Here is a 108,212-nt window from a genome sequence, read left to right as displayed (position 1 = left end):
GGCCAGTGAGACGTGTGTGAGTGCAGAAATGGAAGAATGTTAATAAAGAGCCTTACACATACATAATGGGCATAACTCATTTGTGTGCCATTGAGGTTCACGGGGGCCATTCTGTATGCTCTTGCAAAATCTCCCCAGCCTTCAGTTTACAGATGAGGAAACAGGCTTACCAAGGCTCCATGCGTGAACCTGTCTGTGTCCCTGTATGGGCGTCTATGAAGTTTGCCTATGTTGTGTCCTCATTCCATTACCAAGTTCTATTAAATAGTACCCCCTAAGTAGTTCTGCACTGTCCCCTTCTCACTACTGACAATGCTACCTCCCCCAGTCAAGCCCTACAGCAGTGGTCTCCTAACTGATCTCCTTCAGACTTTCTGTACCCTCTGATTCTCTATTTAACAGGCAGGGTGAGATTTTGAAAGTTTGAATCTGAACGTGTCAGCCTATCCCACCATTATTGCTTAAGATTTTGCTGTGACTCCCAATGTGCTTAGGAGAGAGACAAAATTCCTTAATGTGGATCACAGGGCCCTGTGTAGATACTTCCACCCCTTCTGCCTCATGACTGTGTTTCCTTCCCTTCTCTCTGTTATAGTCCCATTGACCTTTTTTTTTTTTAAACGAATCTTTTTTTTTTTTTAAAGATTTTATTTATTTATTTGTCAGAGAGAGAGAGTGAGCACAGGCAGACAGAGTGGCAGAGGGAGAAGCAGGCTCCCTGCAGAGCAAGGAGCCCGATGTGGGACTCGATCCCAGGACGCTGGGATCATGACCCGAGCCGAAGGCAGCCGCTTAACCAACTGAGCCACCCAGGCGTCCCCCCATTGACCTTTTAATCCCTGTATTCAACATCTCCCTCCTGCCACAGGGCCTTTGCATTTGCTCTGACTTCTGCCAGATCCACTCCTGCTGGTCCCTGTGCCTAGTTAACTCCTATTCATCCTTCAGAACTCAGTTCAAACTGTTACCACTTGCTAGGTCACATCCTCAGTAGACATTCTTATAGCACCTTTTACCTTTTTTTTTTTTTCAGATTATTAAATACAATTGCAACTTTACATTTCTTTGCTTAGTTGATTAACATTGGTTTATTTTTACACTCCACTGTAAGTTCCATGAAGATGGGGACAGAATTTCTTTTGGATTGCCAATCCCCAGGCCTAAGCATAATGCTTGGCCTATTACAGGACCTCCTAAAATCTTTGTTATTAAGTGAATGAGTTAATGAATGAACAAAATCCATTGAGTCTTCTGATCTGGTTCCTTTTCCTGAAAGCACTCCTGAACTCTTCACAAGACAGGAAACAGAAGATGGAGGGAATGAGCATAATAATGCCTGCCCCTCACAGAGTGTAATGGTCATCAAAGTAATACCTGAGTCTACAGGCTACATTTTATCATTTATTTATTTATTTATTAAAGATTTTATTCATTTGGGGCGCCTGGGTGGCTCAGTTGGTTAAGCAACTGCCTTCGGCTCAGGTCACGATCCCAGAGTCCTGGGATCGAGTCCCGCATTGGGCTCCCTGCTCATTGGGGAACCTGCTTCCCCCCTCCCTCTGCCTGCCTCTTTGCCTACTTGTGCTCTTTCTCCCTCTGTCAAATAAATAAAATCTTAAAAAAAAAAAAAGATTTTATTTATTTATTTATTTATTTTTAAAAGATTTTATTTATTTATTTGACAGAGAGATCACAAGTAGGCAGAGAGGCAGGCAGAGAGAGAAACAGGCTCCCTGTTGAGCATAGAGCCCAGTGTGGGGCTCGATCCCAGGACCCTGAGATCATGACCTAGGCCGAAGGCAGAGGCTTAACCCACTGAGCCACCCAGGGGCCCCAAAGATTTTATTTATTTATTTGACAGAGACACAACGAGAGAGGGAACACAAGCAGAGGGAGTGGGAGAGGGAGAAGGGGGTTTCCCAGGGAGCAGGGAGCCCCATGTGGGGCTTGATCCTAGGACCGTGGGATATTGACCTGAGCAGAAGGGAGACGCTTAATGACTGAGGCTACATTTTAGAGGCCTCCCCACGGCTGCTCATTTCCACTCTCTTCCACAGGGGCCCAGGAACGAAACCGCTGCAGAGAAATCCCTCAGCAAGCCTTTGGCAGACAGAGCCTCACCAGGAAGGCAGAGAGTGAGAAGGCAAAGAAAGGAAGGGAATGGGGGCACCTGGGTGGCTCATTCGGTTAAGTGTCTGCCTTTAGCTCAGATCATGATCTCAGGGTCCTGGGATCCAGCCCAGCATCAGGCTCCCTACTCTCTGGGGAGCCTGCTTCTCCCTCTCCCTCTGCCCCACCGTTCTCCCTGCTTGTGCTCTCTCTGTCAAATAAATAAATAAGATCTTAAAACAAATTAAAAAAAAAAGGGGGGGAGGCACCTGGGTGGCTCAGTCAGCTGAGTTCTGCCTTCCGCTCAGGTCGTGGTCTTAGGGTCCTGAGATTGGGCCCTGCGTTAGGCTCTCTGATCAGTGGAGAGCCTGCTTCCCCCTCTCTCTCTGTCTGCTTGTGATCTCTCGTCCTCTGTGTCAAATAAATAAATACAATCTTTTTTTTTTTTTAAGGAAGGGAATGGATGTCTCTTGAGAAGGAACTCTGTTTTGAACATCATATTTACATATATTAACTCATTTAATCTCCCCCCAAAACCCTATGTGATAGATGAGAAAATGGACTCAAAGAGATTGTGAAATGTGAAGGTTATAAAACTGCAAAACAGGGCAAAAAGCTGAGTTTGAACTCAGATCTGTCAGTCTTCCTCCAAAGTCTGGGCTTTTCCAGGCTGCTTTCCTGGGGTGCAGCCCTCAAACATCTCCCCGCTTCTGTTAACTTAGAGCACCAAAGGTTTTCATCATTAAAGACTCATCTATTAGAGGCGCCTGAGTGGCTCAGTCAGTTAAGCGTCTGACTCTTGGTTTCGGCTCATGTCATGATCTCATAGAGTGTTCACCCTCTCTCTCAAATAAATAAATCTTAAAAAGAAAAAGGCTCATCTGTTGGCTATTATCTAAAGCTCTCTTTCAGGAGTCAGTGTATGATGGTTTTAGTTGATACATTGGAAACGGAAACTCAATATTTAATTTGATTTTTAGAGATTTTATTTATTTATTTGAGAGAGAGAGAAATAGCGAGAGAGAGAGCACAAGTGGTTGGGGGGGGGAGAAGCAGGCTCCCCACTGAGCTGGGGGCCCCACATGGGGCTCACTCCCAGGACTCCAGGACCATGACCTGAGTCTAAGGCAAATACTTAACTGACGGAGCCACAAGGTACCCTGAAACTCAGCATTTTAAAGGCAACTACTGCAAGACCTAAAAAGAAATTTATAAACAAAAATTGGAATGTAGAAAGTAAAGGGGGATGACAAAGTTAATCTCCCATTCTTCATAGGGAGAAGACAAGAGATACTGTCTAGAATGGACAAATATATTATACAAAGGGATAAATGGTGATTACTGGAGAATTAAAAACAAGCTGTTGGTGGGGTTGCTTCTGGGGAGTGGGGCTGGGGAGAGCAGAGAAACTTCCATTTTTCATTTGTCCTTCTGAACTGTTTATCTTTTTTAAAAATGACAGTGTTCTTCTGTAACTTTTCTAAAAAGCTTTTAGAAATTTTTGTTACAGGGCACCTGGGTAGTGCAGTCAGTTGAGTGTCTGACTCTTGATTTCGACTGGGTGGTGATCTCAAGGTCCTGGGATCGAGCCCCGCATCAGGCTCCACAGTCAGCAGGGATTCTGTCGATTCTGTCTTCCTTTCCCTCTGCCCCTCCTGCTTGGGCTCTCATTCTCTCTCTCTCTCTTAAAAAAGAAAAAAAGAAAGAAAGAAAATTTTGTTACAAAAGACTGAACAAACAAACATATGCTGCCTTTAGAATACAAGTACTGTATGTTTAGAGCTATTAGTCTCATTACCAGGGTAAAAGTTAGGTCTGCAGGTTTCCTTTGTGTCAAGAAGGACCTGAGTCAGGGGAGGGTCATGTGATGATAAACACAGCTTCCCAAGCAGTTGCCTCTGGGGAACTCACATGGGGGACGAGCTTGATTAATTTATCTTTGCAAGCACAGGGCCAGGCTGACAGAGGAGCACCTCTTTCCTTCCATATCCATAAGGCAGCTCACAATCAGACACACCCAGACATAAGAGGGTCCTGACCTGACGAGGGCCTGAGAGAACCATTCCTCTAACTACCCCTGGTGAGACTCTGCCCCTGCCAGTGCTCCACTCTGAGCAGGAGCACCTACCAGTCGGGGACCCTGCTCCTGCAGGATCCATCTGACTGCAGCTCCTCAGGGCCCAGGTGGATCTAGTCCCAGGAAGATGGGATGCTGAGGGCTCTCAGGTGAATGTGACTTCAGTCCTGTTCTACAACTGGCCATAGAGCACCAATCAGAGCCCTGCACCCCTCAGGACTGGAGCGTCCCTTCTTCCTCCCAAGGCATGGCACGTTCTTGACCATTGCTTATCTGAAGTTGAAATCACTTTGGGGGGCACCTGGGTGGCTCAGTGGGTTAAAGCCTCTGCCTTCGGCTCAGGTCATGATCCCAGGGTCCTGGGATTGAGCCCCACATCGGGCTCTCTGCTCAGCGGGGAGCCTGCTTCCCCCTTTCTCTCTGTCTGCCTCTCTGCCTACTTGTGATCTCTGTCTGTCAAATAAATAAATTAAAAAAAAATAAATAAAGTGTTCTGTAACTATATGCTACAATTATTATTAAATAAATAAATAAATAAATAAAAGAAATCACTTTGGGCTCCAGCAGCTGCAAAAAGGAGGGCTGGGGCACAGCTCGGGCATGCCACTCAGTGGCAGCAAGGAGCCAGGAGTTGGGCATTCCTAGCACCAGAGAAAGTCCTATTGATCTTTGACCCTCTGCCCTTCCCGGAGCCTTGGCTCTCCCTCTCTCCCCCTTCCTTTCTTCCCTGCTGGCCTCTCCCTCTGTTCAGCTCCTCACTTCCCTGGCACCCCTGCTCTGACTGGCAGTTTTTCCCAGGTCCTGGCTCACGCCAGTCCTTCCATGCTGTCCTCAAGCCCTGCTTCCTGCACATCTCCCAACCCCGATGGGGAGAACTCGAGTAAGAAGGTCCACTGGACTTCTGGGAGGAGGAGGACGTCATCCACAGACTCAGAGTCAAAGTCCCACGCCGACCCCTCCAAAGTGTCTAGGTCCCGGAGACCCAGCCGGCTGACGGTGAAGTACGACCGGGGGCAGCTCCAGCGCTGGCTGGAGATGGAGCAGTGGGTGGACGCGAAAGTGCAGGAGCTCTTCCAGGTGAGAGACACGATGCCGGGGGTGGGGGGAGGACACTGGGTGCCAGGGAGAGAGCCTGCCAGGAGACCGCAGGAGGAGCTGGAGGGCCAACGTGAGATGCTCCCATGGAGAGAAAGAGTCTCCCAACAGCTGACAATAGATTTGCAGTCCCGAAATCCGCCTCCCTCTGGTCTGGGCTCTGCCTCTAATGCTCTTCAAAAAATCTGTGCCAGGTTGTTTTAACATCCCTGAGACTAAGTTTCCTAATCTATAAAATGAGCCTGTCAATGCCTGTTGTATCTTCTTTGTGGGACGTTTTGAAGCTCCAGTGAAACAGAAGAGCTATTTTTATTTATTTTCTGTCTTCCTCTCATCCTCAAAACATCTACATGTCAGGGCGCCTGGGTGGCTCAGTGGGTTAAGCCTCTGCCTTCGACTCAGGTCATGATCTCAGGGTCCTGGGATCGAGCCCCGCATTGGGTCTCTGCTCAGCGGGGAGCCTGCTTCCCCCCCTCTCTCTGCCTGCCTCTCTGCCTACTTGTGATCTCTGTCTGTCAAATCAATAAATAAAATCTTTTAAAAAAAAAAGTCTACATGTCAAGAGCTGCATTGTCTAGCACTCTAGCTATCAGCCATGTGTGGCTATTAGCCTTCAAATTAATAAAATTAAATAAAATGCCAAGTTCAGTCTCTCATTCACACTGGCCACATTTCAAGTGCCCCGTAGTCCCACGTGGCTAGTGGCTGCCATCTTGTCAGCACGGATAGAGAAACATTTCCATCCTCTCAGAGTGAACAGCACTGGATTAGAATAAGTCTTCAGCCCTGCCTCTGACTGACTCCCCTCAACTCCCCCTGAGGAAAGGACAGGTCTCTGCCCCTTATCACAAGACAGTGGCACTTTCTTCCTCAGGTAACTAAAACTCAGGACCCTAGAGTAGTCACCACTGCTGTTTCAACAACGACTGTAACGTTCTGAATGCTGAACTCTGTTGGGAACAGTGCCTCGTGTAGGTCCTCCCCACTCCTCCCTCAGGTAGACAGGCTTTACCGTGGAGGAAATGGAAGCTTAGAGATGTTGAGTAACAAAGGAGCCCGAGGTCACACGACTAGGAAACCAAGAGACTAGCAGCTGCAGCTGGGGCTCTGCCTACAGAGCCCGGGCACTTAGGGGAGCAGCTTAGTGGTTCTCCACCCATGAAGTACTTCAGAAAAAACCTGATGACCTGACTGCACCCCAACTGACTAAATCTATTAGGGTGGGGCCCAGAAACTTGTCTTTTTTTTTGGCTCCAGTTAATTCTAGTATGTGGCTTGCTGAGAACCACTGCACCAAACCAGAGCCCAGGAGTCTTCCTCTACATACCCTGGTCTTTCTTTCTCCTCCTTCTTGACTCTGTTCCTATCTTTTCCTGTCAGGGCAGGGGCTCGTCATTCTTCCAGGTAAGGGCTGTGCTGCGGTTGGGGTGGAGAAGAATGATCCATGTAGCCCAGGCTGTCTTGGGAAGCTCACTGGGTCATGTGTTGGTGTGGTCCAGGTGTCCACCATGTCCCCTGCAGCATCCTGGGCTCCCTCGTGCAGGGGAGGGAGATGCTCTGGAGCTGGGAGCAGGAGAGGCACACTTTCTTCGCCTGCTTCTGCTCAGCCTCCACTGCCCTTCTATCCTGCGAGCACCCTCCCTCCTTGGATCAGTTTCAGTTTCAGATTGTTATGCACTTGCATAAAAAGGCTCATATTTCTTTAGGGGTCCTGGGATCGAGCCCCGTGTCGGGCTCTCTGCTCGGCAGGGAGCCTGTTTCCCTCTCTCTCTGCCTGCCTCTGTGTCTACTTGTGATTTCTCTCTCTGTGTCAGATAAATAAATAAAATCTTAAAAAAAAAAAGGCTCATATTTCAGACACCTCAGAGCAAATTTTTCTAGGCATCAGGGAAAGATACTAGACAAAGAATCTTGTTTTGTAAGATCAATGGGCAGGGGGAGGACTGCACAATAATGAGCTCATAACACTGGAAAACAGGATATGTGGGAGGACCACTCCCAGGCAATGACCGAAATAAAATACCTGGCCTGCGGTTGCCATGGCAATTGTCCAAAGGTGCTAGGTGGCAGTTCCTCTCCCAATCCCTGCTGTTTTCAGCAGGAAGCAGCCAAGTGGCTGTGGAAGCCGCAGGTGGCTGGTCATCTTGGGACAGATTGAGGCAACAGTGTGTCCGTCACAGAGTGACCATCACAGAGCCTGTCTCTGTGCAGCGGGCTCTCCTCAACATACCCACTTTGGATAGCACTGTGGGTTCCAGGCATGCATTACTGCTTGTTCACTTTGGTTTAATGAGATCCAACTTTACTTTGATGGAGGGCCCCCCCTTCTCACTGAGCATAAAAGCTGCTTTGGAGTCTTCAGAGGAACCAAGTCTGGGTTCAACAAAACAGACTTGGGGCCCTAGTGCTCCTATTGTCCACAGGTGGAGTGTGGATTTGGCTTCTAAGCAAGGCTATAAACACTCATGAGTTTCTCCTATTTTAAGGAGACTCCTTTTTTTTTAATTTTTAAATTTTATTTTAAAGTTTTTTTTTTTGTTTATTCATTTGACAGAAATCACAAGTAGGCAGAGAGGCAGGCAGAGAGAGAGGGGAAAGCAGGCTCCCCGCTGAGAAGAGATCCCATCCCAGGATCCCGAGATCATGACCTGAGCTGATGGCAGAGGCTTAACCCACTGAGCCACCCAGGTGCCCCTATTTTAAGAAGACTTTTGCTCAACAATGCACCCCCTCCTCAGTTCCTACCCCTAATTTCATGTCTCCTTTAGGACAAGAATTCTTAAAGGATTTGTCCACACTCCCACTTCCCTTTCCCTTTCCTGTCACTATTCAAACCACCGAGACCTGACTTCTGTCCCCACCATTCTATTGAGAGCTCTTGCCAAGGTCACCGATCACTGTCTTGGGGCCAAATCTAATGTACACATCAGCACAGTACACTGTTGACCACCCCAGAGTTTTGAAAACATTCCTATAGCTTCTATGACACTATCCTTTTCTGGTGGCAGCTGGCATTTTGATGTAGCCCTTCTGATGCGGTGACATCTTAAGAAACAATCTATTAGACTTCCAACCCTAAAAAAGTATTGTTAACGAGTATGTGAAATGACACTTGTGAGCTCCTCCTGGGCCTTACTCCACCGCCGGTTCCCATGGCAGAGAGGTCAGGAGGAAGGGAACTGAGGATGGAGTGAAGGTGAGAACGGAGTCAAGTCCGGCAGCATCTGGCAGGAAACCCCTTCATGAAACATCAAGTCACAGGTTTACCACACTTGTTCAGCCCAGCAAGTGTTGTTTGACATTTAGGGATGGAATATTTGGATCATGATATCAGCCCATATTCTCAACTCCAGAGACTCTCAGTAATATACTTCCTTATATTCAAAATATGTGTGGATAATAACACAGGTGGTATGAAAAGGTTTTTTGGGGGGCCAGACTTGTACTTTTTTAGAGGTAGAATTCTAGTAATTAGAAGGCAGCTTTACTATTCAGCCTCCCCCTGCCCCCACCTTCTGGGATTCCAACTGCACATATGTGAGACCACTCAGTATCATACCACACGTCATCAAGGCTCTGTTCTCTTCTTCCTCTCCAACCTCTCAAGGTTTTTTTCTTTCTGTGTTTCTTTTTTTTAAAGATTTTATTTGTTTGTTTGTTTTGCTAAAGAGAGAGCACAAGTAGGCAGAGCAGCAGGCAGAGGGAGAGGGAGAGGTAGGCTTCCCACTGAGCAGAGAGCTGATGTGGGGCTCAGTCCCAGGACCCTGAGATCATGACCTGAGCCAAAGGCAGCCACTTAACCAACTGAGCTACCCAGACGCCCCATCTTTCTCTGTTTCATTTTGGCTAGTTTCTATCACTATATCTTTAGGTTGAACTGATTCTTTTTTGGCAACGTCCAAATATGTTGTTAACTCCATCCAGTAAATTTTTCATTGAAAATATTTTACCTTTCAGGGCACCTGGCTGGCTCAGTCGGTAGAGCATGTGACTCTTGATCTCCAAGTTGTGAGTTCAAGGCCCACGCTGCATGTAGAGATTACTTAAAAATAAAATCTTTATAAAAATATTGTATTTTTCATCTCTGGATATTCCATTTGGCCTTTTTCTCATATATTTCATTTTTCTCACTACTGTGTTTGTGTTTTCCTCATCTACTAATTCCACCATCTGTCATTTCTGGGTCAGCTTCTATTAACTGATTTTTCTCCTCTTTATAGGTCACATTTCCTGCTTCTGGTATGACTAGTGATTTTTGTTTGTATACTGGACATTTTATGAGTTTTATGTTACTGGGTAACTGGATTTTTTTTTCTTCCTTTAAAGCATTGGACCTTGTTCTAATAGGTGGTTTAGTTACTTGTGGCTCAGTTTGATCCTTCTGAAGCTTGTTTTTAAGTTATGTTGAGTCTAGAGTAGCCTTTAATCTAGAGAATAATTTAACCCCCAGTAAGGGCTCTACTGAATTCCTGCACAATCAGTGATGACCATCCACTCTGGCTGGGTGGAACTTGATTTGCCTCCCAGTCCCATGTGAGATCTGTTCATCTCTGGACCTTCGGTGCCTCACACTGCCTGGCCTCTTGAGGGTTTACCTTATGAATGTGCATCTTGTGTTCAGGAAAGACTCAAGAGGACCCTTACGCAGATCTCTGGAGGTCTCTTTCCTCATAACTCCCTCCTCTCCACGGCTGTGTCTAGAAACCTCCAGCCACCTCAACCCTGAGCTCTGATCTCTGTCATATTAATATAGCAAGACCACTGTGCTCTGCTTGAGGCCTCCCTCTCTGCTCTGTGGTCAGGAAATTGCCTCTAGGAATAAATACAGGGCAGTTACAGAGTTTTCCTCTTCCATTTCCTTTCTCTCTCAGGTAGCCCTAAAGAACCTGTTGTCCAATGACTGAAAATACTGTTCATATATTTTTGTCTAGTTTAGTGGTTACTTATGTTGGGAGAATAAATACAGCCTCTGTTACTCCATCATTTCCAGAAATATAAATAATCTGGTTAACTCTTATTCAGCTTTTAGGTCTCGGATTAGAAGTTACTTCCTCCAGGAAGTCTTCCCCAAACCCTAGGCTTGGTTAGGTTCCCCTTCCATGTGTTCTTGAAGTATCTCATCAGAGTGCCTATCACTCTGTATTATTATTATTTTTGAAAGATTTTATTTATTTATTTGACAGACAGAGATCACAAGTAGCCAGAGAGGCAGGCAGAGAGAGAGAGAGAGAGAGAGAGCGGGAAGCAGGCTCCCTGCTGAGCAGAGAGCCCGGTGTGGGGCTCAATCCCAAGACTGTGAGATCATGACCTGACCCGAAGGCAGAGGCTTAACCTACTGAACCACCCAGGCACCCCTATCACTCAGTATTATAACTGCCATTTCGCTTGCCTGTATCCTTCAGGAGACTGTAAGCTTTTCAAGGGCTTGTGTCTGTCTTGCATTATGGCCTTAGTACTTATTACAATACATGGAGAATAGCATGCACTCAGTAAATATGCATTAAATGAATGAAGGCTGAACCAGATGAGCTAGAAACTAAGAAAGCAAAAAGGAAAGTCAAGAGCTTAGGGTGAAAGAGCTAACTTAGAACCCTAGCACTATTTATTTTAAAAAGGAATGGAAGGACCAAAATTGTTCACCACGGTTACCTGTTGGCAGTTGGAGGAATGAGAGGACAGGTGAGGCTTCTTTTTCTTTTTTCTTTCCTTTCTAAAAAAATCCACTTTCTTGAGGTATAACTGACAGAGAATAAAATCTGAAGTGTACATTGGGATGCACTTTGCCATACATAACACTACCCCAATCAAGATATGGAAATTTCCATCATCCAAAGAGTTACCCCTAATAACTGTTTTTGGTTTTTTTTTTTTTAAGGATTTTATTTATTTATTTGAGAGAGAGAGAGTGAAAGAGATCACAAGCAGGGAGAGAGGCAGAGGGAGAAGCAGACTCCCCACTGAGTAGGGAGCCAGCCCCACATGGGACTTGATTCTAGGAACCGGGGATCATGGCCTGAGTGGAAGGCAAAACTGACTAAGCTACTCAGGTTGCTGCTCTCCCAAATAACCTTTAAACAAATTATACACATTAGTTACTTTTTGTATCTATTTCTGTTGTATCTCTTCCACTGCCTCTAACATGTGGACCTTTGGAGGATAGGATCTTTGTTTTGTTCACTGAAGTTCCCAAGTTCATGGTACCATGTTAATAGTAGTCAAAAAAGATTTTAAATGATTAAGTAATTGGGACGCCTGGGTGGCTCAATTGGTTAAGCGGCTGCCTTTGGCTCAGGTCATGATCACAGTGTCCTGGAATCGACTCCCACATCAGGCTCCTTGCTCAGCAGGGAGCCTGCTTCTGCCTCTGCCTGCTACTCTGTCTGCCTGTGCTCACTCTCTCTGACAAATAAATAAATAAAGTCTTAAAAAAATGATTAAGTAATCAAGAGGAAAAGGTGAAATTATCAAACCTTTAGAAAACGTAAAGGTGAATATCAAATATTCATTCAAATCAGCATTAAGAGAAGAAGAAGCCGGCGGGGAGGAGGAAAAGGAGCAGCAAAATTTTTTTTCACTGGAAAAAACCATTAGTTACATTCAGCTATATAAACATGTATTTCCCCAACTCCTTCTCCACACATAAATTGTATTTCCAGGGGCACCTGGGTAGCTCAGGCAGTTAAGCCTTAGATTCTTGATTTTGGTTCAGGTCATGATCTTAGGGTTGTGAGATCGAGCCCCTTGTTGGACTCTGCACTCAGCAGGGAGTTAGCTTGAGATTCTGTCTCTCCCCCTGTTCCTCCTCCCCCTGCCTGTACTCTCTCTCTCTCAATAAGTAAATAAAGAAATAAATAAACATTTTAAAAATTCTTAAAAACAGGGGCGCCTGGGTGGCTCAGTGGGTTGAAGCTTCTGCCTTCGGCTCAGGTCATGATCCCAGGGTCCTGGCATCGAGCCCCGCATCGGGCTCTCTGCTAAGCGGGGAGCCTGCTTCCCTTCCTCTCTCTCTTCCTGCCTCTCTGTCTACTTGTGATCTCTGTCAAATGAATGAATAAAATCTTAAAAAAAAAAATTCTTAAAAACAACAAATGGTATTTCCATCATATGTGAAATGAATGCTAGGGCTAATCTGAATTTTATTTTTATTTATTTATTTTTTTAAGATTTTATTTATTTACTTGACAGACAGAGATCTCAAGTAGGCAGAGAGGCAGGCAGAGAGAGAGAAGGGGGAAGCAGGCTCCCCGCTGAGCAGAGAGCCCCATGCGGGGCTCCATTCAGGGCTCGATCCCAGGACCCTGGTATCATGACCTGAGCCGAAGGCAGAGGCTTTAACCCACTGAGCCACCCAGGTGCCCCGCTAATCTGAATTTTTAAAAAAGACTTCTTGGGGCACCTGGGTGGCTCAGTCAGTCATTGGGCATCTGCCTTCAGCTTTTGTCATGGTCCTGGTGTCCTAGGATTGAGCCCTGCTTTTGGCTCCCTGCTCCATGGGAAGCCTGCTTCTCCCTCTCCCATCCCCCACTTGTGTTCCCTCTCTCACTGTCAATTATATAAATAAAATCTTAAAAAATAATAATAATAATTAAAAATAATAATTAAAGGGGCACCTGGGTGGCTCAGTGGGTTAAGGCCTCTGCCTTCGGCTCAGGTCATGATCCCAGGGTCCTGGCATCGAGCCCCACATCGGGCTCTCTGTTCATCGGGGAGTCTGCTTACCCCCACGTCTCTGCCTGCCTCTGCCTACTTGTGGTCTCTGTCTGTCAAATAAACAAATGAAATCTTAAAAAAAAAAAAGAAGAATTAAAAAAGACTCCTTAGTGAGAAAAAATGAACAACCCATTAGAAAATGAATAAGGCAGCAGTTCTTGAAGTATATTCTGGTGATCCTTTCAGACAGTTCATGGTTATTTTCATAATAACACTGAGGTGTCAGTTGCCTTTTTCACTGTGTTGACATTTGCATTGATATTGCAAAAACAGTGGTGGCCCTTAGCGTGAATCCAGAAAGTGGCAGTGGGGTGGCTCAGCCCCACATTGGGTGGAGAGATTACTTAAATAAATACACTTCAAAATAAGAAGGAAAGTGGCACCCACCTGTACTAATGTTACAGGAATTTTTATTCCCGTAGTGCCCACGGTTCTTGGTCATGGTGCTTCGAAGAATGAAGACAAAGATCAAAGAGTGGTGGGCAGCAAGGCAAAGTTTATTGAGCAATAATAGTACAAAGCTCCCAAACAGGGAGGGGACCCAAGAGGATTGCTCTTTTGGCATTCAAACCTGGGAGTTTTTATAAGCTCTTTGCAGAACTTTCTGGAACCTCCTGAGTGTGGGGCCTCTGTGGACTGACTGCTGAGGTGTGCCAGTCAGGACTTTGATCATGCTCCCATCTACCTATTGGGTTATTGTTCACGTGTTGATGGGCTTTTTGGGCTGACCTTTGGAAACTAATTGCCTCAACTTGTGACAGTGACAAATGTTTTATGGCTAATTGTTTTGCTTCAGGATGTTTTGCAAATGTCACTTCTGCAGAGGCTGCTAGACAGGATGCTATTGTGGTCTTGTCTAAGTGGTAAAACAGGAGACTAGTGCAGTTCTGTCTTAGCTGTCCCGGCACCCTAATTGTCCAACTAACCCCTAACACTAGTGTCACATTCTTTACTACTGTGACACTTTCACTTAAGAAAATCCTTGATGAAGCAGTAAATCACTAAGTTTATTAGAACTTGGCCATTGAATTCACATCTTTTTTTTTTTTTTAATAGACTTAATTTTTAGTGCAGTTTTAGGTTCACAGGGAGACTGAGCAGAAAGTACAGAGTTCCCATATTCCCCTGGGCCCCCACATATGCACAGCCTCCCCCACTATCAACATCCCCACTAGAGCAGTACACTGATAAAATCGGTGAAGCTACATTGACACATCAAAATCACCCAAAGTTCATAGCTTATATTAGGGTTCACTTTTGGTGTTGTACATTCAAGGGTTTGGACAAATATGTAAGGGCATGTATCTACCATTGATAGTATCATACAGAGTATTTTCTCTGCCCTAAAAATCCTCTGTGCTCCGCCTGTTCATCCCACTTTCCCCCTTAATCCCACTGATCTTTTTATTGTCTTGACAGTTTTGCATTTTCCGGGATGTTGTGTAGTTGGAATCATATAGTATGTATGATTGGCCAATTTCAGATTGGCTTCTTTCACTTATTCTGTGTGTTTATGGTTCATTTAGGTCTTTTCATGGCTTGACAGCTCATTTCTTTTAGTGCTGGACAATACTCCATTGTCTGGGATGTGCACAGTTGATTTATCCGTTTACCGACTGAGGGACAGATTGGTTGCTTCCAAGTTTTGGCAATTATAAGTAAGCACCTTTTTGTGCAGATATGTTTCCAGCTCACTTGGGTAGATATTAAGGAGTTTGATCACTAGATCATATAGTAAGAGTGTATTTAGTTTTGTAAGAAACTGCCAAAATGTCTTCCAAAGTGGCTGTACTATTTGGCATTACCACCAGTAACAAATGAAGGTTCATGTCATTCCATATCCTCACTAGCATTCGGATTTGGATTTTTTGCCAATTTGGTAGGTATGTAGTATCTCTCATTGTTGTCTTAATTTGCAATTTCCTAATCATATATGATGTTGAGCAATTCTTATGCTATTTGCCATCCATCCACATATCTTCTTTGGTGAGGTATCTGTTCAGATCTTTGGCCCCTTTTCAACTGGGTGGTTTCTTTCTTATTGTTGAGTTTCAAGAATTCTTTGTCTTTTTTTTCCCAAAGATTTTATTTATTTGACACAGAGAGAGAGATTGCAAGTAGGCAGAGAGGCAGACAGAGAGAGAGGGGAAAGCAGGCTCCCCACTGCGCAGAGCCCGATGCGGGGCTCCATCCCAGGACCCTGAGATCATGACCTGAGCCGAAGGCAGAGGCTTAACCCACTGAGCCACCCAGGCGCCCCTCTTTTTCTCTTGAACAATAGTCCTTTATCAGATACATCCTCTGCGAATATTTTCTCCCAGTCTATGGATTGTCATCTCATTTTCTTTTCTTTTTATTTTTTATTTTTTAAGGTTTTATTTATTTATTTGACTGAGAGAGAGATCACAAGTAGGCAGAGAGGCAGGCAGAGTGGGGCGGGCAGGGGTGGTGGGGAAGCAGGCTCTTTGCTGAGCAGAGAGCCCGATGCGGGGCTCGATCCCAGGACACTGAGATCACGACCTGACCTGCAGGCAGAGGCTTAACCCACTGAGCCACCCAGGCGCCCCTGTCATCTCATTTTCTTAAGCTTCTTTCATTTTTAATTTTATAAACTCTGTATTGATTCAATTATTTCACTGACTGTAATAACTTTTAAAGATAGCTTTATTGAGATAGGATTCACAGGCCATACAGTTCACCCACTGAAAGTGTGTACTTCCGATAGTTTTAAGTTATCTTCAGGGTTATACAACCACAATTGAATTTTGGGACATTTTATCACCCCAGAAAGAAACCCCGTACCAATTAGCAGCCACACCTCCTTCCTTACCATCACCACTCCCAGCCCAAGGCAACCACTAATCTACTTTGCGTCTCCATGGAGTTACCTATTCTGGACATTTCATACAAATTATGTCCATATAACATATGGACTTTTTTTTTTTTTTAAAGATTTTATTTCTTTACCTGACAGAGAGATCACAAGTAGGCAGAGAAGCAGGTAGAGAGAGAGGAGGAAGCAGGCTCCCCACTGAGCAGAGAGCCTGATGTGGGGCTCAATCCCAGGACCCTGAGATCATGACCCGAGCCGAAGGCAGCGGCTCAATCCACTGAGCCACCCAGGCGCCCCTAACTTTTGTAACTGGCTACTTTCACTAACAAAATGTTTTCAAGATTCATCTATGTTGTAGCATGAATCCATGCTTTGTTCCTTTTATTGCTGAGTAACTTTGTATGGCTATATGATATTTTATTTATCCATTCATTGGTTGATGGAGATATGTGTTGTTTTCACCTTTTGGCTATTATGAATAACAGTGCTATGAATATTCACATGCAGACATTTGTGTGGACAAATCATTTCTCTCGGGGGTAGATCTAGGAATGGGATTGCTGGGTCAGATGATAACTCTATATTTAACATTTTAAAGACCTGCCAAACTGTTTTCCAAGGCAGCTGTACCATTTTGTATTCTTACCAATGATATGCATAACTTTTGAAATTAAACAGGCATTTTAATTTTTTAAATTTTTTAAATTTTTAATTTTTTAAAAAGATTTTATTTATTTATTTGACAGAGTGAGAGATCACAAGCAGGCAGAGAGGCAGGCAGAGAGAGAGGAGGAAGCAGGCTCCCCGCTGTGCAGAGAGCCTGATGCGGGGCTCGATCCCAGGACCTGAGATCATGACCTGAGCTGAAGGCAGAGGCTTTAACCCACTGAGCCACCCAGGCGCCCCTAAATAGGTGTTTTTAAAATATTTTATTTATTTGAGAGAGAGAGAAAAAAAACTCACAGAGGGAGAGTGATAGCCAGAAGCAGACTCCCTGTCGAGCAGAGCCCAATGTGGGACTCGATCCCAGGACCCTGAGATCATGACCCGAGGTAAAGGCAGATGCTTAACTTACTGAGCCACCCAGGTGCCCAAACAGGCACTCTTTTTAAAGAACCCTATCTCTGTTTCAGATGGAAGATAGTAGGACCTCGGTAAGTGTTGAATGGAAGAATGAATGGGTGGTTTGAGGAAGGTGAGGAAATGGACTGAAAGTGGGAAGCGGGGTAGGAGATGGAGGAACCCCTGACAGTGACTTTCACTCCAGCACCAGCTGGCCAGGCGCCTCTGAACTCCATGTGATTCCCAAACAGGATCAACCCACTCCTTCTGAGCCTGAGATTGACCTGGAGGCTCTCTTGGAACTATCCACAGAGGAACAGAAGACTCACTTGGAGGTAGAAAGTGGGACTGGGCTTAGAGCGGGAGGAACCCAGGAACCCAGGTTTTGCCTTCTTGAGTGGCGTGGGGAGAACCAATTCAGAGGGGAGGATTCCTGGGAGGGCTGAGTGGAGGCCTGTGGGAAAGTGCTATGGTCGGGGACCCACTCTTTGCTCTCTTCCACCCAGGCTATTCTCCGAAACTGCCCCCGCCCCACAGAGGTAAGGGATGTTCTGCAGGTCTGGGGTAAGAGGGACCCAGAGGGGAGGCAGCTAATGAAGAGGAGTGTTTGAGAGCCCTACGTCCTTTTCCTCTTCCCCAGCTCTGGAGACCCCCTCTGGGGTTGGGGGAGATTATGGAAGGCAGTGTGTTGGGTGGGTGTGACCCCATGCTTTGATCTTAACCCTGTTTCTCTCTCAGCCTTTCATCTCTGAGCTGCTCAGTGAACTCAAGAAACTCCGGAGACTCAGTCGGCCTCAGAAATAAGACTTGTAAGACTACCTTCAGCAGCCTCAGCACGCCAGGCTGTCCCTGAACCTTTGAATCCTGGGCTGAGAGGACACAGGTGATAGCCCCATGGGACACAGACAAGGAACGTGGAGGATGAGGAGGGACATTTGGATATTCCTAGTGTATGTGCAGTCATAGCTGGGCTTTCTGGAAGCAGTTCATGGCTGTTGCCTGGTACTTTCCTTGGCAGCCAAGTGGATAAAACCTTTGGGAGTCCCCACTGAATGGAGTGTGCAGCATATCTTTCCTGAGGGGTGGGAAGGGGAGGGTAAAGTGATATACCAGGGGGCCAGCATCCTGAGCCACCAGGCTCTATCCACACTTCCTCCGTCCATCTATCCAAGTTGGCCTTGAGCATTCAGAGAAGATCACAGTTCTGCTTTAGAGCTCATGATCTAGCAAGGCCTGGAGGCCAAAGAGGGCACGAGACTAGGACACACAGCATCCTGCATCACTGACAACAGGAGCCCAAGTGGCAAAGACTAGTTCTGAATCCCAGAGGAGAGGTAACAGGTAAAACCTAGCAGGGTCTGGGGACATCACGGAAGGCTTCTTTCCTGTCCCCCTAAATGAGTCGGGAGGCATCAGGCTGAGGACTATCCTGAGCGGGCTCCAGCCAGCAGTAGAAAGAGAAAAAGCAGGAATTAAGCAGACAGGTATAAAGAGTTACAGGCTGAGAGGCCAGGAGTCAGCGCAAGAGCATGTTGCTGGAAAGCTACTGGGTCTGAATGGCTGGCTCCTGGGACAGGAGCCCAGGGAGGTGGCATCATTTGGAAGTAAGGCAGAAAGCAGGGTGGGCATTCAGTGTCTGTGCCTGCACCACCTGAGTATGAGGGAGGCTGAGGAATCCAAGATGGTGGAGCCTGGGGGCTACTCTGGGGTGCTCAGAGCAAGATGCACAGTTCAGATCTGTTGAACGAGTATCCATTGCCTACTTCATATGGGGCCTCCAGGGTGGATGGGACTGTTCCTGCCTGGAGAAGCCTGCAGGATGGTCCCACCTTTTTCCGTACTCCACAGGACTGCACTTTTTTTTTTTTTTAAAGATTTTATTTATTTATTTGACAGAGAGAGAAATCACAAGTAGGCAGAGCAGTAGGCAGAGAGAGAGGGGGAAGCAGGCTCCCTGCTGAGCAGAGAGCCTGATGCAGGGCTTGATCCCAGGCACTGAGATCATGACCTGAGCTGAAGGCAGAGGCTTAACCCGCTGAGCCACCCAGGTGCCCCCAGGACTGCACTTTGAGTGGAAATCCTGCTCTTGCCACCTCTCCAGGGGCTGAGGCTCAGAACCCACAGGGTTCTAGAGAGAAGAGGTGCTGGGCCCAAGACATCAACATTTTTTATTAGATCCGCTAAGTGCCAGGGAAGGGTCCTGGGCCCTTGAGCAAGTTTCAAGGCTCATTGCCCTTAGATTCAGTCTCATCTTTTCCCTACCATGCCTCACTCCCAGTCCAGGCCCGGCTGGTGGCGGGCTCCTGACTTCTGCCTTCCTTCTGGCTTCCCCCAGTTACCATCTTGAATGGAGAATGCTTTCTTCTTCCAGGGACACTGAGGCTCAGGAAGAGGCACATCCAGGAACAGGCTAGCCTGACTCACTTTCCCATGGGGCGCCCCGAGGCTGGGCCCGGGATGGGCACACCAGCCTGCACCACTGCCGGTGGGCTTGCCTGCCTGGTTTCCTCAGTGCTCTCGGCCTGTGCGCGGTGGGCAGTAGGGAGATGTCTGGTGCTCTTTAATTTCAAAGGCATCATGGCCTTCCCTGCGGAGCAGAGAGAGACAGGTCAGGGATCACAGGTGGCCCTCGACGTCTCCCAGCGCAACAGAACATTCCAGCCGCCCTCACCGGAAGCAGCGGGCGCAGTAGAGGTCCCCATCACAGCCAGCGCAGCGCAAGGTGGCGTCCTCATTGCAGATGCAGCACCAGGGGAGCTCCTCATCCTCAGACTCGGGCCGGGCAGCCATGGCCTGGGCCTGCCAAGACCAAAGAGGGATGGGGGAAAGAAGGAAGGTGTGCGGGAGACTGCTGCAGAAGCGGCTGGCCAGGCAGGGAGGGAGGCTGTGGTGGCGGCCAGTGTGGGGGTGCTTTTCTCACCTCAGGCTCTGCCCTGCAGGACTGGGCCTGGGGTCGGAGAGTGGGCTCCACAGGGATGTTAAAGCCACTTGCCTCATCCAGGGCAGCTTCTTCGGTGAGCTGTGGGCAGGGCGAAGAGGTACAGCTCCCTGTTCCAGGACTAGACCCTGACTCTCTTCCCCAAGAGGATTTCTGTGCTCTGTGGCCTTAGCTTCTCAACCCATCTCCTTTATCTTTTGCCAGTGGCAGCTGATACCCTATATCCAGGGGCCAGTAGGCAGGTCTGGGTCACAGAGACAGTGGGGGCCCCAGTGAGAACCGGAGCTACAGACTGGCCACTCAGCAGACAGCAGAGGCAGGGTGAATGGGGCCAAGAGGGGGACTGGGGCAGTGAGACAGGGACAGGACAAGGGCTGGTTAGGTGGGTCAGGTGGGTCAGGCAGGGCCCACCTGCTGCAGGACTCTCTGGATGGCCGTCTCCTCGTCCTCCTCATCATCACTGTCTGGGAGGCGATAGTCCTGGAGGGTCACTTGAAGAAGGAATGACAGGAGCAGGAGAGACGAGTAACATGGAGAGAGTTCGCCTGAGGAGCTGTACTTTTGCCCCCCAGGAGTTGGTTTGCTTTCCAGTGGCACTTGTTCCAGAGCTAGGCAGCCTCTGTTGCCACTGATCAGATCCTGCCCTTCCATGCCCCACCCTGCAGGGCTGGGGGACGGGAACAGAAGACTTTGCATCTGAAGGGACTGGGGGTCCCGGGCCCCTGATGGCTGCTATGTACTCCTTTTCCACTCTTTCTCCCCAGTACATTCCTTGAGGCTCTGGGCAGAGCTCAACAGACCCCTGGGCACAGGAATTCCCAACATCCGAACCAGCATGGCCGGTAGTCACCATTTTGTAGAGGGTGGCGTGGGGGTGTGTGTGTGGCTGCTTGATGGACATGAGTGAGCTGCTGCTTCCCAGCCTCTACCTTTATCAGGGTCCTCGCCCCGCAGCACAGCCAGGCGTTTGGCGAGGGCCAGGATCCTCTCCTGCCTCGTGTTCTCTTCTCGCAGCTCGACTGCTGCCTCAGCCAGCAGCCTGCTCTTCTCCTCTTCCAGGGACCAGGTGGTCTGCCCCTTGGAATTAGTGCTCTGGCCCCCTGGGCCACGTTGGTTGAGGTCATTCTGGACAGAGGCAGCTGGGAGGAGAGAAGCAGTCAGGGAGGCAGAGTCATTCCAAGATCTCTCATCAGAAGCCAATGAGCCTGTTTCTCAACTTCTTTTTTAAAAACCATAGATTACCAGCTTTTTGCTCAGCATTAGCTCCTGTGGCTTATATTACCAATAAAATCAATCTTTCCTCCATTTTTCCAAGTGTAAAATATTAGTAATCCTCGAAATGTTTTTTTTCCAACTATATCCACCCCCACTCCTGGTATTTTTACATGTTGCCCAAAAAGATGAGGATATGGAAATGCTAAGCTACTCAGCCAGTTTCCTGCCATACAGGCTGGCATGAGTATTTCCAGAGGGCAGCAGAGAGGACATGAGAGAGGATGCGCTTTTCTGTGGTAGGAGGCAGGAAGAATTCTAACCGAGTGGGTGTGGCTCTGACACCGTCCCCTTGAGCTCAGTGTTTCAGAGCAAGAGGTTCAAAATCAGACAGCTTTGAGCTCAAGTCCCAGTGCTGCCACGTAATACCTGTGACCTCGGTCAAGTTCCTTAAGCTCACCAGGCCTTCATTTTGTTTATAAAATATGGATAATAAAAGTATGTACAAGATTATGGAGGCTATTCAATGAGATTATGTCTCTAAAGCAGAGCTTCTCAATTTTGGTTCACTGCTATTTTGGACAGGACAATTCTGTTGTGGGGACTGTCCCAGGCACTTTATGGATGTTGGGCAGTATCCCTAGCCTTTGCTTGCTAGGTGCCAGTTGCACCCTCTAAGCTGTGACCAGAGGGTCTTCAGGTAATCATCCCTGAGAAATCATCCCTGGTTAAGAACTCCTGCTCTGAAGCATTTGGAATTTTTTCCAATAGGATTTTTTATAATAACAGAAATGTTCCATATCATTGTATTTGTGCTGCCCAAGATTGTCGTTCAATAGCATTTGAAATGTGGCTGGTACCACGGAGGAACTGAGTTTTAAATTTCATTTAATTATTATTAGTTTTTGTTTGTTTGTTTGTTTGTTTTGTTTGTTTGTTTTAAAGTAGGCTTCATGTGCAGTGTGGAGCCTGATGCAGGGTTCAAACTCACAACCCTGAGATCAAGATCTAAACTGAGATCAAGAGTCAGATGCTTAACTGACTGAGCCACCCAGGTGCCCCAAATTTCACTGAATTTTAATTAAATTTAAGTAGACTATTCCTCATCCTTATCATCATCATCATTGCAGAGAACATTTGCTGACCACTTACTATGAACCAGGCGGGGCATTAAGTGCTTATTAGATTAGCTCATTTAATTCTTGTGATTTCCCCATGAGGTGGGTTTTACTACATATACTTTACTACATATACATATACTTCCATTTTTATAGACGAGGCTAGTGAGACTTAGGTCATATAACTTTCCCAGGGTCACAGAGCTAGTTTAAGTGGTAGAATAAGAAATCACCCTCTGATTCGAAAGTCCACACACTCATCTGCGAGGCTTACACTGACTCCTGTTCGAGTAAATCATAATTTACAATGTTGATTGTTCTCTGATTTATATGTGTGTCCCAGAGGGTGGGCAGCAGAGCCCATCCTACTTGGGGAAAGAGTAGGGGGCAGGTCCCTGGGGGACCCAGGTGGAGAAGTTACCTGGGCCTCCTCGTTGACAGCTCTCATCAATAGCCACTTGTGCTGCCAGCTCTGTCAGCAGATCCTGTGCCTGCTGGGCTTGGGTCCTGGTGTCTGGTGGCTGATGTGCCTGCTCAGAGGAAGGAACTTCAGTGGGGAGCAGGGCAGAGGGAAAAGCAACACCGTAAGGCGCAGAACAGTCTCAGTTAGGGGTGGATGCTGATGTTTCCAAAGCTCAGGGAAAGGGGACTAATCCAGGGCCCACATAATTGAGTAAATCTGGCCATTCTTTCCTGTCCCACCCCATCATGCTGCTTGTCCCTGGTTCCTTGGCCTCAAAGCAGGCCTGAGGATCATGAGGTTGGGGTGGGGAGGTTTTGCCAACTTCTATGAAGTACATAAGCATACATGTGTCTGGGCTTCTGCAAGGTCCTTATCCTAGGACCCCTGTACCCCCCCAAGAACTCACAAGCTGGGGGGTCTGAGAAGGTAGAACTCTGCCCTGCAGTGCAGCAAGCCGTGCCTCCATTTCTTGGGTGGAAGGGATGGAACCCCGGGGTTCATCCCTCAGCGCAGCTAGCCTGGCTTCTATCTCCGCCTGCGAGGCCACTGACTCTGAAAGTGGTAGGGAGAAGCCCTGTAAGATCCTGAGGAATCCTAGTCCCAGGAGGCCTGGATGGTTCTTTTAGGTCACCCAGTCTGCCCCCACTCACTGGGCTTGTTCTGTTGCCGGAGCCGTGCTAGGCGCTCAGCGATAACTTGGTCTTGATGGATCAGTCCCTGGCTCTGGGGAGTGCTGGGCTTCTGCTTGGCTTCCAAGGCAGCCACACGCCTGGCAGGGTATGAGATAAGGCTCTTGAAGAATGCAGAAGGGAGGGGTGAAGGCACCCACTCATTTCCCATTCAAATCACTTCTAGGCATCCAGGGAGGCCTCCAGTGGACAATATTCTGTGGGCCTCATTCATGTCACCCTGCAGCCCAATCCAGCTGACCAATCAGAGGGTCTGGCTGAGAGGACAAGGTCTACCAAGAAATGTTTTTGGGGCAAGGGCTGAGAAGCTACTGAGCCCAAAAGGGCAGTCAGGACCTGTGAGCAGGTCTTGACCCTGTGCTCATTTGATCTAGAGGATGGGAAGAGAGTCCTGCCCTATGGCTCCTTTGTCTTTTTCCCATCCCTATTTGTCTCTGTCCATTCAGCACTTACTTCTTATAGTTCTGAGGTGGTGACCACTTGGAAGCATTGGCAGGAGATGACCCTCTATAGGGAAGAAATCTGGTATCAGAAGTCCCGCCATCTGCCAGTCAATGCCTCCCACCCCAAACACTTCCTGAGCTGATCTCTAGCCACAGAGCTCAAAGCTGTGTGGGCTGGCCAGCCGACTGGTACCATGCTTGGCTAAACCCTTGCTCACGTCAACTTCTCACCTGGTCAGGACCTCGTGGCACTGCTTGCAGACTTTCTGTTGGGTATTCCCAGTCCGAGGCACCACTGCACTGAAGCTAAGGCAGCCAGAACAGAAGGCCCGGCCACAGTTCTTACAGCCATACTACAAGAAACACGAAGTAGGAGGTTCCATCTCTCACCCTCCCCTGCAGACTCCTCCCTGTGACTCTCCAAGCGCACAGAGAGGAAAGGCACTGAAGTTGTGACCAGCTGCTGGGAGGAGGATGAGCAGTGGGGCCCCTAAGGCCTGGGGAGAGACAGGGGTGGATTTATTCAAATCAAATAAAACTTTATGCAGAATTTCCATGCTTTCTACTCTGTCTTCAATTCCCTGACGCTGGGGTGTAGAAAACAAACAGGAAAAACTTTATGCTGCAAGTCACTGACTCTTCAACAAAGGAGTATCAAAGAGTATAGAGTCCCTGCCTCCTCTGCCTCAGCAGAGATGAAGGGTGGCTTGGCTTCAGTATGGGATAACAATAGCCTCTATTTATTAAGCACTTACTGTGTGCCAGGCATTAAATTCAGTACTTAATATTCATCATCTGATATAATCCATATAATTAATACACACTACTTTACTTAATCCTGATGACTACCATTATTATTCCTATCTTAGATGGGGTCAGAGGGGTTACATAACTTGTCCAAACCAAGCTCACTCCATGAATGAGACAGCAGAGCTCAAATCTGACCCCTGACCACCCTGATTCCAAAACCCAGATTTCTAAGTGCTACACAGATCTGCATTCCTACTGCTATTCATTCATCCAATCTGGTTTCTATCTCCTGGTCACAAGTTAGCAGAGGAAGCCTATAGTTTACCCGGAGAACTTAGGGGCCGGTGCAGAGAACAAGAGAGACTTTGCCAGGGTGCTCCGGGAGCAGAAGGAAGGGCAGGCTGCATGACGGTGAAGGTTTCAGAGCAAAGGGAGTAACGGGCATAGTGTGATGGGTGGTCACAGGATAGTAACTAAGACTGGGCTGCGGAGGAGCAGGGTGGAGGGAAGGAAACAGCTGCATATTACACCTGGTGGACAGGAAAGCCTACCTTTCTAGAAAGGACAGGAGCGTGCTCTACAGTTTATAGGGCACTTTCACCCGCAGCACCTCTCTGGACCTTCATGTCAACCCCGAAGGCGAGGGAGCGTTAAGCCCATTTTACAGAAATGGAAACTGAGGTTCAGTGACTTCATCAAAACCACACAGCTGGAAAAGGGCCATAAAATCACAACTACGGACTTCCAAATCCTGTGCTTTTCCTCCACTCCACATCCTCCCTGGCCCTCTAGCCCGCGGGGAGAAGACTCGCCTCCTTCTTGAAGAGGGTAAACTTGACAGCGCAGCCGTAGCACCTACTCTCCATTCCGGTGGCCGGCTAGTCACCGCAGGTTCCACAGAGCTGAGAGATCGCTCCGGCGACGTCCCGGGACCCTCCGAGTTTCACTAAGCTCCGCCCCCGTCCCACGCCCCCACGCGCGGGCTTGGGGCAGCCTCCCGCAGCAAAATCGCGTTCGGCTACGCTAGCCGGAGAGTGGCTGCGGCAGTCGCGAGGGCTGCTGGGAGTCGTAGTTCATTCGCGGCTGCTCCCTTCCCTCAGAGACAGTCAAGCCTGGTCCAGAACACATTTCCCAGGGGTCTAAGCGCCACTCATCCCGTTTCGGGTGACAGTCCTGGGGAATCCCTACGCACGCTTAGGCTCTTGGGAGTTGTAGTACGAATCCAGTCAGGGTTGGAACCATGGCGGTGGCCAAGGAGCTCTTACAGATGGACCTGTACGCGCTGTTAGGTATCGAGGAGAAAGCGGCGGACAAAGAGGTGAGAACCGTGGCGAGGAGGGCCGAATCCGACCGGCCTGGTGGCCCTTTCTCTCCTGGAGCCTCGCCAGCGCTGGCACCCGCTTTACAAGTTCCGGCGGGCCCTAGGCGGGGAATGAGGGACGGCCCGACAGCCTCAGAAGGTGGTTTCCCAGACGTTTCCTGGACGGTCTGAGAGCCTCACGAGGAGTTGGGGTACCCAGAAGGGAGGCTTCTAGCACTGGGTGCTCTTCCTCTGGCCTTTGCCTAGGAGAGGTAGCTGGGTGAGCTGAGAGGGAACCCTAGTCCCCTCCCTGCGCCTGCGCAGTGTCAGCCTCTTGAGTCTGCTTTTGCTTTTTCTCCCTTGAGCTACTTCTTACAGTCACCCCCTGAAGGCTGACTTAACTCTGCTTAAGCCTAGGGCGGAAAAAAGTCCTGTCTCAAGGCTCCTGCCCTCCCTTGCCATACCTTTCTTGGCAGTGTAACCTGTGATTCTGCCATCTGTTTTCCAGCCCAGCCCATTGTTGCCCTCTGAAAATGTGCTAGTGAGCTCAAAGCGGGAGGATCAGAAGAGTAAAGCGAGGGGGCCTGGAGTTCCACGGGAAGGTGTTGATAAAGGTGACAGGGAGTGGGATTCTAACTGATCAAGCTGTAATTAGGATTTGTGTTATCATCCCCTGGATAACGGTGGAGGTTGTAGCAATGTAGGGAAGGGAGGCGAATAATTCATCAGGTGAAAGTTAATGCCTTCGAATGTCCCTATACTTCATGAGCTGTGTGAGCTTGTGAGAAGAGGAAGCTCTGGGCAAGATCAGTAGGGTCCTGGGGGAGAGATGCTGTCAGCCTGCACATCACTGACTCCTGCAGCTGCAGCTGAAATCAGAAGTTGGCCATTGATGTGTACAGAGCACCAAAAGCATCTGCTAGACCTGTCTTATAACTCTTAAAAGTTAATATTAATAATGCCTAACACCTATATAGTGCTTCCTATGTGCTGGGCACTATTCTGAATGCTCTACATTTGTAAACTGTTTAATATGTACTTCATTAATAGTGAGAAATTATTTTGGACATTTTGCATCAAATCCTGCCTGTGTGTTGGAACCCTGAAATCGAGAACTTCTGAGGAAGGAGGTTGGGAGCTGTTGATGTGTCTATCACTCAGAGGTGGGGGTGGGTAGATGAGCTGCTACTAAGGGAGTTGGGTGAGGCCATTGTCTAGACAAGAGACCAAGGTCTAAGCAGGCCAGTATCCAGTTTTCACTCAGATAAGATAAGGAATATGTGAGAAGGCGGTTTATAAAGGGTAAAAGGTGCTGTTCCTACTTGTCAGTAGGCGAGGCACAACTATAAAATAATGGAGAACATAGTAAATTCCTTAAGAGGATACATAAATGGCCAGTAAGTACTTGAAAAGATGTTCAGTACTGCTAATCATTAGGTAAATACAAGGCAAAACCACAGTAAGATACCACTTTACACCCATTACAATGGCTATTACTAAAAAAAACAACCAACGAAACACAGAAAGTTACAGGTGTGGACAAAGATGTGGAGAAATTGGAATGCTTGTGCATTGTTGGTGGTGGATGCATCTGCTGTGGAAAACAGTGTGTTGAGTCCTCAAAAAAATTAAACACAGAATTATCATACGATTCAGCAGTTTTGCTTCTGTGTATATACCCAAAAGAATTGAAAGAGACTTAAATAGATATTTGTACACCCATGTTCATAGTGGCATTATTCATAATAGCTAAAAGGTGGAAGCAACCCAACTGTCCACCATTTCTTATGTGAGTTTCCTTTTATATGAGGTTCTTTGAGTAGTCAGATTCCTGAGATAGAAAATAGAATGGTGGTTGCCACGGGCTGGAAGGTGGAGGTGGAATGAGGAATTAATGTTTAACTGGACAGAGTTTCGGTTTTACAGGATGTAAAAAGTTCTGAAGACTAATTGCAGTGTTGGTTACACGCCAATGTGAATGTGTTTAATGCCACAGAACTGTATACTTAAAAGTGTTTAAAATGGTGGAGGGCCTGGGTGGCTCAGTTGGTTAAGCATGTGACTCTTGATTTCCGCTCAGGTTGTGATCTCAGGGTTGTGAGATGGAGCCCCACATTGGGCCTTTGTGCTGGTCGTGGAGCTTGCTTAAGATTCTCTCTCCCCCTCTCCCTCCAACCTCACCCTTCTGCTCTTGAGTCCTCTCTCACTACAAAAAAAAAAAAAAGAAAGAAAATTTAAAAATGGCTAAAATGGTAACTTTTATGTTATGTATATTTTATTTCTTTTTTAAGATTTTTTTTTTTTTTAGATTTTATTTATTTGACAGACAGATCACAAGTAGGCAGAGAGAAAGGGAAGCAGGCTCCCTGCTGAGCAGAGAGCCCGATGTGGGGCTCATTCCCAGGACCCTGGGACCATGACCTGAGCTGAAGGCAGAGGCTTTAACTCACTGAGGCACCCAGGCGCACCATATTTTATTTTTTTAATTAAAATTTTTTTATTTAAAAATTAAAATATTTTATTTTTTAAATTAAAACATTTATATATATGTATGTGTGTATTCTCTCTCTCTCTCTCTCACATATATATATATATATATATATATATATATATATATTTTTTTTTTTTTTTAAGAGAGAGAGAGAGAAGGAGAGGATGAACTGCAGGGGGAAGGACAGAGAGAAGGAGAGAATCCCAAGCATGCTCCATGCTTGCCTGACGCAGGGCTAAGTGTCATGACCCTGAGATCATGACATGAGCCAAAGTCAAGAGTCAGAGGCTCAACTGACTGAGCCACCCAGGCGCCCCTGTTATATATATTTTATGATGAAAACAACCAACTAATCAAACCAAACCAAAACCAGCACAAGGAAGATTGTTTGACAAAGACCATATTTGGCCTCCTAAAATTTTTGGCCTTTTACGGAAAAAGTTTGCCTACCCCTATTAGAGTTAGGGGCAAGGTCAGCTCCACCTTTCACATGAAACTTCCCCCTCTGCCATCGTCCTGGTGTAAGAAACCAAGGAGGCCCAGAAGTGGGCTAAACACCACCATTGGTGGAAATTTAGAGGCTCAGCAATTCCTAGGTAGAGATTTTTGTTCCCATTCCAGCCTCAGAGGAGATAGGCAGGTATTATCTCCTATATAATAATATCTTCTTATAGAAAAGCCTTGAATTGAAGACCTAGATTTGGTGTGGAAGTGCTCCTGGGGAGAGGATCATGCCCTGGGAATTCAGTTCCTTGCTAGAACCTGAAGCAGTGAGCCCCTTATTCTTACCTGCACATGGGCACGTGCCTGTGTGTGTGCCTGTGTGCATGCGTGCTCCCCTACCCACTCACGCACACACTCAGTCTCTGTTGGAGCAGGGCTCTGTCCTGGGAAAGGCCCCCATCTTCTCTGCCAAGATGAAGAGTACATCATGATTAATGCCATTTGGAAACCTTCAAGAGATTCTGAATTAATCTCAGGAATTACCTGGGTGACTGCAGTGGCCTTCTGGCCCTTTTTCTAGTTCTGTCTTGCCACCTTAAGCCTCTTCACACAGCAGCCAGAGTGAGCCATTAAAAATGTGAATCAAGGGCGTCTGGGTGGCTCAGTCAGTTAGTGTCTGCCTTCGACTCAGGTCATGATCCCGGGGTCCTGGGATCGAGCCCCAGCAGGGAGCCTACTTCTCTCTTTCCCTCCCGCCTACGCCATACTTAATGCTCCTTCTCTGTCTCCCTTTCTCTCAAATAAATCTTAGAAAAAAGAAAGAAAACCTGAAGGCCTTCCCTGGCCTGTAGGGCCCATGTTACCTTTCCTTCATGTTCCCTGTCATCCTTCCCTTGCTCACTAAGCTCTTGCCATCTCAGTCCTCCTGTGACTTTTTTTAAATTGTGCTGAAATATGCATAACATAAAATTTATCATCTTAACCCTTTTTGACTGCACAATTCTGGTGGCATTAAGTACATACCCATTGTTGTACAACAGTCACCACTGTCCATCTCCAGAACTTTTCCATCATCCCACACTGAAATTCCATAGCATTAAACATTAACTCCCCATTCCCTTCTCTACTATTCTACTTCTTTTCTCTGTGAACTTGACTATTCTATGTACCTCATGTAAGTGAATGTACAAATACCATATCTTTGTTCTTTTGTGTCTGGCTTTTTTTGCTTAACAGTTTTCTCAAATTTCAACCATGTTGTTGCATTTATCAGTATTTCCTTCCTTTTTATTTTTTTATTTAAATATGTATATATTTTTAAAATTTTATTTACTTATTTTTAAGATTTTATTTATGTATTTGTCAGAGAGAGAGAGAGAAAGAGCACAAATAGGGGAACGGCAGGGAGAGGGAGAGAAGCAGGTTCTCCGCTGAGCAAGGAGCCCAATGTCGGACATCCCAAGATTTTATTTTTTTAAGTAATCTCTACACCCAGCATGGGGCTGGAACTCAACAACCCTGAGATCAAGAGATGCATGCTCTGCTGACTGAGCCAGCCAGGCATCCCCCCATCTTTCTAAGTTTGAATAATATTTCAATGAATGTATATACCACATCACCACATTTTGTTTATCCATTCATCTGTTGACAGACATTGGATGATTTCTACCTTTTGACTATTGTGAATAACGCTCCTGTGAACATAAGTATATAAATATTAAAGTCTTGCTTTCGGGGCACCTGGGTGGCTCAGTGGGTTAAGCATCTGCCTTCGGCTCAGGTCATGATCCCAGGGTCCTGGAAAAGAGCCCCACATCGGGCTCCCTGCTCAGTGGAGAGCCTGCTTCTCCCTCTGCCTCTGCCTCTCTCTCTGTCTCTCATGAGTAAATAAATAAAATCTTTATTTTATTTTTTTTAAGATTTTATTTATTTATTTGACAGACAGAGATCACAAGTAGGCAGAGAGGCAGGCAGAGAGAGAGAGGAGGAAGCAGGCTCCCCGTTGAGCAGAGAGCCCCATGTGGGGCTCGATCCCAGGACCCTGGGATCATGACCTGAGCTGAAGGCAGAAGCTTTAACACATTGAGCCAGCCAGGTGCCCCTAAATAAAATCTTTAAAAAAAAAAAAAGTCTTGGGGTGCCTGGGTGGCTCAGTGGGTTAAGCCTCTGCCTTTGGCTCGAGTCATGATCTCAGGGTCCTGGGATCGAGCCCCGCATTGGGCTCTCTGCTCAGCGGGGAGCCTGCTTCCCCCTCTCTCTCTGCCTGCCTCTCTGCCTACTTGTGATCTCTCTGTCTGTCAAATAAATAAATAAAATCTTAAAAAAAAAAGTCTTGCTTTCAAATCTTTTGGATCTATACCCCTAAGTGGAATTGCTGGATCATATGATAACTCGATGTATAATGTTTTGGGGAAACTCCATACTGCCTTCCACAGCAGCTACACCATTGCACATTCCCACCAGCGTGCACAAGGGCTCCAATTTCTCTACATCCTCCACAATACTTGCTATTGTCTCTTTTTTGGGAGGTAATACCTTTCCTACTGGGTGTGAAATGGGCCTCCAGTGGTTTTTTTCAAACTCTCCTAACACATTCTTGCTTCAGGGCCTTTATACCTGTAAATCCTTCTGCTTAGAACATTCTCTGGCAGTTGTATATCTGTATCTCATGTGTGCACCTTATTCAGATCGCTCTTCAAGTATAACACCCTCAGAGAGCCTTTCCCGACCACCAATTTAAATTAGGTATCCCACACCCTTACTTTGCTATATATATATTTTTTTTTCTTTAAAGATTTTATTTATTTATCTGACAGACAGAGATCACAAGTAGGCAGAGAGGCAGAGAGAGAGGAGAAAGCAGGCTCCTTGCGGAGCAGAGAGCCAGATGCGGGGCTCGATCCCAGGACCCTGGGACCATGACCTGAGCTGAAGGCAGAGGCTTTAACCCACTGAGCCACCCAGGCGCCCCTCAAATAAATAAATCTTTAAAAAAAAAAATACAACTTAAAAAGCTCTGGAAAATTTTTTTTTTAGAAATAATTTTTTTCTTTTTTTTAAAGATTTATTTATTTGACAGAGAGAGAGACAAACACACAGTGAGAGAAAGAACACAAGCAGGGGGACTGGGAGAGGGAGAATCAGGCTTCCTGCTGAGCAGGGAGCCCGATGTGGGGCTCAATCCCATGACACTGGGATTGTGACCTGAGCCAAAGGCAGACGCTTAACGCCTAAGCCACCCAGGCGCCCCTGAAAAAAACTTTTTTTATTTTTTTTATTTTTTAAAAATCTTTTTTAAAATTTATTTTATTTATTTGTTAGAGAGAGAGCGAGCGAGCACAGGCAGACAGAGGCAGAGGGAGAAGCAGGCTCCCCGCCTAGCAAGGAGCCCGATGTGGGACTCGATCCCAGGACGCTAGGATCATGACCTGAGCCGAAGGCAGCCGCTTAACCAACTGAGCCACCCAGGCGTTCCTGAAAAAAACTTTTTTTTTTTTTTTTAAAGATTTTATTTATTTACTTGTCAGAGAGAGTGAGCACAGGCAGACAGAGAGGCAGGCAGAGGCAGAGGGAGAAGCAGGCTCCCTGCTGAGCAAGGAGCCTGATGTGGGACTTGATCCCAGGATGCTGGGATCATGACCTGAGCCGTTTAACCAACTGAGCCACCCAGGCGTCCCCTGAAAAAAAACTTTTTAAAAGTAATCTGTACATCCAACATGGAGCTCAAACCCACAACCCTGAGATCCAGAGCTGAATGCTCTACCGACTGGCCATCTTTTCCAAAGTTGTCTTTCAGAGAGGTAGTACCAACTTATACTCTCACCACTTGGGAGGATTGCCTGTCTCTCTCCTTGCACCCCTCGCCCCACTCTTCCGTGCTATGTGCTCCATGCCCTGCCCAGAACATTGGACCTTTATCAAATCAAACTTTACAGTGTTCTCCCTGTTTCTTTTTGGTTTCCTTTCTTGTTCTCCACATGTGTTTCAGAGGAGCGTGGAAACATTCCCCACAAACATCTGATTCCACACACTTTTATGAAGTGCCTACCATGTGTCAGCCTGAGTCTGGTGCTAGAGATACAGATGTGAAGAGAACGGTCCCTGTAGCTTTGCCCCATCTTGCCTGTTTCCACCTTCTCCATCCCTTGTTCCTATGGCCCATCATTTTGGAACTCAGAGGTTAAAGTTGATGATTCTAGAAGTTGATGCTTTCTAATCAGATGATCATTCCTTAGAGAGTGTAACTTGATATAGAAAGTAACAATTTTTCTAACCAATCTTAACAAGAAAGGTCAGGAATTGTTGTTTGTTACATCTACCATGTGTCAAAGGTGGATGGAAATTATAATACAGAGCATCAAGCAATGTTGAGAATTGTAAATGTGCTTTAATCACCACCTTTGTACTTACTAGCAGCGATAGTTAGGAAAGTGGACTTTGACTCCAAAGTCATTATAAGTCATTGACTCCATGACTTACCTAGTTGTGACCTTGATCAAATATTTTACCTCTGTGTGCCTTGGCTTCCCTGTCTGCAAAATGGGAATGATGGCAATCCCTCCCTGCCAGCGTTATTATGAGGCTTGATCCAGGTCAAGCATTTAACATGGCACCTGGCCACAGAGTGAACACTCACTATATGTTCGCTCTTGTGAACATTGCCCTTCCACCTTCCTTACACTGTAAGCACTAAAGTCAAATACACATTTACCACAACTCATGTCTAAGGGTGCCCTCCACCCCTCAGCCCTCCCGCCCATTCCAGTCCTGACAGACCAGTGCTGGCTCAGTGATTCTTGCAGCAGTCCAGGTAGAAAGGACGTGAGGAATCAGGTAGAACAAAACTGAGGATCAGCAGAGTCCACTGTTCAGTTCAGATCTACAGGTGAGTGGAATATATCACGAAGGACAAGGTATCATGTGGGCATCCTGGGGTTTAGAGCTGAGTAAGACATAAGTTTGCTTTCTGCCAGCTCACTTAGCATAGTGAACAATGGATGTTGAGGTAGAATTAAAGAGGTTCCATTAAAGTATTTAAGGAAAATGCTGTGGGAATCAAGAAGGTATGAGTCATACAATGGCAGGATCAGGGAAGACTTCCCTGAGGAGGTGTTTTTGTGCAAGACCTTGAGGAGAGAAAAGAAGATATTGCAGCAGGGATCTTCACAGTCGTTGACTCTCTTCGTTTTATAGATGGGAGGATTCAGGTCCAGAGAGGTTATGGAACTTGCTTGACATCACCCAGAGAGTAAGCATCAGACCCAGACTGGTGCCCCAGTTTAATATTCTTCCCACTTCTGTACAGCTGACACATGTCTTTGTTGTCTGTTATAGCCTTACCTTTCATTTGAAGCCCTTGAAGGGTATGTAACTCACGGTTTCTTGGCAAGTAGTACTTGATGAAGCCATGTGCTTGAAAATGCATTTTGATGAACTCTTTCAAGACTCACATTTTAAGTCTGTTTACCAGACTTTTCAGGAAAAGATGTTAAATTATAGCATGTAAGTTATTTTAAGGAAAAGGCTATTTTTCTTGTATGCTAGCTAATACCTTTATTTAAACTCCATATTTCTGTTATACTCTAGAAGGGGATACACCAACATTCTTTCTTCCAGAATTAAGAGGAGTCTTTGAGAACAGAGGATAGAGAAGGGCTTCAGGGAACAGGAGCATGTAGGTATAGAAGTCAAAACGCCTGGCATGACAAGGAATGGGGCAATTGCCTAGGGAGTGTTGAAGATATGGCAGGAGATCAATCTGGAAAATGTGGTATCCTTGGACCTCTAGGCGTCACAGTGGTTGGACTTGATTCTGTGGACATCTGGGAACCATTTCTGGATTTGAGGTGTTCCTGACTCAGTCTACTGTCTTCAACAGGAGGCTTTCCCAAAGCTTCTTACTTCCAGACCAGGCTTTGAGGCCTTGAGGTTGGGCACTGAGCCTGGTTTCTCTTGATGGCAGTCACTCGTTCACTAATGACTAGCACTGGGCCATCCCGGGAGTAGATCCCAAGTCTTCCCAGCATCTCTCTGATAGTTAACTGACTCCTGGGTTTTGTTGTATGGCTTGAGCTCTGGATTTTTGAAGTTACTTGGCTGCCTGTTAAGTCAAAAGGAATGATTCATACGTGTTTATAAGCTGCAAGTTACTCATTAGCATTCAAGATAATACCTCACATTAATATGACACCAGAGTGCTTTCACATAAATTACCTCATTTGATGTGATCTTCAAGACAGGCCTGTGAGATAGGCAAGGACTATTAGGTCCAATTTATAGATGAGAAAACTAAGACTCAAAAGTTTAATTGATTTGCCCAGCATAAGGTAGCTAATAAATGCAGAGTGCTTGCCCAAACCCCAATTTACCACTTCTCTTTCAGAACTTTCTTCATGACCCACACTTCAGGAGTGATTAGGGCAATAAGAGATGGGTCTGTGAGCCCCAGAGAACCTCATGACTCTGTCTGTGACACAAGGAGGTTTGCCTCTGAGTAAAGCTGCCCAGCCCCGGTGAACTTGTCAGTAAATACTGGCAAGTATTAAGCTGATCTAGACAGCCTGAGGGAGTACTTTAAAATGTGTGTTCAAACTACCACAGTGCAGTTTTCATTTCAGCTAAGGCAGCATTCAAAATATGCTCCATCCAGGGATGCCTGGCTGGCTCAGTTGGTAGAGCATGGGACTCTTGATCTTGGGATCATAAGTTCGAGCCCCACATTGGGTGTAGAGATTATTTAAAAGTAAATCTTAAACAAAAAGAGGTGCCTGGGTGGCCCAGTGGGGAGTCTGCTTCAAATTCTCTGTCTCTGCCCCTCCTGAGAGAGAGAGAAAGAGAGAGAGAGGGCAAGCTGGGAGAAGGGCAGAGGAAGGGGAGAGAATCTCAAGCAGGCTCTCCGCCGAGTGTGGAGCCTGACTTGGGCTTGATCCTGGGACTCTGAGATCATGATCTGAGCCGCAACCAAGAGTCGGATGCTGAGCTTACCCAGGCACCCTGATAAATAAATCTTAAAAAACAAAAACAAAGTAGTCTCCATCTCTGTAATTGCTTTCCCAGTTTTTGCTCTTCCTGAGTACTGTTATCTAGTTATTATTATTTTTCTTTAAATTGACTCACTCCTTTCTACTAAGATAAATTTGTTTTTATGGGGAAAAAAGAAATGAATGAGATGTTGGAAATACCAAGGCCTAGAGAGGAGGAGTTCTCACCCTGAAAAATGGCAGAGATGGGGCAGAGAGAACAGCTTTGGGTCTGGGGACCCAAGTCTCCAGGGGTTGAGGGTGACCGCAAGCAGTGGGGAAAAGTGTAGAGCAGCCAGATCCAAGATATGTGGCAGATGTGAGGGGGTAAGAGTCTACAACCTGAGGGAAGCAGGTGCGCAAAGATTTTGGAGTCTGACCCTAACACAGGGATGCTTAGGGTAAGGATGGGACGGAGTTGGTGGGGCTGTAGATGGGGCTCCAGGTGGGTGGCTGGTTTGGGGAAATGGGCTGAGAAGAATGGCAAGGCAGGGGTTGAGGCCCAGGAGGGAGTGCTGGGAGGGCTAAAGAAACAGGGAACCCAGAGACGAGAGCCTGAGGGATGTAAGGAGCTGAAGAGTGACCACAGGATGGTCCAAGAACCTAGATCCAAAGGTGGCATAAGGGCACCATTTGGGGAGAGAAGCAGGTCAGGCCCTGTGCCCAGTCCCAGTTGTTCTAGGCTGTGTAGGTCACTGAGTCTGGCCATGGGCCATGGTTAGCAACCCGAGAAAGATGTTGGCCTGAGATCTGAGTTCCCCCAGAATCATCTCAGTACCACTAGCTGGTTCACATTTGGGAGCATAGACCCGAGAGGGCTGGTGTTGAGGGCCAGCTGGCACCCTGCTGGTAACGAGCCTTAGGAGCAGGGCAGTTTCTGTAGTGAGCAGGCACTGGGGGATTCCTCGGCAGTGCTGTCGCAGGGTGGGCCACAGGCTGTCAGGAAGGAAAATGCCCAGTATGTCAGGCAGAGGAGACTTCTGCATAAGTGCCCAGAGCTCTATGGATTACTTCCTGCTTGTGACAGCAGGCAGTCGCTTAACCTCTGGTGTTCCAGCTGGGGCAGGGATGAGTCTTGGGGAGAAATTAAATTACTGCCTGGGCTGTGATCACTGACTGTTCTCCTTCCTGCACCCAGACCTGATAATGGTCTTCTAGCTGATTCACCTGTATGGTTTGTTCTTTTAGTACCTGTTGTCAAACAGAGTGGTCTCCTTATCTGTCTTCTGGATCTGAGTCTGGCCTCCGAGTCTGGCTTTTGAGAACTGGGCTTAATTACCTGTACCACTTACTTACCTGGTTCCAGGTTTTATTATAAGAAGGGACAGCAGACTTTATCAGCACCACGCTCTAACCAACTGAGCTAACCGGCCAGCCGGGACAGCAGACTTTAAAAGAAAATAATGATCTCTTCTTTGTAGGGCACCTTTCTTTTAAGTTAATGATGACTATTTTACATTTATGGGACCACTTAGCGCCTTGCTTTTTTTGAGTGAGTCAGGAGTTCATTCCCCTCAAGAGGCGAAACTGGAGTCCGGTGGATTGTCAGAGGCCCTGCTGTGTGCCTGGCACAAAGCCCAGTAGAGATGGTGGGAGACCCACTTCCCAACCCCCTCCCCTGCTCTGGGCTCAGGTTGCTACAAGTGGCAGAACCGGTTATGGAGCCTCTGGGAAAGGCTGGGTGGCAGGTAATTCATGATTCATTCTTCCCCTCTGTGATGTGAGTTCTGGGGGATAACATTTAGTTCCCATTGTGGTTCTGACAGTCTACTCTAGTGATTTTTCCCCCCTTTTTCAGACTTGGTTTCTCAAGAGTCGGGGTTTGCAGGTAGAAGGGAAAGTTGTGTAATAGTAGTATGGTGTCCCAGGGTCAGGACAGCACTCACTTCTACTCCTCCATGGCCCTGAAGTAATTGAAAGAGTTGAGGCTTTCTCTTCGTGTTTTGGTTGAGAGCAAATGGATGTTTGGCCCTTTCATTCAATAGGTATTTACTGTGTGCCTACTGAGTGCCAGGTCCTGTTCAGTGCACTGTTCTGGGCCCTGGGGATAAACAAAACTCCCTGCCCCATAAAGCACATTCCCTTTTCTGTAAGGGAAACCCCCATCCTTTCCTATCCCTGTGGGCTCTCATTTGAGGATAAATATAACAATTGTAAAATGAAAAACATTTTTTAAAGATTTTATTAATTTATTTAAGAGAAAGCACGCATGAGCAGGGGAGAGGGGCAGAGGGAGAGGGACAAGCAGATTCTCTGCTGATCATGTTGTCCAACGCAGGGCTGGATCCCAGGACCCTGAGATCATGACCTGAGCCAAAATCAGACATTTAACCAACCAAGCCGCCCAGGCACCCCTGAAAAAATAAGTGCTTTTAATTAAAAAAATTTTTTTTAATTTAAAAAGTTGTAAAATTATTTTAAAAGGACCAAAACAGTTGGGGCACCTGGTTCATTCAGTATAGCATGCAACTCTCGATCTTAGGGTTGTGAGTTTGAGTTCCACATGGGGTATAGAGATTATTTAAAAATTAAAAATATTAAAAAAAATAAAAAAATAAAAGAACCAAAACAGTTTTTCTGTTTTTCCAGACCAAATCAGAAAAGAAACTGTGGATTAGAGGCACTTTGAGGGAAGTGCTGGCATTTGGCACCGACTAGTAGAGACTGACTAGGGAAGAGATGGGAAAACTGTAGAAGGAGTGGAGTGATCTTAATCATTGCCTCTTAGGGAAGCATAGGACAAGCCTGACTCTTTGCCTTCAGTGGTGCCTGAATGTGTTGCACTATTCAGTAGTTTATGTTCTGGATGATAATCTAGAGACACGGAAGTCAGACTAAACTCAAGTAGTGTCCTAGGATGGAGAAAGGGAGTGACGAGGCAATAGCTTCCTAGAAAGATGTCAGGAGAAAGACTACACTTGTGCAGATTGGAATTTAAAGTCCTCCTGGAGCTTCTATTCATCTGAGATCTTTGTCTTTCTGGAATTGGGCCTTGGAAACAACCTGGTCTTCTGAAAAACTATGGTCTGTGCAGGGGACATTGGGTAGGAAGCCAATCAACTGTCACCCGGCTCCTCCCCTCCATGAAGTTTCAAGAAATGCAAATGAATGTTTCCAAGTGCTAGGGAGGCCAGGGACTTAGGGGCGACCCACAGGTAAAGAAGAAAACTGCAAGTGTTAAGTCAATCCAGTAGCCTTAGGCAAAATCTTCTTCTTCTTTTTTTAAAAAATATTTTATTTATTTATTTATTTATTTTTAAGATTTTATTTATTTATTTGACAGACAGATCACAAGTAGGCAGAGAGGCAGGCAGAGAGAGAAGGGAGGAAGCAGGCTCCCTGCTGAACAGAGAGCCCGATGCGGGGCTCGATGCGGGGCTCGATGCGGGGCTCGATCCCAGGACGCGGAGATCATGACCTGAGCCGAAGGCAGCGGCTTTAACCCACTGAGCCACCCAGGCGCCCCTTTATTTTATTTTCTTAAATCGAGTGTGGGGCAGAAGGAGAGAGGGAGAGAGAAAATCCTAAGCAGTCTCCATGCCCAGCACTGTGCCCAACTGGGGGCTGCATCTCACCACCCTGAGATCATCACCTGAGCTGAAATCAAGAGTCAGAAGCTTAACTGTCTGAGCCACCCAGGCGCCCCTAAAGATTTTATTTTTAAGTACTCTCTACACCCAGCATGGGGCTCAAACCCACAACCCTGAGATGAATAGTCACACTCTCCACAGGCTGAGCCAGCCAGGTGCCCTAGCCTTTGGCAACATCCTGAGGTGGCTTCAGCCCTGCCTGAGTGATCCAGGACTTGCAGACTCAGTTTCGTGGAGGTTGGGTGGGATTAGAGTCCTAGCTTTACCCCATACCATTGCAAATAGGGTCTCTCTGTTTCTTCTGAAAGCCCTTCTTCCTTCCCAACTTTATCATAGTTAAGGAACATATTTGCATCTTTCTGCCCTGAATGCAGCCTCCCGAGCTGCTAACAAGGCAGGATTATTTCATAAACAATATTGATACCAGAAGCTTTTTCAAAGTCCTGCTTCAGGATAGTTGTGTTTATATGATGAGAAATTCTTTAGGCAGCAGTCACTTTGGAACGCTGGGCAAAGCTGGGAATCCAGTTTGCAACACAAAACACCAAACTCCAGGCCAGCTGGTTCAAAGTCAAAACTGGCCTTCCAGGCTAAAACCTAGGAATGGGCCCTGCCCAGAGTAGGCTTAACAACTAAAAATAGTAATAACTAGTTAATCAGGACAGACACACTTGACCAGCATTCCTAGGCCAGCTGGGTTTTGGTTCATAGCCACTCTTAGAAGATCTCAGGCTACCTACTCTGCCCTCTACTCTTTGAATGAGACTGTTTCAGAGCCTCTGGGGGCTAACCAAGGATTGTACTTTAGAACCACACCCCCAGCAGACTTGAAGCCAGCCCTCTCCATCTTGAGAATTCAAATTGGGCTGACCTGGCCCACCGTGGACTCACATCCATCCCTGGAATTGCTGTCAGATAGGCATCGTTCTGGGCTGGTGTCACAATTTACTTCCCTCCCAGAATTGGATAGGCAAGAGGTTTGGGACTTATATCGAGTGCTGAGTTTTTGGCAGGTACTTCATGTGGACTATTTTTTGTTTTGGGTTTTTGTTTTTTTTTTTAAATCCTCACAACTATCCTGTGTATAGGGAATACTTTCCTCACACTGTAGATGAAGAAGCTAAGGCTGAGTGAGGTTCAGCAATTTGTCCAAAGTCATGCTTGTAGTACGCAGAAGATTCAAAATTTAAAAATACATCTGTTGGATTCCAGAACTTTCTCTCTTTCAGTGAACTATCCTGCTTTCTAGCTTAGAATAGTAGAAAGAAGCAGAATATCCCTGCTCTTTTTAATTGAGATATAATTGACATATAATATTACATTAACATAATGACTTGATACATGTGTACATTGTAAGATGTACAACACAAGTTATACATAGTTACACTTTTTTTTCTTATGTAAGAACTTTTAAGATTTCTTTAGCAAATTTCAGGTGTATAATACAGTATTATTAAATACTGTCAGCACACTATACTTTACATCCCCATGACTTATTTATTTTATAACTGGAAATTTGCACCTTTTGAGCCCCTTTACCCATTTCACCCACCTCCCACCTCTGGCAACCGCGGATCTGTTCTCCGTATTTATGAGTTTGTGTTTTTTATTTGTTTTTAGATCCACATTTAAGGGAGATCATACAGTATTTGTCTGTCTGACTCATTTCACTCAGCATGATGCCCTCAAGGTCCATCCATGTTGTCACATTGGCAAACTTCCTTTATTTATGGGTGAATAATATTCCTCTGTGTGTGTGTGTGTGTGTGTGTGTGTGTGTGTGTATGTGTGTGTACACACTACATCTTTTTCCATCCATCAGGTTGTTTCCATGTCTTGGTTATTGTAAGTAATGCTGCAATGTTTTTATGTCCTTTGGAAAAATACCCAAAAGCAGGATTGCTATATCATGTGGTAGTTGTATTTTCAATTTTTTGAGGAACTTCCATACTGTTTTCCACAGGGATTACACTAATTTGCATTCACACCGACAGAGCATGAGGGTTCCCTTTCTCCACATCCTCGCCAACACTTGTTTTTTTTTTTTTTTAACACTTGTTATTTTTAGTCTTTTTGAGAACAGCCATTCTAACAGGTGTGAGGTGATATCTTATTGTGATTTTGATTTGCATTTCCCTGATGATAAGTGATGCTGAGCAGCCCTTGGCCATCAGTATGTCTTTTTTGGGAAAATGTTATTCAGGTCCTCTGCCCATTTTTAAAATTAGATTGTTTTTGTCTTTTTGCTATTGAATTGTATGAGTTCTTTTTATATCTTGAATATTAACCCCTTGTCAGATATATGATTTGCCAATATTTTCTCCCATTTGATTGGTTGCCTTTTCATTTTGTGGATGGTTTCCTTTGCAGAAGCTTTTTAGTCTGATGTAGTCCCACTTGTTTATTTTTGCTTCTGTTGCTTTTGCTTTTGGTGAAAAATCCAAACAATCATTGCCAACACTGATGTCAAGGCACTTACCACCTATGTTTTCTTCTAGGAGTTTTATGGTTTCAAGTCTTACATTCAAGTCTTTAATCCATTTTGAGTTGATTTTTGTATGTGGTGTAAGGTAGGGATCCAGTTTCATTCTTCTGTATGTGGCTGTCCAGTGTTACCATTTATTGAAGAGACTATCTTTTCCCCATTATATATTCTAGGCTCCTCTGTCATAAATTAATTGACCATGGGTTTTATTTGTGGGCTCTCTACTCTTCTGTTCCATTGATTTACATGTCTGTTTTTATGCTAATACCATACTGTCTTGATTACTATAACTTTGTAATATAGTTTAAAATCAGGAAGTGTGATTCTTCCACCTTTGTTCTTCTTTTCCAAGATTACTTTGACTATTTGGGGTCTTTTGTGGTTCCTACAAACTTTAGGATTTTTTTTAAAAAATCTATTTCTATGAAAAATGCCATTGGAATTCTGATAGGGATTGCACTGAATCTGCAGATTGCTTTGGGTGCTAAGGACATTTTAACAATATTAATTCTTCCAGTCCATAAACACAGAGTATCTTTCCATATATTTGTGTTATCTTCAATTTCTTTCATCAGTGTCTTCTAGTTTTTAGCATACAATTCTTTCAACTCCTTGGTTAAATTTATTCCTAGGCATTTTATTCTTTTTGATGCAATTGTAAGTGGAACTGGTTTATTAATTATTCTTTCTTTAAAAAAAAAAGATTTTATTGATTTATTTGAGAGAGAGCGCACAAGCAGAGGGCAGGGGGAGAGGGACAAACAGACTTCTTGCTGAGCAGGGAGCCCAATGTGGGACTCGATCCCAGGACTCTGGGATCATGACTTGAGCGGAAGGCAGATGCATAACCGACTGAGTTACCCAGGCACCCCCTTAATTTCTCCTTCTGAGAGTTCATTTTTAGCGTATAGAAGTGCATACATTTTTGTATATCGATTTTGTGTCCTCCAACTTTATTGAGTTCATTTATTCCAACAGGTTTTTGGTGGGATCTTTAGGGTTTCTTGTTTCTTTCTTCCTTTTTTTTTTTTTTAAAGATTTTTTTTTATTTATTTGACAGAAATCACAAGTAGGCAGAGAGAGAGGAGGAAGCAGGCTCCCCGCGAAGCAGAGAGCCTGATGCAGGGCTCAATCCCAGGACCCTGGGACCCGAGCCAAAGGCAGAGGCTTTAACCCACTGATCACCGAGGCGCCCCTCTTTTTTTTTCCCCCCAAGATTTTATTTATTTGACAGAGAGAGAGACAGCCAGAGAGGGAACACAAGCAGGGGGACTGGGAGAGGGGGAAGCAGGTTCCCCACAGAGCAGCCCGATGTGGGGCTCGATCCCAGGACCCCGGGATCATGACCTGAACCAAAGGCAGATGCTTAACTGACTAAGCCACCCAGGCACCCTGGGTTTCCTGTTTCTTAAAGTAGGTACTTATCACTGTGATCCTCCTCCTCCACCTCCTCCTCCTCCTTCTTCTTCTTCTTCATCTGGGAGTTTTATTTTGCTTTTGTTTTTGAAAGGTACTTTTGCAGGATAGAGGATTTTTTAGTTGACTTTTTGTGTTTTATGTTCAGCACTTTGAATATATCATCCCACTGTTTCTGGACTGCTCTTTAATTTTTTTTTCCTAATAAGACATCTGCTGTTAATCTTAATGGGTTTACCTTGTAAGTGATGATTTCTCTTGCTGCTCTCAAGATTTTCTTTCTGATGTAGGCCCTCAGCATTTTTACTATGATGTGTCAGGGTATGGATCTCTTCCTATGTATAGTACTTGGAATTCTTTGATCTTCCTGCATGTGTAGATTAACATTTTTAGAAAATTTTAGTCATGATTTCTTTGAGTATATTTTCTACTCCCTTTTTTGGCCTCATCTATTGGTCATATTATTACTTGTAGGTTGGTGTCTTTAAAGGTATCTCACATTTTTCGGACACTGTTCATTTTATGTCATTCTTTTTTCTCTCTGTTCTTAGCATTGCATAATCTCTGTTTTCTTTTTTTTTAAATGATCTGCAATGATTTTTTTTGGTTAACATATAATGTATTATTTGTTTCATGGGTACAGGTCTGTGATTCATCAGTCTTACACAATTCATAGTGCTCACCATAGCACATACCCTCCCCAATGTCTATCATCCAGCCACCCCATCCCTTCCACCCGTCTCCACTCCAGCAACCCTCAGTTTGTTTTCTGAGATTAAGAGTCTCTTATGGTTTGTCTCTCTCTCTGGTTTCATCTTATTTCATACCCCCCCTTCTCCTATGATCCTCTGTCTTGTTTCTCAAATTCTTAACATCAGTGAGATCATATGATAATTGTCTTTCTCTGATTGACTTATTTTGCTAAGCATAATATCCTCTGGTTCCATCCACATTGTTGCAAATGACAGGATTTTTGATGGCTGCATAATATTCCATTGTGTGTGTGTGTGTGTGTGTGTGTGTGTACACCACATTTTCTTTAGCCATTCATCTGTTGATGGACATCTAGGTGTGAGCTTCCTTCTTATAACTGCTTTTTCTGGGGGCACCTGGGTGGCTCAGTGGGTTGGGGCCTCTGCCTTCAGCTCAGGTCATGATCCCAGGGTCCTGGGATCGACCCCCACATCAGGCTCTCTCTGCAGCAGGGAGCCTGCTTCCTCCTCTCTCTCTGCCTGCCTCTCCGCCTACTTGTGATCTCTGCCTGTCAAATAAATAAATAAAATCTTTAAAAAAAAAACAAACTGATTTTTCTGCATCCCATTAGTTTTGGTATGTTGTATTTCCACTGTCCTTTGTCTGAAGGTATTTTTTTATTTCTATTTTTTAAAAAGATTTTATTTATTTATTTATTTATTTTTTAAAAAGATTTTATTTATTTATTTATTTGACAGAGAGAGACCACAAGCAGGCAGAGAGGCAGGCAGAGAGAAGGCGGCGGGGGAGAAGCAGGCTCCCTGCTGAGTAGAGAGCCCGATGCGGGACCCGATCTCAGGACCCTGAGATCATGACCTGAGCCGAAGGCAGCGGCCTAACCCACTGAGCCACCCAGGCGCCCAAAAGATTTTATTTATTTATTTGACACAGAGAGAGAGATCACAAGTAGGCAGAGGCCAGCAGAGCGAGAGGGAGAAGCAGGCTCCCCACTGAGCAGAGACCCTGATGTGGGGCTTGATCCCAGAACCCTGAGATCATGACCTGAGCTGAAGGCGGAGGCTTAATCCACTGAGCCACCCAGGTGCCCCTATTTCTATTTTGATTTCTACTTTGACCCATTTGTTGTTCAGTGACATGTCTTTTTTTTTTTTTTTTTTTAAGATTTTTATTTATTTACTTGACAGAGAGCTAGAGAGAGAGCACAAGTGGGCAGAGCGGCAGGCAGAGGAAGGGGGGAAGCAGGCTCTCTGCCAAGCATGGAGCTCAATGTGGGGCTCCATCCCAGGACCCTGGGATCATGACCTGAGCCGAGGGCAGCTGCTTAACTGGCTGGGCCACCCAGGCTCCTCAGTAGTGTGTCATTTAATCTCCACGTATTTGTGGATTTTCCAGTTTTCTTCCTCTAGTTGATTTTCAGTTTTGTACCACTATGGTCAGAAAAGATACTTGATGTGATTTCAGTCTTTAAAAAAATTTTTTTTAAATTTGAGAGAGAGTGTGTGAGTGAGGGGAGGGGCAGATGAAAAGGGATAAGGGAAGCAGACTCCCTTTTGAGTGTGGAGCTCCACACAGGGCTTGATCCCACGACCCTGAGATCATGACCTGAGTTGAAACTAAGTCAGACTCTACCACCTGAGCCACCCTCAATCTTTTAAAATTTATTAAGACTTGTTTTGGGGTCTAACATATAATCTATCCCAGAGAATGTTCTATGTGTGCTTGAGAAGAATGTATATTCTGTTGCTTTAGATGGAATCTTCTGTATATCTGTTAAATCCATCTGGTCTAGGGTACCTGGGTAGCTTAGTTGGTTAAGCCACTGCCTTTGGCTCAAGTCATGATCCTGGAGTCCTGAGATGGAGTCCCATATGGTGCTTCCCCTGCTCTGCAGGGAGGCTGTTTCTCCCTCTCCCTCTGCCTCTCCCCCTGCTTGTGCTCTCTCTCTCTCTGTCAAATAAATAAATAAAATCTTTTAAAAAATCCATCTGGTCTAATGTGTCACTTAAGGTTGATGCTTCCTTTTTTAAAAAATTTTTTTGAAGATTTTATTTATTTATTTGACAGAGAGAGAGAGATCACAAGTAGGCAGAGAGGCAGGCAGAGAGAGAGAGGGAAGCAGGGTCCCTGCTGAGCAGAGAGCCCGATGCGGGGCTTGATCCCAGGATCCTGAGATCATGACCTGAACTGAAGGCATAGGCTTTAACCCACTGAGCCACCCCCTTTAAAGATTTTTATGTATTTATTTGACTGAGAGAGAGAACACAAGCAGGAGTGGGAGATGGAGAAGCAGACCCCATGCTGAGCAGGGAGCTGTATGTGGAGCTCGATCCCAGTACCCTAGAATCATGACCTGAGCCAAACAGACGCTTAATGACTGAGCCACCCAGGCACTCCAGGGTTGATGCTTCCTTATTGTTTTTCTGTCTGGGTGATCTATCAATTGATGAAACTGGGGTATTAAAGTCCCCTGCTATTATTTTATTTGCTTTACATATTCACATGCTCCTATGTTAGATATATAATATTTACAAATATATCTTCTTGATGGATTGACTCCTTTAGTATTATATAATGACTGTTGCCTCTTATTATAGTCTTTGTCTTAAAGTTTATATTGTCAAAAAAAAAGTTTATATTGTCTAAGTATAGCTATCTCAGCTTTGTTTAGCTATCTCAGCTTTGTTTTTTGGTTGTGTGGAATATCTTTTTCCATCCCCCCCTTTTTAAAAAATATTTTATTTATTTATTTGACAGACAGAGATCACAAGTAGGCAGAGAGGCAGGCAGAGAGAGAGAGAGGAGGAAGCAGGCTCCCTGAGGAGCAGAGAGCCCGATGCGGGACTCGATCCCAGGGCCCTGAGACCATGACCTGAGCTGAAGGCAGAGGCTTAACCCACTGAGCCACCCAGGCGCCCTCCCCCCCCCTTTTTAAAAAAGATTTTATTTATTCATTTGAGAGAGAGACAGAGCACACAAGCAGCGGGGTGGCAGGGGGAGAGGCAGAGGGAGAGGGAGAAGCAGGCTCCCAGCTGAGCCAGCTGAGAGCCTGATGTGAGGCTCGATACCAGGACCTGGAGATCATGACCTGAGCCAAAGGCAGACACCCAACCCTCTGAGCCACCCAGGTGCCCCTTTCCATCCCTTTTTTTTTTTTTTTTTTTTTTTTTTTTTTTTAAAGATTTTATTTATTTATTTGACAGAGAGAGATCACAGTAGACAGAGAGGCAGGCAGAGAGAGAGGGAAGCAGGCTCCCTGCTGAGCAGAGAGCCCGATGCGGGACTCGATCCCAGGACCCTGAGATCATGACCTGAGCCGAAGGCAGTGGCCTAACCCACTGAGCCACCCAGGCGCCCTCCATCCCTTTTTAGTCTGTGTGTGTCCTTACCTCTGAGGTGAGTCTCTTGTAGGCAGCATGTAGATGGGTTTTGCTTTTTTTTTTTTTTTTTTTTTTTTTTTAAAGATTTTATTTATTTGGCAGACAGAGATCACAAGCAGGCAGAGGCAGGCAGAGAGACAGGAGGAAGCAGGCTCCCTGCCGAGCAGAGAGCCCGACGCGGGGCTCAATCTCAGGACCCTGAGATCATGACCCAAGCTGAAGGCAGAGGTTTTAACCTGCTGAGCCACCCAGGTGCCCCTGGGTTTTGCTTTTTAATCTATTCAGCTGCTATCTTTTGATTGACACATTTAGACCTGTTTTTATTTGTTTGTTTTTAAGGTTTTATTTTTGAGGGATTACTGGGGTGGCTCAGTCAGTTAAGCTCAAGTCATGATCCCAGGACGCTGGGCCTGGGATCGAGTCCCATGTCAGGTTCCCTGCTCAGCGGGAAGCCTGCTTCTCTCTCTGCCTCTTCCCTCTACTCTTGCTCCCCCTCTCTCAAATAAGTAAAATACTTATTAAAAAAAAAAAGATTTTATTTTTGAGCAATCTCGACACCCAACATAGAGCTCGAACTCACAACCCTGAGATCAAGAGTCATGTGCTCTGCTGACTGAGCCCACTGGGTGCCCCTAGACCTGTTTGGGTTTGGGTGTGGTTTGTTTGTTTGTTTGTTTGTTTACCTGTTTGGGTTTTTAACAGACTTTTTCCTGATTTGAAAAGTAATACCATTATAAAAAGTAAATATCAACTATAACCCTGCTCTTTCAGGGATATTTTTATATTTTCATCTGGTGAGGATGAGCTCTCCACTCAGCCTTTTGTGACACCCCCTGCTGGAGGTTGGAGATGGTTTGTTACAGATGGCAGGGGTGGAAGTCTAGACTTCCCATACAGCCCTTGATGGTGGGGGTGGGGTGGGGGCCACTTTTTTCTATAGTGGAGAACAGTTATTGTCTATAATGATTGCATGTTTTGTCATTGAATGGATTTTCAGTATTGTAATTGCCTTTATTGTCACAGTTTCCTCATTTGTGAAATGTGGATTATAATAATTTCTACGTGGTAGGGATGTTTTAAGGGTTAAATAAGTTATTATACATAAAGCCCTGCAGACAGAACTTGCCACACAGTAAGCATTATGTAAGTGCTAGCTATTTTTGTTGTTGTTTTGGAATGTAAATTATTTCTGACTTTTTAATAAATTATACCATAGATGAATACCAGTTTCTAAAAAGACTGAATGAATTTCTAAATATTTTATAGACAGACTTTTGGAAGAGGCCTTGCTGGATGAAAGGGTCTGCACTTTTTAGAGCCTCCAGACGCATAGGGCCTGATTGCTTTCAGACTCTCAGGTCAATTTACATATTCACCACAAAGCCACCGACATTAAAATGCCATCCCTTTTTTTACTTGTTGTCAATTAATAGGTGAAAAAGGACTTAATTTTTGTGTGTGAGGCTGAATATTTTTCATATTATTAACCATTTATGTTCAGTGAATCATCTTCCTGTGGGTTTTTTTAATTTTTTTCTGTATGAGTTTTCTGTATGAGTTTTTTTTTTCTGTATGAGTTCTTTAGGTAGTAAAGATTGTCTTATCTGTCATATGTCATGCAAATACTTCCCTTAGTTTTCATTTCCCTATTAATTTTGTCTATTTTTTTTCACCTAGAGAGATTTTAAATTTTTTCATTGTAAATTTATTCATTCTGTGTATGGGTGCATGCACGTGTATTTTCATGTGTGAGTTCTTCCCTTGCTTTATTTATTTTTTTTTAAAGATTTTATTTATTTATATGACAGAGATCACAAGTAGGCAGAGAGGCAGGCAGAGAGAGAGGCAGAGAGAGAGGGAGAAGCAGGCTCCCCGCTGAGCAGAGAGCCGGATGCGAGGTTTGATCCCAGGACCCTGGGATCACGACCCGAGCTGAAGGCAGAGGCTTTAACCCACTGAGCCACCCAGGTGCCCCTTCCCTTGCTTTATTAATACTTAGGAATTTCTTCCCAATTCCATAGGCAGATTAATAGTCTCATCATTTTCTTTGTTTTAGGTTCTTTTAGTTTTTTTTTTAAATATATATATTTAGTGTTTTGATCTATCTGGAGTTATTTTGGTGTATGGTTTGAGATGAAGATTTAGCTTTTTCTTCACTAGTGTAATAAATTTTAATAATACTTTTTATATGTTGAATTTTTACATTTATTAGTGTTTGTTTCTCGACTAGGCTTATATGTGCCATTAATCTTGCCTTTGTGCTTTTTATGATATACTTTCATAACTGACAGAGAACGTTGAGGTTTAAGTTCTTTGGGCTTAGAGATCCCAAAAGCCTCTTCAGTCATTCAGCCTTGATAAGGATTCAGTACCCTTGAACTCAGCAGGCCCATCAGGTCTGGCCCTGCTCATCTGCACTGTGGAGCTTTCCCTTTTAATTGTTCTATTCCCTGTCTTATGAATCACACATAACTTATAAATCTTTTTTTTTATGATTTTATTTATTTATTTGATAAGAGAATGGGAGAGAGAGTGAGAGAAGGACAAGGAAGGGGAGCAGCGGGCAGAGGGAGAAGCAGGCTCCCCACTGAGCAGGGAGCCCAATTTGATGTGGGGCTTGATCCCAGGACCTCGGGATTATGACCTGAGCCAAAGGCTGAGACACCTAACCGACTGAGCCACCCAGGTGCCCCAAATCACACATAACTTATGAATCACATTAATTTTCCTATGTTTTCATTATCATTCCTGAGTAACTTTATCATTCTTTAACCTTTGTTTTCTCCTGTTCTTGGCCCAGTGTGCATTTTTTCCCTGTATGTATGTTCTCACTCCCCAGCATTTCTTCATCCCAGGTCTGTGCATTAAAACTTGTTTGTGTGAAGGGTGTCTGGCTGGCTCAGTCAGTAGAGCATGTGACTCTAGATTTCGAGTCATGAGTTCAAGTCCCATGTTGGGTGTGGAGCCTACTTTAAAAAACAAAAATTCAAAAAAAAAAAGCTGTTTGTATGAATTTATTATTTTCCTACTCTTCTTCCATTACTCTTCTTTGGTTGAAGTTTCTTTGTTTAAGTTTTTTTTTTTTTTTTTTTTTTTTAAGAGGCACCTGGGTGGCTCAATCAGTTAAGTGTCTGCCTTTTGGTTCTGGGATCCAGACCCGCATTGGGCTCCCTGCTCTGCGGGAGTCTGCTTCTCCCTCTGCCTCTGTCTCACTCTCTGTATCTCATGAATAAATAAATAAAATCTTAAATAAAAAGATTTTAATTTTAAGCTATTTGAGGCCCAACGTGGGTCTCGAACCTACAACTCAAGAGATCAAGACTTGCATGCTTCACTGACTGACCCAGCCAGGTCCCCTGGTTGAAGTTTTCTAATGCCCAATATAGCCTTTGATAAAAACATTTTTATTTCCATGCTTTATTGCAACCATGTCCCTCTTTTTTCATGTCCTTTTCTGTTCTCAGTACCTTTCCCTCATTAAAGTAAAACTTTTTTTTTAAAAGATTTCCTTTCCTTTTTTTTAAGATTTTATTTATTTAGAGAGAGAGAATGAGAGAGAGAGAGCGTAAGCGGAGGGTCAGAGGGAGAAGTAGACTTCCTGCACTTATCCTGGGACTCCAGGATCATGACCTGAGCCGAAGGCAGTTGCTTAACCAATCGAGCCACCCGGGTGCCCCAACTGCTTTTTTTTTTTTTAGATTTTATTTTTAACTCATCTCCACACCTAACATGGAGCTCAGACTCACAACCCAAAGATCAAGAGTCTCAAGCTCTACTGACTGAGCCAGCCAGGTGCCTCAAAAGCAAAACTCTTATATTTCTCCTAAGCTGGTCTGGCGCTCTAAGAGAAGTCAGGCTCTTTTACACCCTCTGTCTTGAATGTCCTTTCCAGCTCTCTGCTGGGAGAGCTACTCACCTTTCAGAACCAGCTCAGCTCTTGCCCATCTGGGAGCCTGCAGGCCTAAAATTAGGCACTTCTCTGTGTTCCCATTCTTTTTTAATTATTATTATTTTATTTAATTTATTATATTTTATTTCATCATGATAAGTGTACTCTTTAATCCCCATCCCCTATTTCCCACCCCCCACAAACCTCCCCCCTGGTAACCATCAGTTTGTTCTTTATAGTTAAGGGTTGTTTCTTGGTTTGTCTCTCTCTCTTTTTTTTCTCCCCTTGTTTTTTTTTCTTTGCTTGTTTTATTTCTTAAGTTCCACATATGAGTGAGATCAAATGGTATTTGTCTTCTCTGACTGACTTATTTTGCTCATCCTTATACTCTCTGGCTCTGTCCACGTTGTTGCAAATGGCAAAATATGGCTGAAAAATATATATCTATCACACATCTACTTTATCCGTTCATCAGTCAGTGGGCACTTGGGCTGCTTCCATAGTTTGGCTATTGTAAATAATGCTTCAGTAAACATTGGGGTGCATGTATCCCTTTGAATTAGTATTTTTGTATTTTGGGGGTAAATACATACTAGTGAGATTTCTAGATCTAGGGTAGTTCTATTTTTAATTTTTGGAGGAACTTCCAATGGCTGCACCAATTTGTATTCTTACCAACAGTGCATGAGGGTTCCTTTTTAACTGCATCCTTGCCCTACACTTGTTTCTCGAGGTTTTTTGTTTTTTTTTTAAGTGAGCTCTATACCCAATGTGGGATTGAACTCATGACCCTGAGATCAAGAGTTGCATGCTTGAGCACGTGGGTGACTCAGTCAGTTAAGTGTCTGCTTTAGGCTCAAGTCATGATCCTAGGGTCCTGGGGTTGAGTCCCGGATCAGATGGGCTCCCCGCTCTGCAGGGAGTCTGCTTCTGCCCCTGCCCCTACCCCCTGCTCATGCTCTCTCTCTCATGTGCTCTCCCTCTCTCTCAAATAAATAAATAAATAAATAGAAACTTAAAAACAGAAAACGGAGTTGCATGCTCTATGGATTGAGCCAGCCAGGTACCCCTGTTTCTTGTGTTTTTTATTTTAGTCATTCTGACAGGTGTGAGGTGATATCTCATTATGGTTTTGATTTGCATTTTCCTGATCAGTGATGTTGAATATCACTTCATGTGTCTTCTTTGTAGAAATGTCCATTTGTGTCTTCTGCCCATTTTTTAATTGGATTATTTGGTTTTTGGGTGTTGAGTCATGTAAGTTCTTTAATATTTTGGATACTAACCTTTTATCAGATATGTCATTTGCAAATGTCTTCTCCTGTTCAGTAGATTGTCTTTTAGTTTTGTTGTTTCCTTTACTGTGAAGAAGCTTTTTATTTTGATATAGTCACAATAGTTTATTTTTGCTTTAATTTCCCTTGCCTCAGGAGACAGATCTTGAAAAATGCTGCTACAGCTGATGTCAGAGAGATTATTGCCTGTGCTCTTGAAGGATTTTTATGGTTTCAAGTCTTACATTTAGGTCTTCAATCCATTTTGAGTGTTTTGGGTATGGTGAATGAAAGCGCTCCAGTTTCATTCTTTTACATGTGGCCATTTGTTGAAAAGACTGTCTTTTTCCCATTGTGTATTTATCCCTTCTTTGTCAAAGATTAATTGACCAGGTAACTGGATTTGTTTCAGGGTTTTCATTCTGATGGACCACTCTTTTTTTTTTTTTTTTTTTAAGATTTTATTTTTTTTGACAGAGAGAGACACAGCGAGAGAGGGAACAGAAGCAGGGGGAGTGGGAGAGGGAGAAGCAGGCTCCCCACTGAGCAGGGAGCCCAATGCGGGGCTCAATCCCAGGATCCTGGGATCATGACCCAAGCTGAAGGCAGACGCTTAACAGCTGAGCCACCCAGGTGCCCCTCATGGACCACTCTTATGGCATCACATGCAGTAATGTCATTCATTGTTTTCACAACCATCTTCCTTGCTAAGCGGTGTCCTTCCTCTTCAATATCAGGGAAATACCTGATTTTTTCTATATCCCGACTCCAGTTCAGCCTCTTTATTCCTAGGTATTCCATCAGTGGACCCAGGAGGTGGGGTAGATTCAGTGCTGTACTTAAGGGCTCTCAGAGAGCTCTCCTCCTACCCTTAGATCCCCCTCCTTGGCCATGAATACCATCCTGACCTTGACCTTCTGGCCTTACCTCTCTTCTTGCTAATAACCAGCTAGTGCATGAAACTGGTAATTTTTTCTGATAGGATCTTGAAATACACAATGATAAGTCCCTTATACCTTTAGAGGATGGTTTGGAAATTGAGGTCCAGGCCAGGCCTTGAGGGAGTCGGAGGTCCAGGATACATCAATTTGGTTAGGGCAGTTGTATGTATGTATGTATGTATGTATGTATGTATGTATTTTTAAGATTTTTTTATTTGTTTGACAGAGATAGAGCACAGCAGGGGGAGTGGTTGGCAGAGCGAGAGGGAGAAGCAGGCTTTCTGCTGAGCAGGAGCCCGATATGGGGCTTAATCCCAGAATCTTGGGATCATGACCCTTGGGATGGCAGATGCTCAACCAACAGAGCCACCCAGGCGCCCCAGGGCAGTTGTATTTAGCTGTAAATTTGCGGAGTGTGGAGCCGAAAGGGCAGAGGTAAGACAGGGTTGGGGTCCATGCAGATGGAGGTAACCTAGGTCTAGTTATACTGTTGGTTCAAAAAAAAAATCTGATGACACTGTTACAGACATTTGTCAAAGGAACACATTCTGGAAAGAGACTTGATAAAGAAGCAAATTGATATATATATATATATATTAATTTCAAATTATTACATAATTAATTTTTTCAGTTAGAACAAGTTGTTTTCCTATTTAAAACAAAAACAAGTTTTTTGTTTGTTTCCATGTCCCCTTTTTTATGGTTTTGCAGCAGAATGCCCAATATGAAACATAATTACAAATACTCAGCTATGCACAAGAGAATAGTCCTTAAGTACCAATGGAGACATGATTCTTTTTAAATAAATGCCTAAACACAACTCAGGTCCCACAGGCACCTGGACTCTAAGGCCTGTGTAGCAAAACGAAACAAAACAAAACAAAAAACCAGTTTTTTGATATAGAACATCCAAAATGAATTATAAAACACACAACAGTGCTTAATATCTTAATATCTTAATAAATACTTCATTCCTTTAGAATAAAGTCCATAAAGCATTCTCTAAAAAAAAAAAAAAGATGAATGTGCCACCCATGCTCCTTCTTTTTTTTTTTTAAATTTTTTTAAAGATTTTGTTTATTTCTTTGTCAGAGAGAGAGATAGGGAGAGAGAGCCCAAGAAGAGGGAGAAGGGTGACAGAGGGAGAGGGAGAGGGAGGCAGGGGGAGAAGCAGACTCCATGGCTGAGTAGGGAGCCCGATATGGGACTCGAGCCTAGGACCCTGGGGATCCTGACCTGAGCTGAAGGCGGGTGCTTAACCAACTGAGCCACCCGAGTGTCCTCAGACAGAACATGTTCTATCTTGCTTTTTTACTGGTCCTTCCTGCCTCTTTTCACCCTTTTACTGTCTGTTTCAGGTTTATAAAAGTGAACATATAATACTTTTAAATAGCCCCATGATACAAAAGAAACTGTCTTCCACAAAATGCCCCAACATCGGTAGCCACAGCCCTCATCCCGGTACTGAGGAAGTCCAGTCTGAGGGCAGGCAGCTTTCACGTTGAGGTGACACACACCTTCTTCTCCCTGCCTCTTCCTTTCACCCGTCTCAGAGAGAGAGGAGTGGGAGAGAGGCAAGAAACAAAACCCCAAAGAGCCCTATTTGCTGGCATAGTCAAGGATGACGGTTTAAAACCATCCAGTTAATGCTGGAACTTGAAGAGAGGGTTGGGGGACTGGGGAAAGAACATTAGTATTGTTTTACTTATTGAAAAAAAAAACAGCAAATACAGGACCCTAATATATAAAGAATATATAATAAAGGCTTAGTTTTAAATGAAAAAGAAATGAAGCCAGGGGTACAGTGGAGGAGGCAAAAGAAAGAGGGAGAAAAGATGAATGATAAGGGGCTGAAAGAGTAAAGATGACATTTCAAATGTAAACTGTATATAAAACTATCACCTCTTCTCTAATAAATTTTTTAATAGTGAAATCAGAGCCGGATGTTATTTTTTAATGGTGAAAAGCTAGATTGGGTTGGGGAGGACAGCAGGTGGGCCAGGTGAGCACAGGTAGACGATTGGGAAGGTGGGAATGTAGGAAGGTACACCTACACCCTGGCTGATCCTGTGCTGGAGTGGACTCTGTCTCCTGGGCTGAGCCAGGTGCGCCCTGAACGCCTGATGGGCGTGGTCGCCCGGGGCGTGAGGATGTAGTGCCCGCCATAGCCTAGCAGGTGGCAGCACATCCCAGAGGTCTGAGGTGGTAGTAGAGTGAGGCACCTGGCCACCGCCCTCCCTTGGTGGTGCTGGCTGCTTGCCTCTGAAGGCCCTTACTTAGCAACTTTGGGTAGAAGTATTTATTGGTTTCCTCTGAGAAACCTAGAAAGCCAGTTGGCTTAGCTACTTGAGGAAGTTCTGTGCAGAAGCTCCTCCTCGCAGGAGGTTTGAGTGGCAGGTAGGGTGTGCATGGAGAAGTGAGGGCAAGATCTCAGGAACTGGAGGCAGATTCTGGAATTCTGTGCTCTGCCTTGCCTGTAAAACAGTGGAGCTGGCAATATATGATAGAGAATTTTGGCGGCTGTGTTTCTTTATTTTTACTAACCTAAGAAATAATACCTTTTTTCCTTTTAATTCAGAGATACAAGATAAAAACTAAAGATGGACCATAACTAAGATAACCCCTGTTGACTATAAAAAATGATATTAAAATAAGACCTGTTTAAGGTTTGAAAATTTGAACTACAGAAAAGTATAAAATAAGAAGTAAATGGGGGTGCCTGGGTGGCTCAGTCAGTGGTGTGTGTAACTCACACACCACGTTGGATGTAGAGATTACTTAAAACTAAAATCTTTTGGGGTGCTTGGGTGGCTCACTTGTTTAACTGTCCGACTCTTCAGCCCAGGTCTTGATCTCAGGGTTATGAGTTCAAGCCCCGAACTGGGGTCCATGCTGGGCTGGGCAGGAGCCTACTTAAACAAACAAACAAACAAACAAAAGCACAGGGGTGCCTGGGTGGCTCAGTGGGTTAAGCCTCTGCTCAGGTCATGATCTCAGGTCCTGGGATCGAGCCCCGCATGGGGCTCTCTGCTTGGTGGGGAGCCTGCTTCCTGCCCCCTCTCTCTCTGCCTGCCTCTCAGCCTACTTGTGATCTGTCAAATAAATAAAATCTTTAAAAAAAAACAAAAAACAAACAAAAAAACCCACAACTTTGTTATTCCCCCCAAAGATGTATTTATTTATTTGACAGAGAGATAGAGAGCATAAGTAGGCAGAGCAGCAGGCAGAGGCAGAGGGAGAAGCAGGCTTCCCACTGAGCAGGGACCCCCCCCCCCGCCGCCCCAATGCAGGGCATGATCCCAGGACTCATCTGCTTAATCGACTGAGCCACCCAGGCACCCCTCAAAAACCCCCAACTTTTAAAAAATAAATAAATACTGGTGCAGTGGACATTTTGGTATGCTTGCTTTGAGATACTTGTACAGGTTCAAATTCCTAGGGGTGATCAGAGGGCAAATACATTTTAAAACTTGTATGGCTGGCTGTAAAGAAACCCACTGCCACCAGGAGCCCTTCTCTTCGGGGACACTGGTGCCCAGCAGGAAGTAGGCCCAGCTTCCCTGCTGCAGGACAGCAGTCAGCTCCCTCCACGGCTTTCGCCTTCCCCACTGCAAATCTCCCCAGAGGTTGTGAGGTGAGTGTTCCCGTGTGGGAGCCTCCAGCCTTTCTTATAGAGTGGGGGAGCACTCCCTGGAGTCCCTTTATTGCTCTAGTGAGATTTTCCTGTCTGTCCTGGGGTGAGAGAGTGAATAACCACTTTGTCTGGCTCTTCCAGGTGAAGAAGGCATATAGGCAGAAGGCCCTCTCCTGCCACCCAGACAAAAACCCGGATAATCCCAGAGCAGGTGAGACTCTCCCAGGTGTGGGAAGGTGAGACCTGCTCACCAGGACACGGTGTCTCCCCCGGCTCCGCTCCCGTGGGTGCGCTGGGGAGTGCTTGCACGTGTAGGCAGCCCTAAGCCTGCACTTTGCGTTTGAGGGGCATCTGGTCAGCTGCCTGTGCAACCCCCTTCCTTTGCTGGTCCATCATCTGCTGATATCTGCCTTCCTGCCAGCCTGTGGCTTCTCTGAGGTGCTTTTCTGAAGGAGCACACCATCATCGAGCCCAACTTCATTTTCTCCTTTTTCTTTTTTGATATGTATTTTTAGCTGAGCTCTTCCACCAGCTTTCTCAGGCCTTGGAGGTACTGACCGATGCTGCAGCCAGGGTAAGCTCATCCTCTTCCAGCTGCCCTGTCCCTGTGGTTAGAGCCCACTGTGGCATCTCGGCCTCAGTCCCCTGTACACTGCCCAGTAGCCCAGTCCTTGTGGCCCTAGCCTGAGGCTGATCACCAGGCTGCCTCCTGACGGCCCTGGGACTACATGGCTGTGCTCTGGGCTAGTCCTCGAGCTGAGTGCTCCTCGGTGTTCCTTTCTCCTGCCAGGCTGCATACGACAAGGTCAGGAAAGCCAAGAAGCAGGCAGCAGAGAGGACCCAGAAACTTGATGAGAGAAGGAAGAAAGTGAAGCTCGGTAGGTGACATCATGGTGCTGGGTGGCCTTTGGTTTCCCTGGGCCATTTTCACACAGTCCTTCACCTTTCTTCCTGGAGCCATGATTCTAGCACCTCCGAACTTTTCAGCTCCAGCTCAGCACAGCCCTGCTGTCAGGGGTGGGTCCTGAAGGACACTTTTAGGAATAACAGCAGTGACTAGATTTACTACCAGCTAGCATTGTGACAGATGCTTTCCAGCCTCCTGTAATTACGACAAACTATCCAAGGAGGTGGGTATTACCAAACCCATTTTTTATAGATAAAGAAGCTAAGATACCAAAAGGGTAAGAACTCGCTGGAGCTGGGATTTAATCCCACGCAGTATGAGTGAAGCCTGTGTTCCTGATCACCATGCTGTCCTGGATCTTTCTGTGTGTCCCAGCCTCACTTCTGCACAGAGCTTTCACTCTGTGGAGTCCCCTCAGAAGGATTCGAATAGGCCCAAGCATTCTTTTTTTTTTTTTTTTTTATAATCAGTTTTATTATGGTGTATTTTGAATATCATCTACCCATTTCAAGTGTACGATTCAATGATTTTGAGGAAATTTCCCAAATGGTGTGACTGTGACTGTAAATCAGCTTTAGAACATTTTTATCACTGCAGTAGGATTGTTCCAGGCGGTCTTTACCCAATTTTTCTCCCCTTCTTCTTGCCTATTTGACATCCATATACTTAATATGTACATATACCATCCTGGTTCTTCCATCTTGCTATCAAAAACAAACAGAAAAACCTGGTGATTCTAGGTAAGTAAAGTGCCCAGAGAAGAAAGCCTTGAGTGCCAGGCCGGAGAGGAGGGTTTGTCACAGCAGCTGGCCTGGCCTAGGGCCACAGGCAGGTTTCTCTTGGAAGGTGGAAAGGGCTCCAGGACATGGGGTGATGTCTTCACACGGACTCTGCCATCGCTGTAGGAGCCACCAGAGTCCAGTCCTCAGTGAGGCTTGGTAAATGTGGGCTGAGAGGGAGGTAGAAGAGACGGTGGGGCCTTGATCTCTGCGGTGGGAGAAGCGTCAGTGCCAAGGCTGAGGTCAGGCTGTGGTGCCAAACCACAGGAGCAGGCCAGCAACTCCACCCTCGGCATCCCTGCCACATGGCCCTGGGCTGCTGACCTAAGCAGCCGCCCACACCCTGTTCACTGATCAGAGAACCAGCTTGGTCAGCAGGAGCTGATTTAACTCTTGCAGACCCCGGCCACTCGGCTGGAGCCTATACTTCATCTGTGCTGTGACTTTTCTCGATGAAGACTAACTTGGGAGCACACGGGGCTGGAGGGAGGGGTAGAGCTACTCTGTGGTTTCACCCTCCATGAGACTTTGGGTGGGCTGCGGCCATATAGAAACTGCTTAGAATGGACACTGGGTCACTCAACTCTCATGCCCAGACCTGGAGGCCCGAGAGCGGCAGGCCCAGGCCCACGGCAGTGAGGAGGAGGAGGAGAGCAGGAGCACCAGGACACTGGAGCAGGAGGTGCGTCCAGGCATGTTAGCCCAAATCCATCTGCAGGAAAAGGAGGAGGGTGGGCCTGGGTGGCTTTTGTGGCTGCGGACGGCATGCCCTTCCCTGTTCCTCTGTGGGGTCTGGGTAATCTGTCCGACCCGCAGGTTGCTGAGCCCTAGCTTGCAGGTGGAGCCTCCCAGGGACCTTCACAAGGTCAGCCAGCCTGGAATTGGATCTGTACAGAATTGTCACTCCCCCCAACCCTGCTCTGCAGATCGAACGCCTTCGAGAAGAGGGTTCCCGGCAGCTGGAGGAGCAGCAGAAGCTGATCCAGGAGCAGATACGCCAGGAGCGGGAGCAGAGGTTGAGAGGTAAGCATCCCTCACATCCCCCGACATCCCCTCTGAGAAAGATGCCCAGAGCCGCCGCATGGGCTGTTTGGTGGAGTTGCTCTGGAGGTTTCCACCTGCTTGGAGCCCTGGGGGCACCTGACTCAGACATACGCCACCTGTCCCTTCTTCCCACCACTTCTCTGGGGCCTATTTGTTTTTCACTCTGCCTGAGATCTGCTGGCCCTGTGTGAGTCCTAAGCAGAGCTGACTCTATTTTAGAGCAGTTCGGTAGGGGAAAGGTTCTGGATACTTTGTTTCAGTAAAACTGTGCCTTTGTTGGTAAAGTGCTAACTGTGGCCTTCAGCTGGGCAGACCGCCCTTGAGCGGGCAGCTCCTCTGGGTGCGGGTGGGATTGGCTCTACCCCCGCCCCCGAAGCTTGTCAGCAGGGCAAATAGTGCCCTTGGTAAGGAGTGACTTTTTATAGGTCCTTCAGGCTCTGGGTTGTGTCTCCTTTAGAGAACCTGCTGCCTCCCTCCTATTCTACCTTGCTAATTTTCCCAAATTTTTTAGGAAAGGCAGAAAGTCCTGAAGGCAGAGGAACCCCTAAGCTAAAGGTGAGCCTTGTGGGACCCATGAGCCACTGCACAATACCTCTTATCAACAAGAACAGATTCTTCTGGGGCCTCTAGGAGTTTTGGCAGGGATGTTAGGTCTCTGGGAGCCAGCACCACCTGCCAGGTCCTTCCATCCTCCCGCTGCCTAGGGATCAGATCAGCCTCTTGGAGCTCACCCTGAAAAGTCCTCTTAGCCCTGGCAGTTGCCGGGCAGCGCTCCCCAGAAACCCCGGAAGGGGAGCATCTCATGGGTGTGGAAGTGTGGTGTCAGGTGAGCAGGCCACCCTGCCTGTCCGTTTTCAAGAGAAACACATTTTTGCGGGGTTACTCCCTAGACGACAGGTTCCTAGAAGACCATCACGGTATCGCTCAGCCCGTTAAGCTCAGTGCTGGCACTGTTCAGGCTGAGGTCAGAGTTTAACGGTGGTGCCCATTGCTGTCCTTGCAGCTAAAATGGAAGTGCAAGAAGGAAGATGAGTCAAAAGGCGGCTACTCCAGAGATGTCCTCTTACAGCTTTTCCAGAAGGTCTGCCCTGCCACCTTCCCGCTTTCCCATCACTTCTGCCTGCACCTCAGCCAAAACCCCGAATCTCGACGCCTAAACTTCCCTTAACATCTCTGCCAGCCTTTTTTGCTGTCTCACAGACCACAGGGCAGCCCAGAGGCTTTCTCCCCCAGCGGCTGTCTGGTTCTTATGTTGCCATGTGCCCTCCAGCCTCGTGTGGCCTTCCCTGCCCAGCTCTGGACCTTGCCATCTAGAGTGTGTGGGGAGAGACGGGGTGGGAAGGTGGCACAGAAGCCCCATCTCCTTTCCCACCTTTGGTGACAGTCTGAATCTTCAGTCCTTTGCCCAGGTCTCCTTTCCTGGCTTTCCTTTGCTACCACATCGCAGTAAAAATCTCCTTTCTTTCCCATCTCTGATCCCTCTCTGGGAATTTAGCAACAGAGCATTATTGGCCAGCCAAAAATGCCCTGGCAGGCCTCAGGCCAACCTAGACTTGTCTTGCTCCCAAAGGCTGAGCCATGCTTACTGGGACCCCCTTGTCCTTACAGTATGGAGAGGTGCTCAACCTGGTGCTTTCCAGTAAGAAGGCTGGCACTGCTGTGGTAGAGTTTGCAACCATCAAGGCTGCGGTGAGTGCTGGGGGAGGCTTTGGGGGGCCATGGTGGCCCCACTATTTCAGAGTAGGACCCAGTACTGTGGGCCTTTTGAGCTTAGGTATCCACACTCCCAGAGGACCCCACCCCCCACCAATTCCTGGGAGTAGAGGCACAACAAGTGAAGATAAGGGACAGCAGAGACCGACTCTGTTTCCTGCTTCACACCCTCTACCCTCTACCCTCCTGTGGGAGCTGGCATTCCTCCAGGCATGCTTTGCCTCTCTCCCCACTCCCCAGTTAGAAGGCTCATACCCCCCACTCACCCATGAGGAGGGTTAAAGCTTCAGCCCATCATTGTGTGAGGGTTGCTTGGTTTTGTCTGGAGGATGACACTGCTGGTTCTGGTTCTTTCTGCTGGTGTAGAGAGAGCCACTTTATGGCTGATTGGAGCCACGGGACCAGGACTGGGTACTGTGTTTGGCAGGAGCTGGCTGTCCAAAATGAAGTGGGCCTGGTTGATAACCCTCTGAAGATTTCCTGGTTGGAGGGACGACCTCAGGGTGGGAGGGGCCCCATCCACTCAGGACTGTCACAGGTAAGGAACCACACCTCCGTCAGCCGGGTCTGCTCAGGGTTTGTGGGACCTTTTCCTGTCTGGGCTCTGCTCCGGGCTCTTTCCTCCCAAATCCAGGTTGTCAGGAGCAGAGTGAGATTGGCAGGTTTGCCAGCCTAAACAGGACTGGGATTCTGTCCTAACTGTTTCTGTCTCTGAGTGCTAGGACCCCAGCCCACACAGAATACTTAGACCTTACTTTCCCATCACAACCCCCTGTCTGGCTGGGGCTCCCACCTTCACCCTGAGGGGCTTTTCTGGCCCCCAGGCTGCTTGGTTGTTATGTGAAGCCCTGGGCGCTTTGACTACCTGGTGCCGCAGGCAGCTTGAGTGCCCTCTTGTCCCCTGCCTCTCCCACCGGCTCCGGTTCCCGGAGTGTCTGGGGCTGCCTGGGGCAGGAGCCAACGGGCAAGAGGAAGCCTCCTCAGCACCAGCACTGGCGCCTCTGCCGGTCCCGGGGCACTGCCTGCACGGATGCCTTGTGGTGTGGCACAGATCTGGCGCTGGCTCTCAGCCTTCCAGTTTCGTGAGGGTTTCTGTTCGCCACCTGCACACACCTGGCCCTGGTTACACTGGCCCACTTTGGCAGGACAGAGAGCCTTCGGGTCCAGAGCTGTCCCTTCCCTGAAATGGCCCATGGATCTGGTGGGAGCGTCAGGCTGCCGTGCTCACAGCCTGCTCCGTGGGGGAGAGGGTCCCCAGGGTCCGCAGGGCTTTGCTCTCATTGCCTCAGCCATGCCTGCTCCCCTGTGTGCTCTCAGCTGGCTGGGAGGACGGGAAGCTCCCTGGGAGTGTGGCCCAGGACCTGGACGGAGGAGAAAGATGAACGGGCCAGAGCCCTTCCTTAGAGACCTCATTCCCCACTGTTAAGTCCCAGCATTTCACAGCCCCAGAGGACACTCCATAGGCCATGTTACAAAGAACTTTATTAATTTTCTCCTGCATCCAGAGGGGAGCCTTTGAACTCTGCAAGTCCACACAGAGGAGGGAGGAGGGAGGCCGTCGGTATGGGTATGGAAGCAGTGTGCGTTCAAGCTTCCTCTCCCCCTCTGCCAGGCCTGGAGAGGCCTGGAGTGTCAGAACCACGTGGCCAGCCAGTCTGAGTTCTGGTTGCAAGTCTTCTGGTCAGGCCATGAGACGGGGGCAGTAGCACAGCCCTTGGCCTTGACCAGTGGGCCGGCCCTGGGTAGCAGGCCCCCATCATCAGGGGGTTTGGGCAAGGCAGAGCTCCTCAATCCTGGTGGAGGATTCTGGAGACCTGCTGAGCTGCTTCACAGTAATAGCCACGAGCTTCGTGTCCATCCCCGATCCAGTTCTCCTATGCTCTTGGGGCAGAAAGGGAAATCTGCCACTGTTCCTGCTACATTTCCCAAGGGTTCCCATCACTAAAATTCTGGGAACTGCCCTAAGCACCCCTTTGCAGGCTGTGCCTGTGCCTTTGGCTCCCATTCCCTATAGCCTCCTTCCTTGGGCACCAGGCGTGCTCTGGACAGCTGCCTTGACGGCTTGTCTCTCTTGTCCCTTTTTGGCAAGTGATTTGTTTGCCCTTCCCCCTGAGTTGTACTGTACACCTCTACCTGCCTCTCTCTTCCTACTCTGCCAGCCCCTCCCCTCCCCTGCAGGTCCTGTTTGTCCCCCTACCCCCACCAGGCACTCATGGCTCCAGGCCATGGCCTAGACCCGAGCTGCCTGCTAGGGCTTTCTCCAGTGATGTTCATGTTCAGCCTGCACTGTCCAAAGTGGTAGCCATTCATCACGTGTGGCTGCTGAACATTTGAAATGTGGCTAGTGCAGCCATGGAACTAAATTTTTAATTTTACTTAATTTCAATTTGAACAACCACACATAGTTAGTGGGTGGGACCCATTTTGCCTCGCCCTATCCTGTGATGCCTCTCTGTTAACAGGGGCTTCTGAGGGGCCAGTGCAGGATACCCGTCTGACCCGCTCAGCCTGCATGTCCTCCACTCCCCCGGACTCACCCCTTGTGCTGTCCCCCCCCCCACTGCTGGCCTCTGCCCCGTCCCTGTGGTTACAGGCGTGGCCTCCCTTGCCCAGCCTGGCCAACTGCCTTCAGGGCTCCTGCCACCAAGTGCCCCCTCACAGCGCTTCCAGCTTGCCTCTGTGCCTCCGCTCCCAGGTGATGTGGAGGATTTCAGGACCTGGAGGGCAGGCAGGACCCTGGATTTCTATCCCTAATTCTCCTGAAAATGCAGCTGTACCCTCCTTCCAGGCTTCCGGCTCTTCCAGTGACCCCACCTCTGCCCACCCGCACCCCATTCAGAAGCTAGGTTCGCTCGGAAACTGCTCCCTCAGCATCTGTAGAACTTCCTCAAGAAGTGAAATCCCCAGGTCCACTTTGAAGGAGAAGAAGGGATCACTGAGGTCCGGAGCAGGTGTCCCCTGGAAGGGGGGAGTGTCCGGAAGATCATTGTCTGAGTAGTGGTGGAGGGCGCCCGCCAGTGAGAGCGTGGAGGGCAGGGTGGCCGAGTAGGCCGTGTGGTAGGCAGGCGGGGGCTCCAGGATGTTGGGGCAGCTGGAGCTTTCTCGGTAGAGGCGAGGAGGCTTGGGCGGGGCCAGCAGGGTGGCCCGGGGCTGCTCGTCCCCCCACAGAGGCAGGCGCCGTCCATCTGGCCGCCCTCGCAACTCCCGGATGACTTCTCGGTTGCTGTACTCCTCGTGGTCCCCGCCAGCCGTGCTTGCCTGGCTGAGCACGCTGCCCTGTCGTCGGAGTCGCCGCGGCCGCCCCAGGCTCAGTCGCTTGAAGAAGGAGGCATTGCGGAAGGAGCCTTTCCGCCAGGTCTCCATGGCACGCAGGGGAGGTAGCAGACAAGCAGCCCAGTTCAAGAGTAGCTAGTCACCATGGGGTCCCTGCTGGAGCAGTGACTGACTAGAGCGGTGGGGACAGCCCTGGCTAGAAGCACAGACTTTTGGCCAGCATCTTGGACGGCAACAAGAGGTCCTGGGATGAGGGCGCTTTTGTCCGGGAGAACCGAGAGATGGGAGTTCCTGGCAACAGGAGTTTCCCAGAGGGACAGGCTTGGCCTGGTTACTTGATCGGACAGTGGGGAAAAACCCCAGGAGGAAGAAGCAGCACTTACTGGAGTCAGAGCGCGGGCAGCCCCACCCGAGGTGCCAATGATGGATGTCGCGGTGCTGGAGCGGCCTGGGCTGCTTCCCTGGGGGCCGCCGCTCTGGGTGGGCCCGAGCTCGCCTTGCCTTCCCGTCCCCTGCACTTGGCCTCTCTGCCGCAGCGCCTGGAGTCTGATGAGTGGCTTGGCTGTTTGTGCCGGTGTGTGGCGGTGGGGATTGTTGTTTCAGGTGACTCAGTCAGGTGGGAAGCCAGGTTTCATGCTCTTAGGTAATTGCAGCATCCTCTGGCCGGGCCGGGATTGGGCCAGCTGTGGCCAACACCCCGGGGCACTGGGGAGCTTCGGATTCCCCTGAGGACTCTCTGGGGGCAGCCCTGATTTGTGCGTCACTACTGTTGCTTCCTTTTCCCCCTGCAGCCTCTCTGCCCGGGGCCCTAACCCTCCAGCCCCCCAAGTGTCTGCGAGGGAGGGGCCCCAGGAGGGTGGGTATTAATTGAAAGGCAGGCATGTGGAACAGTTGTTGGGGAAGGAAGAAAGACCTGTCACTAGTGTGGGTGACTCAGTCCAGGGGCCTGGTGACAGGCCCTCATTAGCCAAGCCTGCAGGTACGAGGGGGAAGAGGCAGAGGCTGTGTTAACGGGAAGCAGCCCCATGCCTATAAAGGGCTGGCCCCTCCCTCAGCTGGGCTCAGGGCATGCCAGGGTGCCTCTGATGTTTGCTCTGCAGGGCAGCCTTACCTTGGAAAGAGGGGAGCTGCTCTCCCCTCGGCCTGACACCTAGTCTGGCAGTTTCTCATCTTCCTGGATTTACTCCCATAGCCTCAGGGCAGGAGGGAACAGTTGAGGGCCGAGGTCCTGCTGCCTCCTGTCCTGCCTTGCTCCAGTCCTTCCCCTTGGGAAGGCGCAGGTGACCCACACAGGGCTGCCTTGAAGTGTCAGCTGTGCCCTGGGCCAGGTTAGGTAGGTGGGCCTGGCTGGGAGGGCTACTGTTCTCCGAGATGCCACAGCCTGGGACAGACAAGGAGGCTGGAACGGTCAGAGAAGTGAGGGGGGGTGGGGGGGGGAGGGATCTGGCCTGAGTCACACTTCCTGGTTCTGTACAGCCCTAACCTCAAACCAGTTGGCCATGGTCTGGCATCTTAACCCCAGGTCACTCCCTTCATATTCCCCAGGTCACTGACCACTGAACCTCCCCCGGCTTATTAGTGAGCGAGCACTCGCTGGGTCTGCCACAGGACAGGCTCTGCAGTTGGCTGTGTCCGCACCCCCTGGCCTGGCTCACTGTGTGCCAGCTCAGGTGGGCCTCACGCTTCACACAGCTTTAGCTATACTGATGGAAGAAGTGCTTTGGTTCCCGCGGTAGACCCTATGGCGGTGTGGGGTTGGAGGGGATGGGAGGATCGGAGCTCCATCGCAGAGCTGCCTCTTGGGCCCACAACACTGGCACGTTGGGTTGGTTGTTTATTAGTCTTTTGATTATTGACATATAGCACTCCTTACTCCCCCGCACTGTGCTGGCAAGATCATAAAAGAAAAAGGCACGGGCCCTGCCCTCCAGCAGGCCTGGTGTGTATTTTTAGGAGGGGAGTGGCCTCATGTGTGTTTCTCTCTCCTTCCAGTGCGGGGGCTGACGGAGGCTGGGTCTAGGGCAGGGCTCCCCGCTCTCATGTCCAGGCAGGAGCTGCAGTGCGCACCGCTGGGGAGGTGGGCAGCCGGGAGGGGGCGGTGGTCTCGCAGAGCCCAGGGCATTTCTGTCCCTCTGACAGTGTCCTCACTGGAAACCTGTGAGAAGCAGGAGCCACAGGAGGCGGAAAGGAGTGTCAAATAAAGGGCGGGGAGGCAATGAAGGGTGACGGCCTGGCCTGTCGGGAGCATGGAGTGATTCAGCCTGAGATGGAGCAGGGCTGACTGTGGGTGGAAGGCCTGGGGGGCGGGGGCTGATAGCTGCTCCGGATGGAGGGGAGGAGGGCCCTCTGAGAAGTATGGGGCCTCCTCACTCCCTGACTCAGGACTAGTTCTGCCTAGGCCAGCCCTCCAAGTCTGGAATGTGGGGCTGCGCCCTGCTGCCCTGACCGGTGTCCCCTGGTTGCCCCCTGCCCCCCAGGGCTCAGTGCTGTCGGAGAGGGACTATGAGAGCCTCGTCATGATGCGCATGCGCCAGGCAGCGGAGCGGCAACAGCTGATCGCCCAGATGCAGCGGGAGGACGAGGTGGGGCAGCCCACGTAGTCTTCTAACTCCAGCCCACTCATCCACAGCCCTCTTCTTGAACGTCACCAATAAACCTTTCTTTTTTCTTTTTCTTTTTCTTTTCTTTACAAGAATCTACCTTTATTGCATATGTAGGTATAGGGTGCTGGCCCCACCGAGCGTGTCCCTGGTTCCTGGACTCTGCCCGAGAGGGTTCCACCCAGGCCTGGCTCTCCCTCCCCGGGAGTGAGCCGAACCCCAGGGAGGGGCTCCGCGCAGTGAGAGTCAGTGGGCCAGCAGAACAGAGGAGCAAGCACTAGACACACACCTTTATTGGCTTAGACCAGGTACGCAGGACTCTCCCGCCCAGTCCTGGGCTGTGCTCCTTGGGGACTCCCAGTTCCCGGCCAGGGACAGCCTGGCTCTTTTGGGCCCCTCAGCCTGCGCACAAAACATGGCCTCCTCCAGGGCTCTCAGCCAGGCCAAAAACCTGGAGGGGAAGCTGGGAGCACCAGGGCAAGGGCCCTGCCCTCTCACCCCATCCTCTGGGGCTGAGGCAAGTTTCAGAAAAGGCCATTCACAGCCCAGTGGTGCCCAGCTAAGGAAAATGACAATTTGGGAAGAGAGGGGCCACGTGGTGAGTGAATGGGGACTCAGGATCAGGGCCCATGGCATCCACTCAAAAAAGGCGTGCTCTGTGTGCTCCTCAGTGTTCGAGGGTCACTCCTTGTGCAGGCACCACACCAGTGTCTGGCCCACCCCCGTCATGCTCAGCACACGGAAGCCCCTGCGTTCCAGTTTGTCCAGCACTATGCGAGGAGGATCGCTGACAAAGTACTCATAACTGTGAAGAGAAGGGGGAGAGGGGACAGCGTCAGAGGGCACGCAGCGCCAACTCCCTACACAGGTGTCTGCTGATGACGAGGCCAGGTCAGGAATCCTGGTCATGATGGATACTTGCTGGGTGCCTTCTAGTGCCAGGATAAATGCACACTCCCTGCCGCCTCCCCCACCAAGCACTGGGCTTGCATATCTTGTTCCTTCCTCCTAACAACCTAAGGAAGGACATTCTAAATGTCATTGGGATCGCAGAACCCACGTTAGTCTGACAATAGCCCCATGTGCACGGGGCCACTGCACTATTCAGGCGGAATGGCCTGTTCTCTCCAGGTGCCCCCCAGGGCTCTGCCCCCTCTTGCTGCCCTGCCTGTCCCATGGTCCTGGAGCAGTAGGTTGACCCCTAATAGCTCCTGGCTCTGGGTGCTGCTCCCTGGCACAGGGAATGCTGGCTGTCCCTTCTTTCAGGGCTGATTGACTGTGAAGGGTTGTCCGTCAGATAAAGGGCTCAAGCCCCAAGCTGGGCATCTGGAGGCAAATGCCTCCTGGTAAAGGAATGGGGTTAGGTTCAGCCCTCCAACCCTGACCCAAGGGGCGGGGCCAGCTTGCCTCCTTTCTGCCCTCTTTGAACTGAGGCTCATTCTTGCAGCACTTCTCGCAAGCTCCAAGCCTGTGGAGCTGGTGTGAAGAACGCCAGGGGAAGTCCCCAGGCAGTCCCTAGGCAGTCCCCAGGCAGCAGCCAAGCTGGAAGTAGGACCCAGGCTGCCTGCTGCCTATTTGTAGAGTTTGGCTTTCTTAGTTAGGCAGCCGGAGAGAAACCTTTCTCTCTGTGCTGGTCTTTGTCTCAGTGGGGTCCAGCTCCGAGATGATAGGGCAGGGCAAGGAGCAGTCCACTTATGGAGTCCTCTACGCAGCTGGACTCTGTCCTGGGGTTCCCTTGTGAAGGGAGGGCCAGTGAGAAAGTTTTTGGAGCAAGCTGGGGTGCTGCAGTAAAGCCGCAGGCAGGAGTGACTCCACAGAGGACAGAGCCCCATGATGTAGGCAGGGCCTCTGAGGCTGGGCAGTAGCATTGTCCCTGGGCTTGGCTGTGTAAAGGAAACAGGGACAGTGCTCGGGGGCCTGCAGGGAGAAGATCCTTACGAATGCCACTACTTACAAGTTGTTTCCCAAGGCGCTTCTCTTGGAGGCCCCCAAATACTGCATCAGCTCTGGATCTGAGTGTTCATCGCCCACCATGGTAGGGCCCACCTCCTGCAAGACAAGCCACAAGGGCTGCTTGGCTGGCTGCCAGGGAGAGGGGGAAAGGCTCTCTGCCCTTCCTCCCCTGCCTGCCGGCCCTGAGCCAGTTTCAGTTCAGGGCTGGACAGGGTGCTGAGGAACACGGAAGGGGGGGTGCTGAGCACGAGCTGGGAAAGGGTGGAGCCCTCAGTGATCAGGCCAGGCAGTGTGAGGCGTCCCTAGCCCTTCCAAGCTGAGCTGGTCGTTGCCTGCCTCCTGGCAGCTCCCTGCCGGGCATCACTACCCGTGTTTGTGTGTCTCAGAATCACCTGGAAAACAAACGAAAACCGGTCCACACAAAAACTGGTACGGGAGTGTTCATCGCAGCGTTATTCACGAGACCCAAAAAGGGGGAGACAGCCTAAGTGTCATCTGACAGTCGGATGAACTGATTGAGCCACACAGCGGGGTCTTACCCAGCAAAACAGAGGAATGGGTAAGTACCCGTGTCCCCTACAATACAGATGAACTTTGAAAATGCAGAAGTGAAAGAAGCCAGACATGGAAGTAATTAGTGGTTACCTAGGGCTGGGGGGCTCAGGTGCAGTGAGGAGTGACTGCTAAGATATAGAGCATGGGTACAGGGTGTCTTTTCAAGGGAATGGAAATGTTTTAAAATTGATTGTAGTGATGGCTGCACAACTCTTGAGTATGCTTTTAAAAAAAAGGAATTGTACACTTTAAATTGGTGTGTTCTTTGAGATGTATGCTATATATCAGTAAAGCTGTCATATATATATAGTATATTATATAATTATATATATATACATACATATGTGTGTATGTGTGTATTTTTTAATCGCCTGAAGAGCACTGAATTCCCCAGCCCCAGGTGTAGAGAGTATTTTAGGAGGTCTGGGAAGGGGCCCAGGAGTGCACATTTTAACTGCCCAAGTAACTGGTTCTCTAGGGCCCCGCCAGGACCTCGTCTGTCCCACGGCAACCCCACCACCAGCACCTGCTGTCTCCATCTCAGGGGAGCTGTGCATGCACTGACGGAGTGGGAAAGAACGGAGGTGCCGGATGGGCTGCCCAGTCGAACCATTCTGAAGTTAAAAGGGGATTCCTGGGGCGACCAGGACAGTCTTGGATGAGGAAATTGTACCCAGAGAAAGGGGCGTCACTTCTGACTCCGGAATGGTCTCCCCACCTCTAACCACAGGTCCTGTCTCCCTTCTTCCTCTCCTAAAGGTTTTCTGGAAGTGCCCGAGGTGCTGTTAGTAGCTGTAGATGGGCCAGGCCCTTGGCATAGGTGTTATAGCGTCTTAGCGCGTCGTTTTCTTTTCCAAACCTCTTTTCCCCAAAGTATTTCCACTCCCACCCCACCCACCCCCAACCTCTGCGGAGTCACTCTCTGTAGGGCAGTGGGTGCTGTACACGTGAGGCCAGGGCTTCCTGGCTTCCTTGGGTGGGCAGGTAGGACACGAGCCTCAAGGGCCCTGAGCTCACTCCGCCGGCAGGGACGCACGCACCCTACCCACTTCGCGGCCCTGGAAGCGCGTGCCGGCCAGAACTTCCCGAACCTCGTGTTCCGGGCTGAGTCCGCTCCCCAGCCCCCAACCTGCGGCCCGAGGGGGCGTGTCCCGGGCGGCTTCCGGGTCCAGTCACTGGCGGGCGCTGCCCGAGAGGGAGGCGCCAAGGTGCAGTGGCAGCTCCCTCTGCCCCCGCCCGGCCGCAACCAACTCCATCCCAACTGGCAGGGCGCGGGTACTCACCATGCGGATCTGGGTGCTGATGAGCACGTAGGGCATGGTGCGCGCGTCCCGGCCGGGCTCCCACCCAGAGCTTTGGGCTCGGCGCCGACGCCAGCCTCTCGAGCTCCGGGACTGCGCCCGCCGCCCAGAGTCCAGTTACTCCAGCTCTGGCTTCGGGCGGTGCCAATCCCAGTGCGCCCCGCCCGTGACTGCCGCGGCCGGCCAATCGGGAGCGGGCACCCGTGACGCGCCCCCGCACTTGACGATCCGGTCCGCCTCCTGCCCTCGGGGCCGTGCTCTGGGACATTGCTGTGGGACGTTGGCGCGCACCCACTGCCTGGAGTGGGGGGTGGTCCAGCGGGCTAGGCGGGCTGCGGCGGGGCGTGCTGTAAAGCGTGCCTGTTGACCATGCGCCCGCTTTCTGCAACATCTTGGGCACTAGGTTCCAAAGTCCTGCTGGTCCCCGCCCCTGTCCCTGTGGAAGCAGAGCAGGGAGGAATCCGCGACTCTCCCAAAAGGTCCCTCCCAAGCTCAAGCCCTCCCCACCCAGGGACGCCTCTAAAGCTCTTAGTGGATCCCCACTTCTGGTCCCCAGGACACATTCTCCGGGGACTCCGTCAGCGCACGGGAGACAGGGGTGGGACGCTTGTGGCTACAACTAGAATAACCACTTCGTGTGCACCGCGCCTTTCCGCCTCCCTGACTGTAATTCCTAGTGCAGCGGCCGAACCTTGCATTTCTGTGCCCCCATAGGTAAATCTATAGAGGAACCTCATGAGCGTTTGGCTGTGTGTCAGTCTCCTAGTGATTTAAACCAATGGAATCTGGCCCCCACTTCGGAGAGCTTCCCGTGAAGCTGGAGAGATGCAGCGCACGCGCGCGAAATCACAAGGCAACACCTGAGGCAAAAAGAAACTACATTCCCGGACACCAGCCCCCGATTAGAGGGCAGCAAGTGCACTCGGTGTGTCCACGCCCTCATCTAGGTGTTTCAAAATCTGAAAACTCAAAAGATTCTCTTACCCGCCTTGTGATTGGTTCTCTAAAAAACAAAGCAAAACCCAACCAAAACAAAACAAAAAATAGCCTGTAACCTTCCCTGGCCCTTGAACAATCTTCTCGTCCCGGAAGGGCCCTTACAGGCCTGCTCTGTGCCTCCAGTAGCTTGAGGGATGTGGAGAGCGCTGGAAGGGAAACAGGCAGTTGTAATCCTAAAGGACTCTTTCAGGTCGGTTTGACTATTCTGTACTCCCTCCGCCTATTCTCCACCTCCAAGACTAAAAATTTAGCTGGAGAGAGAAGATCCTCATGTCTAACGAAGGAGTCCTTAAAAGATTAATACTCAGGCCATATAAAGAACTCCTACAAATCAACAAGAAAAAGATAAATCAATAGAAAAAACATGGGCAAATGACTTGAATAGGCACTTTCAAAAGAGGGAATGGAAATGGCCGGTAAATCGATAACATGATGTCCAATATCACTAGAAATTCCAGAAATGCAAATCAAACTGTATTTTATTTTCTTTTTTAAAGACTCATTTATTTTATAGAGAGACAGAGCAAGCGCCATGGGGGAGGGGCAGAGAGAGGGGGAGAGAGAACCTCAAGCAGACTTTGGGCTGAGCTCTGAGCTGATATGGGGTTTGATCTCACCACCCAGAGATCATGACCTGAGTGGAAACCAAGAATCTGAGGCTTAACCAACTGAGCCGCCCAGGTGCCCCTCAAACTATACACAAATTTTTAAAGATTTTATTTATTTATTTGAGAGAGAGAGTGAGGGAGAGACAGAGCATGAGTGCGGGGAGGAGCAGAGGGAGAGGGAGAAGCAGACTCTCTGCAGCTGGGAGCCTGATGTGGGGCTTGATCCCAGGGCTCTGGAATCATGACCTAAGCCAAAGGCAGACTCTTAACTAACCCAGCCACCTACGTGCCCCTCAAACTACATTTTAAACCACAATGAGATACTACTATAATGATTTGCTAAGTGAATAGATAAATCTGTAAACATTGAGTATTGGTGGAAAGGTCTAACAATGGGAACATTACTGTTGGGACTGGAAAGTGTTACGATTGATACAGTCACCTTGGAAAACAACATAGCTTCATCTAACAAAGCTGAAATTGTGCATGGGTATGACCCAGATAAACCTATCCTAGATAAACCTCAGGAAAACTCACTCATCAGGATGTATGTATAAGATTATCATATGGGACACCTGGGTGGCTCAGTCTGTGAAGCGTCTGCCTTCAGCCGAGGTCATGATCCCAGGGTCCTAGGATCGAGTCCCACATCAGGCTCCCTGCTCAGTGAAGAGCCTGCTTCTGCTTCTCCCTCTCCCTCTGCCTGCCGCTCTGCCTACTTGTGCACTCTCTCTCTCTCTGTGTCAAATAAATAAATGAAATCTTTAAAAAAAAAGAATATTCATAACAGCACTGTTTGTACTTGGCAAAAAATGGAAACAGTCCTTATGTCCATCAAAAGTGGAATAAGTTGAGGCGCCTGGGTGGCTCAGTGGGTTAAAGCCTCTGCCTTCGGCTCAGGTCATGATCCCAGAGTCCGGGATCGAGCCCCGAGTCGGGCTCTCTGCTTGGCGGGGAGCCCGCTTCCTTTCCTCTCTCTGCCTGCCTCTCTGCCTACTTGTGATCTCTGTCTGTCAAATGAATAAATAAAATCTTTAAAAAAAAATGGAGTAAGTTTTTGGTTAATTGATACAACAGAAACTGCATAGCCATAAAAAAAGTAAATTGTGGAAAAATAGAGAATAATTCTACTTACAGCTCACAACTTGCCAAACTAAATAATACATTGTTTGGGGATAAAAACACAAGATTAAATTACACATCAATAAAAAATATGTGGTGAAATTATAAAAAGAGTAAGGGAATGATAAATGTAATATTTAGGGCAGTGTTCACCTCTGAGAGAAGTGAAAGGGACTAACTAGGCAGGGACAGTCATGCTGGAGTCTTAGAAGGCAAAAGCGATGTTCTCTTTCTCACACTAGCACCTGGATGCTAAGGGTTATACATGTCTTCAATCCTTATTGTATTATAAATACCCTTTTGTAGCTATTAAATATTTAATAATAACATTTAAAAAAAAAGATTTTATTTATTTGCCAGAAATCACAAGCAGGCAGAGAGGCAGGCGGGGGGTGGGGGGGAGCAGGCACCCTGCTGAGCAGAGAGCCCGATGCGGGGCTCGATCCCAGGACCCTGAGATCATGACCTGAGCCGAAGGCAGAGGCTTTAACCCACTGAGTCACCCAGGCGCCCCAATAAGAACAATTTTTTTAACTGTCAACTACCTTAGTGGTCAGACACAGCGGGTAATGCCACCATCCCGAGGCATTTGACTATGTTGCTTGTCTTGGAAGAGCCAGGTGGGTAGATGAAGTTGGCCTTTTTGGTGCAGAGATGAGAGCAGGAATCTGGGGGCTGCTGCTCTCCTCTCTCGGGCTGGGCTGGGGTGAAGAGGAGATGGGAAGGCAGTGCCATCTTAGATGGCCAAGGCTTTATTACATTTGCAAAACTGGTCTGCAGATGCCACAGAAGATAGAAAGCTCCATCCAGAATCCCCCACCCCGCTGCTGAGTGCTCTGGCAGCCACGTGCCCCCCAGATAACATCTTTAATATCCAGAGGGAAATGAATTCCCCTGCTTGGTCTGCCCATCTGGCCTCGCCTCTTGCCACAATCCGTTTATCTGGCAGATCTTCCTCCCCTGCAGGAAGAGAAGAAATTGTTCTTCCACAAGTCAGTTTTTCATCATGAAGGCATTGTCTGGGTGGTGGGCCCTGGGTACTGGTTATTCCTTCTTTCCTTCCTCCCTCCACATTCAGCTTCTGTGGGTTGCTTCTGCACTGGAGTTCAGGGAATATGGAGATGAATTGAACATGAACCCCAACCTGGAAGAGTGAACACACTAGTGGAGTAGCCAGACTAGAAAGCAGATATTCATGTAACCAAGTGTAGTGGAGGTAACCAAGCCTCGGGAGCAAAGAAAAATTAAAAGATTAAGCCCACCAAGGTGGTAGTCTGGAAAGGTTCCCCAAAGGAAATGACTTTTTATTCTCTCCAAAAATTAATATTGTCCCTTACTACTGAAGATACACATGCTTATCTCAGAAAAATGAGAAAAAATTAGGGGAAAAGTATATTAAAAACACTCTTGGGACGCCTGGGTGGCTCAGTTGGTTAAGCGGCTGCCTTCGGCTCAGGTCATGGTCCCGGGGTCCTGGGATCGAGTCCCGCATTGGGCTCCTTGCTCAGCAGGGAGCCTGCTTCTCCCTCTGCCTGTGCTCGCTCTCTCTCTCTCTCTCTGACAAATAAATGAATAAAATCTTAAAAAAACAAAACAAAACAAAAAACCACTCTTTTCTCATCACCAAGACAATTATAGTTCATGTTTTTCAGAAGATGCCAAATGAACTGAATCATTAGAAATGAGCAGGAGAGGTATTGGTAAATTTCTATTCCTTAAACTGTGGGGTAGGAACCTTGTTGCCTTTAAATTATTCCTTACAATGTACATTACATTAAATGTACTCTCTTATTTGTAAAATATCTCACAATTAAAAGGTAAATAGGGGTGCCTGGGTGGCTCAATGGGTTAAGCCTCTGCCTTTGGCTCAGGTCATGATCTCAGGGTCCTGGGATCCAGCCCCAATCGGGCTCTCTACTCAGCAGGGAGCCTGCTTTCCTCTCTCTCTCTGCCTGCCTCTCTGCCTGCTTGTGATCTCTCTCTCCGTCAAATAAATAAATAAAATCTTTAAAAGGTAAATAAATATAATATCTAGACAAGGATTTAAGGAGGACTCATTTAGATAATTCACCTGTCACCAAACGAAATTTTAACTTGAGAGAAATGTTGGTGGTAAAACTGGAATCATTTTCAGTTTTTAAAATTATAAGAAGTTGCATAAAATCTCAAAAGTTTAAAGTGGAATTATAAAAATCAATGGGCCATGGTGGTGGTAACCTTAAAAATAAAACTGCCAGGGGTGCCTGGGTGGCTCAGTCAATAAGCATCTGCCGTGGGCTCAGGTCATGACCCCAGGATCCTGGGATCCATCCCTGCATCAGGCTTCCTGTTCCATGGGAAGCGGGCTTCTCCCTCTCCCACTCCCTCTGCTTGTGTTCCCTCTCTCACTTCGTCTCTCTGTCAAATAAATAAATAAAAAAATTTTTTTTAAATAAAGATTTTGTTTATTTATTTGACAGACGGAGATCACAAGTAGGCAGAGGCAGGCAGAGAGAGAGGGGGAAGCAGGGCTCGCAGGACCCTGGGATCATGACCTGAGCCAAAGGCAGAAGCTTTAACCCACTGAGCCCCCCAGGTGCCCCATAAATAAAATCTTTAAAAAAACAAAACAAAACTGCCAATTGTTTTACCAACAAAAACATAGGTTTATTCAGGGATAGCAGAGGTTTGTAATCCAGGACAAGAAAGCTATAGCAAAACCAGAGGCAGGTTCAACAAACAAAGGAGAGAAATGTTATTTTATGGAAAAGAAGGAGGAAGTTGGGAGGAGTTGTTTTGAACATCAATCCACTGGAGAGTAGCAAGAGTTAAAGGTGATGGTGGTTTTTCATAGGCTGAGTTGCAGGGGCAGCCGATTTATTTCAGGGGATGCAATGTACATCTTTCTCTGTGGGAGCCTGTAATTTATGATTCTATTCAGTTGAGATTCTTCTGTTAGGGGTCTGTAATTGACAATTTTTCCTGTAACTGACAGGTATGGTTGCCCCTCGGTTTCCCTTTATTAATTTTCACAACGAGCACAGAAATCCTAAATACAGATTTTTTAAAAAACGAAATGGTATCTGGACCAATTTAAGCAATTAGAGACGAACTCAAGTTTTAGCCTCACCCAAGTGCTTAAAAAGTACTATTAGAGGAATAAATTTCATTTACATTCTGGAAATGAAAAAGCAGTTTATAATTCTGTTCTTGATCGAGGTATTACAGATAATGTAAGGTTTAAGTTTTGTTGTTGTTGTTGTTTTGTTTTGTTTTTGTGCTGGGATTTGTCTCTGTTAGGTGAAAACTGGCCCTGGTAACTCCCGGACCTCTTGAAGGTAACCAACCATTTATCTGGTCTAATTTGAACTGCCAAGGGTGCTACTGTCTTGTGCTCAGTAAATGCTTCTAGTAAAACTGCATAAGCAAATCAAGCCGAAATCAAATAGTGTCAAGGAAAGGTGGGTAGGGGGTGGTTTTCCAGAATGACAACGGGTTATTATTCTAGGCAGAAGAGACAGCAGACGCAAAGGGAGAAAGACGTTCGGGAGCAGCAGGAAAACTGCTGTGACTGGAGGGAAATGGAACCTCATCTGGCCAGCAGGGGTACTGCTGAAGCATCCGACCCAGAAGTCTCCCAGCTCTCCTCCTCCCCACCTCCCTTCTCCCTCCTGGGTTCCCCTCTCCCGCTCCCTGCTGGCGCCGCCCCCTGGGAAAAGCGTGGGTGGAAACGGAGCCTCGAGCTGTCAACTCACTGCGCCTTCCCAACCGCGCGCGGGTCTGCTGGCGCCGCTTGATGACGTCACGCTCATTGACAGCGTGAGGCGGCGGCCGTGAAGGCTCCTTCCTTGGTTGTGAGTGGTCGGTAAGGGTCTGAGCTGGTCTGCGGCCGGGCCAGGTCGCCTTCCGAGGGTGCAGGGGGGTGGGTGGGGGGGATGTCCTGGAGTTTGCAGCCGGGGCGGGGGGTTCGTTGTCTGCAGTGTCGTGGGGCTGGGGGCGGGGGTTGGAGGCCCAGAAACCTGACTCTGATATCAGGGCTGCGGGTGTGCTGGAGGGGCGCCTGTGCCCAAGCTGGGTGAGAGGCACGTAGTCGGGCACAGGGGTCTGGCGGAAACCTTAGGATCCGGATTGGGGTGAGGATAGTCTGGGGGTGGGGATGGGAGGACCATGCTCACGAGTTTCTCTCCCCCTGTCCCCGCCCGCCTGCTCCCGGTGGTTCACGTGGGCTGCAGGTGCAGCATGTCTAGGCTGGGGGTCTTGGGCGGCGCCCAAGCCGGGTTGGGACTGTTGCTGGGCACCGCCGCGGGCCTTGGATTCCTGTGTGCGCTTTACAGCCAGCGGTGGAAGCGGACTCGGCGCCATGGCCACAGTCAAAGCCTACCTAACTCCCTGGGCTACATGCAGACCTCAGAGCCAGGACGCCAGGGTACGTCCCAGCCGGTCCCCTGAGGCCACGGTAGTGGCTGACGGATGGGCCTAGGGTCCGGGCTGCCTTTAGTAGAGCCGGTGGGACGGGACAACGGAAGGGGTGCCTGACAGTTTCACTTTTCTGTAAAGTTTACTGAAAAGGAAAGCAGTCTTCCTCTTCTGTACTTTTTCTTGTAATCCCAGAAAAGCGTATTGTGAAAAGGCTGTTTAGCTTTTACTCTTAGTTCAGGCTGCAATAGTGCTACGTTTTTTTTTTTTTTTTAAGATTTTATTCATTTATTTGACAGAGAGAGATCACAAGTAGGCAGAGAGAGAGGAGGAAGCAGGCTCCCCGCTGAGGGGCTCCATCCCAAGACCCTGGGATCATGACCCAAGCCGAAGGCAGAGGCTTTAACCCACTGAACCACCCAGGCGCCCCAGTGCTGTATGTTTTAAAGGCACTTGCTTAGTGTTGGGTAAAGGATTTAGTAAGTAGAGAAAAAAGTCCAAAATAAGGCAAAAGGGGAAACTAATCTTAGGGGAATATAAGTCTTGAGGCTTATGTATTAAATTATGTATTAGAATTTGAAGGGAACGTGGAGACTATCCAAGTTTGTTTGTTGTTTGTTTTTTAATCCTTAGGAGAAAATTGAGATTCAAAAAGATTATGTAACTTTACTCAGGGTGTCACAGAGCAGTTAAGTGGTAGGATTGGGCCTGGTCACCTGGTCCTGAACTTGCACAGCATAGTCGTGGGAGTGCATGTTCTGCAATTGAAGCTGAATGTTGTTGGAAGCCAGCCACAGCAGAAATGGGTAGTGCTTTTATTTTGAAAACTTTGACCTTAAGTTGTTTGAGCAAAGCATCTAAGGCTGGTTCAAACCGCTCTCCTCAGGTGTTTGTAATGGAGAAGCATGGAGATCATGTCACCCTATGTTAATTGGGAATGAGTGTTTCTCTGATTACCAAACACTAGATGGATTGGAAAAGTTAGTTTTAGAAGAGTCTTCAAAGGGGTGCCCGGGTGGCTCAGTGGGTTAAAGCCTCTGCCTTGGGCTCAGGTCCTGATCCCAGAGTCCTGGGATCGAGCCCCGCATAGGGCTCTCTGGCTAGCAGGAAGCCTGCTTCCTCCTCTCTCTCTCTGCCTGCCTCTCTGACTACTTGTGATCTCTGTCTGTCAAATAAATAGATAAAATCTTTTTTTAAAAAAAAAAAAGAAGAGTCTTCAAAGAGTTATCCGTGTTGGTTGCAGCTGTTTGTCAACACTTTATAACATGCTGGTAACCTAGTATTGCAAGAGTGCTTGTCTGTCTTTTCCTTGTGGCTTATTTGTAATTTCTTAGCAGTAGGTGTTTGGAGAAAGTGGCGATGTTCCCAGAGATCTTTCTTTCTTCTTAAAAGTTTTTTTTTTTAAGTTTTATTTAAGTAATCTCTGCACCCAACATGGGGCTCAAACTCAATGACCCCAAGATCAGGAATCTCATTCTCTACCAGCCGATTCAGCCGGGTGCCCCCCAGAGCTCTTTCTTGCTCTACATTCCTGAATAGTATCGGGTGTGTGCTGTAATCCAGCCTAGACTCTCACTAGACGTCCTTGAACACATTTATGTTTGCCTGCACTGTGGGTCCTGCCTTCCTGGTTTCTTTACTGTTTTTACATTTTCCAGTCCAATGGCCTTGGGGAGCTGCTATTTTATTAGCGTTTATTGTTGGAATTTACCCAGAGCTCCAATGAGGGCTCAGGAATGGTGTTTTTCCCATGGGGTGTGGGTGGGCTTTTCTCTTAGTAACTGTTCCTTTCTCTTTGCCCTTCTCTGGTGATACTACATGAAGTCCTTGAGAGGATCAGAGTTTCTTTTGCTCTTCTTTGTGAAGTGAAAGCCCAGAATTGGAGCTCCATTTTAGTTTTGCTGTGTGGCTGTTATTGACTGCCTGGTATTTGGGAACTAGATAGACAGGTAAAGGATTTTGTTTTCCTTTTGCAGCGCAGGTGTCCTGCCTTCTAGGTACTGTGTTCTTTTTGTTTTTGTTTGTTTGTTTAAGATTTTATTTATTTGACAGAGATCACAAGTGGGCAGAGAGGCAGGCAGAGACAGAGGAGGAAGCAGGCTTCCTGCTGAGCAGAGAGCCCGATGTGGGGCTCGATCCCAGGACCCTGAGATCTTGGCCTGAGCTGAAGGCAGAGGCTTAACCCACTGAGCCACCCAGGCGACCAGTACTGTGTTCTTGCCAGCATTTTACGTTACCTGCCATGGGGTGCTGTACTGCTAAAGACTCCGGCGTGAAAGCTTCTGTGAACAGAGGGGGCTCTTATGTAGAGACTGGGATCTTGATTTTTTTTTTTTCTTTGAATAGTTACTTGAAGACTTGTTAACAGGACTTAGCTGTGAACATTTACTGTCTGAGTCTCAAGGGTTTTGGTAAACTGAGCTCCAGTGAGAAGCAGGTGTTCTTAAATTCCAGGTCCAAGATCTCTTCCTCACCCTGTCCCCTGAGCGTCACTGTGTGCTGTCCTTCCTTCAGTGAGGCCTTTGCGGGCAGGTCCCGGGGAGGCTGGAGATGCTGCGGTGCTGGCCAGCCTTCCACGAGAAGGGCAGGAGGAGGTGCTGGAGCGCCTGGACTTCGTGCTGACCGGGCTGGCGGCCCTGCGGCGCGAAGTAGAGGAGCTGAGGAGCAGCCTGCAGGGGCTGGCCGGCCAGATCGTTGGGGAGGTCCGGTGAGTGATGCAGCCTTCCATCCCACTGCCCTCGGGCCCTCAGCTGCTCTCAACCCCTGCAGCTTGCTCAGCCGATCTGTGTCCTGGCCTTTGCTGCCGTCTCAGAGGCAGAAGCCAGTTGTATAGCTCCTCACATAACTGGCAGGGAAGCTGTATGATTCGTACCTTGCCTTCTTCCATAAGTTCCATGGTGCTTTTGGGCCCCCCTCCTTTTGGTCTGTTGTAGCCGCTGACATCCTTTGTGCTGACTTAGCTGGGCTGCCCGTGCAGACTGGGCCGGGGGAGCTGTCCTTCTTGTTCTTCTGAGGGTAGAAACCCAGGATTTTCTCTGTGTTTGGCTCTTTACTGAGCAGCATTAGTGAGAGGTTCCTTCGTGGAGGGAAACGACAGGCTGGTTGGGACCTAATGGCACCCTCTCTAAAGGGACCCGCCTTTCAGATCCCACATGGAAGAGAGCCAGAGAGTGGCTCGGCGGCGAAGGTTCCCGTTTGCCCGGGAGAGGAGTGACTCTACTGGGTCCAGCTCTGTCTACTTCACAGCCACCTCAGGAGCCACATTCACAGATGCTGAGAGTGAAGGCGGGTGAGTCCTTTCTCCTGGACGCAGTTGTGACTTCGGCCAGGTGACATTTTGTAAAAGTGCTTTTTATCTATGGAAAATTCACACTGAGCTGCTGTCAGTAATCTTGGGCACAAGGTAAGGATATAAATGAATAAAATAAGGAATAGGTAAAACAAGAAAAACCATCTGCCTTATGTCACCCAGGCAAATGAGATGTTAACAGTGCTTTTTGCTTACATCTGTCATTTTCCCCGGAGTTGGTTTTTTACGTAGCCATAATTTTTATTTTCATGTTTCCTGTAACATTAGTTGAGCATTTGGCTGTGTTATCACAAGAACTTTATAACTGTTGTTTCATGACTTTATTTCCTTCACTCAGTGGCTGAGCCAGGTTTCCAGAGCCCTCTAAGCTCTAACTGTGCTCCCCTCTCCTGGAAGCTCCTCTCTTCCCACATGGGAGGCTTGCTCATGCTCCCTTGCCATCCTCACAGGTGGGAGCTGACTGTCTTGAGTACATGGTAGCCCAGCAGCTCTGGCCATAGGCCTTACTGTGCACCGGGACAGCAGGCAGGAGTCTGGTGGGCACCCTCTAAACGTGCTTAGGCTAAGGGCTTTTTGATTTTAAGTCACTAGTGCCATTTTGAAACTTTGGTCTCAAGGATGGAGTCTGAATGAATTATCTTTGTTGTGGAGCTGCACGCTGTCATTGGCAGCTTCTGCCCTTGTCTGCTGCTAGCTCCTCTGTGAGGTCTCGAGGCTGACCTTTTCCTCCCCAAGAAAAAGATTGGGACAGAAGCACTGGTTCAACTGTGAACATGCATACAGCCATTCAGGGTGATCTTTGCAGCAATGTCCTCCTCCTCCTCCTTCTTCTTCTTCTTTTTTTTTTTTAAGATTTTATTTATTTATTTGACACAGAGAGACAGCGAGAGAAGAACACAAGCAGGGGGAGTGGAGAGGGAGAAGCAGGCCTTCTGCTGAGCAGGGAGCCTGATGCGGGGCTCGATCCCAGGACCCTGGGATTATGACCTGAGCCGAAGGCAGACGCTTTTTTTTTTTTTTTTTTTTTTAAGATTTCATTTATTTATTTGACAGAGCACAAGTAGGCAGAGAGGCAGTCAGGGGAGGGAGGGGAAGCAGACTTCCTGCTGAGCAGAGAGCCCAATGGGGGCTCAATTCCAGGACCCTGAAACCATGCCTGATCTGAAGGCAGAAGCTTAACCCACTGAGCCACCCAGGCGCTCCCCCCCCCCCCCCCCCCCCGCCCAAGGCAGACACTTAACGATTGAGTCACCCAGGTATCCCAGCAATGTCCTTTAGCTGAAACACTTTATGATGATAACTACTGTTTATTTTTCCTCTGGCAGACACCATGCCAAGCACTTTAGAGCCATTTCCTCACCTAATCCTCCCAGGGATCCTAGGGAGTAGGTGCTGCTCTTCCTTTTCTCAGACGGAGACTTGAGGCTCAGCGAGGCTCGATGCCTTGCCCAGAGTTACACAGCTATTAAGTGCAGGCTCAGCGGTGCTCATCCACAGGGGTTAGGGGGTCTGTGATCTATGGCATGGCTTGGTTGTGGGGGCACGGAAAGGCCTTTACAGGAAGACCTAGCCCATGGAGCCCTTGGGAGTTCTTCCCATGGACTGAGGGCTGCCACAGCTCACGGCCCAGGGAAGACCTACCCATGGCAGTATGATCTGTTCAGTACATCTTAAGAAATTTCAGCCTCCTTCTGTTTGGGACAATATACTGCCCTGCCTCTCTCTCCTCATTTGGTTTCCTAGGAAAATGGAGAGTAACAATATGCTCTTTTTCCATATTCCTGCCATTGGGCATCTGTCCTGGGTTTGATTATTGGTTGCCCAGGCACCTCTTGCAACAAGCCATTGTGGTAAGAGCTCTAGTCCTCCCTTTGTGACTACTGTTGTCAGAGTTCTCTGATCCCTGTTACCTACATTGTCAAGGGCAAAAATGGAATTTGTGTTTGGCATATCGGGACTATCTGGACTGAAAAGAAGGACAGAGTAATTGGTAGTGGGCCCTGAGACTTAAGGAGCATTTGTATGCAACCCATTCAAGCAGGTCACTTGGGTGGGAAACTTAAGGTTTGTAGAAGGGTAGAATAGGAGAGGTCACAGCTCTGCCCAAAGTGATGCAGAACTCAGGGCCTTCAGTGATGATTTCAAGAAGTTGTACAAGGGGCGCCTGGGTGACTCAGTTGGTTGAGCGACCAAGTCTGGATTTTGGCTCAGGTCATGATCTCAGGGCGGTGGGATTGAGTCTGGGGTTGGGCTCCCTGCTCAGCGGGGAGTCTGCTCAGATTGTCTCCCTCTCCCTTTGCCCCTCCCTCTGCTTGCTTGTGCACATGCACTCACTCGCTCTTTCTCCCTCTCCAGTAAATAAATCTTAAGAAAGGAAGAAGTTGTACAAAGTTTGGGCAACAGTGAGAGCCAGGGTATTTAACCAGGGAAGCTTATGGGAGCTTCACTGCTTGAGGTGCTCACTGGGGCTGTGAAGGCCCTAAGGAGAAGGACAGGCTTATCAGCCACCTGATGGGATGAGAGGAAAGGTGCTTTCTTAATTACTAGCAGACTCAGCCCATGACTGATCTGGAGGCATGTAGAAGCTGCTGGTGTGGTACATGGTGCAAGACTCCGGTTTAGCTGGTGCTCTCTGGGGGCAGTGCCCGTGGTGAAAAATTCTTTTTGTCATGGTCACTGCCATATAGGTCAAGGGGGAATTTGGGGAGGAGACCAAACTCTGGAATGGCTTTGAACTTGTGGGAGTGCTTCTTTGAGGGATGAAATGCTAAGAATATTGAATAGCCTACTCCACTGAAAGCTGTATTCCCTTTTCTTCCTCATAAAATAGCAACTTTGAGCTCCCAGGGGACTGACTGAATATGGCAGAGGCAGAGTCACTGTGTGGGTCCACAGGTTTGTTCCCTGAATATTGTACCAAACATAACTTTACTTCTCTCCTGGTCAAAACCCAGCTTGCCCTCAAACACCAGCTCCTCCAGCAAGCCTTCCCAGGCATCCCAGCCAAAAAGATTGCCTGCAAACTCACTGCTACTCCTTCTTGGGCATTTATTACCTTGTTTAGGTTGGTCTTATCTTCCCCACCACTGAGGGTCTCCCATGCCTGGTTGTCTTTGAATGCTTTAGCTCAGCCCCTCTAATGGGGCTTAGGAGGAGTCAAAAGAAGGAAACTTAATTATCGGAAGGGGATAAGTGTGTAACTGAGTCCTTGATCACTGACTTGTGGGCTCTCTTCAGGGGGTAGAGTGGGGCGTCTCTGACCTCCTTGCTCTGAAGGAGACATGGATTCTCTACTGTATGTGGGAACAGTGTGTCCCACCCAAGGATACAGCTCCGAAGAGCCTTTTTAGAGGTCCCTGCCAGTCCCTGGCAGGTGTCAAAAGCCACAAGGCACATTAAACAAAAGGGACCATCCTTGCTCTGATGGGTTTCTCCACGGGCTGGACTGGTGGTCTGACATGTGGGAGAGCATGATGTGAACATAGGGTCACAGCCCATGTTGCTGTGGAAGGCCTGGAAGCTCATGGGACTGATGTCTGTGCTCAGGCAGCAGGTGTCTGGCTGCCCACTGCATGGCAGCCAGCGGGGTGTAGGTTTATGGCAGAGCTCCCTGAAGTGGGGCTGAGGTGCCAAAAAGTCCTCCTCACTGTTCAGCCTCACTGGCTCCACCAGCTCTTACTCTGTGGGTGGCAGCGGAGTCCCTCCTGATCACTCCCATTCCTCAGCCACGTGAGCTCCCTGGAGAGACTCTGCTGATTGCTATGCACTAGAAGCGATCAGAGCAAGGGTCCCTCCCCGGGAGACTCCTGATTTGAACTCCTCATTGGAGGGAGTTCAGCAGGCAGTGGTGTCTCCCTCTCTTTCTAACAATAGGGTACAAGACTCTGTCTCCTTACCCTAGATTAACCCATTTATCCATCAAGCCTTTGGTCTGGCTGGGCTGAGTAGAGGCACTGGTAGACTCTGATTTGATTTTCTCATTTGGACAGGTGTTATTGTCCAAGGCTTCAGAATTGGTTGGGAGTCTGTCTAGGCTGCCTCTGTATGGTCTTGTTCATCACTACTCAGGTTGGTTGTAAAACCTCTGCCACTTTTCCTGTGCCTCTAATTTCTAATGTTTCTAGTGCCCGTTGCTAGAGGGGAAGGAACTTGGATAACATCCTAAAAAGCAAGGTGTAGCTAAGGTCAATACCTTACAGGATCCTGGAGCCCTTTTTTAGATGAGTCTGGAAGCTCCTCTGTGAAGCAGCGGCACAGACTGGGAACTCGGTCTGTTTGCTTACTTGGTACCTTCTGGATGGAGCCCACCTCCTTGTTGTGTGTGGCTTTCTGGCCTACCACTTGCAGCCAGACTTGATGCTGTCTTGCCGTCTTTGTAGGTGCCTTTCTCATCTCTCCTTCAGGTCTGTTTTGCGCCAGCTCAGTATCCTGTCCCTGTCTTTCATTCTAGGATGGAGGGAGGCATATCCCTAAGTGACCCTAAGATCTTTCCTGTGCTTCAGAACCTTCTGGCTCTGATAGAAGCTGCTTTTCCTTCACTCACGTCTGGAGGCTTCTCTGGTGTCTGCTTCTGGCCCCTGGAAGTCTGACATTGTTCTGTGCTCAGTTTTTGTCTGATTCAGTTGGCAGTTAGGGAGAACACCCTAATGAGCCGCCGTTGGCTGGGTTTCTGTTGGCTGAGATCCAACAGAAACGTGGCCTCCCCTTCAGTAAGTGCATCAAGGTAGGGGGTTCCAGGGAGACGCCTGCCTGGCTTGTGGCGGCCCCAGAGAAACCTTCGCAGGAACTTCTGTTTGCATCTTCCTCCTCTCCTGATTCCAGCTGCAAAGCGGCCTTTCCCCACCCCAGCAAGTTCCTAAGGTTTCCAAGGGCTTGTGGTTTATGTTTGGTTGCTGACTTAGGACAGAGGTGTACCGAGAATTGTGAAAGAAGATGTAGATATTTGGGCTGCCCATGGCCTTGGAGGCTGGCACCCACCCATGTTGTTTCTGGCGGTGCTTTTGGCTGATAAGGCAAAAATGACCGACACACCCTTAGCCTGGTGAGCCACCCAGCTCAGGGGATCAGCTCCACCTACACAATGGTTTTTATCTTAAGTATTTCTTTCTTTTTTACTTAAAAGAATATATGCTCACTAAAGCAATCATACGTAATGTTAAAAAGTAGAAAAACTTCCTTTAATTCTTCCATCATGAGATCTACTAGCAACATTTTGGTAAATTTCTTTCTAGGCGTCTTTCTAGCCTTTTCTTTTTTCTGATTATCTGGCCAACTTGATAGCTTGGGGGGGGCGGGGGGGTCGTCTCATATTGGCCCCTGACTGCCCCAGTGCCCCCAGCTGGTCACCTTCCCTCCGGGATCATTTTGCCAATCTGTGGTTCCCATAGGAAGCTTTCTCTGCCCCTATGTGGTAGAAATGGTTTTTACTTGGTGCTCCGGACAGCAGGAGTCCCTCTTTGTGGGTGGGAGATAGCCCTAGAGCTCTGAGGCTAAATAATCTCCCTTGGAGTTCCTGTGTGCCTCAGTGGGTTAAGCCTCTGCCTTCGGCTCAGGTCATGATCTCAGGGTCCTGGGATCAAGCCCCGCATCAGGCTCTCTGCTCAGTGGGGAGCCTGCTCCCCCCACCCTGCCTGCCTGTCAAATAAATAAAATCTTTAAAAAAAAAAAAAAAAGAGTTTCCCTTGACCCTGTCACTTCTGTTTCTCTGCCCCAGTTACACCACAGCCAATGCCGAGTCTGACTATGAGCGGGACTCTGACAGAGAAAGTGATGATGGGGAAGATGAAGTGAGCTGTGAGACTGTGAAGATCGGGAGAAGGGACTCTCTGGACCTGGAGCTGGAGGTGGCGTCAGGCCCGGTGGCTGGAGCCCTGGACACTGCAGGCTTCCTGGGCCTGGAGGATGTGCTGCCCCTCCTGCAGCAGGCGGATGAGCTGCACCAGGGTGGCAAACAGGACAGGCGGGAGGGCTTCCAGCTGCTGCTCAACAACAAGCTGGCGGTAAGGCTCCGGCGTCCTGCCTGCCCGCACTGGCCCCACAAGCCCTGGGAGTGGGGGAAGGCTGGTGTCACTTACAAGCCTGCCAGAGGCCAAAGGAAGGGAAAGGGGGGGGGGTGAGCTGGCTGCTTCTGCACGCATCCCCCAGGCTTGCACGTCCTGTGGGCCTGGGTGTACCGCCTGCCCCGAGCCGCCTCCCCATAGCCCTCTGCCTCCTGGAGAGCTGTTGCAAAAGAGCTCTACCACTCACAGTGGAGAGAAGTGTGGAAAGAACTGGAATATTTTTTTCCTCTTCTATTTCCCTTGTGGCAGAGCCTAAGCTGCTTGCCCTACTTGAAGTTTCCATCACGAGTGACAAGTGTGGAGGTCACTCAACCACAGTTCCCTTCTCTGGTTCACTGCCAGGATTCATGCTCACCCAGGTATAAATGTCCCAGAGTTAGAATGTTTCCTTTTCTTGGGAAATGTGAGAATTCACATTTTTCATTGTGTCAGCCAGACTCATTGTGTCGCATTTCATGTTGGAGTTGAGCTTTGCTCCTCACAGTGTGCCCTCACTCGGAGGCTTCTGCAAGCTACTGGGCAGAGATGATGGATCATGGGTTAGCTAACTGCGGGTGGGGGCGTGTGGGGGCGGAGGGCTGTGCATAAGGCTGGCCTGACGTCCGTGTATAACACACTAGCTTGCAAACTAAAACCTAGGGCTTGGGTAGAAGGCCAGAGCCCCAGTTCTCTGCAGCTGAAGAAGAGGGGTCTCATCCCTCCCTCTCTGTTTGGTCTACAGTATGGAAGCCGGCAGGACTTTCTCTGGCGCCTGGCCCGGGCCTATAGTGACATGTGTGAGCTCACTGAAGAGGTGAGCGAGAAGAAGTCATATGCCCTAAATGGTAAGTGCTGACAGATTCCTGATGGGAAGGTGACTGATTCTGGGGCTGAGCTGGCCCATCTGTTTGGGGCTCAGGGGAACCACCAAGATAATAGGCTGTCAGGGTAGTGGTGGCTCAGTTATTCACTGGGGACAAACTCAGGTTCCCAGGGACTTCTGCTTCCTTTTTGAGACAGTGGTCACTGCTTCCCTGCACATTGTGATTAATACCGGTGCAAATGTTTTTAGGGGTAGCTGTAGCATACTTGGATAATTGTTCTCACTCCCCACCTGCAGGAGAGGGCAAAGCCTGTTTTCTTAATCTGAAGGGTTTTTTTTTTTTTTTTTTTGCTGCTGCTTAGGAATCTGGTTTAAGGTACAGAGCCTGTGAGGCAGGTGTTCTCTGAGAATATCAGCAGACTATGTTTGCTGAGAGCCTGTGAGCAGCAGTTTGGAAGAATGCTGCTAGCTTAGGAGTCCTTGGGATCTACTTAAAAACTCTGTTGCTAAAGTCTGTATCCTGGTGGATAGGGTGCGTATGAATGATGCCAAGCTCAGGGCTTGTCCCTATCTGTCATGTCACTGAGAATCCTGGGACTTTGAAAAATGACTGGTTTTGTGGGGAAGATGGGTCCTGCCTACCCACACACAAGTCGGGTACTGTCAGTGGGCTTCTAGGTCTTGTGGTTCAGTTAGATACCTAAAGTTGACTTTCCAAAGTGGGTATGTCTACCTCCTCACTTAGAAACATCGAATCTTTGCTAATGTAGAATCTGACAATACCTCAAGGTCATTGTTTCTAGCATTTGTAGAATTGTCAATATAGAAAGAACAGGTCAGTTGAGTTGAATGTTTATTGAGGCAGATCATCAGAAAAATCTCCAGGTTTTAACAGAAGGTGCTTAATTACTTTTTGCTTCTTTGTTTTCAAAAGTTTCTGTGTTCCCTCCTAAATTTGAGGTAAGGATTCTGATAAGCTTTTGGGCTGATATTTGGACTCCTTGGTACCAACAAGAATCTTTCCTTTCCTTTTGATTGTTGATCTTTTTTTTTTGCCCCCTAAAGATTTTATTTATTTTAGAGAGCATGAGCAGGGTTGTGGGGGGGTGGGGAGGAGAGAGGGAAATGTAGAGTCCAGCATGGGACTTGATCCTCACCACCCTGAGATCATGAGCCAAAAACCAAGAGTTGGAGCTTAACCCCAGCACCCCCATTGAGCATTGCTTCTTAGTACAGTGGCCAGCATGAAACCTAAAGGTGGAGGTAGAGTGATGGTTAGAGCAGCCATTGTCAATGCTCTGGTCTGATCTGCAGAGCTTGGACCCCCTGTGCAAGTCTGCTGCTGCTGAACGACAGATGGAGCAGCCTTGGAGGCCCTAGAATTTGGCTTTTTAGGACCATCCTTCATGGTCCTTTCCATTTTGTTCTATCTCTAAAAGTTGGAGCACCAAGAGGCAGCCATTCTGTGGGATCTTATGTGGTATCTTTTTACTCCTCTGTCTAGCTTGGCAGGAAAGAATGCTCAGCTCTTATTTTCTAGTAAGATAGTGCTTTGAAGTGGGCAGAGAAAAAAATCCGCTGAGAGACAGTGTCCCTCACTGATGGGGCCATACAGAGTCATTGTTTAAAAAGGGGAGGTTAAGCTGCAGGGGGTGGAGAGGGGGTTGGGGGTGGCGTTTCTCATCAGCCAACTTAAAAATGTATTTGTCGGATATACAACATCTTACCATCATCACTATCATTTGAACATGAAGAAACCTTTCACATCAGCCAGCCTATCACCTCAACCCATTACTTTTGCCCCATCTTCTCCACATTCCCTTTGAAGTGCTCTCCATTTTAATCAAAGGAGAAATCCCATTTGGCAGTATGTTCTTTTCTCCAGTATTGTAGGCATGATGTTCCTCAGCTAGAAGGCTCCAGACTACGTGACCGCATAGATCATCTTTGTCAAGAGCTTTCATGTGTTTAGGCCTTGATTTGTCAGTCTTGGTGCTTAGAAAATTAAATGAATGTCATTTCTGGTCAGACATTTGGCTCTGGTGAGGAGTTTTGGCATAGAGATGTGATTGTTTTTAGATCACAGTCTTCTGAGAATTTGATCAAAAGGCAAGGTAGACCCTCTCCCTCAATAAAATACATATGTACCTAAATTTTTATACAACTTCAGAGGAATTCATGGACACCCTAAAGCATGCCTACACCCCCTAGGACAAGGTCTCTTTGGGACAGTTTGATTGCCATTGGGTTTTGTTTTTTTTAAAGATTTTGTGTATTTATTTGAACGAAATCACAAGTAGGGCAGAGAGGCAGGCAGAGAGAGGAGGAAGCAGGCTCCCTGCTAAGCAGAGAGCCCGATGCGGGGCTCGATCCCAGGACCCTGGGATCATGACCTGAGCTGAAGGCAGGGGCTTTCACCCACTGAGCCACCCAGACGCCCCAACCATTGGGTTCTTTTATATTTAAAATACTTTGAGGGGCACCTGGGTGGCTCAGTTGTTAAGCATCTGCCTTAGGCTCAGGTCATGATCCCAGGGTCCTGGGTTCAAGCCCCACATAGGGCTCCCTACTTGGCGGGAAGCCTGCTTCTCCCTCTCCCACTCCCCAGGCTTCTGTTCCCTCTCTTGCAGTCTCTCTCTTTCAAAAAAAAATAAATGAAATCTTGGGGTGCCTGGGTGGCTCAGTGGGTTGAGCCTCTGCCTTCGGCTTGGGTCATGATCTCAGGGTCCTAGGATCGAGCTAGGCTCTCTGCTCGGCGGGGAGCCTGCTTCCTTTCCTCTCTCTCTGCCTGCCTCTCTGCCTACTTGTGATCTCTCTGTCAAATAAGTAAATAAAATCTTTAAAAAAAAAAATCTTAAAATGCTTTGAGGAAAAAAAAATTTTAAATGCTTTGAGGGGTGCCTAGGTGGCTCAGTCAGGTCAGTGTTGGACTCTTGGTCTTTGGCTCAAGTCATGACCTCAGGGTTGTGAGGTCGAGCTCCACATGGGGCTCTGTGCTCAGAACGGAGTCTGCTTGAGGTTCTCTCTCCCAGCCCCCAGTGCTTATACACGATCTCTTAAACAAAAAAAACCCCTAAACCCCAACAACTTTGAACACATCAGGTGGGTGCTATAAAAAGAAAGTAATTGGGCAGCTGACGACAGAGATAGGGAAAAGAATGAGGTAAAGCAGAAGTTATCCCTGGGAAGCTATTTGCAGCTTTTCATTCTGCTCAAATTCAAAATTATTCCAAACAAGTCCAGGTTGGGTAGGGATTGGTAAGGGCTAGAGCAGTCATTCTTGCCACAGCCCCTCATGTCGAAGTCTGCATGGGAGCCCTTATGAACTCTGAATCACCTTTGTCCCTACAGGAAAAGAAGAAGCGGAGGCTGCCCTGGAGAAGGGGGATGAGAATGCTGAATGTCACCAGTGGTAAGAAACCCCTGCAGAGTCCTGGAAAGAGCTAGCATGAGCTACAGTGGAAGAGGGCCATTTCTCTCCCTGAGGAAACAGGAGAGGGAGTTCTGGCCTTTATTATCATACGGCTGGGCCTAATCCAAACCAGGGACCCAGGGGAGTTTTCTTTGGAAAGTGCTCTGGGAATGAGGCAAGGGGTAATTCGAAGATTTGTTGTTGTTGGGGCTTAGAGAAATGCGTAGCTTTTTAAGAGTCATCCTTGCTACAAAATGTGTGGGTTCTTTGCTCTTCAGGGAGGGTGGCTCCCGTGTCTTGCACAAGCTCTTTTTTCCCCTAACTGCAGTCCCTGGCTGGTGGTAGACTTCGGCTTCTTTGCTTGGCTTGCATGAGTTAAAATGAATGTGAGCTCAACCCCAGAAGTTTAGTTTATTACCTTACAAAAACATCAGCCCTGCTCTTGTCTCATGAGAGGCAAAGTTCTGCCAGCTTCCATCGGTTAAGGCCAACTCGTGTCCTAGGGCCTGGTTCCAGCACCTCAGTTTTATTGAAAATTTCCTTCTCACCTCTCCTTTGCTTTCCATATTTCTGTCCTAAGATTGTCTCTGCAAGAGCTCTTCTCAGAGGCCAGGTCATTGCCACCTCTCTGGATTTCCTTGGGGCTCCTGGACGCCCAAGGATGGAAACTGGTCTTACACTTTATTCTTGAGGAGTGGCTTTTTGGAGGCAATACAGAAACGAGCCTCTAGAAGTGTTAGATACAAATCCCACCCTGCCGCCCCAGTATTTATTGAATATATGAAAAAGCACCTTGGGTCTCTAGACACTCATTTATTGTCAGCTGTGCTTCTAGAAACAATGCTGGGGGCGGATAGGGTAGTGAGGCCTTTGTTTTTGAAGACAGAAGATGGGAAGCTGGGGGTTTTGTTCCCCATGGAAGGAAGGATGTGGACTTTCTTCCTCTGCTTCTCTTGGTTCCCAAATTAACATTAGAATTTTGTAGAGTATCCCACCCCAGTTTGTCCTGGAGTATAGCTTCCCAAGGACATGCCTGTATGCTTTTAAAGCCAATGAGACCTTTTAGTGTCTGCTCCGGAGATAAGAACCAATGTACTTAGGTCCCTTACATTTTGATGCTGATTATTAGAGATCTGCTTTTTAAGTTTTTATGACCCCAAATGGTTATACTCATTATAGGGGGAAATTTGTGGAGACTTGGACTGAGACACTGCCTAAATGTTAAGTATGAGAAGTTGACTGGTGGACCCCACTTTTTTGTACCTAGCATACTTTGGAGAATTGTGAGCCTACCAGTATTTGCCAAAGAATGTGAACTAGGACCACAGATCTGTGAAAAGAGGAATTTTGTAGACAGAGATGCTGTTTTCAGCTTTACTTGAGGGGTTGGGGGCAGTGGATGGGAAGCCCATTCCTTGTCCCCGAGCTTGCTGCGGCTTTCCCCCTTAGGTACGCGGTGCTCTGTGGTCAGCTGGCTGAGCATGAGAGCATCCAGAGGCGCATCCAGAGTGGCTTTAGCTTCAAGGTGAGGAAAGGCTTCTCTTCCTTCCCTGGTGCTGCTCTAGTCCAGATTCCCTGCTCTTCCCTTCCTCCTTGCAAAGCTTGTTCCTACAGTCTCTATGACTTGTTCTTCTTCCTTTAGCAACTCTGATGTCAATTTATATTTACATTTTTCCCCTCAGGAGCATGTGGACAAAGCCATCGCTCTCCAGCCAGAAAACCCTATGGCTCACTTTCTCCTCGGCAGGTGGTGCTACCAGGTAAGCTGCCTTCTGGGGCACCTGGGTGGCTCAGGTGGTTGAACTCCCTACTCTCGGTTTTGGCTTAGGTTGTGATCTCAGGGTCATGAGACTGAGCCTGTGTCAGGCTCCAAGCTCAGCAGGGAATCTGCTTGAGAGTCTCTTTCCCCCTGCCCCCTGCCCTCCTCAGCTTTCTCTCTCAAAAACAAAACAAACCACCTTTTTTAAATTCACACTTGATCTTTTGGTGGCAGGTCTCTCACCTGAGCTGGCTAGAAAAAAAAACTGCTGCAGCTTTGTTTGAAAGCCCTCTCAGCGCCACTGTGCAGGATGCCCTCCAAAGCTTCCTGAAGGTATTGGGAAAGAAGGGAGGGATTTCTGGTAGGTTGCAATTTTAGGCTTGCCTGTTGAAGGAGAAAGAACCACTTGGACAACTTATAAAGATAGAGTTCCCCAGGCCAGGACTGGTAAAGCTCTATTTAATAAACTTCAGCCTGACTTGAATTTGGTAATTCCCTTACTGAAATGCCTTGTTTCCTTTTCTAGGCTGAAGAACTACAGCCAGGATTTTCTAAAGCAGGGAGGGTATATATTTCCAAGGTAAACTCACCTGCTGTTTTCAACGTTGATGAAATTACATATTGATATATAATGGGAAGTCCTGAAAGTTCAGTCTCCTGGTGGCGTTTCTCCCAGGTTTTCACTGTTGTCTCTTCTCAGTGCTACAGAGAACTAGGAAAAAACTCTGAAGCTAGACAATGGATGAAGTTAGCCCTGGAGCTGCCAGATGTCACCAATGAGGTAATACTTTGAAGAGCTTCTTTAATACTGGGTTCCATTATTGAATCATTTGAACTTTTCCAGGGAAGAAAATCTTCCCTTGAGGTTTTATTTTCCCTATAAAAGAGAGTTTACGCTTTTGCATGTAGTCATCTTTGTATATATCTCATATTGGGGAGGAGGCAGATTTCATAGGCTGCAGGCTATCCTGGGAAGGTTGGTTAAAGACTGATAACAGAGCTCAGAAGGGAAGTTATCAGTGGTTTGGGAGTTGGCTTAGATTTTTGAGGCCTAGTCTTTCTTGTCTCCCTAGGATTCGGCTTTCCAGAAGGACTTGGAAGAATTGGAAATAATTTTAAGAGAATAATTGCATTTCAGTGGCCTTCATGACTTGAGGGAAACTGCCCTGTTTAGATCATCAGGAATCTAAGACTGCTTAAGTGATGGTCCTGACTCCTGGGTCTGACTGGTATCCATAACCATTCCCCAGTTTCTTTCCCACTGCCCACTGGTTAATTTATTCTAATCCCTTATTTTATCTGAAATTGGGGAAGTACTTAAGGCCTGGATTTCTGTAGTTGTCTTAAGTGAATTCTTGAAAAATCAAGAGTAATATATATATATGTATAGCACTGATGGCTGCCTTCAGCCTACTGATGAGGTGGGTGAACTTCAAAGAGCTATAAGAACAAAACATACCCTATCAGGGTAAAAGGAAAGGTCAGGGCAGCCCATGGATATTGCCCTCTTCTTATCTATCATGTGGATTCTAACTGTATACCTGGGCTGAGGAGCTGGACCACTTCACTTCCAGAGTCCTGGCAGCTTTTGGAAGGACACCAGTGCATAAGGCTTATGAGACTATGAAACAATGATCTTAGGAGTTGCCTGGAATATATTTTGGTATAAACCCGAAATAAACCAAACTTGACTATATTCCCCTATGTTTGCCATCTGTTCCTTTCTTGCTTGACATTTCCATAATTGTTTTCTACTACTGAAACTACTGCAGACAAACAGAAAAATAGCACCAAAAAGTTTAAAACCTATTTTCAATGGAAATTTTAGTTATGTACAACACAGAGAGCTTCTTTAAGCCTAACAAGGCCTATTCCAACTATTTTACTCTTAGGGCCAACGGCACAAAGCATTATCTCACCTGATAAACTAACTCACCTACAACAATAATTGAGGTTAAGTTTATAGGACTGAAGGACTGACATGCTTTTATATAAGAACCAAGCTTCCATTCCAGATTCTGTCACCCTGGCTTACTCTACCATCCCAGGTTTGTTATGTGGTATAGAAATGAAAGACAAGACTGGAGAGGTACTCCATTCTTTAAACAAAGTTGCATTAAATTGACTGTCTTCCTATCTCCCTAAATACAGTAGGATCAACACAGCAACAGCAGAGATTTTCTGTGCCTTTCCTCCCAGTACTAGCTGCCAGGCCCTCTGACATTCAAAGAGCTGGCTAAAAGCCATCCTGAGTATAAGTCTGAAAGAGAAGAGGAGGACGATCTCAAATCCCTAAAGTAGAATAATCCAGACAATTATCAGGGCTCTATAACATAAGACAAAGGCCACTGGAAAGTCATGGGATATTCAACTTGTAATAATCTCTATTAGCCTGAAGGATAATTATCAACTGAATATATGACTTCCCTTTAAAATTTTCAATTTTAAAGTAATAGAAACTGATCACTCAGTGCCAAAAGTTATTTTGAAGGTCCTATCTTGAAATATTCAGCTTATACAAGAACAACTCCTGTAAATAGCACAAATAACTACTTTATTAGTAGCTCCACACTAAATCTACTTAAAGAGCACCTAAATGCTTAAGATTCCAAAATTATCTTGAGTTACTCTTGGCAATTAAAAACCCAAGCAAGTAGATAGTTGATGGCTGGTGTTCCAGTAGGCCTGCCCCATAGCCCTTAACTAAAAAATTCTTACATAAGAGAATTCAGGCAAACTAACTTAACCTGTTTCTGACTGACAAGAGTTTTATTGGCAGAAAAGAACCACTTTCTTTGCCACACAGGCATTTCAACATTATTCGAACAGTGAGAGAAGAATCCAGTCTCCCCACCTTATGTCTGCAAGAAAACCAAAGATTGTCCAGTAGACAACCATTACTCCCGAGTCAACCCCAAGGCACTATGTCAAAGGTATTCCTTTACTGCCCTTGAAATAATTCACAAAGAAATTAATACACTCCAGACGGAATAAACATTTCAGATCAGTTTGTGACTACTGACCTTGTCTCCTGTTTACACCAGCAGAAAAGCTGATACAATAGCTGTTTTTCCAGAAGCCCTTTTCTGGCAGTCACAACAGGAAGAGGCCTATGAAGAACCCCAGGGAGCAGTCGTCTCCATTAGGCTGTAGCACTTAAGGTTTATCACAGGAAAAACCTCAATGTTTCAGTCTTTGGCATCTCCCACTCCATCTGCATTGATGGCAAACATAGCTTCAGCTTCAGGAAGACAGGGAGAGTCGTAGATTTTGCAGATTCTGGTTTCCCCTCTTCCTTTCCTCAGATACAGTCTGACCAAAAAAACCCACAAAGTTACAGTTTAAAAATCTTTGTCTTATTTATAGTAGCTCTAAATTTTTTTCAGACCTATATACTTCCTAGGACTTTGGGGAATCTTTCTATATTCCTTAGAGGCATTTCCAACTTGGAGGAATCCACTCCTACCCTGCTCCCAACTTTAGTGGATTTTTCATATTGAAACAATTACTTTCTTAATAATGAGAGAGATGCATATCCTTCATATTCAGTCTTGCATATCTGAGGGCTTTTAATTCCTTTATAAACTGAAAGCAAACATACACACTAATCAGAGCATGACGATTAACGTTTAACAATGACTCCTGTGGTAGCATTAACTGGATTTAAATGGAAATTCAGATCTTCATGTCTACTTCATGTCTCCTTCAGTTAATATGACATTCTAAGACAAAGTCACCTATCCGTTCACTTTACCTGGTTGTTGAAGCATGAGCAATGATATTTCCTCCAATAGGTTTTTTAGGATCTGCAGCAAACATGGCTGCTCCATCCACTTGGGCTACCACCTGGTTGGTGATTACCACTGCCACACCAAACTGATGGAGAAAGGATAAATGTCATTTTTTGTGGCCATTCAAAGGACCTTACTGCTGCCACCCCTTCCCCCACAAAGTAAGGAATGATTAATACACCTCTTCCTATCTGTGAAACCAGGCCCTGATGTTCTAGCCTCCCAGTGAGGCCCCTGAAAATTAGGCATTCTCTGTCCGGATACACCTTACCTCATCAGCAAGTCGCAGAAGCATTCGCAGAAACCTGGCCAAGTGCATCTGCCTGGCTGAAAGCTCCCCTCGACCTGAATAGTCCGTCCTGTACAGGGCAGTGGCACTGTCTACAATGAGCAGCGCATACCTACAGGGAACAAGGACTGTATGAAGCTTATTTCGAGCCTGTGTCCGATTATGCTCCCTTCCTCACTACCTTAAACTTTCATATTCAGTTATACGCATACATAAATTTTTTTTATTCATTTATTTTAAAAAGATTTTTATTTATCTGACAGAGATCACAAGTAGGCAGAGAGGCAGGCAGAGAGAGGGGGTGGGAAAGCAGGCTCCCCGCTGAGCAGAGAGCCCGATGTGGGGCTCAATCCCAGGACCCTGGCAGAGGCTTTAACTCGCTGAGCCACCCAGGCACTCCTATAAATGTTTTTTTTTAAAACAATTTTTACAACATTCTTGTCTGAGGCACTACATAACAAGTTTCCAATAAGTTCAAGTGAATTATGGCTTCATTTCTTAACAATGATTTGACCTGAACCACAATGCAACAATGTCATACTAGAACTAAAACTTAAATCTCCCCATTTCTAATTCAAGTTACTATCAATTTGGCCAAACAGCCTACATAAGATTCAGGGTAATGGCTCTGGGCCATACTCTGTGTCTTCTACTGAGCACATACCTAGATTCTACCATCATGGCCGATGCTTGATAAAGGAGCTGGGTCTGGTGGTCTGTGTTGAACCCTCGAGCATATGCTACATTATCCAGGACATCACTGCCAGAGAGGCCATATCTAGAAGAAAACAGAGAACGTTTTTAGACTGCAAAGAAAACTTAGATTGGAAATTAATAGTAAAGAGATTGCCTGATTAGATTAAGAAGTGTTAAGGTTAAAGAATCTTAATTCTCTATTAGAAGTCCAGGCAAACTAGAGAGAGATGACCACAGTAACTCCTTTGGGGTAGATCGACAGGACTTCAGGATAAATCAAATTTAGTCTCTCAGGACTCCTGAGCCAAAACGAATTTCCAAATCATGTTCCAAGTACTCTCCTGGAAAAACCAATGCAACATGACAGAACTGGAACTGAAACAAAAATAACAAATCAAAGATCAATTAAATTCACATAAATTGTTGTTATAGAGTAATAAAAACTTTTTCTTCTTCTTCTTTTTTTTTTTAAGAGAGGGAGAGAGTAGGGGTGGTGGGGTAGAGGGAGAGAATCTACAGCAGGCCCTGTAGCCAGCACAGAGCCAGATGTGGGATTCAATCTCACGACCCTGAGATTATGACGTGAGCTGAAATCAAGAGTCAGATGCTTCACCGCATGAGCCACCCAGGCACCCCTAGGAATAAAAGCTTTTAAACAACCACTCAAGGGGCGCCTGGGTGGCTCGGTGGCTTAAGCCTCTGCCTTCAGCTCGGGTCATGATCTCAGAGTCCTGGGATCGAGCCCTTCATTGGGCTCTCTGCTCAGCAGGGAGCCTGTTTCCCCCTCTCTCCGCCTGCCTCTCTGCCTACTTGTGATTTCTCTCTGTCAAATATATAAATAAATTTTTTTTTTAAACTACAAATTCCTTGAAGGAAAAAGACTAGGCCTCTCTTACCTAACACTTTTTTTAATACCTAAATTCTGAGTTAATGATACTGAATACAGCTTTTATCCACAACCCAAACAAGAAGACAATCATACCACTTTATAATTCAAATTTTGATATTAATGTTAACCTAAAATCATTATAGTCCAAAAGTACAACACCAACTCCCTTACATTATAGTTTAAAAAAGAATCTGTTTAAGCAAAATCAAGGCATTCTTTGGGAACCCTAGTCTCAATGTTTATGATTCCATCAGTCTTTTATGGAAGCAAGTCTATTATATGTGGAGACTCTGATCTTTACAAAAGCATACACTGCATTAAACCTATTCTTCTGGGATTTAGCTTTAGCTAATAGCTTTCCTCTGGTTTTTCCTTCCAGAAAGAATAGAAACACAAAGAAATATTCTATCCTAGCACTTGGATAGAACACTGCAATAAGCTAACCCTCAGTATCAGGAGATCCCATTCTAACCAAGTACTTAACATCATAAAATGTATTCTTCATATCAGCTACAGTCTTTGTGCTTTTCTTAGCACTTCACCTGCTGTTTTGGCCACCATCAACACAAGTAGAAGTTTAGCTTTGGTATTAAGTGGATTGATGATCATGAATTATTAAGTCTGGGCATAAAGATAAAGAGAATAAGGATAGAGCTTTACCTTGGAATCTTGACCAAACATAGATTGGGGATAAGGAGAAAAAAACTTCCATATTTAAATCATTGCTGTAAGAAAAAGATTCAAGGGGCCTAAGTACTGTAGCACACAAGTCTAGATTTGTTCCAGAAACACTGATATCATCTATCAGGAAAGGAAATTATCTTTAGCTATCAGAATATGGATGGTTGGGGCACCTGGGTGGCTCAGTGGGTTAAAGCCTCTGCCTTCGGCTCAGGTCATGATCCTAGGGTCCTGGGATTGAGCCCCACATCAGGCACTCTGCTCAGCAGGGAGCCCGCTTCCCTCCTCTCTCTCTCTCTGCCTGCCTCTTTGCCTGTTTGTGCTGTCAAATAAATAAATCTTAAAAAAAAAAAAAAAAAAAAAAGAATACAGATGGTTTACCAGGAAAACAAAGACTTATCCTGGCCTTTATGTCAGCAGTGTTCACAGAAAACACTATAAGGATCTCTTTGGTTACATTCCTGAAGGAGCACATGGAATTTCCAATTCCCACGATGTGGAAAAAGCTGGCTAGAAATAAACATCATCTCTCATAGTGTTTCCAGAACTTCCTTAAAGAATAACGTGGAACACCTGTAAAAAAAATTCCTGGGCCTGAGACTTAATAATTCATAATTTTCAGGGAAGAGGTGTGTTAATCTGTGTAGTTAACAAATAACTTCAGGTGATTCTTAACATTTAAGTTTGAAAAAGAGCTATACCCCTCAAGGTGGGTTCTGGCATTCTTTCATAGTATTTAAAAGAAGTTTCAAAAAAGATGGTGACACTGGGGCACCTGGGTGGCTCAGCTGGTTGAACATCTGGCTCTTGATTTCGGCTCAGGTCATGATCTCATGGGTTGTGGGTTCGAGCCCCATGTCAGGCTCTGTGCTCAGCAGGGAGTCTGCTTCAGATTCTTTCTCTCCCTTTCCCTCTGCCCCTCCCACCCTGGTCTCCCTATAATAAATAAAACTTATAAAAAGAAAAGGTGGAGACACTGTAGCTAGCAATTATGGCCACAGTTCTTTAACTTTAGCTATCATCTGCATCATTGGAGAGCTTAATAAAACTTTGCTGGACCATATCCTGCGTCTCTACAGTTTCTGATTCAATAGATCTGGAAAGGAGTCAGAGGATTTGTACTTCAAACAAGTTTCTAGGTGATGCTAAATACAGCTGTATTGAGAACTGTGTTCTGAGAAGCCATGAACTACAGTATAACCTGGATGGGGTGGGGGTGGTCAATATTATTCAAAAGCTAAAACTAATGAGGGTTGTTCTGTTGTGAGGGAAATTAGCTATTAGCTTAAGGAGTTTGGTAACTTTCTCAAAACTATAAACGCAATATAATAAACAAATTCAATTATAAGAAATGTTCTTGATAGGCAGAAATGATAAAATTAATGACATTTCTCTTTAAACCTATTTTTCCTGGGGGCACCTGGGTGGCTCAGTGGGTGGGCCTCTGCCTTCGCTCCAGTCATGATCCCAGCGTACTGGGATCGAGCTCTGCCTCCAGCTCTCTGCTCGGCGGGGAGCATGCTTCCTCCTCTCTCTCTTTCTCTGCCTACTTGTGATCTCTGTCAGGTAAATAAATAAAATCTTCAAAAAAAAAAAAAAAAAGAAGAAAAAAAACCCCCTATTTTTCCTGTAGTTGACAAAACAGCCATAAACATGGCCCCACTTAATAAATACTACTTCATTAATTAATGCTGTTTGCCCTTTTCTAGGGCTTAGGGATACAGTCAGTGAGCAAAACAAAGTCCTGTCCCCAGAGGCAACATTCTACTATCTCATCTATCCTATCTGAACACTCATTTAGGTTAGTGGGCAAAACTTTAATGACTTTATTAAAAAAAAACCAAACTCCACTATTAAAACAGTGTACTTAAAAATTAAAAGTGTGATTTTTTTTTTCAAAGATTTTATTTGACAGAGAGAGACACAGCGAGAGAAGGAACACCAGAAGAGGGAGTGGGAGATGGAGAAGCAGCTTCCCGCTGAGCAGGGAACCCAAAGAGGGGCTTGATCCCAGGACTCTGGGATCATGACCCGAGCTGAAGGCAAACGCTTAATGACTGAGCCACTTAGGTGCCCCAAAAAGTGTGATTTCTGTACAAGAACAAAAATAACTTTGGGAGGGAAGATACAGTTTAGTATACTCATCTTTATTTATTTTTTAAAGATTTTATGTATTTATTTGAGAGGGAGAGCCAGAGAGTATAAGCAAGGGGAGTGGCAGAGGGAAAGGAGAAGCAGGCTCCCTGCTGAGCAGAGAGTCTGATGTGGGGCTCTATCCCACATGACCTGAACTGAAGGCAGAGGCTTAACTGAGCCACCCAGGCACCCCAGTATACTCATCTTTAGAAACCTAAAATCAGGTTCAAGAGAGGCATTCTTTTTTCCTGACATTCTGTAAAGAGACGCAAAGAGCTGCAATTATTGTTCCAACTGATATTTTTGCCTCAATGGTATATATTCAATAGCTCAGATTCCTCAAATAGTAAACTGGGGCAGATAATTTGGTTATAATTCTAAAACTAAAAAAGAAAATTCTCAACTTAGGCAAGTTCCAACTTGGGTCTGACATCTCAACACGCAATTAAATTATATTTAATCACTAGGTTTCAGTAAAATGTGTGGTAGGGACCAAATTATCACATTTTACCCTAGACAAGGGAAAATACATGAAACAATTTTGAGGGTTTATTTGAAAGATTTATTAGGGGACAGAGAAAATTATATATTCTTTACCAGCTTTACTGAGGTATTCTGTATGCCATCAAATCGATCTGCTTTAAGTCTACAGCTGAATGACTTTTTAAAGTTGTTTTTTTTTTAAGATTTTATTTATTTATGAGAGAGAGAGAGAGAGAGAGAGAGAAGACAGCAGGGGTAGTGGCTGGCATTGGGAGAAGCAGGGTCCATGCTGAGCAAGGAGCCCAGTGTGGGACTCAGTCTCAGGACGCTGGAATCATGACCTGAGCTGAATGAAGACAGATGCTTAACCAACTGAGCCACCCAGGCATCCCTGAACGACTTTTTAGTAATAAGATCTGAAGAGTTGTACAATCATCATCACAATCCAATTTTTTTTTCAAGATTTTATTTATTTATTTGACAGACAGAAAGCACAAGTAGGCAGAGAGGCAGACAGAGAGAGGAGGAAGCAGGCTCCCTGCTGAGCAGAAAGCCCGATGTGGGGCTCCATCCCCAGACTGTGATCATGACCTGAGCCGAAGGCAGAGGCTTTAACCCACTGAGCCACCCAGGCACCCCTCACAATCCAATTTTAAAACTTTTCCATCATCCCCAAAAGATCTCTCAAGTCTATCTTTAATTATTCCTACTTCCCGCTCCAGGCAATCACTGATCCATTGCTCTACAGATTTTCTCCTTCTGGGAATTTCATATAAATGAAATCATAAAATATACGGTCTTGTGTGTCTAGGTTCTACTTAGTATGTCTTCTGAGGTTCATCTATGGTATGACATGCATGGGTACCTCATTCCATTTCACTGTTTAATAGTACTCCACTGTTTGCATAAATCAAATTTTGTTTATTCATTCATCAGTTGATGTACAACTGGGTTATTTCCAGTTTGGGGCTATTATAACAATATTATAACATCTACATACAAGTCTCTATGTGGGCATGTTTTCTTATCTCTTGGGCACATAACCAGAGCAAAACTGCTCTGTTATATGGTAATTTTATAGTTAACTACCACACTGTTTTCCATAGTGGCTTCACCATTTTACATTCTTAACAGCAATGTATTAGGGTTCCAGTTTCTCTATATCCTAATACTTGTTACTGCCTATTTTATTACAGCCATCCTAATGGTGGTATCTCACTGTGGTTTTGTTTTTCCCCTTGACTAATGATGCTGAACATCTTTTCATGTGCTTCTAGGCCATTTATCTTCTTTGGAGAAACAGCTGTACAAATCCTTTGCTCATTTTTTAATTGGGTTGTCTCTCTATTGCTGGATTAAGAGGACTGTGTTACTCTGGATACTAAACCCTCAGAAATACGATTTGCAAATATTTTCTCACATCCTTTGGGTTGTCTTTTCACTTTCTTAATAATGTCCTTTGAAGCACAGAACTTCTAAATTTTGATGAAATGAAAACTATTATCAATGTTTTCTTTCATGGATGCTTTTTGGTGTTATATCTAAGAAATCTGCCTATCTCAAACTCAACAAATATTTTCTCCTGCCCTTTTTTTCCCCGTAAGTTTTATAGTTTTATTCTTACATTTACAACCATGATCTTTAAAATAATAATAAATATACATGACATACAATTGACCATTTTAACCTTTTTAAAAATGTATAGTCCGGAAGCAGTAAGTACATTCCCATGCTGTGCAACCATCACCACCATCCATGTCCACAACTTTTTATCATCCGAAAGAGAAACTCTGTATCCCCCAAATAGTATCTCCCAACTCTCCTCACTCCCTGCCCCTGAGGATCACTGTTCTACTCTATGTCTTTATGAATTGACCACTTAAGTACCTTGTATAAGAAGAATCATTACAATTTTTGTCCTTTTTCAACTGGCTTATTTCGCTTAGCTTGTTTTTAAGATTCATCCATGTTATAGCATATGAGAGAATTTCCTTTCTTTTAAAGACTGAGTAATATTCCATTTTATATTTTTATGACATTTTGTTTATCCATTCATCTAGTGATGAATAAGCCAGGTGTTTCCACCTTTTGACTATTTTAACTAGTGCTGCCAGGAACACTGGTGTACAAGTATCTGAGTCCCCATTTCAATTCTTTGTATACTTAAAAGTGGAATTGTTGAACTATACTATAATTCTAGGTTTAATTTTTTGAGGATTCACCACACTATTATCCATTTTTGTTAATTTTATGTATAGGATAAGGGTCTAAATTTATCTTTTTACACGCTGCTATTCAGCTACATTAGCACCATTTATTGAAAGACAAAGACTGAGGAACCATTAAATTGCCTTGGCATCTTTGTAAAAAATTAAGTGACTATAAATGAAAGAGCTCATGTCTCAATTCTCAGTTCTGTTCCACTGATCCACATGTCTGTCCCATTCCAGCACCATAGTGTCTTAATTTTTGTTGCTTTAAGTGAGTTTTAAGATAAAGAAGACCAAGACCTCCAATTTTGTTCTCCCTGCTACCCCGGCATGTTTTGGCTATTCTGGGTCCTAGACATTTCCACATAAATTTTATAATCAGCTTGTTGGATTCTGCCTAAATGCTTCCTGAAATTACAGTAGGGACTGTGCTGAATCTCTCTATCAGTTTGAGGGAAAATTATGACTTTAATAATATTGTCTTCCAATCCATGAGTATGGACTGTTTCTCTAATTATGTAGATCTTCAATTTCTTTCAGCAATGTTTTATAGTCTTCTGTTAAATTTATTCCTATTTTGACTTTTCATCATTTGGAGAGGGAATTCAGTGCTACTGAGAATGATGAAATTGTTTTCTTAATTTTTAAATTGTTCATTGCTTCTATATGGAAACACAATGGATTTCTGCATAGTGACAATACAACCTTGCTGAAATAATGTAGTTCTAGTAGTTTTGTGTGTATGTGGATTCCTTAGGATTTTCTACATAAAGGATCATTTCATCAGTGAATAAAGATAGTTCTACATATTCCATTCCAATCTGGATGCCTTTTATTTCATTTTCCTAGCTGACTGCATTGACTAGGACCTCCAGTACATTCAGTATATTCCACCTTCAATGGAATGTAAATGGTGAGAGTGGACATCCTTATTTCCAATCTTAAGGAGAATGCATTCAGACTTCCACCATTACGTACAGTACCTATATGTTTTTTGAACTGAGATAATGGTCCCCAACCATTATGGTTAAATTGCTTATTTTGCCTTCCAATTATGTCAGTTTTTGTTTCACATATTTTGGGGCCTGTTATTAAGGTATGGGTATGTTTATAATTGTTCTATTTTCCCAATGAACTGACTTTTCAATTATAAAATGGTCCTCTTTGTCTCTAGTGTTTATTTTTTGGGGTCTTAAAGCCTACACTGCCCATACAGCCAATTCTCTTATGGTTATTGTTTGGATGCAATATCTTTTCCCACCATTTTTCTTTCAACCTATTTGTGTCTCTGAATCTATAGTGTTTCTCTAGAAAACAGCACATAGCTGGGTGTAGTTTTTTATCCAGTCTGACAATAACTAACTCATAGATTTAAGAAGAGTGCTTTTTTCTAAGGAAGTTCATTCTTCTGATCTACACATATAACTTTGGGATATAGACTAATAAGAAAAGAAAAACTCTTCAGACATATTAACCCTGGCAATCACTACAGTGACAGGTGGTGCCAGATTTCTCTCACCTGGGGTGCCTGGGTGGCTCAGTTGGTTAAGTGTCTGCCTTTGGCTCAGGTCATGATCCCAGGGTCCTGGGATCAAGCCCTGCATCCTGCTCCCTGTTCAGTGGAGAGTGTACTTCTCCCTCCCCTAGCTCATGCTCTCTCTCTCTCTCAAATAAAATTTAAAAAAAAAAAAGATTTCTCTCATCTAATTCAGTAACCTACCTCTCAGCCACTGCTAGCAGCCGTTCTGGCCTGAAGGTACCCTCAGTGTCAATGTACATGGCTTTTCCTTCTCCTCCACCTCGGTCAATGGGAAGCTGGACAGAACAAAAGGAACAGTGTACAAATGAACACTGTACTTCTGATACAACTGATCAACTTCCCCATCTACCCCCAATAAAGCAAAGGGAAAAAAAATTTAAAGAGGCAATCAGGAATAGATAGGAGGCGTTCCCTTCTTTATTAAGATTTTTTTTTTTTTAATTTGACAGAGAGAGAGAGAGAGAGAGAGAGATCACAAGTAGGCAGAGAAGCAGGCAGGGGCGGGGGGGGGAAGCAGGCTCCCGGCTGAGCAGAGAGCCCGATGTGGGGCTCAATCCCCGGACCCTGCGATCATGACCTGAGCCGAAGGCAGAGGCCTAACCCTGAGCCACCCAGGCGCCCCAGGAGGCAGTCCCTTCTGATAGAAATACAGCTAGTAGTAGACATGAAACTCCTGGTGTTCCACAGCATGCAATGCCAGACTCTTGCCAGAGTTGGACTGCTTGGAAATACAGTCCAAAGTAAGTGATAAAATTCTATGACTGAATACCAACACAAGATTGAACAATTCTTTCAAGAGTACAGATCTTTGAAGTTCATTTACTACCTTAGCTTTAATAAGTTAGAGACCCTGATCCAATACCCAGGTAATTTTGTCACATCCAAGCCACACTTAACACTTCACTTTATTAAGCAGATTTTGCTTCTGCAGGTTCCTAACAGGGTTTGGCCATGCCCCAGGGACATTCTTAGTAAGTTTAAAGTATGGTCAAGAGAGAAGAAAAAAAAAGGTGTTTATTCCAATAGTACCTACAGATGTTAAAAATAAACAAAAGGCGGGGCGCCTGGGTGGCTCAGTGGGTTAAAGCCTCTGCTTTCGGCTCAGGTCATGGTCCCAGGGTCCTGGGATCGAGCCCCGCATCGGGCTCTCTGCTCAGCAGGGAGCCTGCTTCCCTCTCTCTCTGCCTGCCTCTCTGCCTACTTGTGATCTCTGTCAAATAAATAAAATATAAAAAAAAAATAAAAATAAACAAAAGGAGAAAAAGGAAAATATAGTTAAAAAAAAAAAGAAAAAGAAAAGGGAGGAATGCCATCAAAATTATCTTATGAGCTACTTAGGGAAATCTTGGTTTTTAGGCTACCCATCCCATGTCAGACAACTTTAAGTTCTACAAATTTTATGTGAATGATGCTAAAGGGTAGTTTCCACCCTAGCAATCTACTTTGGAGTCATAATTCACCTTTAAATTCTGAGGAAAATCCTTTAGGACATTTTAAACTAAGAGCCAAGAAACATCAAATTTTCTTTCTTTTTTTTTTTTTTTTAAAGATTTATTTATTGGGGCGCCTGGGTGGCTCAGTGGGTTAAGCCACTGCCTTCGGCGCAGGTCGTGGTCTCAGGGTCCTGGGATCGAGCCCCGCATCGGGCTCTCTGCTCAGCATGGAGCCTGCTTCTCCCCCCCTCCTCTCTGCCTGCCTCTCTGCCTACTTGTGATCTCTGTCTGTCAAATAAATAAATAAAATCTTAAAAAAAAAAAAAGATTTATTTATTTATTTGACAGACAGAGATGACAAGTAGGCAGAGAGGCAGGCAGAGAGAGGAGGAAGCAGGCT

At 46.8% G+C, this 108,212-nt stretch overlaps 7 protein-coding genes across 11 annotated transcripts in view; 3 read left to right on the top strand and 4 right to left on the bottom strand.

The window, feature by feature from the left end:
* The first annotated feature begins 4,990 nt into the window (after window positions 1-4,990).
* PPP1R14D (protein phosphatase 1 regulatory inhibitor subunit 14D) lies at window positions 4,991-17,937 on the top strand. The gene is made up of 4 exons (XM_080809233.1): window positions 4,991-5,263; window positions 17,138-17,221; window positions 17,393-17,425; window positions 17,625-17,937. Exons 1-4 carry the CDS (start codon window positions 5,009-5,011, stop codon window positions 17,688-17,690), a joined length of 438 nt encoding a protein of 145 aa, XP_080665359.1. The 5' UTR covers window positions 4,991-5,008; the 3' UTR covers window positions 17,691-17,937.
* An 819-nt stretch (window positions 17,938-18,756) lies between these two features.
* On the bottom strand, window positions 18,757-25,465 carry ZFYVE19 (zinc finger FYVE-type containing 19). Of its 2 annotated transcripts, XM_080807705.1 has the most exons (11): window positions 25,312-25,465; window positions 23,981-24,102; window positions 23,760-23,813; window positions 23,268-23,386; window positions 23,024-23,169; window positions 22,576-22,684; window positions 20,754-20,963; window positions 20,236-20,315; window positions 19,807-19,905; window positions 19,558-19,685; window positions 18,757-19,473 (listed from the first exon to the last, which is right to left on the bottom strand). In XM_080807705.1, the coding sequence occupies exons 1-11, from the start codon at window positions 25,363-25,365 to the stop codon at window positions 19,395-19,397; spliced, it is 1,200 nt and encodes a 399-aa protein (XP_080663831.1). In that variant the 5' UTR covers window positions 25,366-25,465; the 3' UTR covers window positions 18,757-19,394. The 2 variants fall into 2 exon arrangements, with proteins under 2 accessions (XP_080663831.1, XP_080663832.1); XM_080807706.1 differs by lacking the exon at window positions 20,754-20,963 and having other exon boundaries at window positions 25,312-25,400.
* A 244-nt stretch (window positions 25,466-25,709) lies between these two features.
* Window positions 25,710-67,477, top strand: DNAJC17 (DnaJ heat shock protein family (Hsp40) member C17). The gene is made up of 11 exons (XM_080807707.1): window positions 25,710-25,817; window positions 57,215-57,284; window positions 57,589-57,647; window positions 57,864-57,951; window positions 59,356-59,441; window positions 59,686-59,782; window positions 60,315-60,358; window positions 60,807-60,884; window positions 61,412-61,492; window positions 61,944-62,054; window positions 67,267-67,477. The coding sequence occupies exons 1-11, from the start codon at window positions 25,740-25,742 to the stop codon at window positions 67,387-67,389; spliced, it is 915 nt and encodes a 304-aa protein (XP_080663833.1). The 5' UTR covers window positions 25,710-25,739; the 3' UTR covers window positions 67,390-67,477.
* Window positions 64,352-64,879, bottom strand: LOC308346202 (uncharacterized protein C15orf62, mitochondrial; the record flags this gene model as incomplete). Its single annotated transcript, XM_080808880.1, has 1 exon — window positions 64,352-64,879. One exon carries the CDS (start codon window positions 64,877-64,879, stop codon window positions 64,352-64,354), a length of 528 nt encoding a protein of 175 aa, XP_080665006.1.
* Window positions 67,478-67,650: 173 nt separating the features above from the next.
* Window positions 67,651-71,355, bottom strand: GCHFR (GTP cyclohydrolase I feedback regulator). Its single transcript, XM_080807704.1, has 3 exons — window positions 71,181-71,355; window positions 69,344-69,438; window positions 67,651-68,194 (listed from the first exon to the last, which is right to left on the bottom strand). The coding sequence occupies exons 1-3, from the start codon at window positions 71,214-71,216 to the stop codon at window positions 68,071-68,073; spliced, it is 255 nt and encodes an 84-aa protein (XP_080663830.1). The 5' UTR covers window positions 71,217-71,355; the 3' UTR covers window positions 67,651-68,070.
* Window positions 71,356-77,701: 6,346 nt separating this feature from the next.
* RMDN3 (regulator of microtubule dynamics 3) lies at window positions 77,702-95,367 on the top strand. 4 transcript variants are annotated; one of them, XM_080809580.1, is made up of 13 exons: window positions 77,702-77,771; window positions 78,139-78,332; window positions 80,837-81,029; window positions 81,468-81,611; window positions 87,346-87,631; window positions 88,413-88,515; window positions 91,845-91,905; window positions 93,355-93,430; window positions 93,588-93,665; window positions 93,899-93,997; window positions 94,191-94,244; window positions 94,365-94,445; window positions 94,738-95,367. In XM_080809580.1, the coding sequence occupies exons 2-13, from the start codon at window positions 78,146-78,148 to the stop codon at window positions 94,789-94,791; spliced, it is 1,416 nt and encodes a 471-aa protein (XP_080665706.1). In that variant the 5' UTR covers window positions 77,702-77,771; window positions 78,139-78,145; the 3' UTR covers window positions 94,792-95,367. The 4 variants fall into 4 exon arrangements, with proteins under 4 accessions (XP_080665706.1, XP_080665707.1, XP_080665708.1 ...); XM_080809581.1 differs by having other exon boundaries at window positions 77,717-77,760; XM_080809582.1 differs by having other exon boundaries at window positions 77,723-77,771; window positions 80,855-81,029.
* An 831-nt stretch (window positions 95,368-96,198) lies between these two features.
* Window positions 96,199-108,212, bottom strand: part of RAD51 (RAD51 recombinase) — a 16,756-nt gene continuing 4,742 nt past the window's right edge. The window contains exons 3-7 of the mRNA XM_080809578.1: window positions 106,560-106,654; window positions 98,409-98,522; window positions 97,727-97,856; window positions 97,419-97,540; window positions 96,199-96,976 (exon numbers count right to left, since the gene is read on the bottom strand). Coding sequence (XP_080665704.1) covers window positions 96,853-96,976; window positions 97,419-97,540; window positions 97,727-97,856; window positions 98,409-98,522; window positions 106,560-106,654 — 585 coding nt within the window. The 3' untranslated portion in view covers window positions 96,199-96,852. The remainder of the gene's footprint in view (window positions 96,977-97,418; window positions 97,541-97,726; window positions 97,857-98,408; window positions 98,523-106,559; window positions 106,655-108,212) is intronic.

This window comes from Martes martes (genome assembly GCF_963455335.1).
Source record: "Martes martes genome assembly, chromosome: 7".
Taxonomy (NCBI): domain Eukaryota; kingdom Metazoa; phylum Chordata; class Mammalia; order Carnivora; family Mustelidae; genus Martes; species Martes martes.
The sequence above is the reverse complement of the archived record's forward strand: the minus strand, read 5'-3'. Positions and strand labels throughout refer to the sequence as shown.

Excerpts from the sequence above, each read along its gene's own strand:
- PPP1R14D (XM_080809233.1), top strand. The coding sequence starts at position 5,009 with ATGCTGTCCTCAAGCCCTGCTTCCTGCACATCTCCCAACCCCGATGGG. Across the intron at positions 5,264-17,137 it reads AAGTGCAGGAGCTCTTCCAG|GATCAACCCACTCCTTCTGA; the intron begins GTGAGAGACACG and ends ATTCCCAAACAG. Across the intron at positions 17,426-17,624 it reads ACTGCCCCCGCCCCACAGAG|CCTTTCATCTCTGAGCTGCT; the intron begins GTAAGGGATGTT and ends TTTCTCTCTCAG.
- ZFYVE19 (XM_080807705.1), bottom strand. The coding sequence starts at position 25,365 with ATGGAGAGTAGGTGCTACGGCTGCGCTGTCAAGTTTACCCTCTTCAAG. Across the intron at positions 24,103-25,311 it reads TTACCCTCTTCAAGAAGGAG|TATGGCTGTAAGAACTGTGG; the intron begins GCGAGTCTTCTC and ends TGTTTCTTGTAG. Across the intron at positions 23,170-23,267 it reads CCGGCAACAGAACAAGCCCA|AGTCAGTGGCCTCGCAGGCG; the intron begins GTGAGTGGGGGC and ends TACCACTTTCAG.
- DNAJC17 (XM_080807707.1), top strand. The coding sequence starts at position 25,740 with ATGGCGGTGGCCAAGGAGCTCTTACAGATGGACCTGTACGCGCTGTTA. Across the intron at positions 57,285-57,588 it reads CCCGGATAATCCCAGAGCAG|CTGAGCTCTTCCACCAGCTT; the intron begins GTGAGACTCTCC and ends ATGTATTTTTAG. Across the intron at positions 57,952-59,355 it reads AAGGAAGAAAGTGAAGCTCG|ACCTGGAGGCCCGAGAGCGG; the intron begins GTAGGTGACATC and ends TCTCATGCCCAG.
- GCHFR (XM_080807704.1), bottom strand. The coding sequence starts at position 71,216 with ATGCCCTACGTGCTCATCAGCACCCAGATCCGCATG. Across the intron at positions 69,439-71,180 it reads TCAGCACCCAGATCCGCATG|GAGGTGGGCCCTACCATGGT; the intron begins GTGAGTACCCGC and ends CTTGTCTTGCAG. Across the intron at positions 68,195-69,343 it reads AGCGCCTTGGGAAACAACTT|TTATGAGTACTTTGTCAGCG; the intron begins GTAAGTAGTGGC and ends TTCTCTTCACAG.
- RMDN3 (XM_080809579.1), top strand. The coding sequence starts at position 78,146 with ATGTCTAGGCTGGGGGTCTTGGGCGGCGCCCAAGCCGGGTTGGGACTG. Across the intron at positions 78,333-80,836 it reads CTCAGAGCCAGGACGCCAGG|TGAGGCCTTTGCGGGCAGGT; the intron begins GTACGTCCCAGC and ends TCCTTCCTTCAG. Across the intron at positions 94,446-94,737 it reads TGCCAGATGTCACCAATGAG|GATTCGGCTTTCCAGAAGGA; the intron begins GTAATACTTTGA and ends TTGTCTCCCTAG.